The sequence below is a fragment of the Microplitis mediator genome, chromosome 9 (genome assembly GCF_029852145.1).
Source record: "Microplitis mediator isolate UGA2020A chromosome 9, iyMicMedi2.1, whole genome shotgun sequence".
NCBI lineage: Eukaryota > Metazoa > Arthropoda > Insecta > Hymenoptera > Braconidae > Microplitis > Microplitis mediator.
The window spans coordinates 1737807-1864416 of record NC_079977.1 but is presented as its reverse complement, the minus strand read 5'-3'; the positions used below and the strand labels follow the sequence as shown (position 1 = coordinate 1864416).

The window sequence follows — 126610 nt, the reverse complement described above, 5'->3', positions numbered from 1 at the left end:
ACGGCTAATTAATATTTGTCGCTATCACACACGTACAACCTGAAACACGATAATCACTTTTAATTTAACATGCTCATGGGTTTTATAACTTTTAAAATAAAAAAAAGTATTGGAACATTCTACAGAACCTGTATCGTCATTTAATAACATTAATTTGAATGCTGATGTATTAAAATTCCGATATTAATTTTTATAAATTTAATTTTATAAATCAATTCTAGTCACCATGGTCTTGACCATGCGGGAAAATTATTTATCTTTAGCAATAATAATTAAAATTTTTTTAAAATTAATTATATTGAATAAAAATTAATAATTAAAATTATTAAATAGAAAGAATTTGTCGAAGGAAAGGGAGAGAAATTACTGGATTATTAATAAGTGGTGGTTTTATTAAATGTAAGACTTTTAGTAATTGTTGATTGTGCATTGTATTGTGAAATCTAAATGTTTAAATTATGTGAGCTGTAATAGTTTTCAACGAGTCTAGGGTCTTATTCCTGTTGGTTTATTAAATTGCATGGAATTATTATTGAGTGGATTATTATTTACTGCATTACATGTAATTAGATAATTGTATAATTGAGTTACGTAGTTGAGGTTTTTATCTCTATGTAGATAAATATTTTTTTATTGCTGCATTATGATTATTTTTTAATAGACTATTTATTTATGAATTTGTTTAGTTTCAATTTTCGGATGCGGGTTTGGTTTTTTGAAATTCTCTTCGGAAAAAAAATTTATTTGTTTAATTATTAAAATTTTTCATTAATCTAGACATTTTGACGAAGAAAATGACCCCTCATAAAGTAGTTTACGGCCACCGGAAGTACTTCAAATAAATAATTAAAAATTGAATGAAAAAATTGACGGTCGAATTTTTACTTTTGGACGGGGGTTTAGTTTTTTGAAATTCTCTTTGAAAAAAAAATTTATTTGTATAATTATTAAAATTTTTCATTAATCTAGACATTTTAACGAAGAAAATGACCCCTCATAAAGTATTTTTTGGCGACCGGAAGTACTTCAAATAAATAATTAAAAGTTGAATGGAAAAATTAACAGCCGAATTTTTACTTTTGGACGGGGGTTTAGTTTTTTGAAATTCTCTTTGGGAAAAAAATCTATTTGTTAAATTATTAAAATTTTCTGTTAATCTAGACATTTTGACGAAAAGAATGAGCCCTAAAAAAGTAGTTTATGACCACCGGAAGTATTTCAAATAAATTATTGAAGATTGAAAAGAAAAATTAATGATCGAATTCTGACTTTTTGGACGGAGGTTTAGTTTTTTGAAATTCTCTTTGGGAAAAAAATTTATTTGTTTAATTATTAAAATTTTCTATCAATCTAGACATTTTAACGAAGAAAATGACCCCTCAAAAAGTATTTTTTGGCGACCGGAAGTATTTCAAATAAATTATTGAAGATTGAAAATAAAAATTAATGATCGAATTCTGACTTTTTGGACGGAGGTTTGGTTTTTTGAAATTCTCGTTGGAAAAAAAATTTATTTGTTCAATTATTAAAATTTTCTATTATTCTAGACATTTTGACGAAAAGAATGAGCCCTCAAAAAGTAGTTTATGACCACCGGAAGTATTTCAAATCAATTATTGAAGATTGAAAAGAAAAATTAATGATCGAATTCTGACTTTTTGGACGGAGGTTTGGTTTTTTGAAATTCTCGTTGGAAAAAAAATTTATTTGTTCAATTATTAAAATTTTCTATTATTCTAGACACTTTGACGAAGAAAATGAACCCTCAAAAAATGATTTTTGGCTACCGGAAGTATTTAAAATAAATGTCCAAAATTAAAAGTCAACTTTCGCGATTTCCTCTCGAATAATTTTGATCTCCCGCAAAAAATAACAGTCAGTACGTGGACTCAATCACATTATTGAGTGTTCAGTCCAAGTAATAGCATTAATTATTTAGTAAAAACAATCGATAGCGTGACTTCGAGATATGAAAAATATTTTGCTGATCAAACTTGCGAGATGATTCCGAGAAACCCCGAGGCCTATTTTTGGGTGTGTAATGTATTCCAAAAAGCTGAAAGGGTCAATATCGCTGCGTTATTTTTTATTTTTCCATGTCGGAGCTTTTTTTTTATCGTGAGACACGTAACCTCCTGAATGATCGGTGCTCGATCCGCCAGTCGGCAATAATTCATGTAAATATAAATAAGTTTATGCGCAATTTAAACTCCTATTTCATGAATTTTTTTCTTTATATTATTTCTCGGATGCGCTCAATGCGGTAAAAGAAAGACGAGAGACCTTTCATCTCTGGATTCTCTCACAGCTTGATGCTACCTCCAGGCTACAGTCTCTTGCGTATATATTTATATATTTATATATGTATGTGTACTCCGCGTGGGTGCACGCAATCTCTTATTTCTTTAAACGTCATAATGCTACCGGGCGGAAGAGAACGAAGCCCTGTAGTAGAGAAAATTCCCAACAAGCCATCATCATCATCATAATCATTCTGGAATTCCCACAATTATATAACTGACGTCTTGAAAAGTCTGAGTCTTGCCCAATCCAACAGCGAATTTATTTTTTTTTAATGACTGCTAATCATTGGTTACATTGTGTTCTCAATATTTTTAAGTTTTTTCAATATTTTAAATAATTATCGATAAATATCACGTACGAATTATTGACAAAAAAATGAAATTTGAATGCAAAGAAATTTTTTTTATATTTCATAATTTATTTGACACACTTCCGGTAGTCGTAAAATATTTTTTGAGGGCTCATTTTTTTTGTTAGAATGTCTACTTGAAGACAAAATTTTAATCATTGAACAATTTTTTTATTTACTACAAGAGAATCTCGAAAAACCAAACCCGTATTCAAAAATAACAAATTTCGGTAGTTATCGCCCCTATTAAAATTATAAAATTTATTTGACACACTTCCGGTGGTCGTAAAACATTTTTTGAGGGCTCATTCTTTTCTTTGGAATGTCTACTTGATGACAAAATTTTAACCATTGAACAATTTTTTCATTTTGTACAAGAGAATCTCGAAAAACCAAACCCGTATTCAACAGTAGCGAATTTCGGTAGTTATCGCCTCTATTAAAATTATAAAATTTATTTGACACACTTCCCGTGGTCGTAAAACATTTTTTGAGCGCTCATTTTTTTCGTTGGAATGTCTACTTGATGACAAAATTTTAATCATTGAACAATTTTTTCATTTTCTGCAAGAAAATCTCAAAAAACCAAGCCCGTATTCAACAGTAACGAATTTCGGTAGTTATCGCCCCTATCAAAATTAAAAAATTTATTTGACACACTTCCGGTGGTCGTAAAACATTTTTTGAGGGCTCATTTTTTTTGTTAGAATGTCTGCTTGAAGACAAAATTTTAACCATTGAACAATTTTTTCATTTTGTACAAGAGAATCTCGAAAAACCAAACCCGTATTCAAAAATAACAAATTTCGGTAGTTATCGCCCTTATTAAAATTATAAAATTTATTTGACACACTTCCGGTGGTCGTAAAATATTTTTTGAGGGCTCATTTTCTTCGTTGGAATATCTACTTAAAGGAAAAATTTTAATAGTCGAGTAATTATTTAAATTTTTACACGAGAATCTCGAAAATCTAAACCTTCGTTCAAAAAATCGAAATTCGGTAGTTATTGACTGTAAAATTGGCATAATTTATTTCACCCACTTCCGGTGGTCGTAACTACAATTTGAACCCCCCATTTTTTTCGTTAGAATTTCTACTATACCGAAAAAAATTAACCACTAACCAATTTCTTGAGTTTTCCTTAGAAAATCTCGAAAAACTAAACTCGCACCTCAAAAATTAACTTGTCAAGATTCCAAATCTTAATTTTTCCATTCTCTTTCCATCGTAACAAAAATTTTGAACCACTTCCCATTCCCTTTTTCAATATCTTTACTTTTTTACAAAAAATAACAATAAATCCCAACTCGCCAGCAGTCAAAATAAATTCCGTAAATTCGTAAATTAAACGATCAGCAGAAAATAAAAATACCTCAGGGTAATAAAGTCTATTTTAAAAATAATAATGATCGGTATTTACTATCAGTTATCGCGACAGGTTGTTTACTATTGGGGAGTCGACAGTAAACTCTGAAGTAAAAAAAAAAATAATAATAATAATCCTACGAGAATATATAAAAATATAAGCAGTGGATGATGAGGAGGTTTCGTTGGTAGTAAGATTGGATCCACTGGTCGTATATAATAATCAAATGTTAAAAGTGATGTGTGTGATGTGCAAACACATGGTGAAACGTTGGTTGTTTGATTGTTTAACTTTCCCAGAGTATAACCAGTGCCAGAGAGTTAGTAAACTTTATTTATACCAAATCTACCTGTACCTGTCCCAGTCTCTATAAAACTTGTCGACTTATTCTAAGACTCCTCAAACAAAGTGTCTCGGTATCACTTCTCAACCCTAAAGATAACTCTTATTTATATATTTTTATTTCGTCATATCAATATTGTTATCAGCGGAATGAAATGGAAAATAAAAATATTAAGTGTTAAATAATTATAAATTATTTATGGTAAATTAAAAATATAATACAGTATAAATAAATAAAAATTACTTAAGAATTCCTTTTAACGTTACCGGCTATCTTTTAGCGGCTTCTCTGGTATTTTTTTAAATACACGGACAATGCCACTTGGCTTACGATAACGAAACGTGTTTTATCTGGTATGTTAACAGTATTTTTATATTTATTACTATTCAAATTCTCGATTTTTATTTTTTAAATTAAATATCGATACTCAAATATTTACGTCCATGTTCATTTTTATAATTATCATTATTATTAGTAGTAGTATTAGTATTATTATTGTTATTATTATTATTATTATTATTATTATTATTATTATTATTATTATTATTATTATTATTATTATTATTATTATTATTATTATTATTATTATTATTATTATTATTATTATTATTATTATTATTATTATTATTATTATTATTTTTATTATTATTATTATTATTATTATTATTATTATTATTATTATTATTATTATTATTATTATTATTATTATTATTATTATTATTATTATTATTATTATTTAATATAAACAAAGCGAGACGTGAGCAAGATGAGTCATCGAAAATTTTTTAAAACAAAATTATAATTCTGAAATTAACAGACAATTGAAAATTTTTGGATTTTTTTTTCAACAATTAAATATAAAAAAAAAATAAAACTAAAAATATGCACATGTAGAAAATTAAAAAAACTACAGGTACAATTTTTTTAAATATTTTTTTTTTTAATTTATGGTTTAAACAAAAATCCAAAAATCATTGGCTAATTTCAGTATCATAAAAAATTATCATACTAACAATTTTTAAATTCTTTTAAAAATGATAAATTAAAAAAAAAAATTGATTTTAAAAAATTGCACTTATAGTTTTTTTAATTTTCTACATGTGCATTTTTTTAGTTTTTTTTTTTTTTTTAATTAAATTGCTAAAAAAAAATCTAAAATTCAGTCAATGAAAATTTTTTTTTTAATTTTCAGTGTTATCAGTAATTAGTATTTTTATTTGGGGGGGGGGGGGGGGGGTTAAATGATTCCTTGGGGATCCCGTTGTTTTCAAAAGCTTGATAAATTTTTTTTTCAACGGGCCATTATGCCCCCACCCCATTCCACTACTTCAAAAAAAATAAAAATACATATGGTAATTAATTGATAAAAAATAATAATTGCTAAGGTGTGTCTTGTCTGGTCTCATTATAACAGGTGCGACATACAAATGTTTGATCTGTTCCTTAAAATATTTTTTTTTTTTTTAGTATTTACTTTACGTGATGCCGCATATTCTCCCAATAGAATTCACAATTCTCGCTTATATCCTTAAAAAAATACATACGTCCACACATGATCGTTTGTCTTTCATTTGAATAATCAACTAAAATTCCCTGTATTTCCATATTTTTGAGAAAAAAAATTTTGTATTTATTTAGGACGTCAAAATAAATTAGTGAGCGTGAAAAAAATATATTATTATTTTTAAAGGAATTAATTATTTTATTTCCGAGTCTGGAAGTGTCAAGTTATTAATCGATATTTAATTTTTATAAATTATACAAGTGTGATGTACACACGATTTAAATCCTTATTAATCGATACCACAAGTCCTTAATTTTTTTTTTAATCTCCAAGTAACGAATTTTTTTATAACAAAAATTATTTTTTTCGGCGGGAATTTTAAAAAATAATTTTCCCGCCAATATTTGAAATTTAAAAAAATGACAAATTAAATAAAAAAAAAGTAAATTTATGATAAAATAAAATGTTCACAATACCTTGAAGGACATAAAATAATTCGAGGATAAAATTGTTAATGAGAACGTGTGGCATGACGAAAAAATCAGTAGAGTGAATATTGCATGCTTATGCTCGTGAATTTTAAGATCTACTTACTTCATATTTATATATATTTTTTTTTATGCCATAATAATTTGATTGTAAGTATAAATTCAAATCCTCGTTACTAATTACTCGTAAAAAATATAAATAATTAATTAATTTTGAATAACAAAAAAAAAAAAAAAATTTAATAGTGACCGAGACAAAAAAAATGATCAGTAAATATTATTTGTATAAAAGAGAGTTTATTGGTAGTTGTAAATACTTTTCGAGGGGTCTGAGCGAGATAATGACTGAAGCATCCTGTATGCATCAACAACTAAATGATTGTGAGTGTAAGTCGTAACATACTAATACTACACCGCAACAAATAAAACAGGAGTTGGAAGTTGGAAGTATGACATATAGTGAAAGAACGAAGGGGCGAGGAAAGCATATATATGTATATGTATATATATATGAGTATGCAGGATATCCGACGTTTAATCTGATTTCTGGATTATAGTGGCCCTGGTAGTAAATGGGCATGGGTAACAAACGATAACAAAAGCCACTGGTTTCTCACTTTCAACCCCTGTCAACGGATGTTCATGTAAATTTATCATATATATTTTTTTAACACCGGCATATTTTTATATATTTAAAATTTGGTTATCAATGAAGGAGAAAGGACTTTTTGATTTTGGACTATAGTTTGATTAAGGATATTTTGGTGATTAAATGAGATAATTGGGCGAAATATAGGGTCGTTGGAAAGGAAATTTTGTGCACTACAAATAATGTCTGATTATAAATTTATGTGGGAGTGATATTTTGGGAGATATGGAGGATTTTAGCAATGGGATGGTAGGAATGGGAGAAAATAGGAGTTTTTTTGTTTTGACGGGTGTAACTTGGAAGGAATTGATTTTATGATATTTTTTGAGAGGAGTAAAATTGTAGGAAATTTAATTTACTATAGATTTGGTAAGAGTAAAAAATAACGTGGAGTTGATATTTTGGAAGATATAAGCTGTTCAAGGGTTGGAAAAATATGACGAATTGGGAGCTGTGGTTTAGGTAATTTTAAAATGGTTGTAACTTTTTATGAATTGATTTTTTTAAGGTTTGTAAGAGGACCAAAATTGTAGGAAATTTAATTTTGAAGAATTTTTGTTGAAGTAAAAAATACCGTGGGATCGATAGTTTTGAAGATATGGACACTTAAAGTGAGAGCTGAATGTTTGAATTTTAATTAAAGATATAATAGCAGTAAAATAAAATTCATTAATTTTTAAATTTAATTACTATTTTAAAACGAAGAAGTTTAATTTAATTTTTTAATTATATTATTGGATATAAATTAGTAATATCCAGTAATTAAAATTAAGAAAAGTAATTAAAATAAATGAAATAAATAATAAATATAAGAAAGTATATGTTATATGTATATATAACATATGAATACGGTCAATGTCCCACGAGCTCGGATTATTCGTCGTAATAAAAGTGTACGGTTGCTGCCCATGACATGTTCACATGACCCTTTTCCACGCAGCGTCACAGTTCTCATGAAACATAATATAGATGTATGTAATTCGTTATATTCTATATCTGAAGTGGTTAAGAATAAAAAGAGTCACACTCATACCTCCTTGATACTTCCGGCAAGTATTTATGATAAAAAAAAAAATAAAAATTATTCAAATTACTCAGGTCCGGATTCGAACCCTGGTCCTCGCGAAAAATTAAGAATTCGCTATTTTTTTTAACCCCGCTTAATTTGGTCATGCGTAAGAGCTTAATGGGGTTCTTTGGAGTCAAATTTTGACGCATGTAATTCTCAATAACATGCATTAGGAATTATTTGATTCAAAAAAAATTTTTTTTCGACAAAATTTTCAAAAATTTCTCATTTCTTAGAAAAAGCCATTGGATAAAAATTGGCCAGAACAAATTTTTTCAAGACCTAATTTTTGACTCCTGGAAAATCTTGGGGTAAAATGGGACACATAAAATGTTTTGAAATTTTATCCCGAAATAATGGCGTGGTTTTGATAAGAATTGATAAGTTGTTATTTGAATTATTAATAAATATCGGGCAAGGTCATAGATAGATTATAAATAATGTTTACAATAATAAGTTAATCAATGGAAAATTATGTGGAATTATTTATAGTGATAAATAACAAATAAAAGTTAGTAACACGCGATTGAATATTTTATTAAATATCCGCTGGGGAGATTAGTGTTGTGTGGAAGAGAAGACAACGGACATATTAGTTACTGCAATTTCAATAAAATAATTGTTATTATACTGATATAAAGTCTCGTGATTACGTTTTGAGTTTCATGTGTGTTATCGCGTGACCTCTTGCAACACACGAGACCACGGGGGGCTAGAGTATACACTAATATTAAGATAAAACATTTTTATTATCATCGTACACTTTAAAATATAGCTACCACTTTCATATAATATCTTATTTTTAGCTAAAGATTACTTTATACTGGACTTTGATTTATCGTTTATGTTTTTGTACCGATTATATACGAATGTTTATTTATCATCGTCATTTTCCACTCGTATGACCGGAAGAATTTAAGCGGGATTATTTTTGAGGTTATCGCAGAGTTGATAGCTTATAGTGGGTCATTTTATTAAACGCATTAATTATTTTTTTTTTTATTATATCAAATTTTTAGTAAATGGAATTATGTTTGCTGCAGAAGCCGTAGGCTATTGCTGCCAACACACAGAATTCAAGCAGTAGGTTCTTAATTTTAATGAATAATTTTTTGTATGCTTACAAAGTTAATTTTACAGTAAACTCGGCAAGGTTTGCTGCTTGAGCCTAAGGCTACTGCTGCCAACAGATGAAGACCAATTGATAGATTTTTCAATTAAATGAGTAATTTTTTCGCGATTACAGGGTTAATTTTGCAGTAAACTAAGTCAGGTTTGCTGCTCGAGCCTAAGGCTGCTGCTGCCAACGGATGGAGACCAATAGATAGATTTTTCTATTTAATGAATAATTTTTTTGCGATTACAGGGTTAATTTTACAGTAAACTCGGTAAGGTTTGCTGCCCGAGCCTAAGGCTGTTGCTACCAACATACGTAATTAAGTTAACGTTTCTTTTTAGAAAATTATTCAAGTAAATAGACAATAATATTAACATTCAAGAAGTTTGATTCATTAAGAACTGTCACGTTTGCTACATTAGCCTTAGGCTATTGCTACTAATCAAAGATTATATCCATATTTTTTTATAATAAATCGTAAAATTGAATTATGAATTGTTTTTACTTTACCAGGTTCATTATGTAGTCGACAAAGTAAGATTTGCTTCATGAGCCTTAGGCTGTTGCTACCAACACAAAAATATTATTCGATTTTTCTTATCAGTGGGTCGTACAATAAAAAATTAATTATTTTCTCGTAAAAGAATGAATAGAGAAATAGGAAAAATTGAAGAATGTAAAAAAAAAATCGCATAAAATAAGAAAATTTTATTTCTGCCATTCATCGAATTCCTTATTTTGAAAAAAGCATCGATAATAATAATAATTTTTAAAAGTAACGAAAATTGTTAATTTTACTTTAATTTTAATATTTACCTGCTGGATAAATATTTACCTAAAGTTGTTATTATGTGAATAAGTGAATATACACCGAAGATTAAAGCGGAAGAGAGAGGGTCGGATTAACTTCTTAGAAATAAGAGTAACCAGTATATGTCACGTTCTTTGAAGCGAACTTATGTTATTACATTGCACCGTGTATTAAATATGTTTTATAATATATGTATACATATATATTACTGATGTATGATGTTTTATGTTTGATGTTTGATGTTTCATATGTACGTTACTTGTCGATGGCGTCATCAGCCAGCTCGCTTAGTCTGTTGTACTTAACATTTATGAAAACAATAAATACCTTACATGTAATGCATTTTTAATTTACTTTTACTTTTTATTCAACATACGGGTGCAATTACAAATTTTCAAACTTAAGTTTTATAAGAAACATTTAATTTATATTTTTTTTGCCGGCGTCTGAAGCCAAAAAAAATTTTTTTTCTTATTTATCTCAAAATTTTTGATGAAATAAAAATAATTTTAATTGCAATTTTTAATCCACGGATTTAATGTCCAGAAAGACAAGATGAGTTAGTGTCCGAAGGTAAAAAAAAGCAGCCGAGCAAATTAAAAAGTGAAATAAAAAATAAATAAAAGAAATAAAGAAAGACAAGTTGGAGAATAATTTTAGCCAAGTCACCTTGATGATGATCCACCTCTACTCTTCTTAATATTCTCACAGTAGGTATGATGATAGCTGGCTGCTGAGTTGATGTTGTTGCTTCTGCATCTTCTCCCTCATCACCACCGCCACCAGTTGCATTAAATTTCGCAGTAAGATGAACCTCTGGCTGATGTTATGTACCCAGCACGAAGCAAATTACCACCTCGGGCGTCTGGACTCAAGACTCTGGCAAATTAAACAGTCGAGGTCGCCTCTGACTTTATACCCGTGGCCTCAGTCTAAGTCTTGGTCTTGGTCTTGGTCGTTAAATAAAATAATTCGATTGCTAAATTCATTTGTCAATGTAAGGAATAAAATAACTTTGTGCCAAATAATTGATATTGAATATAAAGAGACAAAACTTTTTTAGAGAGAAAGTTATTTATTTTTAAGTACCGACATTCGTCGACAAAATCCTCGTTTGCTGGCCCCAGTCTACATTTTTTTCGGGTATTGAATGAAAAACCCATCACTCAGCCACGAACTTGAACCCGTAAAAAATTCAACGGTACAACTAAAATTCAAGTTTTTAGCCTCTGAATTATAAAGATAAAAAATACGTCCAAGTACCAGATGTCAGTTTTGTTGTAAAAAGTATTTACTCGAGCAATTGTCGTGATCAATAAAATAAATTTATTTAAGCCATTTTACGGTGTCCTGAGAAATTTTTTTTATTCGACATAATAAAGAGATGTCTCGATAAAACTTTACAAGAAATTACCGACGAAAAATGAGATGATATAAATTTTTAAGAGAAACAATTTTTTGTTGGGGTGTGCATATATTTTAAAACGGCCGTATTTCAAATTTTTATTGAAATATTTCATTGAAAATTAATAAATGATAAATAAATAGTCATTGGTTACTAAAAAAAATTTTTTTATTGAGGTTGTGCATGTGCACACCACATGCACACCCCACCTAAAATAAATTTGAAACGTAATAACAAATTATTACTATCGAGAAAATGATTTTATTTAAAAAGTTCTTACGCTTAAAGAAAAATTTTTCGTGAAATTTATTTATTTAAGGTGTGCATAGATTTTAAAACGACTATATTTCAGATTTTTATTAAAATATTTAATTGAAAATGAATAAATGACAAATAAAAAGTCATTGAGTACTCAAAATAATTTTTTTTATAGAGGGTGTGCATGCACACCCCACCTAAAATAAATTTAAAACGTAATAATCAATTATTTCTATCGAGAAAATAATTTTATTAAAAAACTTCTTACGCTTAAAGAAAAATTTTTCGTGAAATTTATTTATTTAAGGTGTGCATAAATTTTAAAACGGTCATATTTCAGATTTTTATTGAAATATTTAATTGAAAATGAATAAATGACAAATAAAAAGTCATTGAGTACTCAAAATAATTTTTTTTATAGAGGGTGTGCATGCACACCCCACCTAAAATAAATTTAAAACGTAATAATCAATTATTTCTATCGAGAAAATAATTTTATTAAAAAAGTTCTTACGGTTGAAGAAAAATTTTTCGTGAAATTTATTTATTTGGGGTGCGCATAAATTTTAAAACGGTCATATTGCAGATTTTTATTAAAAATAAATTAAAAGTCATCAGTGATTCAAAATAATTTTTTTATTGAGGTGTGCATTTGCACACCACATGCACACCCCACCCAAAACAAATTTAAAACATACCAACAAATAATTTTTCTCTAGAAAATGCTTCAGTAAAAAATAATCATACGATTTAATTAAAATTTTTTGTAAAAATTTAATTCTTCGAGGTGTGCATGAATTTAAAAACTACAATATTTAAATTTATTACCACAAAATTGAATACAAAACTGATAACTAAAAATTTTAAAGACCTGACACTCGAAACACACTTTCACCCTCGGGTGTGCATGCGCACCATTATGCACACCTCACATTAAAATGATAAAATAAAGCATCGAATATTCATACCAATGGTGTAATAAAATTCACAATAAAATAAAAAATAAAATGCCCGCATGAAAAAAATCATTTGATCAACCCTAGGGCACACCGCGATTTCCTACCCGATTAAAATAAAACCATTACAAATGTATATACATAAACTTATATATTTATAAATAAAATAAAAAATAATTTGATCAGAGAAAAAAGTACTGCGAGCGATTTATTACACCTTTCAGACGCGCTTGGGGTGGACAGAGGCATCGGTCTCTGCCGGCGAAGATATCTTATCTGAGAGACACCGCTTCAAGTATACTTACCTCTTTGCCATGAGGTTTGATACTACTTTGCGATAAGCTGGCTCACAGGTACCACACACACGTGCACACACAAACATGCACACAAAAATAAAAACACCCCCGCTAGAATTTATTTTACTCTACAACGTAAACTTATTAGCGTACGTAAGCTAAGTAATTTTTTGTCCCGCGTAATGAGGGCTCTGTCTCATTACCTCGAACAGCTTTATCGCGCGGCACTTTAATTACAGAGCCATGTAAATTTTTTGCCGACAATAATCGTCATTGAATTTTTTTAAGATAAATTACCAGATTTTTCATACAAATTTTTTATCCAAATTCCGGCCTCTTTAATTGAAAAATTTTATCCTGCCCATTTTACCTCTGGCTCATTATATTTGGTATTCATTAAAATCATCAAGAATATCAATAAACTATTTAATTATGATTATGATTTAGAGTAAAAGTTTCAAAGAGTGGGCGACCTAGATTGAGAATCGTTTGCGTCAGGCTCTTGTTGGAAGAACCATTTGGATTGTGGGTTTTCGAAGAAGAGCCATAAAGTCTCGGTCGCAGATTTATGCGTAGTAACCATCGCAGTAACATCCAGCGGCTGTGGAGTCGTAGAAAGTACGGAACTTAATACAAATGGGTAAGAGAATAACAGAAGATTTTGCAGCATAAGACTCTTGAGCCCTCGGAAAGGGTCCGAAGTCCTCGACAATCCAGCAATCGAATAATAAAATCCAGCGAAACCCATCAAAACTTATTTTCTTAACCGCCGTTCCGTCATATTTGGGCTGTACCAAAGTGCTCGGTAGGTGCTGATGAGTAACCCGAACGATACTTATGGATAGTTACCCAGCGGCATCGTAAATTATTGCCCACGCTGAGAAATATCACTTTTTAGTGCCACTTGCGCTCTAAACTATTTTTATTCTTACTTATGTTAAAACGTTTAAAACCTATCGTATTGGGAAATATATTTTTTACTATCTACAAATACAAGATTTATTATCAGAGTATTAAATTTTTTTTTTTTTACACAATAAATCTTAAAATATTCAACCAAAATCCAAAGACGGCTCAATTTCCAAGAAGACTTTAAGTCTAGATGCTGTAACTCGGGCCCTAATTCTCGTATCGAATTGAAAAAAATTTCAAATCACAGCTGCGAGTCTCTACTTTCTGATGCCTTTTGTCCCCTTGGCCCCAAAAATTTATTCCCAAAACTACAGGCTTCATAATTGAAAAAGACCTAATTTCGAAAGTGCGATTTTTTCGTTTTTGGGCCACAAGAGGTGACGATATTTTTGAAGCTCAAATCTGTGATCTGAATTCAAAAGATGAGACTATTGGCTACAAAAAAGACAGGTTAGTGAGCTCTTTCCGACCATTAGTTCGTGAGTTATAGCCATTTGAGTGACGACAATTTGAACTGATATTCAAAATTAGTGCCGAGGCAGCAGCTCAAAATTCACTATCAAATTTTTTGTAGCTTCTCTATCACAAGAAATGGCTACCTAAGCATATCAATTTGCTCGGGAGATATATCATTAAATAAAAAATATGAAGTACAACATGTAGAGTATAAGTCATAAAAGTATGAAAACCCTGAGAAAATTTTTTGCAAACTAATAAAACTAAAAATAGTACAGATTGCAGAGTATCCGAAGTGTCTACAGTAAGGAAAATAAGAAGATAGCTTAGTTACCGGACGCGAAGTAGCATATGAGCATATCAGAAGGTCGCGGCATTATAGAGACGTGAGAAGCTCCGAGTTCCCACAGGTGTCGTAGAAAACTGGGAGGTTCCATGACCTTGCCGTGAGGCCATTTGTGTCAATGATCCGCGTCTTAATGAAGACTCTTTTGATTTCATAAATTTCCATAGGACTGTATCCAAAAAAGATAGGGTAGAAAAAACAGGAAACAATCCCGGCAATCTGCGCAACATCCTACCGTACGGATGGCATGAGCCACGAAAACATGAGGAAAATAAAGCAAGAAGATAACAAAGCCTGGTACAAATGCACCAGTACAACGAATACATTGAGCATCAGTATCTGTAATGCGATCACTTTGGCACTGTATGGCGATAGTATCATTAACCCGGCGTGCCTCCCGGTTGACTGGGACTCGAGAGCGGTGAATAAGATCTTGTTACGCGATACCTGACCCAGCATGAGTAGGACCAGCACGAGATCCATGCTACATACTCGTACTCGTTTTCTATCATCGGTGAGCCTATCGAGCTCGCTTTCTCTGACGCTCTGGCTCTCATGTGGCTGGTTGGTTCACTGGGTTCCTATCCTGGTCATCCTGGCACACAATACTCGGCTAATTAAACCAACCGACCGGTGGAACGCCACCAAAGATACAACTTACCGATTACTTTGTTTTCGTAGTGGGCTCCGTCCCCCACAATCTGCCCAAATTAATTGGAACCCGACAAAATAAAACAGATCATTTTGCCCTCCTGGGGATTCATTTCCATCCCCACTGACTCGGCTGCTGCAATAACCCACCGGCCATTCGTTCCGACGCATTGGTCATTCGATTCCGGGTGGATTTCGATCGACATGTAGGTCATAGACTTGCCATCGTTGGAAAAGTACTAATGGATGCTAATTTTTCAATTACGATCACTAATAACGCGGCTGAGTATCATCTGGTTGAAGAAAATGGACAAAAAGCCGCTTTGGATTACAGTAGATTGCTACTTGGCTGGATTACAATCATAAATGTCAGGCAATCAGTGGATTTCTGCTAAATAACAACATGAGGATTCCAGTTTTGTAGAGGGAATAAAATCACACGGTTAACTGTCGAGCATTTGCTGCTGCGAGTCATTTAATTGGCTGCATTTACTTACGTATTTTCTTGTGTATGTGTGTCATTAAACCACACGAGTGAGCGTCACCTGAATTTTTTTACTTCTGCTGACAGAGGAAGATAGAAGCGACCAGGAATTTCTAACTCGGTCTAGATGACGATGGCTCCAGGGCATTGGTGATGAAAACCAACAGATGATTGTCCAGACGTTTACGCATTTGATAGCCGAGTGTCCTTTATAACTTTTTGCTGCAGAATTGTTTTTAACCTCAGGCATGGCTGCCTGACGACCTCGTTGTCATTGCGGATCCTGGGAACCGTCTCCTAATATTTGAAGCCTGGTTTCGTTTAAAAAAAAAGTCAAACAGCTAACGACATTTAGACTACTCGGATGGAAGAATTATAGTGTAATTTCGGTATAAATCGTTTTTTTGTTATAATAAATTAAGTATTTGTAGGAGCAGCCAAAACACGTTGATGACAAGTCGCTTAATTTGTGGGCAAATAAAAGAGTGTTTTGATTATACGTCTTTCTTTTTTAAATGGTTAATTTTTATCATGCAAGGATGGTTGTAAATAAAAATAGGTGTGGTTACAAACGCGTTCCACGAAAGAACCGAGACAGGTGTGCCGGTTCTTTCGAAAGACTGAGATTTAAAATATTAAGAACCAACCAACTGTCACACTTCAATCTATTGCTGTGTTTTTAAGTATCCTTAAATATCGGATACTTTATTACGATTTAGCTTTTAGGTTATCTCGTATTTTACGAGCTGAGCAACTTCCAAAGACGCTGGTCTGCCAGACGTGTAGATAATCCAGTATTGAATAGCCAATAGTCCTTCTCTTAATGTAACCGGGGATAAATCATATTGGCGCATAATCTCTAAGAAGATGGTCTTGAAGCTCTGTTCGAACCCATCAGCTACAGCTTGGACACCAATTTTGCGGAGCCATTAGTGCTGGCCAGTATCAGCGAGGATCGAAGCATTGTGATAGTAATTTAAAGCTCTTGGCGCTGGTGGAATCCGTATCAGTTGGCAGGCATCCGGATCAGCGATAAGGCTTAAAAAATCGCCCCAGAGCAGACACGATATTACGTCGAACGTAAAGCCCGGAATCGAGTCTCTACCGAAGGGACCCGATGGTAAAAGTACAGAAGACTGAGTACTACACCAGGAGAATATACATCAGCATCCGGAGGTCACGAAGCGAGAAGTTTCGGAGAAGCCGATGACCATACATGGTCATCTCACGCTCCTCGTGGCGCTTCGAGAGACTCGCAAGACTGCCGCCGCGTGACTGCACACCCAACAAAAACGAAAAAGAACATATATATTCACGATAAAATATAGTGTAGCTACATCTTGGTCCGAGTCTTGGTCAGATTGGCGTGTCGATGCCATTCCGAAAAAAACTTTCACCGTTCACTTAATCGCTCGCTTATTGTCTCAATACTTGAGATTCAGAGCTCAGTGCGAATCCACCTCTGAATCTCAGTATCATCTGTAAAAATATTGCGAACAAGATGGATGCACTTTACACTTGCAAGGTACTTTGCACTTATCTGGGAGTACGTAGCTCTTGACACGCAACCAGACAGCTTGGAAGCTGAGCCGCCTTGAACTCTGGCTTGAAAATAAAACAAAAAATAATCGCTGGGTGATCACGCGTGAAAACGTCCATGTCGATGGTTCGTTAAGTATACGAGATATTTAAAGCCAACCTTAGCCTTTGATCTCCATGTTCCAGCATATTTTATGCCTCATTTTACAACATTTAATCTCTTCGAATCCTCCAAAGCTCACACACAACAATAAAATATATGAAGTTTGTTTAGATTTTCGCTTTTCGCATACGAAGTATAGTTTCCCTCATAAACTTGTTCCCAAGAGAACTAGATAGAGAAAGGTCCAACGCTGCTTGCATATATATGTTTATATAAACATATATATTTATAGATAAACACATAAACATGCGCGTGTATGATAAAACCTTGGAGGTCGATCAGCGAGAGGCAAGTAGGTACAGAGTTCCCACACTTGGAACGAAAGTCTCCCGGGCGCTGGACCGGCAGGTCAGATCGACATGCGCCTCAGGCACCGATCAACCACCACCACCTGACGGACGATAGAATCCGCTCCACAACTACTGTCCGCCTAGTGATCGCCAACAAGTTCCACAATTAAAATTACAATGTAACTCGACTATGTCAGTTTGCGAATAGTCGTTAGCATAACTATGTCACTTTATAGGTATCCCTAAAACTAAATTGTCAGGAAATCTAGCAGTCGGGTTACCTAGATGTGGAGCTGTTGCATTAAAGTATACGGACAATGTATATATGCAAATAATTATAATATAAATAGAAGTGTTTGAACCCATGGGAAAATGTTTAACGTAGATGTACATAAGATTACGCGAGTGTATTTCTGTGTTGTGTAGTAGAGAGGCAGTCGAGGCGCGTGGCTGGAATGCGGCATGACCGTGGTTACTGTCGCTGGAACTCGCGAGTCTGATATACACGGATGATCATAGAAATACAGTAACCAAGGAGTTGTAGTAGTAGCAGTTGTATGCTGCCATAAGAAGGTGAACGTGAACGCGAACGTGCTTACAGTCTAATACTAAGTATAAACTATAAGTCTTTGAGCTGCCTTAGCGAGTTAGATTGCAATTGGCTCTGGCTGCAACCGGACGCGTCTCGGTACTCCATGAGTGGGGGGATGATACAAGTGCCTACTGTACATTGAGTTATTTCTACATCTCTTAAAAGTTATTCCGGCTCCCACGGGTTGTTCTTGAGCAAACGATTTCCTTTGATCCCCCGTTCAATCAATACAACATAATACACTTTATTGAGTGTAAAAGGAAAAAATTTTGAATCGATACTTAATTCAAGGCTGATTATAGATTTAGATGTAGATGTAGATGTAGATGTAGATGTAGATGTTGATCTAGTGGGACTGAGTAAATAGATTTTTAAAAAAGGCGATATGTGGAGACTGACATAGTGGGACCACATCAAATCTTAAGTATAGTTTTAAAGAGATAAGACCACCTGCGAGATGTAATACAGATAAAAATCTCACCACACGATTCATCCTGACCTTTTTCAATATAAGCCTGCTGTTGTAGATTATAAGAGAGTGTATATACTAGCCCATGTTAACCGTGAACGTGGGTCATATATATATGTTGTTGTTGTTGGGCTTATTTATAAACAGTACCAGCGACCACAATGGTTATTGTTTCAGCACGGTATGCGAGTTGTTGCTGCGGTTGTTGTTCATGTTGTGTGAGCCGCCTATTTATGACACATTATACAAAAGCGCGCGCTCGATAAGCGTATTGCATTTCTTGCCATTGTTGTGTGATGCCAACAATGATATCCGAGGTGCAGTGTTCCTGTAACCGGCTGAGAAATTCTAAATTCCATTTTTTCATCGCTTATAATTTGAATATAAAAAAGAAAAAAGTAATATTTAGTTCAGTGAGAACAGATTTGACGACAAAGACATTTCCTTGGGAGGAAAGAGCTCTGAAAAAGCGGAAGACGAAACGCCGAGTCCCACGATAAAAAGAGCGGTGAGATCGTAGTAGTTTCCACGTGGGTTCCCGGACGTATGTGGTCGCTCGTCCGTTTCGCGTGGGCAGTTCTCGAGTCTTTTTTCTCATCCTCCTCACCCTCGCGACTCTGTCCTCGTTTTATTTTTTATATTCGCTCGAGCTGCAGTCTTTTGTTATATATGTGTTTCTTGTGACGAGAATCTCGAGTCTCGTGTCTTTTTTTGTTGCATACAGTCGTTGGATGGCATCACCACGCGTTCGGAACGCGCGTGGCCGTGGGAGTTTAAGTCCTTTCACGGATCTTCGAGGATGCTTTACGAGGCTCGTAGCATACGCGACCTTGTCCCTTGACTTCAAAGGTCAACACTCACAGTGTTCTTCAGTTATTAGATTTTATCTCACTCATCTCATACATTTCTTCCTCCTCAACAATTCCCAGTCACTCTCCTCCATCAGAATTGAGCAAACAGTTTTTATTGTTGCTGCACTATGTCACTCTTAAACTATTGCTTATCTCTCCACGTCACTCCATACCCACTTACAATCATTTTTCCTGCTCAGTCATCACTTTCCTACGAAAATTGATGAAAAAAAAAAAAATATGTTGTAACACTATGTCACTCTGTACATATCCCAAAAAAATTTTTTCACGATTTGACGTCAATAAATCATTAATCTCAATGGTGATTAAAACATATGTTTCAATTACGTACACACTTTTATCTTTTATCTTATACAAACTTAAAAAACGTGAGTGTACATAAATAATAATTTATATCCTCACGTGCCATGTTAATCATGTTCTAAATATTTTTTTAACCACTTCAAGTGTTTAAATAAACACTGAAAATTTTTTAATATTTTCAAAGATAACACACACCACAGCTGTAGTATACTCATATGAATATATATATAAATATGTGTGTGCATAATTAATATAAATATTGATAGGTCGCGTAGCCTTAAGTTACGACAGCATTTTATCGTGAAAAGATTTATTGTTGCATATGTAATGAACACTTGGCAATTTGGTCGAACGTGCTTTAATTACTCCAAGTGCAGGCTGTATTTAAAACTCAATATATATGTGTGTGAGTCTGCTGGTATGTATTAAAATCTTGCTCTGATTGCACGCGCGCCTAAAGGCGGAGAAAGTATACTAAAGTTTAAAACGATCCCCTTGATGACAGACTCCAGGACAATTTCAAGCGTGATTGCGCACGTGTCGCACGCGTCTCATTTTATAATAAATATAACCCATATATATGTATATACACATACATTTTTAATTCATTATTATTTTAAATCGACGGTTAAATTTATTTTTTACCGATTCATATATTTATAGTACGCTTTTGCACATTATATATTTATCCCTCAAGGGTATGAATTTTAAAGTGAAAGCGACAATTACATGGATAATTTCATACCCCGGATGATTATTGGAAAAGAAACTTTTTTTATTATCATCACAGATGTTGTCTCATGTTTATAAATATACCGATTTATTGGTCGCGTGTTGATACTTTTTTATAGCTTTAGTTCATACGTAAAATCATGCTTTCTTGCAACCACATTATTAGTGTCAATTTTATCAGCTGACATATGTCATATTTTTTGGAACCTTGTTAGTTAAATTCACTTTTCATTTATTTGCATTTTTTAAAATTTATATCACAAATGGACAAAAGAATTCTTCAAAAAATCTTCATTTCACTTTCAACTTTTGCTTTCGATTTACAGATTTTTTAACATATGTACTTTCTTATATACAAACCAGTAGTATATTTTATCAGTGACAAAAGAAGTTTTCTCTAAAACCTCAAACTTTCTTAACTTCATTTCAAAATTTCACTTTTATCCAATAATCAGTTTCAGTTATAGCATCCACATATGTTTCTATTCGACATTAACATAATTATATATATTTTTTTTACAATTTTTCAATCATACTTTGACGTTCAAAAATAAAAATTCCTCAATTTTTACTTCAACTACTTCAATTTTACAATTTCATTGTTTTTCGACAAAAAATTTTTATTACCTAACAAAGAAAACTTTTTTATTTTACGTCTTCTACACAGTATTAAATTTTTTCTGTCTTCTATATACTGTAAATTGTCAGAAAATATCAACAAATATGTTAAACTTCCAGTAATTTTATTTTAAAATCGCAATTTTTAAATTTTTCGAAAACATAGTTCTACTGAAAAAAAATTTTTCGGCCTCCAAACCTATTTTAGGCTTTTCCTGGTCAATTATTCGACTGAAATCGGCTATTACACGTAACTGGACTGTAGAAAAAATAAAATAATAAATTTTCACGTTTTCAGAAAAAAAAACTCGAAATCGCTTAAAATTTGAGATAAAAAAAAATAATAAAAAATTGAACGTCAACAGAAGGAAGTAGTTCGATACGAAATTGTCTGTAATTGTGTACAATCATATTCCGTTTGTCATAAGTGAGTCATTTGGCGATTAAATATCGTATAGTGGGTAGGCGGCGTCATCTTTACTTTCAGTGGCACATTACGTGAGTCACGTCTGCGTGGGTTAAGAATTCTCAATCACAAATACTAATACACTTTTTATTATAATTCCTGGCTGTCATATTTTTTCTTCCTTTTTTATTTGAGCCATTTAACCGATTGCCCACAAGTAGGTCGATCGGTTAATCATTTGTGAAAATTGTTCTCCCAAACTCGATAACGTTCGGTAGCAATATTGACGCACACAAAACCGATGAAATAAAGTGGCTGCCGCCCCAAGGCGCCACATTTAACGTTGCATATTTATAAATTAAAAAATATGTACGTTAAATGTCGTATACAAGCTCACATATTCAAAACATCGCCTGAGGCTTAGAATTTATACCGCAAAAACTTGAACGCGTTATTATTTTTTTGAATTTAATTGCGCGCGCGGGCAATACCCGTGAGAAGGTAAAATTTTTTTACCTTCCCTGCTTCATATTTATAATAAAAATTCGGATAAAACTTATGACTTACGATCACCGTGAATTATGGGCGATCAACTGTTTTGACGTCATGGCCAAAATAATATTTCATTTATGCATTTTCTCTCGTTCGATCGTGAGAACAGAAGCAGTACTGCGGTCAAGTTTTTTTTTCTCAAATATTTTTTATCATCGCTAACGGACAAAAAATCGATGACAAAGATTCCAAGAAAAGACTCTAGATCTCGACACTTCCTCTTGCGGTGAGGACAAGGAAATGGAAATGAATTAAATAATGTGGGTGTTGCCACCTACACTTGCCTAAAATAATAAGGCTAGCACGCAACATCACATTAGTGATTCATTTTAAATGAGTATCCCTGAAAAAGACTTAACATCGTTGGCCATTTTTTTATTCCGCATACCGTCAGGTAGTAAGGACGTAACAGGATAGCGTGACATCTAGGGCTCATTATCGACTCGAGTCACGTATCGACGGATAAAACGTGTTGCAAACACCTTGCCAATCAGTTTAAATATTTTTTAACCAAATAACTCGGTACATACAAATAGTCAGCAAGTGACCCTGATTCCGTACTTTTTATTCAAATCCAGTGTAACGATCGCGAAAAATTTATTCCTCAATTAAAGCCACGAAGAGGATTTGATCAATGGTTTTTATGAACCCAGATCGTGGGATCCATCTATACACTGGGAAAATCGGGATGAGGATAATTTAAAGCGAAGATAAATCAGGATGATCTAGGGCAGACTCCTGGTTGCCTGGTTGTCGAAGATGGGAATTAGATTCTGGTGGATGATCCAATTTCGAGAGTGTCTTTATATGTCATAGGCATGCTCGCCACGCCTAATTGTAGACCTCAATGCAATTACCCGGTGCTTATGGTCAATTTAAGTGATTGAGACGCGGTGTAATTTTAGCAGGAGCTACCGCAGCCGGTGGTTTGATTGCTGAAAGTAATCTGATCACCGTCGTTAATTCATGTCTACTAAGCTCCGATGCTGGGTTTCTCATACGCTCTACAGTTACTCGGGACGTCAATTATTCTATTAAGAACGCTAGGTCACGAGCATCCCACGACACCAGATGCGTATCAAAAGTTATTATTTTTTATGCAATGGAAAACTCTTGTTGTTTTACTTGTAGACTGATGCTATGATCACTGGATTTTTGATGCTGCTGGTGGGAAATAAAAAGTCTGATTCGAAGCATGCGTAGAGCCGTATAGAGTTTGCAGGTGTCGCGATCTTAAAAGGAAGGATTTATTAAGCAGCCGGAATAGTGTACTGTAGTAGAAGGGAATGATGTATCTTCAAATCGATTTAATTTTCTTCAGCACGTACTGAGCGGTGTCTTACATTGCCCGAGTTAGCAGTTACTACCCTCCTGAGAAAGCACATCGTCCGGATGAGAGAGACCGTTGAAAGGAAACTGGCAAGTGGAGGCTGGTTCCCATGCTCGCTGCTGACGGTACCATCCGAGCTCACAAATGCCGTCCAGCCGAGGCTTCATCTCATTGGTATTCCGGGTGAGTGTCGTTAAAAGGAGTGCTGTTCTATTTTACGAGTGGTTGTATATGATACTAAATCCAGACAAATTGCCCTTTCGGGAGCTTTTTGTTTCACCAAATGCTATTTGATAACGAATGCTTCAGTGAAGATCCGAGACTAAGACTTTTAGGAAAGCAATGCCACCAATTCCGCAATTAGTCCTTCCGGTTGCAATTGTCTTGCTGATGAATGATCGGTAATTAACGCTCGTGATCACGAGGATGGCAAAGAAAGTGATAGACTAATTGGATTCGAGTATAGGAACTGGTAAAAAAGCTAATCCAAGTTTTCCCAGAGGAAAATCCAAGGAACAAAGAAAGGAATTGATACAAAAGTTTAAACAAGGACATGATATCAGCATCAGCAATGTCTTAATTATCATATTACCATATAAACAGGTCTACAGGTTTACGAAGATTGCCTTATAGAGATTCTTGCTGACAGTACTGGAAAGATGGTAACTGATCGCTTACAACTGGATCACGATATCGGTAACACAGTGCATCATCCAGCATGTTGGAAAATGCTTTGAAAAAAAACGTTTGGGCATAAAAAATGAATGTACGATCTGATCTTGAAATACCATAACGAGCCAGCATAAGAGGTCTATATTTTATCAAGTACTTTGTTCGTCATACCGTCACGGTATTTTTGAAGCCGGAGTATTTAAGTTATCTCTGTAAATGGACGTACAACCCAGTACGTGTAAATGCTAAATTGACTTGAGGCTGTCCAATAAATTGCGGAGGGGCTAAAAAAATACCGAGACTCTGATCGGCCGAGTTTTTAGCCGTCAATAGCTGGCAGAATAATTTTTAGTACAGAGTAAATTTGATCGGCGATGGAAGATGAACAAGCGTATCATCTAGTCAGCTGGCAATCGGTCACAAGTTTGTATATAAAATCCAAGGGCGTGCTAAAAAATCCATTTCGCTGTAAAAAAAGTCGACTGTATCATATTCCACGCTACTGGTATACACTTCGGGTATTTGATATCTTAAAAGTTGTTTATGCAAACCCACCTGTCATCAGGGCACGTTCCTTGATCCTTTTTACAAAAATAAAAATCGCTAGGATTGAGGACGTGGGTCTAATATAAATTATTTTTTAAGTCCAGGAGATCGTACCAGTAAATAAGAAATAACGAGTTGGCGTGATTTTTTAGCTTAAGTAAATGAGCTGGGGAATTCGGGGCCCCGAAATAATCGAGCGTATTCCCAAGCACAGCTGGACGTATTTCAGCGAGATTCGGCTGCTTATTTTTAAATTCTCCCACACTTATAGAGTAAATGGGGTCTCCGGTTATATCCTTGTCCTTGTTATCCATGAAAAATCTGGCGCACCCGCGCACACCCAGCAGCACACGGACGTGCACACTTCCACACACGGTTACAATCAACTACTTAGAAGACCCGGGTAAAGATAAAATGGCATTAAAAGACCTGAAAAAAATGTTAAAAAGTAGCTCAGCGCAAAAAGGTGGGCCATCAGCGGCAGTAGAACCAGAGTGGAGATGTGGTAAAAGAATAAAAGAACGACGAGGGTGGAAGGATAAAAGAGAGGAATAAAGAAAAGGATTTCACGACTACCGTAGACTGCTACTGTGCCCAGTTTTGATAGCGTTCAGCCGAACAACACGTTGCCCAATTAAGGGCCGAGCAACGAGCTTGCCGGGCAATCTATTAAATCCGTGTGTGACTTACACCAGAATCCCAGCCTTGGTCTTATTTAGCTCCTAACCGTCATCTAGACGGACGGGAGTTGTCGTTTAGGTGAGGATCGTTAAAATGCCAGGTTGATTTACCTCTGAGAGGACTTGGTCTGGTTGGAGTCTTGATGACACCAAAAAGCTGATGCTGATAACCGAAATCTCGTTGGCTCATGGGGATAAAGGCTAAAATCTGGTTTTTAATTAAAATTCTTAATCCGGCATCCAGATCTAGGAGCAGCTGGTGCTTTAGTATGCATGAGTGATGATGGTAATGATTATGATGTGAATCGTGTCCTAAATTGAATTTCTCGTGCCTCGATCTTGGAGGATTATGAGGGACTATTAGGAAGTAATGAGAATCCTTGATAGTTTACAGTCTAAACAGCAGCTTTGCCAGCTTGAGCAGTGCAGTAGTGATTTTTCTTATCTTAAATTCACATTCCAGCCACTCCCATCGTTCTCATTGATGTCCTACGGCTGTTTCATCGCCTTGAAGTATCTAAATGCACCCTTTCATAAATCGTTTATATTATAGCAAATGATTGGCATTTTCGCCGGGGTTTTAGCCAACAACACAGCGAACTGCTATCGACGAATTGCAAAGATAAATTATTAATTTCGATCACGGGCGCAAGTACAATGAGTTTTGTTTAAAAAAAGTACCAGGTGATTCGCTCGTCGAATGGGCACCGAACCCCTGGTCGAAATCTTTAAGTGCTTCAGGATCTGAGAGCGAGTTCGCGCGCAAGATTGTACCAGTTTTTCGTCCGGCTATTGATATCTTTTAAGTTGTGTGGCTTTAAGTATTCCCCCTCTGTTGGCAAAGAGGTTCTATATGCATGAGCAACCAGGCTGTTTCGTGGTCGCACGCCCGCCGTGCCCATAAAACGAATCACCAACGTGCTCAGGCTGTGGTAGTAGTCAAGCGAAACCAACTCTGAGAGAGCATTCTCTTCTCCCATATGCCTTGGAGCACTTTATGCGGGTTTTTTATCTACACTTAAAATTGCTGAATCCTATTCCGCGGTGATGCTGCTGGAAACAAAAGACAAAAACTATGGATGAGACAGGCTGCCTGCAATATCATTTTTTTACTCGAATATTTTGTAATGTTTATTACTGAATGGTATTAGTCCGTAAAAAAATATTATTCTGGTTATTTTTAAAGGATGTGAAGAGAAATAGAGTAGACTATTAATGGCCTGCGGATCAAATATGAAACATGTATGAATCATATATGATGCATATGTGGATCATGTATGAATTATATGTATATGAAAAATATATGAACATATATAGATCATATATGAAACATATGATTCATATATACTTTCTAGGTGATTCATATATGATCATATATGAAGCATATGTAGATCTATGGATCATATATGAACACATATGGATCATAGGTTGTTCATATGTGAACGTGTATAGATCATATATGAAGCATATGTAAATCTATGGATCATATCTGAACATATATAGGTCATATATGAAACATATGATTCATATATACTTTCTAGGTGGCTCATTTATGAGCATATATGAAGCATATTTGGGTCTATGGATCATATATGAACATATATGGATCATAGGTTGTCCATATGTGAACGTGTATAGATCATGTATGAAGCATATGCAAATCTATGGATCATATATGAACATATGTAGATCCATGGATCATATATGAACATATATGGATCATATGTAGATCATATATGAAGCATATGTAGATCTATGGATCATATATGGATCATATGTAGATTATATATGAACATATATGGATCATATGTAGATTATATATGAACATATATGGATCATATGTAGATCATATATGGATCATATGTAGATCATATATGAAGCATATGTAGATCTATGGATCATATATGAACATATGTAGAACTATGGATCATATATGAACATATATGGATCATAGGTGGTTCATATGTGAACGTGTATAGATCATATATGAAGCATATGTAAATATGGTCATATATGAATCATATTTGCTTCATATTTGAATCACATATGATTCAGATACGTAGTATATATAAAAAACTATGGATAATTTTTTTGCTCGAATTTCGTTATATTTATTGCTGATGGTATTGGTCCACAAAAAAAAGAAATGTATTATTCTGGTTATTTAAAAAGTATGTGAAGAGAAATAGAGTGGAGGATAAATGGCGTGCAGATCTTGGTAACCGATGTGAAGTGATCTGAAATCACGTTCGACACCTTTCTGGCCTCATTAACACCACACGCGTTAATTATGTTCCACAAGAGCGGTCCTAATTGCCGGCAGAGCTACACCGTATTTCGTTAAATAAATAACTTGGACAAACTTTTGTTTCTTGGAGATGTCTTTCGTGTTAGCAGCCTTTTTAACCAAACGAGATATCATCTAGCGTATGCTCGGACCGACTTGCTAACCAGCCTAATCGACGCTCATTGCCAACACGAAGAACATTCCCGATCGCTCTACCAAACTTATTTGGTCAACAAAATTATCAATCAATTTACCGAGGCCCAATAATTTTTCGCCGCTGACAGGCTTCGAGCGAATGAAACCCAGTGCCAGCAGGAATCATTTCAACGGCATTTAGAATCCTTTGAATTTTTCGCACGAACGCTTTAATGGATCCATTTAGCCGGGTTATTTGCGAGTAATATAACTTAGACTACATGATTTAATGCACTGCAAAAAGGTAAAAGAGTAAACGGACCGAGCAAAAGTAACAACAGTAACAATAAATAATAATAATAAAAAAAAAAAATTAGAGGGTGTGTACGAATTTTTTCTTTGCGGAACATTTACTTGGCTGTTCGTCCACACCTGTCTTACAAGCTCTTAAGTGTAGTTATCGCTCGGTGCTTGCTCATAAATCCTATATTACCGGACATAATGACCCTTGAATAGGTTATGTTTTCTCGCTCCCAAAGAATTTCAAGTTTATGTACATACATTTTTTTTTGCTTGAAAAATTTTTCCACCTCGAGTTACTAGGAATATATATAATATATAAGTCTTGTGAATATTTAAATACAATAAAATAAAATATTAATTTGTATTTGTATTTGCATTTGCATTGAATTAGGATTTTATGGTCCGGCATTCATGGGTTTTTTTATTTGCGATGAAAAAAAAAATAATGGTACAATAAAACGAGAAGATAAAACGTTTTAATACCGAGGAAATAGTGATGCCACAGGGATTTAGTTAGTAATATAGCGTATTTCTCGGGTATATAGCCTGTAAAGTGTGTAACAGAGGGAAATTTGCATTTACGACACTGGGTCGCGTAGGTGGCGTAACGCCTTCTAACGCCGTAAAAAGTGTAGTGGTGAAAAATTTAAAACCGCAATTCCCGATTCACATTTCCGCGGCTGACGGCGATGACGCTCAAGACTCGAATTAAAGACTTGAGGTGAAACTGTAAAAGTGAACGATATGGGGAATATTTTTTAAAACCAATGGCTTCTTTCCAAGGGTTTAGTGCATCGTTACGGTGAACTCAGCGTGAGACCTCAATTTCCATCCCTATGATGCCATTTCAGGGGTTGAAGTTGCCCTCATTCGATTATTTTAGACGAAAGGTCATTTGGGCGCCACGAACTCTCAACAAGCAAGAGGTTTTATTGCAATAAATCCGAAGCTCTTGATACTACACTAAAAACTTACAAGACTTTTTTTTAGGAAATTTGATGCTCTACAAAAAAGCTCCTGAGGTACTAATCGATAAATTTGTAATTTTTAGAGTTATAGGCGTTGAAAGGGTCATTTGGGCGCCACGAGCCTTCAATAAGCAAGAGGTTTTATTGCAACAAATCCGAAGCTCTTGACACTACACTAAAAACTCTTCAGACTTTTTTTTAGGAAATTTGGTGCTCTACAAAAAAGCTCCTTAGGTACTAACTCATAAATCTATAATTTTCAGAGTTACAGGCATTTAAAGAAAAAAAACAATACTGAGAAACAAAATTTTTCTAATTGACGATAACCCAAAATATTACAAACCCATGAGTAATTTTTTAGTTGAATGTAAAAATTACGAGCTTTGTACCGATGCCTGGTCATAAAAATTTGATTAGAGCAAAAAAAAATTCGCTACTCGTCATTTTGGCGGCTGCTGAATCAGAATTTTTTACGCAGCCTTCTAAAATTTTCTTTTATCAAAAAAAAATGTAGGGACAAAAACCGTCAAATTATGACTAAGTACCTCCGAGCTTCCGGGCATGGATGTTAAAATAAAATTTATTTTTATTTTCAAAGCAGATAATAAGGTATTTAATGCAAAGCAGATAAGAGGAGTAATAAAAAGATGATTGAGTAACGTCTAGATATTTGTTCTCTTTTTATCGTGAGGTGAGAGTTGTTTAGCATCTGAATAAGTAGCCAGAGAATTGCCCAAGGTGTTAGGCACTAATTTTTACGTTTGAAAATATTATTAAAACAGAGATGGGTAAAATTACACGATAAAGTGATGGCTAGAGTAATATCACATTAACCGTCTACTCCAAAATCTCAGTGGTTTGAATTGCAAAGTTAAATTGTGAATAAAAAAGAGCATGACTGTATTATGATTAGCTTTTATAAGTAAGAAGTGAGTGAATGAGTGAGTGAATAAGTGTGAGAAAAATAAGTAGTCGCCACTTAAAGCCTATTGTTCAACCAGTTGTGTTTTAAAAGAGTAAGTTGGTTAGTTTATGATATCGCGTGCCTCAACACATCATTCATCGTATATATTACCGGCAAATTAGTTGCTAACTGCAGCTAAAAAGTTAAATCAACTGGTTAATAACCTACTCAACTCTTTTGTTGTATTTATATTTATATATTTACTTTTATTTTATTTTACTATTCCATTGTGTAATTTAATTAATATTTTAGACATTATTATTATTAACAAATTACTATACTTTTTATCAGACCTGCAAGTGATTATTGATTTTTAAAAAATGTGGATCTGGCCCATATTGCCCCAATATCCAATTTTTTTAAGGTTCAGTAATTTTTATTGAATATAAATCATATATGACTCATGTGTGGATCACATATGCTGTATATATGGACATGTAAAGAAAATATATACGCATATCTCGAACATATGTCATATATGGACATGAATAATCCGTATGTGATCCATATATGTACATATACGATCCATATGTGACATACATGGGTATATATGATCCACATATGACATATATGATCCATATATGCCATATATGTCACGTATGATCCGTATATAATTCCTATATGCCATATATGTCACGTATGATCCGTATATAATTCCTATATGCCATATATGTCACGTATGATCCGTATATAATTCCTATATGTACATATATGGACATACGTAATCCATATACGAGCATATATGCCATATACGGGCATGTATAATCCATATATGTACATATATGGGCATATATGACATATATGATCCATATATGCCCGTATATGAGCCATATATGCCCATATATGAGCCATATAGAGCATATATGCCATATATGAGCATGTATAATCCGTATATGACCCATATATGGACATATATGATCAACATGTGACATATATGATCCATATATGCCATATATGTCACGTGTGATCCGTATATGATTCCTATATGTACATATATGGACATATATAATCCATTTACGAGCATATATGCCATATACGGACATGCATAATCCATATATGCCATATACGGGCATGTATACTCCATATATGGACATGTATGATCCACATATGCCCATATATGATCCATATATGAGCATGTATAATCCGTATATGACCCATATATGGGCATATATGATCCACATATGACATATATGGGCAGATATGTCAAATATGACACTTATGATCCGTATATGATTCCTATATGTACATATATGATCCATATAGGAGCATATATGCCATTAATGAGCATGTATAATCTGTATATGATCCATATATGTACAAATATGGGTATATATGATCCACATGTGAGCACACATGGAGAATATATGGGACATATATGGACACATATGGAACATATATGATGCATTTTTTTTTATATTTTTAACAACAAACTAGTAAATTTATTTATTCTTTAAAGATGTTTATTTGTATAATTAAAATAAATTTATCGATTATTTGTGACATGAACGATAACCTTTTCTGGCTTCGTCGTAGCCATGACATATTTTAATTTCTATTCTTACTTATCATATGACATTAATCAACCATCCATGCGATCAAAATCACATGAACATAAAAAATTAGAGTATTATAAGATGATAAATAGATCAGCAACAAATTAAAAAGCAGTTCTCAGCTGACTCTACTGTGACTACTCTAGTTAATAATTATTTTGTGAGTATCAATAAAATGTCTAAATCAATTTTTATCATTTTTATAATTATTGGACTCGCTAGTGTGACTCTAGCGCAACAAGTAACAATCAAAGGCGGCTGTCTAAATGCTTGGGTATGTATATTTAATTTTTTTTTCATTTAATGGTGACACTAAATTGGTTAAAAAAAATTATAAAAGTACTATTTTAAAAAAAAATTTATTTTTCAGTGCCATGGAATAGCAGGGTATAAATGCTGCTCAGGGTTCGCATGTACCTCATACTTTTCTCAAGGAAAATGTCTGTATAATGGACCAGAATGTTATCCTGGATAATTAAATATATGACCTGTCAATAATTCTATTAAATAAATTTTAAATTTTGAAAATTCAAAGATCAAGAATTCATTTAAAAAAAAAGGAAAATTTTTTTAGTGGGATTTAAATTAAAAAAAAATTCTATTGAATCTTAAAATAAAAATTAATTATAAAATCACTTAATTAGAGTTAAGATGTCCGCCGCGATAAAATATCTCAATAAAAATAAAATAATATAATTATTTTTTTCCACTAATGTGACAAGAAACTCGTGAGATTATTAAATAAAAAATATTCTTTTTATCCACCGAAAATTTCCAAGAATTTAAAATTGATCGTTTTGTAAAATTTAGTGTCAATGAATAATTGATATTAAAAAATAATTAAAATTCTTGGTCATTTTAATGAGCCTGGAAAGCCTTAATTAACAGATTTTTCTCGACGAGTTTTCGTTAATGATGTATATAGACGATCGAGATGCTGGCTCGCGTGGGTCATTTTGTAGCAGCTGCAAAGCGAAACCCTTGAGGCTTTAAAACCGAACTCTATATATGTAACAACAGGTATATTAATATTTTTTAGGTATATATGTTGGTATTATGAGCATAGTAATGATGTCGTATTAAGGCTGCAATTTATATTTCACTGCCGCTTTATGCAGACAAATTATTTTTAATAATTATTTTATATTGTGACATTTATTTATTACTTCTTCCTTTTAATTTTTAAGATAATTGCTGTGATTGATCAGACTAATTATCGGGGATAAATGAATGAATTATTTACTAATTAGAAATTCGAAATATTTTTAAATAAAAAAACTTTTTTTTTTTTAATTGGCGATATCTAAGTGGGTTACTGAGATAAGTAGACGTTTAAGGGGGTCGTTGGATAGGAAATTGAATTTCCGACAACTTTGGTGTCATTAAAAAAATCTCTAAAATGAATACTTTAGAAGATACAATAATTTTAAGTCTCGTAACAATATTTCAAATTGTTGTCAATTTTAATCAATTGCTTAAATTACTGTAACTTTTAAACGGTTGATTTTATGAAAATTTTTATTGGTATCAAATTTGTAGAAAATTTAATTTCCTACAACTTTGGTATCATAAAAAAAATCTCTAAAATGAATAATTTAGAAGATATAATAATTTTAAGTGTCGTAACAATATTTCAAATTGTTGTCAATTTTAATCAATTGTTTAAATTAGTGTAACTTTTAAACGGTTGATTTTATGAAAATTTTTATTGATATCAAATTTGTAAGAAATTTAATTTCCTACAACTTTGGTGTCATTAAAAAAGTCTCTAAAATGAATAATTAAGAAGATATAATAATTTTAAGTGTCATAACAATATTTCAAATTGTTGTCAATTTTAATCAATTGTTTAAATTACTGTAACTTTTAAACGGTTGATTTTATGATAACTTTTATAGATATTAAATTTGTAGAAAATTTAATTTCCTACAACTTTGGTATCGTTGAAAAATTTTCTAAAATGAATAATTTAGAAGATATAATAATTTTAAGTCTTGCAACAATATTTCGAATTGTTGTAAAAATTAATTAATTGTTTAAATTACTGTAACTCTCTGTTCAAAAGTAAGTGGAACCACAAAAGTAAGTGTGAACACATCGCACGGACCATGGAGAAAGACTGTCATGACTTAGCCTTACTGAGCATGGACTGAAAAGCATTGCAGTTGCAAAATCTAGTTCTCTCGCCTCACTCAAAAATTCCCATTGGTCAAACAATCGATTTTACGGAAATTTTTATTGATATCAAATTTGTAGAAAATTTAATTTCCTACAACTTTGATATCATTAAAAAAGTCTCTAAAATGAATAATTTAGAAGATACAATAATTTTTAGTCTCGTAACAATATTTCAAATTGTTGTCAATTTTAATCAATTGCTTAAATTACTGTAACTTTTCAACGGTTGATTTTATAAAAATTTTTATTGAAATCAAATTTGTAGAAAATTTAATTTCCTACAACTTTGGTATCATTAAAAAAGTCTCTGAAATGAATAATTTAGAAGATATAATAATTTTAAGTCTTGCAACAATATTTCGATTTGTTGTAAAAATTAATTAATTGTTTAAATTACTGTAACTCTCTGTTCAAAAGTAAGTGGAACCACAAAAGTAAGTGTGAACACATCGCACGGACCATGGAGAAAGACTGTCATGACTCAGCCTTACTGAGCATGGACTGAAAAGCATTGCAGTTGCAAAATCTAGTTCTCTCGCCTTACTCAAAAATTCCCATTGGTCAAACAATCGATTTTACGGAAATTTTTATTGATATCAAATTTGTAGAAAATTTAATTTCCTACAACTTTGATATCATTAAAAAAGTCTCTAAAATGAATAATTTAGAAGATACAATAATTTTTAGTCTCGTAACAATATTTCAAATTGTTGTCAATTTTAATCAATTGCTTAAATTACTGTAACTTTTCAACGGTTGATTTTATAAAAATTTTTATTGAAATCAAATTTGTAGAAAATTTAATTTCCTACAACTTTGGTATCGTTGAAAAATTCTCTAAAATGAATAATTTAGAAGATATAATAATTTTAAGCCTTGCAACAATATTTTGAATTGTTGTAAAAATTAATTAATTGTTTAAATTACTGTAACTCTCTGTTCAAAAGTAAGTGGAACCACAAAAGTAGGTGTGAACACATCGCACGGACCATGGAGAAAGACTGTCATGACTCAGCCTTACTGAGCATGGACTGAAAAGCATTGCAGTTGCAAAATCTAGTTCTCTCGCCTCACTCAAAAATTCTCATTGGTCAAACAATCGATTTTACGAAAATTTTTATTGATATCAAATTTGTAGAAAATTTAATTTCCTACAATTTTTGTTTAAAAAAAAAATCTGTGATATCAATAATTTCCAAAATACAGACCTTCAAAGTAAAAAATTTCAGATTATCGCAGTAATTTATAAATTTTTCTAAAAATATTAACAAAATTAACTTCAAAAAAGTGGATAAAAAAACTTCTCAGGTACCCCGAATTACCCCAATAAATTTCTAATGCACGCAGAACGAATACAGTTCAGTAAATCCACGGCTCGAAGGTCGAGTGTTCGATCCCAGCTCTCGGTTTTTTTTTTCTCTCTTGAAAAAAAATACTAAATTTTAAAATTAATGTCAATCTTTTCGCTATCTAGTCAAGTTTCCAGACCTCACACTGACCTAACCCCAACACAGAACGTCTAGACCATACGGCAGGTGTCGAAAGCACTAAATTCCCAAGTAAATCGTATCCCGATTTCGAAAACAGTAATTTATAAATAAACGATCAACACCTCAGGTAATTCCCCGTATCGCCTAATGCTCGCTAATGCCACTTTCCCCTTGAAATTTATTTACTCTCACATATAAGCATTAGAAAGAATAAAAGATAATTTAACCCTCTTATAATCAGCCTCCAATCATCACATCCTCGGTTCCCAATTATCGTCCTCATCATTATTATCATTTATAACCTCTTGTATAAGAGTATTTTTATCATAATTATTCGGTATCTCCGTTGAGCTTCGAGTGAAATAAAAAATAAAATGGCTAAACCAGATGACCGAGACGAAGGGCGTGTTAATTGAGTCAGGTGATTTGGTTGTCGGGCGTGTAAATTAATGATATGATATCACATATGATATCATACACCAGCATGTACTCAGCCATTAAGCTCATATCTTTAGCATTAATTTACTCCCGATACTCGTGTTATAAATAATATTTTATTAGCCATTTATACTTAAATTTTACACCGGATTTATAATGCCCCGATCTACTATTAAATATTTTTGAAAGCAATATTTTGGGCGAGGATTCACTTCTTTTTGTTTAAATTAAAACGCCCAATTAGTCGGCTGTTTGGAGGCATTTTGTTTGGTCTTATCGTGTGACCAGACGGCCATTATTGTTATTATCGGGTTATTACTTTGGCTAAAGAGATGCAGGGAATGAGAAATAGTGTCGCGCACCCTGAAGTCATTAGCAATGCACATGATCCGAATCGTGGACTTCAATTTGCATTGTCGTCCTGCATCTCTATTTTTTTTTTTAATTTGAAATTCTGAGTTACGGTTTGTAAAAAAAAATATGGGGTAAATTGGTCAGCCTGACAGTTAGTCGCTCGGAAATTTAATTTTTTTTTTCAAGTTTTTGATGCCGGATTTTATTGGCAACTGAGAAACGATTTTGAATTTTTTTTTTTGAGTTTGAAAATTCACTGGAAATTTTTTACAGTGCAGTGAAAATTTGAATTTTGAAATTGTAAATCATTAGATGAATTTTTTTATTAATTAAAAAAAAAAAAAATGCCATGGACTGGAATCGAACTCTCGACCTCGGATCCCTGGCTCGACTGATCTCTGGTTAAAATGAAATTTTTTCAAATGTTTGGTGTCTGATTATTTTATTTAAAACTGAAAAAAGTCATCAGATAAATTTTTTTATTTATTTTAGAAGAGTTAAAAAAAATACCATGGACTGGAATCGAACCCTCGACCTCCGGTTGCTAGGCCGGTGTTGACCTCTGGTTAAATCGATGATTAAATGGTCGAATTTTAAAATAAATCAGAGAAATTGGAGTAAAGTAATAAGTAAATAAATAAAAGAATAATCGCGGGGTAAATTGGTCAGAAAATAAATGAGATAAATATTAAAAACAATTTATCTTTTGAAAAAATCATTATACGAGATAAAGATCATTGAAAGATAAAAATAATGTATGAGTTAAATTTATGTAGATAATGGATTTGTTGTAGTGAGTAGGTCATATTAAATCCCGACTTAGTAATCCTAGTCATTTTGACTTAAGAATAATATATTTTGACGTTAAATATGATACCGATCGGGATGTAGATAGAGTTTAAGATGAAGAAGGAGAATAAATTCGTACATTATGTATAATTTTAAAATAACCCACGGCCATTGCCAATAATATTATAAAGTTACGAGCCAACGAGATCTTAAGTATCATACACTTTCTTATCACTTATTTGTCCTCCTCATCAGTTGCCCATCAATCCCGATAAATTTTTCATATCCTTTATGACGACAATAAATATGAAAAAAAAAAAAAAAAAAAATTCACTGCCTCTTTTCAGCGTAACAAGAGTAACTGCTACTTCTTTACATCAAAGTACGCAATAACGTGTAATATACATGCGTTAAATGATAATAAACATTGAAATAAATTGTTTTGATGTTCATAAACTGATAAGGAAAATATTATTTTAAGTGAATGAAAATATTGTTATCAAGGGACAAGATTATTACCTTATTTTTGAAATGAATAGTTCAAATTTTTGATATTACGGCGAAAATATTGGTCTTATTGAAAAAGTTTCCAAACAAAAGTTGTAGAAAATTTAATTTTATCAAAAAAACGTCTTCTTTGATTTTCTTATCCGACCAATATTTTCACCGTAATTTAAAAATTAAGATTCAAAATCAGCGATTCAAAATTTGGTTAACTACGAAAGTCTTGAATTTAAAATTACAGCTTTCTCATTGGTCCTAAGAAAAAATTATAATGAACATTTTTTTTGTAAAATTAAATTTCCAACAACTTTTGTTTCAAAACTTTTTTAATAATACCAATATTTTCACCGTAATTAAAAATTGAAGATTCATAATGAATGATTCAAAATTTGTTTAATTATGAAAACGTTAATTTTGAAATTACGGCTGTCTTATTAGTCGCAAAAAAAAATTATAAGAGACATTTTTTTTGGAAAATAAAATTTCCAACAACTTTTGTTTGAAAAATTTTTTAATAGGACTAATATTTTGACCGTAATTGAAAAATGAAGATTCATAATGAATGATTCAAAATTTAGTTAATTATGAAAATGTTATTTTTGAAATTACAGATGTCCAATATTTTCACCGCAATATGAAAAATTTCACACATTAATTATCAATTGTTATCTTTAAATTAACGCAAAAATCCCAGCCCCACTTATCATATATCTTATGCTCAATTTCCCTTCATATGAGGGTCGGGGGGGGGGTCAGATAAAATTAAAAAGAAAGAGAGGGACAGAACCGACACTCAGGAATTGTCCAAAAAAATAGGACATGGGACACATGGTGTTAGGGGGTAGTTTGGGCCAGGTCAGATAATTCCTGCCAATTATGGCCGTAACCTGAATTTCAAAAATATTTAAGCCAGGAAGTGTGGAGTACATGAAGATTTTTATTGTTGTAAATGAAGCGAAAAAGAGCACGCGCAGAGTACAATGGGGGTAAAAAGTAAAAAAGAGTAAAGAAACTGACGTGCACCCCGTGGTGGGTCTTGTGAATACCGCAGAAGCATTTTCTTATCTTGTATATAAGATCTACGAGGACTAGAGACTAGAGGCTCTGAAGATTCTAGTGACGGTACGCTCCGTATGGTACTAAAGACCCTATACCCTCTTTCAAAACATATATATGTGTAAATATATATCTCAAGTCCGATCGCTGATGACCCAGAGATACCTACGTTTTCTTTCACCGCAGAATCTTGCTTTGTATCAAGTATATATAATATATAGATATACTAGAGGATTATAAACAGCTGGGATAGGAAATTCACTATTTTCTCTTCTTTTTTTTTTTTTTTTTTCTTATTATTTATTACTGGATTTAATTTACAATGCATTTGAAAAGTGTCATGCTTTTGAAGCGAGAGGAGATGTAGGTCGATATGTTTATCAAAATTATATTTATTTACTTTCAAGGTATCAAATAATTATTTTAAAAGAGCAAGTGTGCTTCGATCTCTATCATGAAATTTATTTCATTCAATTGTAAATATAATCGAAATTAGTTTTTTTTTTTCTAATTTTTGTTAAAAACCTTTCAGCACTTCCGTATTTTTAAGTTTTCTGTGAGCAAAACCTGATGATAACGGGAGTGCTGACGGATTAAATGCTATGGGGTCATAGTAAGACTGGACCATGTTGGCGACCAAACGAAAATTAAAATAAACAAATAGCAAAAATTAATGAACTTTTTTATTTTGTTCTGTGAAGGACACAGCGCTTTTGCGGTTGAGGACTCAAGCGTTCCAACGTAAAATATATTTTTTATCTTATCATAAATAATTATTTGCTCAGTATTTAAAAAAGTCGAAATATATGAATTAAAATTTATTAGGAAAATTAACTGGTTATTGACTGTAATATTAGTCAAATAAATCTGAATATCGACGTACACGGAAAAAAAATTCTACCAAAATTTACGATGTTAACATCGTAATCTCGGACTAGACTGTTATTAATGTCAATTTTTAAATGTTTTATTTCAAAATTTATTAGGTGGGTTTTATTTTTTACTATTCAACATCGTAATTTTAACAAAGACTTTTAGGATTAAAAATTACTGCAAAAATTACAATTTAACATCGTAAAAAAAAATAAATAAAAATTACACTTTAAAAACTATATTTATTCGTACATTTAATATTTCTATTTACTTTTTAACAAAATAAATATTACAGTGCTGCCTCTGTTATAATACGATGGAAGCTATAAAAAGTACGATGTTACATCGTACTTTTTAAATAGTAACTGGGTCCTCCGCAAGTCGTTTATATGGATCTTAAAAACTACATATAGTGTAGGCCCTTCAGTGGCCGAGTGGTCCAAGGCGTCGGACACTTTGCACTCGAAAGGACTCGGGTTCGAATCCAACTGCCGAACAATTATTATTTTAATCTTTTATTTAAAATTTCTCTTCAAATTTCACGATGTTACATCGTAATTTATATTAAAGAGCTTAAGACTTCGTATTATTTGTCTGAAGTATTATTTCTTAAATGAAATTTCCAACCCTACATCGTAAAAATTACGATGTGAAAAGTCTAGTCGACCAATACAATAATTAATAGGACAAATTACGATGTTAGCATTGTAAATTTAACTAGGATTTTTTTTCCGTGTACTCCGACTTCAGCCATTTCCAATAATTTAAAAAATCAACTAAAAAAATATGTGAAGGTTTAGTATTAGGGATAGAAGTATGTCTTGATCAAAGTTAAATGCGTGAGTTAAATACACGATTTTTGGAGCATTATTGAGACATACGAAATCATATAAATAACTATTGATAAATTTTTGCTTCCCTCAGTAACTCTATTGCGAATTTATTTTTCAAGATTATAATTTCAAATAAAAAACAGTCTTGTTTTTCGTTGAATAACGTTGATAATATTCGCAGTAAGTATTTAAATATAATTATTTGATATTTTTAATTGCTTTTAATAGCTGCCACAAGGTTGTCACGTGATAATATTCATATATGACGCATGTAGATTACTTTTATAATAACGAATAGGAAAGAAGTAACCGATAGATAGCAAAGACAGCAATTATTATTTTGAGTATAAAAAAGGGCAATCATTTACTGGCTGTCACAACTTTTGCGTCGACTGTCTTCTAACGAGCGCCGTAAGTAAAAACACATAACAATTCAATATATATTATGACTTTTTGAATAATTTTTACAGCAACTGCGATATATAAATCGAAATTTGTTTATAATGTCGAAGCTCATTATTTTTTTAATATGTATGGTTGCATTGTCTGCTATTGAAATCTGTCAAGCTAAGGTTAAGTGTCCACGCTGTGGAAATGACGGAGAGACTGTAAGTTTATTTACTTCTAATTAAATATGCTTATATATGTTTGTAAATAAAGGCCTTCTTCGGTTCTGAATTTTTGAGTCTTATGCGAACTTGAATAGCTTTAACGAAATAATTAAAAAAAATCCCTGAACCCAAAAAATAATTTTCTGAGGTTTAACTCTTTATCGCATAGGAGCCCTGAAGTTATGGGTCAAATAAATATTAAAAATAAAAAGCTTTATTTATAATTCGTTTCAGTGTCAGTACGGTGAATGCTGCGGTTCTATGACTTGCAAGAATAATGACCACGGTCAAAAGGTATGTCAAATTAAGAGAAGTCCATTTGGTTAGAAGAGTCGAAAAAAAAACTTGTCTTATAAACTGCTAAATTATAATTAAATTGCTGTGAGTTTAAGGACAAAATAAGATGTATTTAATAAATTGTATCGTTTGATTCAATAAAAAATTTATTTCACACCAAAAAAATGTTGTATAAAAGTTAAAAAAAGGGTGTGTTGAAATTTAATTGATGAATTTTTAACAAAATTGCCTGTAAATATAACATTTTATATAGTGGAAACCTAAACATGCAAACCTCTCAATAAGACAATTTATAGATAAATTGAGAAAAATATAGATAGCCCGAACTGGGAATCGAACCCAGACCAATTCGGTAACGCGCCGAGTGCTCTACCAGTTGAGCTATCCGGCCCTATACTATATTCCGTTCAATTTGATCTATAACTTATTGAGCCACACCGTCCTTCGTACGGTAATACACCATTTTATATAGTGGAAACCTAAACATGCAAACCTCTCAATAAGACAATTTATAGATAAATTGAGAAAAATATAACACACATTCAATATCTTCTTTGACTACAGTTCTAATCAATTTATTGTTTAATTCCCGAATTATTTCCACCATACCTGCAGTGAGAGCTCAAATTTCTGCACAGAGAAAAATGGAGACAAAACTTGTACAATTTTTTATTATGCTGTCGAACAAACTTGGAACAGGAAGTCGGAGTCACCAAAAAATTATTATACTTAACTATAATTATTATTGTGAGCCGCTGATAGTATATTGCATAGCCCTAGTAGAAATGATATCGAGTTTTTAGCCAGTAACTGGCCAGTGTAATATCGAGTTTCTGTCAAGTAACTGGCCAGTTTTACTAGAGATCGAGCAAAACATGGCGGCTTCAGTGAAACTATCAATTTTGAATATTGAGGTTATCAAGGGTTATAAAAAATTGTCAAATAAAATAAAAATAATGTTAAATAAACGATATGACATAAATGTTTAATTTATATTTATTTATATTATGAAATAAATAACATCATTAGATTAACAGAATAACAACAATGAATCTGACAATAAAGTAATTATTTTTAATTGAAGAAAATTAAAAAAATATTTATTTAGGTTTTCTACTGCCTTCCACTGTACTCGATTTAAATAAATTCATTCCATCCATATTAAACTGTAAAAATATTAAGTTTTGTTTATGAACACTTGGATCGACAATTGCTGTGAGATGATCTTCAATACCGAAGTAAACAAATTCACCCATTGTAACTTCATCAGCATCTGGCATTTTTTCAATTTCAAAAGATACACTACATTTATTGAAAAATGTTTTTGCCGTTATTGGTAACTCAGGAAGAACTCCAGCTTGCAACATTTTTAACAACTCGTCTAAATAACAATCTGCAATATTTGATTTTATCGCCCACAGTCGCAATTCATTTATTGTGTCAACTTTTTTTACCGCATCCATTTTGTAATATATTTTGTAAAATATTTCCAGGTTAACATACACAAATTTTAATTAATTCACACTGTTTTTTAATATTTTTTAAAACAACGACGCGTACAGGTTAACAGAAAAAAATAAACAGACACACACACTAGTAAAGGTACAGTGTCGGTGTGGCCAATGTTTATGACTTAGTTGTAGGTGGCGCGATTTCGAGTTTTTACTCGATATCACTGGCCAGTTACTGGTTTATATCGAGTGAAAACTCGATTATTTCTACTAGGGTAGTAACCGAAGAATTTGTGATAATTCTCTCTATAAATGAAGCTTTTGAAGTTTTTCGTGGATTGCATAAAATAATGTGTTATTTGTTTGATAAGTAAAAAGTTTGGAATGAACACAAAAGAACTGGTGAAAATTTTATCGCTGATCCTCGGTCGTTTTCTCGAGACACATCGTAAACTGTCGGCTTATTGTGGAACTGACTCATGCCATAATCTGTTACTTATCCTACTCATATCATAAATAGTTATTTTAGTGCAGCATAATAATTTTTTGAGTCCGTTTTTCTCCGTGTGCCCTGTTTAGAGGGAAGAAAGACGTACTTTTCTTTTATGAGGGAACAAATGATAAAAGCTAGCGCAAAAATTTAAACTGTCAGGTGCAGAATTGGTGAAACAAAACAGTATAATATAAGAGCTCATGTTTACAGTATCGGGTTGGATTTCCCTACACGGAAAAAAAAATTTTCACTAGAAAATTAATGATTTTCACTAATGATCTAGCGATATTTTCATAATTTCCACAAGTGAAGCTGTTATGCACTTCTTAATTTGTGAATTTCACTAATTCACTAGTAACTTTGACTAGCAAATAATTAAATATTTTATTAGATATAAATATAATTAATAATTATGGTGCTATTTTTAAAAATTTTAATAAAAAACTTTCAAAATAAAAAAAAAATAGAAGTACAGAACAATAATATATTGATATGAAGAGTACGTCAATCATAATATCACGGATTTATTATTTCTTCATCAGTTATTGTATGGTATCATAACGAAATACTATTTACACTCACGAGATCACATGCGTAGGTCAGCGCAGTGGATAGCATCAAAGACTTTGAATCGGAAGGATGCAGGTTCGAGCCCAGCAATCACCGGGATTTTTTCATCAATCAAAATCATGTATACTTCTTCTAAGTAATGATTCTAATACATTAATCACATTTCGGATCTAATTACAAGTGTCTTATATTTTTTTTCGCAATATAATATTTTTTTTCACCGATGAAATCAGTGGATTCCCATATTCACTTTTCAATTTAGTGGGTTCTCATATTCACTTATCAAATCAGTAAATTCCAATATTCACATATTCATTTAGTGAATAGTCACTAATTCTGAGTGGTACGCTTGTTACATTGACAAAAAGTGAATATTCACTTAGAATTAGTGAAAAATCACTAATTTATGTTTAGAGAGTAGAATTTTTAGTAAGTCAAACAGTTAATTTTATTGAATGCATTTTTTTGAACCTCTACAACTCAAAGTAATTTTACATATAATTCAACAATTTATAGAATAAGCGATTATACTTTTTACTTTTATTTCTCAGGGGACTGTCTACATCCATATGTCGTCTTTTTCTTTCCTACACACATACTCAACGTCATTTTTTTGGCAGTCATAACCTATGCAGCAATCTTGTGGTTCCGACGGGTCACACTGAAACGGAGTATAAATTAAACATTTAGCTGTATATTTAATAACCAAATTAAAAAATAAATTTACTATCTATAGTACTGTAAAAAAAACTTTCTGGCATCAAACCAGACTCGATCAGCTCATGAAATCGATTAGAACACTACTTTTTCGACATCAAAATAAAAATAACTAGAAAACAACGCAAAATTTTATAATACTTTAAAATGATCTCATGGCATTTTGTGATGTCTAGTAGTTTCGCGGAAAAAGTAAAGAGATCTCGAAATTTCCTATAAATTTCAGTTAAAACTCCAATAACTTTTGAACAGATGAATTCATAAAAAAAAAATAATAGACTTTTTTGTAGAGCGTTTAATTCCCTATACAAAAATATGTCATGAGCTGATCTGTACAATGAGCCATTGCCGAAGTATAAAATTACAAATTTATCATCTTTTTTCCTTATTTCAACGATAAGTAAGCGGGAAATCGAAAATCACAAAGAGGCATCTCTTAATATTAATATTAAGAGCTCAAATTTTAGCGGATTTTTTTTTTTCATCATCTTTAACGATATTTTCACGGCAACTAAAGAAAAAAACTATTTTTTTTTTGGCTCACAATAATATATAAATATATGTGTAACAATATGTAAAATAATTTACCTTTGCTCCATGAACTTTACAACCTGGACAACCTACATATTGAAGACTATTAGTATAATAACTTTTACTGTTTACAACGGCAATCAATGCAGCTATACACATCAACAAAATAGTGAACTTTGACATTTTTTTAAAATTTGTGTTCATATATCGCAGTTACTGTAAAAATTAATAAAGAAATTACAATAAATATTTAATTGTTAATGTATTCAATAATTGATGTAGCAACAGCCAACATCATAAACGTATACTTGAAAATTTCGTTTCTTATTAATTGGTTTAATCAATAAGCTTTTACTTACGGCGCTTGTTAGAAGACAGTCGACGCAAAAGTTGTGATAGCCAGTAAATATTTGCCCCGTTTTATACTCAAAATAATAATTGCTGTCTTTGCTATCTATCGGTTACTTTTTTTCTGGTCGTTATTATAAAAGTAATCTACATGCGTCATATATGAATATTATCACGTGACAACCTTGTGGTAGCTATTAAAAGCAATTAAAAATATCAAATAATTATATTTAAATACTTACTGCGAATATTATCAACGTTATTCAATGAAAAACGAGACTATTTTCTATTCGAAATTATAAACTTGAAAAATAAATTCGCAATAGAGTTACTGAGGGAAGCACAAATTTATCAATAGTCATTTATATGATTTCGTATGTCTCAATAATGGTCCAAAAATCGTATATTTAACTCACGCATTTAACTTTGATCAAAACATACTTCTATCCCTAATACTATACCTTCACGTATTTTATTAGTTGATTTTTTAAATTATTGAAAATGGCTGAAGTCGAAGTATATCGATATTCAGATTTATTTGACTAATATTACAGTCAATAATCAGTTAATTTTCCTAATAAATTTTAATTCATATATTTCGTTCTTTCTAAATACTGCACGGAAAGAATTTTCGTATGAATATTGCCATGTTATTTATTCTAAAAATTACTCTAAATCGAGTAATCTTGGGCCATTACGACTTTTTACTTTCAAATTACGAAATTTTACTCTTTCAGTGAGTAAAAATCAATCAGATTAATTTTTACTCACAATTACGAGTAAAAATTACCCCTAGCGGATGTCTAAATAAATTCTCTCTAATTCAATTTTTACTCGTAAGTTATGATAAAAAGTTGATGATTCAATTTATAAAATTTATATTGAATTACAATAAACATTACAATTAATAGGCTGAAATTTTCATAAAAAATCTAAAAACCATCTAATTGCCTTAGAATATGACTTAAAATAAATATTTTGAAAAAGAATAAAAAAAAAATTACTCTTATTGTGTTGAAAAAGAAAAGATACAAATTTTTTTTTAATTTTAAAATAAATATTAAGTTATAGAGAGATACAGAGATCGTCTTTTTTTCCAAGCCTACGTTTGTGTGCGTAACATGTAAGTTGTCGCGAGCAAAATAAAAGACATTTAATTGAAGCCGATATTAACCGAAGATTAACGGAGACTACTGAAATATTACTTTGCAGTTTAGAGTAAAAATTACTTCCATAGATAAGAAAATTTATTTGAGTTATAAGCAGTTTTTCATCAAAAAGTTAACGGGTTTAAAAGAATGGTATATTGGGGAGTAAAAATTAATCGCATGGAGTAAAAATTAATAGATTAAGATGAGATATTCACGATAATCGATTAAATATAAGACTTTTAAAAAATTACTCAGTAGTAGAGTAAAACATGGTCTAGCAACGTTAATATTTAAACAAAAAATATTTAATTTAAAACAAAAAATACCAATTTTTTGCAACGGCCCAGGATTACTCGAAATTACAGAGTAATTTTTATTAAAAAATTCTTTCCGTGTGAGACAATTATTATTTACCATAAGATAAAAATATATTTTTAGTTGGAACGCCTGAGAATCGAATTGTAAAAATAATGAATTCTCATGTCAATAAATGAGTATTAACACACTATTTTTTATTAGTTAGAGGATGACCCCGGGGCAGAACGGATTCCCTCAAAAATTTACCAAAATACAATTTTTTTTGGTCATCGTCGTATTTTCAAAAGTTCGACATATTTACCAGATTTCGAAGAAATATTTCATAGGCTGGAATATTGGAATCGGGTATCAGGATTTATCGACTATAAAGTCTGTAAATAATTTAAGATATTTTTTCAACTGAATTGTTTATTTTTTCATGTAATCGATAGATTAATTAATAATTGCATTATTAATTACAGTGTACATTAATAGTGATTCTGACAAATTAATTTAAAAATTTCGTTTGTCACCCCATCGAGGAATGTCAGCTGAACACGTTAGCTGTTGAAAGTAATTTTGCTTACAAGTATATCCAGAGCAGCATGACTCGCTTGTGCACTAAAATAAAATAATAATTAAATAGTAACTTGTGTATTTAATAATTGAATTCAAACAAACACGCGTTACGAATTCCAAGAGTATTTATATCAATCGGTTTGAAGACTTATTAAAAGCTAAGAAACAAACTTTAGAATCCTAAAGAGTGCATGACTTGAATTACAGGCCATTTTGTCTTTTAACATTTTTTTTTTAATTTTTAGCTTTAAAACCTGAGTCAAATTTGATCTGTTTTAAATCAAGTAAAAATTTTTAATTTATCCTATTAAATTTTACTGGTTTTTAATTAACATGAGATATTTAACATTGAGTTTTCCCAGTACTATTCCTTACACTGTAAAAAATCCGGAGTGAATCCGGAGTGAATTGGGAGTGAAATAAAATCCGAATTCACTCCGGATTCACTCCGCCACTCGGAGTTCCGGAGTTTTAAAAAAAATCACTCCGCATGTGGAGTGAATTGGGAGTTTTTTTGTTAGCGGAGTGATTGCGGATTTTATTTCACTCCCAATTCACTCCGGTCCGGAGTTTTAATACTTAAATAAATTTATATTAATTTATATGAAACTGCTAAATAATGTGTGTGTGTGTGCGAGTGTGTGTTTGCGTGCATGTGTGTATTTGGGTGTGTGCAGGTGTTTGTGTGCGTGTGTGCAAATATGTTTATGTGTGAAAATTTGTGCGTGTGTGCAAATGTGTGTGTGTGAAAATGTGTGCGTACGTGCAAATTTGTGCGTGGGTGCAAATGTGTGCATGTGTGCAAATTTGTGCGTGTGTGCATGTGTGAAAATGTGTGCGTGCGTGTGTGTGCGAGTGCCTAAATATGTATGTGTGTATGTGTGTGCATATCAGCTGATCAATAATGTAATACGCGAATTTTTACTTCGATTTTATTGAGTGGAGTTATTTTTATTAATAATATTTTCAAAACTCCGCTTCGGAGTGAATTTCACTCCGGAGGGATTAAATTAATAAAAAATTATCTGCTCCGCGAAAACTTCCCTGCGGAGTGAATTTCACTCCGAGGGGAGTGAATAATTAAAAATTCATTCACTCCGCATTCACTCCGCATTCACTCCGGATTTAATCCGCATTCACTCCGCGAATTTTTTACAGTGTACTCAGACTATTTTCCGACTTTTTTTCAATGATCTATAATCTGGTATTGGTCTTTTATAAATCAAAATTATACTTTTTTCTCATAACATTTCGCTTTTTGTTGATTTTATCCAGACCTAAATCAGGCATTTACTGCCTATTGTTTTATCAGTCTGCTCTAGATCGTCTTTAGATAAAAAATAGCTTAAAATTTTTAATAAAAATTCAAAAACAGACTAATAAGTCCAAATACAATTTAGTTAGACTAAATTCCGATCAGATTTTTCAACCCGGTATTAGTCTCAAAAATGATTTGTATTAAAAAAAATTGTACGCAGTTGTCTTCGTAAATATTTAATTTTTCAACCCGGTATTAGTCTCAAAAATAATTTGTGATAAAAAAAATAGTACGCCCTTTTGGAATTAGGAACGCGATATATGTTATGTCTAGAGAAGGGGGCAACAAAATGGGTGATTCAAAATTTTTTTGTTAGAAGGCCCTTGTCGTATAAATATTTATGTGATTTAATGGAAAATGACTTACGTCGTCTCCATGATTTGCGCAAGCGTTTGCTCCAACAGCGAACAATGCAACCAAACACATGAAAATAATTAACTTGGACATTTTTTCAGTGAGAGAAAAGATATAATCGCAAAATTTTCTGTACCCGCCGCTTATATATACTGATAGATTTCCGTCTTAATGTAATTACTTATTCATTTTTCTGGTTTTCGTCAATTTAAATACTGGTCTGTTGTCTAGTTAGACAGTAATTATGTAATAAATAACTCATTAAATTCCATTTTTATTGATCAAAGCTACTAATGTAATTATTTTTAATAATTTATTGCAAGTATGTAATTATATATTAAAAAAAAACGATGATGACTTTTTTAGAATAAATTACATGTGCGATTTATTATTTTTAAAATTTAATTTATGTAAAATATCTTACAAGTCGAAAATAATTTTTCATATATAATTTGATTACTTATTAGCAGAGGGTACATTATTAATTATGGTAACTCTTACAGTGTTCAATAAAATTAAAACTATTTCCCACTCAACCCAATCGAGGTGAGTCAGCGGCACATTTCCATTCGTCAAAAAGATCTAGCTTGCAACTGTACCCAGTGCAGCACCGAGTCCCTCCACACTGGAATATAATATATTAATTAATTGTACACCAGTAATTCTTTAAAAGAATTTATTATTAACAATAGACCCGGGTCTAAGCGTAACATAGCAACTTTTGATTTAAAAAATTTTATTTTGATAGAAAATAAATTTGACTTACCGGCCTTCCTTGGCCTGCACAAGCATTTGCTCCGATAGAAAACAATGCCAGTAAGAATATGAATATCATAATTTTCATCATTTTTCACAAGTGAATAAATTTATCGTCTTTCACCAACAAATAGAGCAATAAGCAGCGAAAAGTTTCTTATTCTAGATTAAATGATATCGTTGAGTTGAGATGTAATTTATATCATTCGATTTTCGTTATATGTGAACTTGATGATAAACTTATCGAAAAAAATTTCCATTTATTTATATAAGATAACTGGCATAAAAATATTACAGAAGCGGTACTCGTGACCGAGTGGTTAGTGAGCTGGTCTTCGAACCACGAGTACTGACAGTCGTGGGTTCGAATCCCAGCGGTTGCTTAGTTTATTTATCAGCGACCTCTGGAGCTCTGCCCATTTTCGGAAACTAAATTGGGAGAAAAATTGTGTGCGGCGCAATTTCTCCAGCCTCTGTAACTGTTGATTGCAATTTATGGCTAACTTTTCCAAAAGCTGGCGAAAAACTGCCGCAGTCTAACGCCAACTTTTAGGGAAAATTCAAGGCATCTTTCCTTCAAATGGAAACGCCCATTTTTGAGTTCAGCAGTTGACCAGTACAGGGATCTGTTGTCACGGACGGGCCTTTCCAAGTCCACTTCGTTCAGAGTTTCTTTATTTCCTGAGATGGAAGAAGTTTTAGACCCACGGAGGCTTGGACTCGTGGAGGTCATGTTCTTGGAACTTCGGTCGACGTCCACCTTTGGTTACTTGGTCATATTTTTCGACTAAGGGTATTGTCTAGGGGGAAGAGGGGTTTAATCGATAATATCATTGGTCCTAATTCCGAAATTGGATATTACCAGAATAAATAGTCAACTAATGAGTGTAAAATAATTTTAAAACAATTACATTATTTATTATGTTCTAATTTTAACAGATAATTAATTTTTCATTACAATAATTTAAATAATTTCTTAAAAAATGAAGTCGAGGTTATAATCATCCGCGGTTACGCCATAAAGGTACTTCAGCCTTACAGGTTAAATAATTAAAATAATTACGCTTGCAAATGTTTCCACCGCAGCACTCTTCATTGGTACACTGAAATCATACATACATTTAATATTCAATTTTATATCTACAATACTCTTAAACTTAATTATTTTACTACACGGAAAGAAAATTATGGGAAGTTTTGCTATGCATTATGGGAATGGTTCCCATAATGGTATGGAAATAGTACCTCCACTACTATAGGAATGGTTCCCATATATTATGGGAACCATCCCCATAATAGTATGAGAATATTTCCCATACCATTATGGGAATGGTTCCCATACTATTATGGGAATGGTTCCCATATTGATATAGGAACTATTCCTATAATATTATGGGAACTATTCCCATAATGTTATGGGAACCATCCCTATAATATCATAAAAATTTTTTTTTGCACAATAGTGTAGAAATTACCCAAAATTTGAATTTCCTTGAATGTTTTGTGCTGACAAAAAATTCTTGTTAAAAATTTTAATGTTTTTTTGCCAAATACGATTTTTTTTTTCAATGTTTGAATTTTTGTTTTTATGTTTAATAATATTTCTGTGTATTGTAGAAGTGATTACCACACTTCTTTAAAATAATTTTTTCATGATAATATGGGAACCATTCCCATAATATTATAGGAATGGTTTCTATAATAGTATGGGAACTATTCCCATAATATTATGGGAATGATTCCCATGATGGTATACGAACCATTCCAATTGCATTATGGGAATCATTCCCATAATATTATGGGAATAGTTCCCATACTATTATAGGAACCATTCCCATAATATTATGGGAATGGTTCCTATAATTTATCGGAATGGTTCCTATAATTTATGGAACCATTCCCATAAATTATAGAAATGATTCCCATAATATTATAGAAAGTATTCCTATAAATTATAGGAACCATTCCTATAATTATAGGAACCATTCCTATAATTATAGGAACCATTCCTATAGTGTTATGGGTATCATTCCCATAATTATAGGAACTATTCCTATAATTATGGGAAACATTCCTATAATTATAGGAACCGCTCCCATAATTTATGGTCGTAATTCCTATGATGGTATAGGAAAAAATTTCACAAAATTATGGGAACCGCTGCTATAATTTTCTTTCCGTGTACGAACTTACGTCAGCTCCATGTTCTGCGCATGCATTTGCTCCGATGGCAAACAATGAAACCAAAAGTATTAAAATAATGAGCTTCGACATTTTAAGTAAATTTATATTTTGTGTCGCAATTACTGTAAAAATTATAATACATATTTAATGTATGGATATATGTAGTTATTATGTTCAATAATTAATATAATAATTACCAATAAATAGTTTGAGGCTGCAGCAAAGTTGTCGCTGACTTACTAGTGACATATAAGACAATAAGAATGAGAATTTATGTAATTTCATTCCCGTCACATTTGAACTTGACGATTAAATTATTGTAAAAATTCCCTGACACTTACGTAAGATAAATAAAATATATTGATATTGATATATCGTTTATAATAGAAAATTCTTTCATGTCAAAGATTAAAATTTTATTTTTTTAAATTACGTCATTCAGGGGAGAGCTTGACGTCGGTAGTGACTAGAATCATTGGGTAAAAATATACTCCGCTGATTTACATCAAATTTCGTAATTTGATATGCAAATTTGTGATTTTAAATTTATTTGAACGTGAAAACTCCAAATTGGAGTGAATGCAGGTTAATAAAATAATAAAATTCATATCAATCGTGAAATCACAGCATCGAAAAAAAAATTTCCTGTTTATCTCGTGCTAAAATTTTTTGAAAGTATAATGGTAGATGTTTTAAAACCCGGGTCAAAAATAAAACTTGATTTAGACTTGGTTTACCAAGTCGAAATTTGGAGCCGTTTTTCACAAGACAAACTCGACTTTTTTTACGGAGGTATGAAATATATTAAGTTTTCGCCTTGGTTTAGACTTAACTGGCTTACTTAGTCACGATTTAAGACGAAAAAGTTTAAATCAAGTCGAAATTGACTTGATGTAGACTTATTCGACTTAAATTATAAGTCCAAAAAGTCAAAACTAAGGTGAAATAATTTTTATATATTAAGGCGAAAGTACCCGCATGAAAAAACTTTATATGTGAAAACATATATGATAGAATATATGAATATTATAATATGATATATTGTACAAAATATAAAATAATATTTATATTTTTGCCGTATTAATATATGATAATATATTGAAAAAAAATATATTGCTAGAATATATTATCAATATATGACTTTTTATGTATGTTTTACATATATATTTTAATATATATTTTTTATATTGACATATTATATTGGAAGTAGTATATTAATTAATATATAGTATTTTTTATATTTTTTATATATGTTTTCCAATATATTGCGAAATATATGGTTTCCAATATATTGTAAAGTATATGACACTTTTTTTACTTTTCTTAGGATATCGCCAGTAAATATAAGGTCAATGAAAAGAAGGAGAAAAAATAATAAATTTGACTTTTTTTTGTGGAATTGTGTAGAAATTGAAAAAGTATATTGAAAAAATAAAATTTTCAATATATTGCGAAAAATATAAGTTTTAATATACTGGAAAAATATAATTCCAATATACCGCGAACCATATATTTAATCATATAAATTCTTTCATATATAATCAATTATATAGAGACCATATACCACTAATTATATGAGTCAAAATATATGGATATATATATCAAATTTATTATATTATACTTATAAATTATATATATACTATCCATATATGATAAGAATATATTGAGCATTATATGAGATAATATGTACAGAAAAATACAAAACATTATATACATGTAAATATATTATGATAAATATATAATCCAATATATGTAAAAAACATATATTTTTCAATATAGATATTTTTGCCGCTATATATTTATCACATATTCACCATATATTTTTTTATATACTTTTAACAATATATAGCTTTTCCATGCGGGTAAGGCGAATAAATGACTTTTTTTCGACTTGGTTTAGCAAGTCAAAAGTAATGTGAATGACTATCGTGCTCAAAGTAAAGACGAATAAGTTGAAGCTAAGATGAAAAAAGTTCAAAAAGTTGAAAAAAATTAAATTCAAGTCGAAAAAGTCGAGATCTTATCAAAAAATCGTCAGCAAATCGATAACTTCAAAAGAAAATAAGGCGAAGTGAGCCTGAATCAAGTTTTATTTTTGACCCGGGAAAGATTTTGAGCCACTCAAAATTGTACATAAATGATAATCAGAATCGTAAATCACATTTTTGAAAACTATTTAAGGAAAATATAAAAATTTTTCGGACGGTCCATTTTGCCCACCCTTTTCCTATATTTCAAATGACTAATTTTTTTGAATTTAAAAAGTCTCGTATATTTATTTATTTTCTAAGTATCAATTGAAACAATTGCAAAGCCAAAATATTAAATTTTGAATATCCAAATAATTATAAAGAGGTCGTGGGTTCGAATCCCGGGTGCTGTTGACAGGAGAATAAATTTTTTAATTAAAAAAGCAAGTTAGAGATTTATAAATTATATATTTTCATAAACAAATACAATAATTTTTATCTGAATTGTTGATAAAATTGATAGAATTAAATTTCAACATTGTTTGACACCCCATTGGCAGATGTCTCCACACCTCAAATGGCCGAAGTAGTCTGTGCGACAATCTTCACTGCAGCATTCAGAATCTGTCGTGCACTAGAACATAATATATATCATTTAAAATAATATAACAATTAAATAATACAATAATTTACTCACGTCCCCGCCATGATTAACACACGCGTTGATTCCAACAGCCACCAAAACGATCAAAAATATTAGAATACTGACTCTTGACATTTCTTTAAATTTTATTAACGAGACTCAGCTGCTTTGTCATCAACAATTAAACTGTATATTAAATCTGCAAGTCTTCAAGATGACACTTATATAATCATAATATTTTTTTTTCACTTCTACATTTGAACTCGCTGACGAGTTGTCGGAAAATTCCAGCGCGCATCAAATGATAACTCTGTTTTGTTGTTATAAAATAAATTTTCTCGAGATTAAATTCTTATTTTCTTGTGACCTCAAAGCCGTGACCCAGCCTCTAACCTGCGACCCTCACCCCCGATAGATAAGAAATATAAAATTCAAGGGGACGGACTGAGGACATGATTTTAATAAAATTTAAACACTTTTTATTGATATTATTTTTTTATTTCATTCACTACAATTTTTGTCATAGTGTTTAATAATAATAATAATAATTGTTATTATTATTAATATAATTATTGTTAATAAAGTAACAATTCATTTGTCTACTGAATTTCTACCCAGATAATTATATAGATCTTTACATTGTTTACGGCCCATGTAATTTTCCTTACATTCGTTACTGCAGCATTCCCCATCCGTAGAACACTAAATAAAAAAATACATATATCTATAATATATATATATATATATATATATATTAGGGTGGGCCAAAAAAGGTGACTATTTTTTTTTTCTTTAGTTACAGTGAAAATATTGTCTGAGATGATGAAAAAAAAATTCTATTAAAATTTGAGCTCTTAATATTAATATTAAGAGGTGCCTATTTGCAATTCTCCATTTCCCATTTAAATAACATGGGAAAAAAAATTTTTATTTTTTTATTTTTCTAGCTCGGCATTTGCACGCCATATTAATTAGTCTGTAGCATATTCTTGTAGAGAATTGAACGCTCTACAAAAAAGGTCTCTTATCATTTTTTGATAAATCCATCCATTCGAAAGTTATCGGAGCTGGAAGTCAAATCTATAATAAATTTCCAGATCTTTTTACTTTTCCACCAAAACTATCAGACTTATCAAAAAATGTCATGGAATCTTTTTTATAGAAAATTTTACTCCCAACAAATTATTTTCAATGAAGTTCTTTGAAATACCGCATTGTTTTCTAGTTATTTTCATTTTAATGCCAAGCTCGTAAAAATAATAGTCTTCTACTCTCTTCTGAGAACTTAAGATTAAAATGAAAATAACTAAAAAACAATGCGGAATTTGAATGAACCTTATTTAAACTAATTTGTAGGAAATGAAATTATCTATAAAAAAGATCCTATAACATTTTTTGATAAGTCTGATAGTTTTGCTGGAAAAGTAAAAAGATCTGGAAATTTATTATAGATTTGACTTCCAGCTCCGATAACTTTCGAATGGATGGATTTATCAAAAAATGATAAGAGACCTTTTTTGTAGAGCGTTCAATTCTCTACAAAAATATGCTACGGACTCATTTATATGAGGTGCGAATGCTGAGCTAGAAAAATAAAAAAATAAAAAATTTTTTTTCCCATGTTATTTAAATGGGAAATGGAGAATTGCAAATAGGCACCTCTTAATATTAATATTAAGAGCTCAAATTTTAATAGAATTTTTTTTTCATCATCTCAAACAATATTTTCACTGTAACTAAAGAAAAAAAAAATAGTCACCTTTTTTGGCCCACCCTAATATATATATTAGACTGGGCCAAAAAAATCGACTATTTTTTTTTTTTAACGATACCGTGTAAATATTATTTGGGATGACAAAAAAAAATTATTGTGGAAATTTGAGCCCTTAATTTTGATATTAAGAGGTGTATCATTGCAATTTTCGATTTTTTTTAAATGAGCGGGTTTTTGTCTCATAACTCTCAATCCATCGAGATAAACAAAATCGACTCGGATACATTTTTTTAAGGAAATTTGATGCTCTACAAAAAAAGTCTGATTAAAATTTTTCGTCAGATGAACCGTTTCCTTATAATCATGCTTTGAACGTTGGTATGATTTTAAAATTTGATTGTTCAACTTTGGAATTTTGTAATTCATGTAAAAATAAGTTTCCGGAAAAAGACAATGAATATTCTTGAAGGAAATTGAATGCTCTACAAAAAAAGTCTTTAACAATTTTCGCTAAATTCACTCCTTCAAAAGTTATTCAAGATTATTGAAGTCGTTTTACATACCTTCAACCTTGAATAACATGTGAAGGAGTGAATTTAGCGAAAATTGTTAAGAGACTTTTTTTGTAGAGCATTCAATTTTCTCTAAGAATATTCATTGTCTTTTCCCAGAAACTTATTTTTACATGAATTACAAAATTCCAAAGTTGAACAATTAAATTTAAAAATCATACCAATGTTCAAAGCATGATTATAAGGAAACGGTTCATCTGACGAAAAATTTTAATCAGATCTTTTTTGTAGAGCATTAAATTTCCTTCAAAAAATGTATCTGAGTCGATTTCGTTTATCTCGATGGTTTGAGAGTTATGAGACAAAAACCCGCTCATTAAAAAAAAATAAAAAATTGCGATGATACACCTCTTAATATCAAAATTAAGGGCTCAAATTTTCACAATAATTTTTTTTTGTCATTCCAAATAATATTTCTACAGTATCGTTAAAAAAAAAAAATAGTCGATTTTTTTGGCCCAGTCTATATATATATATATATATAAAAATGCTGATGCAAATTCACACCACTTTACTCTTATTTGTTGCTTCGAATCAATTATGACTCGATATTTTGACGAAACATCGGAAATCAAAAATACTAATTATTATTATTAATATAGGGGAGCGGGGGGGGGGGGGGGCAAAACGGGGTACCTAAGGAAATACTAATTTTCCGAGGACTAAAATACGCTAAATCTTTTTATTTTTAGTGATATTCGAGGTAAATAGACAAAATTTTTAGCTGCCGTTAAAAAATAAAATTTTTATTTTTGGCGGGCAAAACGGGGTACCCTTAAAAAAAGTTGAAAAAAAAAAATTTCTGAAAATTGATCAAATTTTATTACTTGAATCTTTTATATGTAATATACATAAAGAAAAATTACATTTCACATCATTGGTGGACACGGAGGCAAAAAAAAAAAATTTTGTGGGCCAGAGAGGCCTCCCTCCAAAAAATGATATTTTTTTTTTTTTTTTTTTTTAAATTGTTTTCATTATTAAGAATGTATTTCTTTCTCTTGACAACTATTTTTGGTTTTATAATACTCAAGAAAAATTTTTTTAAGTGTAATAAATCGTTTCCCTTCGATTAGCTTAATTACTAATTGCTATTTAATAAAAAAAAAACAATTCTGTATTTCTTATTTGTCATTATTTTGAACCCAAAAAACGTGTTTTTTGATTTTTTAGATTGTAGATTATTTTGCATTATTTAAAATATTTTATCAATAAGAAAATAAAATATTATTTTCGAATATTTTTAGTGGCCAAATTTGCCCCAGCTATAACAAATCAGCCGAAAAATGGATTAATGTATTATATTTTATTTAATTTGACGATAAAAATATAAAAGAATCATTTTTTCAAAATTTTCGGCTGGTCCATTTTGCCCTAGGTGTTATGGGTAAGGCTAAAAATTCGGAATTATATCAAATTTTTTTTAATTTAACGATAAAAATTTGAAAGAATCATTTTTTCAGGATTTTCGGCTGGTCCATTTTGCCCCAGGTGTCATGCGTAGGGCTAAAAGTGCGCAAATATATCGGATTTATACTAATTAGACGAAAAAAAAAAATTTTTTTTTTTCATAAAATTTTGAGGGTACCCCGTTTTGCCCACCCTACCCCGTTTTGCCCCCCCCCCCCCTCCTTCCCCTATACTTACAGGAACTGCATGCTCCCCGCAAGCGTTTATTTCAATAGCCAGAAATACCATCAACAATATGAGAATAGTTATCTTGGACATCTTTATATAATTTTATCTGCGTGAATATCTGAATCCTTGATGTGGATAAATATATGGAAATCTATCCGAAAACAAAATGTATGAATTCCCTGATTAAACAACTGAATTCGATCGAAATAGACAGAATTAAATTTTTAATTCTATTTAATTCAGATAAATTCTGTTAATTCGGTAGCTAACTTAAAAATGAATTCTGTCTAATTCGGCAGGAAACCAGAATTTGTCGAAATTAAAACGAATTTAAGGGGGATAGCCACTGTGAGGATCGAAAAAATAGGTGATTTTCGGGAATTTTTTTGACTGGAATAATAAAGGAATTTGGGGATCGGGTTTTTTTTTGTTTTCTAAAGTATACATTGAAGATAATTCTCATAAATTTTCATTAAAAAATATCATGTTGTTACAAAGTTATAATCATTTTTGTGGAGCAACTAAAAAATTTCCCCCACCACGGTGTCAACTCTAACTCAAAAACGGATTATCAGAAACAAAAAAACCAAACGGCGTTGTAATCTGTATGCATATGGTTATCGTTGCACATAGGGGATTTTGAAAATTTGGATTTGAAAAAAAATGGCGACATATTAAAAATTTTTTCGTTATTTTTTCTCATTTTTTTGGATTCAAACAGCCCTAAAAAATCTTAAAAATCAAAATTTTCAAAATCCCCTACGTGCAACGTTAGGTACTGAATAGACGAATACGGCAAAAAAAAATCGGTCTATAAGTTGACCCTGCGGGCCAGCCCCAAAACTTCCCGCTGTTTTCGAGCTCGTTGAGCTCGCAAATACTTTTGTATGCCATTGTTTTGTAAAAACCCATTTTTTAGCATTTCTTTCTCCCACGATATCTCGCGAACGAATTAACCGATTTTGATGGTTGAGGTGGCAATCGACGCGTTTTATCAAGTTCTAAAGCTGATCAAATTTTGAATTCGATTTATCGAGTCGTTTTTGAGATATTTCAGGAAAAATAAAAAAATTTTTTTTTATTAATTCTTTCGACAACGGTTTCTCTTGAACGAATGAACCGATTTTGATGGTTGAGGTGGCATTCGACGCGGCTTATAAAGCTCTAGAGCCCAGTCCATTTTGGAATGAATCCATCGAGCACATTAAAAGTTATCCAAAAAAAACATTTTTGAAAAAACTTTATTTTTGGAATATCTCTGAACGAGCTCTACCGATCTAGCTCAATTTTCTCACGGCTTCAAGATATTGACAAGCCGCGTCGAATGATACCTTAAAGTTCAAAATCGGTTCATCCGTTCAAAAGATACAGGTATTTACATACGTACGTACATACACTCGGACATCATCGTGAAATTAGTCAGAATAGCTCCCTCGGACCTCAAAACGTCGAAATCTGATGGAAATTCGATTTTCGTAAATCGGACCGAAACCAATAACTTCCCGAATTTTTTAAAATTTACAATTTTCTTAGCGGGAAGTTAAAAAAATATAAAAATTTAATGAATATTATCTGGAGGAAATTTGAATTTTGCTATGCATTAACTCGTTGTATTTTTGACTGATGAGCAACAAACGATCATTGAATACTTTCTACTACTGAACCAACAACTACATTAATTTTACTTAGATAATAAATAGAATTTTGAATACTTCAATATGTTAATGATTAATTTTCTTTAAAGCAAAATTATCGTAAATTATATATTTACACCTTTGGCGGTATAAAAATTTCAAATTCACACCGCCTATATTTAATTAATTAATAAAAATACTGTGTTAACGTTAGTGATCGAGTAAGCAAAAGTATTCACAAAGTTAAATATTTTTAACACTGAAAAATATTTTAATACAAGGAAATTTTTTTAACACCGGTAAAGAATATTTACTCCGTCGGCGGTGTTATTTTAACATCGCTTCAGGTGTTAAAATTTAACGCCAAAAATATTAACACCTACACTGTTTGGACTTACCCTGGTTTTTTTTTTAGTGTACCCAATTAATAGCTTGATATTTACTTACCTATGCAAGTTTAAGCTGTACTGCACCTAAACGCAATTTATACTGAAGTCTAACTGCCGTTACGTCTAATTGACGAAATAATTGCTTGCGATATGAATGATGATAACACTAACTTTTAAAAAATATCTACAGTAATTATGCTTATCAAGTCGTTTTTTTCCGGCTGGAATATAACGCTAACAGAAAATACTTAAAAATTTATTATATTAGCTTGTTAAATATATATATATATATATTTTATATATATTTGTATGAAATTTCGGATCAACTGTGATTATAATTTCTAAAGATACATTTATTAATCGATTTCATAAAATAAAATAATAATATACACGGAAAGAAAATTATAGGAAGTTTTGCTATGCATTGTGGGAATGGTTCCCATAATGGTATGGGAATAGTACCTATACTACTATAGGGATGGTTCCTATATATTATGGGAACCATCCCCATAATAGTATGAGAATAGTTCCCATACCATTATGGGAATGGTTCCCATATTGGTATAGGAACTATTCCTATAATATTATGGGAACTATTCCCATAATGTTATTGGAACCATCCCTATAATATCATAAAATTTTTTTTTTGCACAATAGTGTAGAAATTTCCCAAAATTTGAATTTTCTTGAATGTTTTGTGCTGACCAAAAATTCTTGTTAAAAATTTTAATGTTTTTTTGCCAAATACGATTTTTTTTTTCAATGTTTGAATTTTTGTTTTTATGTTTAATAATATTTCTGTGTATTGTAGAAGTGATTACCACACTTCTTTAAATTAATTTTTTCATGATAATATGGGAACTATTCCCATAATATTATAGGAATGGTTCCTATAATAGTATGGGAACTATTCCCATAATGGTATACGAACCATTCCAATTGCATTATGGGAATCATTCCCATAATTTTATAGGAATAGTTCCCATACTATTGTAGGAACCATTCCCATAATATTATGGGAATGGTTCCTATAATATTATAAAAAGTATTCCTATAAATTATTGGAACCATTCCTATAATTATAGGAACCATTCCTATAGTGTTATGGGTATCATTCCCATAATTATAGGAACTATTCCTATAATTATGGGAAGCATTCCTATAATTATAGGAACCGCTCCCATAATTTATGGTCGTAATTTCTATGATGGTATCGGAAAAAATTTCACAAAATTATGGGAACCGCTGCCATAATTTTCTCTCCATGTATGTAATTTTAAAATTTTCATAAATATATCTCATTTATTTTGAAAAATTTTGAACATTAAATTTGACATAGCTTACAAAAATTTTACTCATACATCAAATAGACGAAAAAAAATAGTTCTACATGACAAATTATTTGATTTCGAAAATAATTATTATCATTGCAATTTATTATTATCGGAAAAAATAAATCCAAGGCTCATTAGTCATCGTCACTTTAATCCGGCCAGTGTTTTTCCACATTCAAATTGGCCGAAGTAATTTTGTTCGCATTTATGAGAGTCACAGCATTGAGCGCCTCTGAAACACTGCAATACACATAAGACATTATTTTTAATATATCAATAACTAAATAATTAATAATAATAATAATTGATAGGGGGAGGGTGGGCGAAACAAGAATACAGCGAAATTATTTTTTGACTTACATATAAAGAGCTTGGAGAAAATTTTCGACTGCCATCGAAAAAAAAATTTCTCCCGGGCAGGCAAAACGGACTACTCCCAAAAGAAGTAAAATTTGGTTTTTTATTTTAAAAAATTAATATAAGAAAATTGTTTACACGTGATCTAAGTGACAAAAGAGATTTCCCGTTCAATAATATTTGAATGAAAACACGCGGGAAGGATAAATTTGGCCGACATCACCGCGAACCTTAGAATATTTTTGAAAAATCCCGAAAGTTGGCCTAAAATACCCAGAACTTTTGTTATTCTTAATAAACTGTCCGAAAATTGGCCTAATTTCGATCTTTTTGAGGCCACTTTCAGTCGAGAAAAAATTTTGTTATTATTTTGAGTTGAAATTTTTCCACCCGGGTTCCAATACTGTGAGGAAATAAAGATGGCGAAAAAAAAATATATTGATAATAAATAATTTATTTAAAATCTATCTGTAGCGAAGAAGACACTACGTAATTTTTGTTGCCAAAAGTATATTGGGTCCACTGAAAAATTTCTTATAATAAAATTTTGGGACCCTAAATTTGCACGAAAAAGATACTGAGGGTCGTAAATTACGATTTAAAAAAATTATGGAAAAAATAAAATTCTGACGAAATTTTTGGGGTCTGGTTTGCCTACCGGTCCCATTTCGCCCGCCCTTCTTTCAGTGAATGAAGAATTGATGATAATTGAACTTATAAAAATACTTACCAGTTCTCCATACCGTATACAACCGTTAGCATTGGCTCCGATAACCAACAACGCGACCAATAAAATCAAAATAGTTAATTTTGACATTTTAATTATTTTATTGCGCTGGATATAACAATTACGTTGGTTTCGTGTTTACTGATGATGAATTCTTCGGGTAAGAGTATTTATATCTTAGTCTTAGCTATGCACATTTGAACCCGATAGTTCGCTAAAATTTTATCGCATATCTATATGTAAGAGTCACTCGATCTTGTAGACAACAACACTTATTAATTACAATAGCAACTAATATTGATACACTTGATAAGTAAAACAAATTTTTTTAAATTTTAAAATAAGTATTTGAAAAATTCTTATATATGAAAATACGATAAAATTTATTTGTAAAAAGGGTCGAGTAAATAACTGGTTCATTTTAGTAAAAATAATGATTTTTTTTTTTATTCAATTTAAAAAAAAATATTATTTATTGAGATAATTTTATAATCACAATAAAAATCATCATATTAGATGATAAGAATAATTTATACACTAGTCATTTCTGTGCCTCCAAAACTCGCGCTGTAAACATGACTTTACGTTGAAATAATTGTAGTCACAGTCGTTACTGCAGCATTCGCTGCTTGTAGTACACTAAAAAAAAAAATATATCATTAGTTTATCCAAAAAAAAAAATATATATATATTATATACATTAGACTGTGCCAAAAAACCTGACTATTTCTTCTATAAATGATCATAAAATAATTTTGGGGAGAATATCAAAATAAAGGTCCTGTCAAAATTAGAGCCTTCCGGGTCAAAAATGAAACTTGATTTAGACTTGGTTTACCAAGTCAAAATTTGGAGCCGTTTTTCACAAGACAAACTCGACTTTTTTTACGGAGGTATGAAATATATTAAGTTCTCGCCTTGGTTTAGACTTAACTGGCTTACTTAGTCACGATTTAAGACGAAAAAGTTTAAATCAAGTCGAAATTTACTTGGTTTAGACTTACTCGACTTAAAATGTAAGGCGAAAAAGTCTAAATCAAGTCGAAACTGACTTGATGTAGACTTATTCGACTTAAATTATAAGTCGAAAAAATCGGAACTAAGGTGAAGTAATTTTTATATATTAAGGCGAAAGTAAGGCGAATAAATGACTTTTTTCGACTTGGTTTAGCAAGTCAAAAGTAATGTGAATGACTATCGTGCTCAAAGTAAAGACGAATAAGTTGAAACTAAGATGAAGAAAGTTCAAAAAGTTGAAAAACATTAAATTTAAGTCGAAAAAGTCGAGATCTTATCAAAAAATCGTCGGCAAATCGATAACTTCAAAAGAAAATAAGGCAAAGCGAGCCTGAATCAAGTTTTATTTTTGACCCGGGCTGTAATATTCAAATAAAATGGGAAATTTTGTTTTTTAATTTTGAATTTTACAACTCGTCAGCGAATTGGTGTATCAAATACGTCTACACACAATTTTTTTTTAAATTCAACGCACTACAAAAAAAGATCTATTATCATTTTTCGATAAATTTAATTTTTCAAAAGTTTCATTTATAGTTAATTTTAATATTATTTGACTTTTCCCGCGAAATTATCAGACTTATCACGAAAAGTCACAGAGCCTTTTTTGTAGATCATTATATTTCCCACAACTTATTTCTTACAAAGTTTTCAAAATTCTTGAAAGCTCTTCAGTTATTTGCATTCAAATGTAAATTTGTTCCAAAATTTTGGTTAAATATTCAAATTTGGGTCGAATAATAAGAAAAAAAATGAGTACTTACAGGCTCGCCATGATTTATACAAGCTTTTATTCCAACGGCCAAGAGTGCGATAACAAATATGAAAATCATATATTTTGACATATTTATTGCTTTTGAACTAAAAAATTAGTGACCAAAATTTAATTATCATTATTCTATAAAGTAAAAAAATTCGATTGTTAATAAATATATGAGAAAAACTTACTTCAGCTGAAATAAGATACAAAAATATATCGTTGATATTAATCAGACTGTAGCAATATCTTTAATTCGCGATTGCTTTAATCTTTTATACTCCGTCATATTTGAACTTAATGACATACAGCTTATCGGAAAAACTGCCCTCGCTATAATACAAATATTATATAAATGTATGACGTAAACATTTCGAACGTCGTCGGCGATAAATAAATTTTCCATATCAAATAAAAAAGTTTTCTTATTTAAAAAAAAAAAAAAAAAATATCAATGGCCTGATTTTTTCCTGAAGAAAAAAATAAAAATGAATTGAAACTTTGGATAATTAATTACTGTCAATAATTAATTCATTTTTTAGGAAACTGTTGCCATCTGTCATGCGAATCGATTAAAATATCGACGAGCGATTTCTGTTTTCGGTATCGCGAAAGATCGGAGGGCAGAAAAAAACCGCCGACTGATCGGCGATCAAAGACTCGGGTCTGAATAAATATATATTTGAAAAAGCAGACTTTCATTGATTGATATTCACACAAATTTATTTCAAAGTCCTACAAACGCTGCTAAGAAACAGAAATAACCGTATAAAGTTTTCTAAAACTCGGTCAGATTTTATTTACTAGAGTTTGTTTTTTATTTACAAACTACTTAGTATTCAAGAGCCGATGGGCTGCACCTATCGCTCGGCATCTCGGTAAAATATTGCGCTTTCGCTGACGGCTCAATCTCGCCAGAAATTACGGCGGCTGGCTGTGTGTTGGCGACAAAATAAAAACAAATATGCGAGTGTGTGAGTGTTTTTTTTTAACTCTACAGTTTACATTGAGGTTACAGTCACATGAAAGACAACCCAGTGCGGTAATGCTCCGAGTCACGCAACTAATTTGTCTTGTTACGTCTGCTTGAGGACCACGCATTTAAGATTCTGGTGTGCATTTATTTTATAAATAAATGATCGCTCAATTATATTTAGTTTTCTACATGAATATTTTTTGACACCTCATTAATACATGATGACATCCTTTTATGCACTCGATATGCTAATTACAACGTTTTAATTCAATAATTATATTACATGCACACCATGGTGTGCACTAAATTATTGAATTATTTGTATCACGTCATTGAAGGCCATAAATGACAGTAATAATTTAAAATTACTTGTCATTACACCTAATTTTATTACTTTTCTAAATAAAAAATTTTTTCTGCACACCATGGTGTGCATTAAATTACTAAATTATTTGTGTCTCGTCGCTGCGTCATAAATGGTCGTAATAATGAAATATTAATTGACTTTAGATCTAATTTTATTAATTTTCTAAGTAAAAAATTTTTCCTGCACACCATGGTGTGCATTAAATTACTAAATTATTTGTATCTCGTCTCTGCGTCATAAATGGTGGTAAAAGTGAAATATTAATTGTCTTTAGATCTAATTTTATTAATTTTCTAAATAAAAAATTTTTCCTGCACACCATGGTGTGCATTAAGTTCATAAGATATCTGTATCTTGTCATTGTGACTCATAAATGGCCGTAATAATTTAATATAACTGGACTTTATATTGAATTTCAGTAATTATCTGAAAAAAAAATTTTTCCTGCACACCATGGTGTGCATTAAATTACTAAATTATTTGTATCTCGTCTCTGCGTCATAAATGGTGGTAAAAGTGAAATATTAATTGTCTTTAGATCTAATTTTATTAATTTTCTAATTAAAAAATTTTTCCTGCACACCATGGTGTGCACTAAGTTTATAAAATATCTGTATCTTGTCATTGTGACTCATAAATGGCCGTAATCATTTAATATCACTGGACTTTATATTGAATTTCATTAATAATCTGGATAAAAATTTTTCCTGCACACCATGGTGTGCATTAAATTACCAAATTATCTGTATCTCGTCGCTGTGAGTCATAAATGGTCGTAATAATTGAATATTAGTTGTCTTCAAATGTAATTAAATTAATTTCTCTAATAAAAAATTATTCATGCACACCATGGTGTGTATAAATTAATTAAATTTTGTATATAAAATAAATAAAAATTAATTCAAGTCATAGTAAAGGTAAAATCGGTATTTTCGTACAGAATAATTACTAAGCGTGAAATAAAAAATTTTATGCACACCGGTGTGCATAAATTTAATAACTAATTTTTTTACTAATTACTTCAAATTAAATTTGAAAAAATTATATAATATGTATGCAAAACTTTTAGAGTCTACTTTAAATCTTTTTATTGTAATTTAATAAAATTTTTTTACTGACGGACGAAAAAAAAAGTTAATATGAAATTTGATCTAAAAAATTCCCCAATAGCTCATAAATAATAAAAAGCATTAAATTACGATAATCCGGTCCAATTATATTAAAAATTTATAGTCACAAAAAGAGTGCTTAGATACTCGTAATACGGTGTGTAGTGGTGTGCATAAATTAACGCTAAGCGTCAACTTAAAAATTAGCATTGCTTTTGAAATTTAAATTTAATGGACACACAAGCAATTTTATAAATATTTTTTATTTATATTTAAAATCTACTCGAGCGAACGTCATACTAAATAACTCGTGCCGTAGATTTTCATATTCACGAATAATGTATTTGATCCTGAGTATTCTATCCGGCTGGAAGGACCCGGATCCTCAGATCTTAACCTTCAAGGATATCGGTCTTTGGTCTTGGGCGGCTATAGACCTGCTTCAAAGACTAAAGAATCGCCGCCTCCTATTATAAATTTAATACTTACCTTTTTTTGTTATTAATTTATATTTTCAGTTGGTTTGAGACGACGTCTATTACTACAGAATATAAATCCCTAAACGCTACTAGCCTTTGTTCCTCATTCTTCATAAAATTTAATATTATAATATATTCAAAATTAGCTATAAAAAAAATTTCAACTCTGACTAAAAAAGTCCTCAATCTTTTTTTTTTATTTATCAAATCCGAGTCTACTTTTACCTACTATTAGAAATCACGTACTAATTTGATCTAAAGTAGGTAATATTATTTCGATTCACTTGACTAGACGATATTATTACCATAAATTAAATTACGTCGTGAGAATAGGGCAAGTTATTTATAAATTTAGATAATTTGACGTTTTTCGAGTCAGCTGCCGCATTTTTTATAAATTATACCAACTTTTTGAGAAAGTTGTGCATCAAAGAGCTCGATTGCTAATGACATATATTTCGGGGTAAAGTGTTGAAATTGGCTGGTGAATTAAATCTAAACTAGCTCGGATCGATTCGGCGTATTATTTTTTTAATGCACACCATGGTGTGCACAAAATTAAAACCTACGATTCTCGGCGACTAATTATCGTACAGAAACCAAAAAAAATTCATTTCACAGCTTAGAGCATCAGCTTCGAGGCTCTTTTATTAAAAAGCAGCTGAAAAATTTTTTTGAACCCGTTGTTTAAAAAATAAACTTCAAGATAAATTTTAAGATGAATGAAAAATTTATTTGCGGTCAGAAATGATACGAAAAAAATTTTTTTTTGTATATTTTGATAATTCCATCTGAAAACTTATTCTTTGAGCTGCAATTTCTTTTTTTTAAATATTTTTTACGCTAAATCATTTCTGTTCTATGGAATGATAAAGCAAAGGACAATAATGGTGTGCATCAAAAAGATCGATTGCTAATGACATATATTTCGGGGTAAAGTGTTAAAATTGGCTGGTAAATTAAATCTAAACTAGCTTGGATCGATTCGCCGTATTACTTTTTTAATGCACACCATGGTGTGCACAAAATTAAAACGTATGATTCTCGGCGACTACTTGTCGTACAGAAACCAAAAAAATTTCATTTCACAGCTTAAAGCATCAGCTTCGAGGCTCTTTTATTAAAAAGCAGCTGAAAAATTTTTTTGAACCCGTTGTTTAAAAAATAAACTTCAAGATAAATTTTAAGATGAATGAAAAATTTATTTGCGGTCAGAAATGATACGAAAAAAATTTTTTTTGTATATTTTGATAATTCCATCTGAAAACTTATTCTTTGAGCTGCAATTTCTTTTTTTTAAATATTTTTTACGCTAAATTGTTTCTGTTCTATGGAATGATAAAGGAAAGACGACAACAATGGTGTGCATCAAAAAGCTCGATTGCTAATGACATCTATTTCGGGGTAAAGTGTTGAAATTGGCTGGTAAATGAAATCTAAACTAGCTTGGATCGATTCGACGTATTATTTTTTTAATGCACACCGTGGTGTGCACAAAATTAAAACCTACGATTCTCGGCGGCTAATTGTCGTACAGAAACCAAAAAAATTTCATTTCACAGCTTAAAGCATCAGCTTCGAGACTCTTTCATCAAAAAGCAGCTGAAAAATTTTTTTGAACCCGTTTTTTAATAAATAAACTTCAAGATAAATTTTAAGAAGAACGAAAAATTTATTTGCGGTCAGAAATGATACGAAAAAAATTTTTTTCGTAGATTTTGATAATTTTATCTGAAAACTTATTCTTTGAGCTGCAATTTCTTTTTTGAAAATATTTTTTACGTGAAATTGTTTCTGTTCTATAAAATGGTCCAGCGAAAGGGACAATAATGGTGTGCATTATTAATTTATTTTTCTAATTAGTAATTTACTATTTGTCATAAGAAATAAATTATTGAATTGAAAATCTACGGATTATTTCATTGAAATAAAAAAAAAAGCAGTAGTTTGTAAAATATTTTGTTTGTTCCCACGAGAACTATTCTGCATGACTAAACATCAGACATATTTTAAAAATAAAACCCTTTATATTAATACTTTATATTCCATCAATCAATATCCGTCTTTAGAATACACACTCTGTTATTATTATTATTTTTGTAACAGCATGAGTCGATGACTTGCAATCACTACCCTCCGAGCATATAAAAAAATTTCGCGAGGAAATTATAATGATAGCATTTCATATATATTTAGACACAATAAACGTCAACAGAAAATTTTACCTCATTTTTTTAATCTCTTATATTAAATGCACACCCTTTTTTCAACACGTCACTACAAAGCTTAAATTTTTTTTATCACCTGCAAGTGTATAAATTATCGTTAAATATTTTTGCGCGGTCATTATGCATATGCATGAGCAATAATTAATGGTAAGTGTGAATATAATAATAAAAGTAGTGATATTTGGGTTTTATTGAATTTTTTGGGCAGGAGGGGGGAGGTATCGACTTTAAAAATAAACTTTTGTGTAATATTAAAATTCATAAGCTATTTTTTACGCTCGGTGAATTTAATTCAATGCAGAATAATTTTATAAAGCAAGAGAGAATTGATAATTGTATTATTCTGCATATATATTTATTTCAATGAAAAATAAATATAAACCCAGTCATCACGTGACTGCTCGAGGATAGCTATTGAATTTATTCAAGAGCTTTTAGAAATAATTTTTCATCGTTTCTGTCAAAAAAATCAATTCCATGTTGGAATTTTTTTTTTTTATTTTTAATTATTAATTCTGTGTTGCCGCGATATGTATTGCGTATTTTCAATGCTACCAATTTTTTACGGAAAAATTTTTAAAATTTATTTCTCAACAAAAACTCAACGTTGTTTCTTTCCATTATTTCTCCCGACGAATATTACAATTTTGACGCCCTCTACTGCCTTAACTATTGGTCGGACAAAAAAAAGTTTAAATAGTTTTTTATAGGAAATTTAACGCTCTACAACTTTTAATCAATGAAATTTTCTGTGATTTCAAATGCGTAAAAGTTATCTTAAAAAAACGCAAATATTTTAATTTAGCTATTTTAGAATTTTTTTAAAACGCGAAAAAACGATAATATTGTTTGCAGTAAGTATTTAAATATAATTATTTGATATTTCTAATTACTTAATAAGCTGCCGCAAGGTCGTCACGTGATAATAATTATGAATGACGCACGCTTTCAAAATTATTTTATGATAACGCGGAAAGAAGTAACCGATTGGTAGCAAAGACAGCGATTATTATATTGAGTATAAAATCGGGCCACTATTTACTGGCTATCGCAAATTTCTCGTCGACTATCTTCTAACAAGACCCGTAAGTAAAATCTCATTAAATAGTTATTCTCAATAATAAATAAATAATTAATATTTTAAAAAAACAAAATTATGCAGATTGTAGACTAAATAAAATTATAAGACAAGATGTTCAAGTTTACGTTTCTGATGATAGCTATTGCAGTCATCATGGTGGCTGATGTTTCTGCCCGTTGTAAAAGAGCAATGAAAAAAGTAATTTCTGCCGAATTTTTTTTAACTGACAAAAAAATTTTTAATTGCTTAGAATTGCAGCCACACTTTTTCCTTCACATTTTTTACCGTTAAAATTTCCCGAAATATTTAATAATAAATAAAGCGATTTATGAAAATTATGAGTGTGCGAATTAGTGCTCGGATCGAACTCTCTAAATATAAATTAGTGATTTTTCACTAATTTTAAGTGAATATGCACTAATTGTCAATGCTATAATCGTACCACGGAGAATTAGTGAATATTCACTAAATGAATATGTGAATATTGGAATTCACTGATTTGATAAGTGAATATGAGAATCCACTAAATTGAAAAGTGAATATGGGAATCCACTGATTTCATCGGTGAAAAAAAAATATTATATTGCGAAAAAAAATATAAGACACTTGTAATTAGATCCGAAATGTGATTAATGTATTAGAATCATTACTTAGAGGAAGTATACATGATTTTGATTGATGAAAAAATCCCGGTGACTGCTGGGCTCGAACCTGCATCCTTCCGATTCAAAGTCTTTGATGCTATCCACTGCGCTGGCCTACGCATGTGATCGCGTGAGTGTAAATAGTATATTCGTTATGATACCAAGCAATAACTGATGAAGAAATAAAAAATCCGTGATGTTATGATTGACGTACTCTTCATATAAATATATTATTGTTCTGTACTTCTATTTATTTTTATTTTGAAAGTTTTGTATTAAAATTTTTAAAAATAGCACCATAATTATTAATTATATTTATATCTAGTAAAAAATTTAATTATTTGCTAGTTAAAGTTACTAGTGAAATTGTGAAATTCATAAATTAAGAAGTGAATAACAGTTTTACTTGTAGAAATTATGAAAATATCGCTAGTTCAGTAGTGAAAATCACTAATTTGCTAGTGAAAATTATAGTTCTAAATTTATTAGTGAGAATTCACTAATTTGTTATTTAAATACACTGATTATGAAGTGAATACTGCTTCACTAACGTAATTAATGAAATTTCCACTAATTCATGTTTAGAGAGAATTGAATTTAAAAATCGATTCGTAAACTGAGAGAAGAAAATAAAATTAAACTCCCCTTTGGAATGAATTTCACTCCAAGGCGATCAAATAAATGCACAGACATCCATTCCGAGTTCGCTCTGAAAATTTTTTACAGTCTTAGTATTTTTTGTTAAATAATTTTGAAAGCTTTAAGTGTATGGAGCCGCAATTCTCAACGATTAAACGAATTTAATTTTTCCAGTATTTATTCTGAACGTAAATATGAGTTTTGAATTTAGTAAATGAAAAAAATATTTATTTTTTAAATCTAGTGTGAAACTGAAGATGAATGCTGCAACAAACGTTGTGAGAAATTAGGTGAAGAACAGGTTTGTTACCCAACAGATGAAGAAATTGAAAGATTGGGGCTAACAGAGCTCAAGAGTAGAAATTAAAAATGAACTAATGCAGTATCAACTTTAAAAACGAGCTCTGCGAATTCAAAATTATAAAAGTAACTTTCATTCTGTAATTTTTTAATTTTATGAGCTGTTCAAAATATACGAGTTTTCATTTTGAAAAATTTTTTCCTTCAAAAACTGTTTTTTTTTTTCTAATTCCCTTCAAACTGAAACTGTAATTTGTTTTAAAATTACACCGGAAATTATTCTATATATAAACAAATATATGAACACATCAATTTTTTTTTTAAATTCGATGGGAAAATGAAAATTTCAAAAGTCGATTTTTGATAAATAAAAAAAAATTGGTTTGACTTCTTATTAATTTATAAAAAAAAAAAAAAAATAATTTTATTTATAAAGTCACGATCGTAGAAAAGTTAATGGCTGTCGGAAGCGTTCTATCGATCACGAAGAGTAATATCAAATGAAGTGATATCCACAAGGTACACGAAGGTGTAAGAAAATCGTTTTAAACTTCTTCCTCATACATTTATATATATAGTACATTATAGCACTATAAGTATTTAAGTTGTAATAGCACACATAAGCAGTACACAGAGCGTGCTGATACATAGACAAGCCTATCCCAGTGTTTAACACGGGTCGATGCATCGATTAACCTGCATTACTTCCAGGTATTTTACCCATCTCATATTATAAATTCTTCAGCAACAAAAGAAATGTTTTTTAGTTCTTACTTTGCAATAAAAATTAAATAATCACTCGTTTTTAAATTTTGGCCTTATTCCGAAAAAAGTCAGCCCTCAAATTTTGCAAAAAATTTTACAGGGACGTTTTTTCTGAGTCATAAGGCCAAGGGCTCATATGAATTTTTTATCAGCGATACACAAAATTACGATTTTTTGAATTTTTTTCCTTAATTTTGGGTATCGCTGATAAAAAAAATTCAAATTTTTTGACAAAAAAAAAGTTCCTGCGAAATTCTAGCAAAAGCAGATGAATATTTTAGAAAAAAAAAAATGAATGTCAAGACCGAGATTCGAACCCACGTTCTCTTATTTCAGACTTCTGTTAAAAATTTCAATTATTCTAGATTTTAATATTTGAAAATTTTGAAAATTATTTAATTTTACGAAAATTTCAGTAATTAATTTTGAATTTTAACATGAGTATTTGATAATTAATTTATCAAGTTTATTAATAATTAAAAAATTCGACTGTTTAAAATAAATTTCAGGCCAAGGATAAACAAATTTATTTATTTGTTTGAAATTTGGTCTTAGATAAAAAAATTTATATTTATTTGGTTGGATGGTTGGTAGAATTTAAAGAAAAAAAAAATTGCTGATTCAAATGCAGCTATTTGGGGTCTAGGTCCTTCCTAGATTTTGTTTTATTATAAAAACTCATCTCTACGCTTTTAATGCTAATAGACCAAAGATACACGATTTACAGGATTACTAGGTCGTTAAGATTTAAAAACAAAAGAGAGATGATACAATAGGACGGCAAACTTAACCTTGTCATTTATTAAATTTACATATTTCACGGAACTCATCTTTTAACCGAAATTCTATAGATTAACTACAGAACAGGATGCGCAGAAGTAAAGTGAGCTCACAAAAAATTTTTTACAAATGCGCAAAGCGGCAAAACTAAAATCATGAGGTAATTTGGGCCACTCTAAATTTTTAAAACGAATCAGGCCCATAAATTTCCATTTAAAAAAAATACGTAAATGGTGACTGTAGTTGGCGTTACTACACGTGTGATTGAGGTTATCCCAAGTTCGAGTTTGCACTTTTTTACTCCGACCTGTAGTAACCTCAACTACAGCTACTGTTGTAGCAACTACATTTTTTTGCACTTTTTCGCTATAAAAATTGAAAATTTTCCAAAAAAAATGCAAGATATTGGTTTCGGTTCGATTTTTGAAAATCGAATTTTCAAAAGATCTCGATGTTTTCAGGCCCAAGAGAGCTTTCTAATAATGGCCTTTTCTAATTTTTTTTAACAGAGCCTTTGAATTCAAAAATGGCGGGAAATTTTACGGTTGGCCCACAGGACCAACAATTTTTCAAATTTTGTTTTACCAAAACCCTTTTAGGTATAAATTTTCCATGAGGATATGTGAAGGGTAGAAGGCATAGTACACGGAAAGAAAATTATGGGAAGTTTTGCTATGCATTATGGGAATGGTCCCCATAATAGTATGAGAATAGTCCCCATACCATCATAGGAATGGTTACCATAATGATATGGGAATAGTTCCCATAATATTATGGGAACCATTCCCATATCATTATTGGAACCATTCCCATAATGGTATGGGAATGGTTCCCATATTTGTATAGGAATGGTTCCTATATTGGTATAGGAACTATTCCTATAATACTATGGGAACTATTCCCATAATGTTATAGGAACCATCCCTATAATATCATAAAATTTTTTTTTTGCACAATAGTGTAGAAATTTCCCAAAATTTGAATTTTCTTGAATGATTTGTGCTGACAAAAAATTCTTGTTAAAAATTTTAATGTTTTTTTGCCAAATACGATTGTTTTTTTCAATGTTTGAATTTTTATTTTTATGTTTAATAATATTTCTGTGTATTGTAGAAGTGATTACCACACTTATTTAAATTAATTTTTTCATGATAATATGGGAACCATTCCCATAATATTATAGGAATGGTTCCTATAATAGTATGGGAACTATTCCCATAATATTATGGGAATGATTCCCATAATGGTATACGAACCATTTCAATTGCATTATGGGAATGGTTCCTATAATTTATGGGAATGGTTCCTATAATATTATAGAAAGTATTCCTATAAATTATAGGAACCATTCCCATAAATTATAGGAATGATTCCCATAATATTATAGAAAGTATTCCTATAAATTATAGGAACCATTCCTATAATTATAGGAACCATTCCTATAGTGTTATGGGTATCATTCCCATAATTAAAGGAACTATTCCTATAATTATGGGAAACATTCCTATAATTATAGGAACCGCTCCCATAATTTATGGTCGTAATTCCTATGATGGTATAGGAAAAAATTTCACAGAATTATGGGAACCGCTGCCATAATTTTCTTTCCGTGTAGACATGGGGCAATTTGGGCCCACATTTAATTAATTAACGGATGTTAAGACTTGGATTTGGATACCAATTAAGACGGCGATGGTTGAAAAAATAATAATAAAAAAATTTAAACCTAGTTGACTGATAATTAATTCATAATAAATCATACTTTAGAAAGAGCAAACACGAAATTGCTATTGAATAAACTACCTATCAATCAAACGATTAACATCTCGAACAATATATATATTTATTTAGTTAATTCTAACAGAAAAATAAATCGTTGGCTAATTTTTTTGGCTTATGCTAATTATTCTTAGTGTCAAGAGTTAAAAAAAAAAGAAACAGTTTTTTTATTTTTCAAGGGATTGTATAGTAATAGACTAATAGTAAAAAAAAAAGTGAGGACCCCGAGGCCTAAGGGGTGTTCTAAGTCATAGCACACGTGTCATGAGTCCTTTTTTATTCATATTTTTTTTATTATGAAGGTATATGGATTTTATAGTACGCTGAGGCCACCTGCTATACCTGCCCGCGATGATGAGTTTTTGCTTTCATTTTTTTTATTCATATCCCGAACAAAGCGCGCCGGTTTAATTGAACGGCTAATGTGCGTTGACATACAAGACATCAAACGATTTTTTTTGGCTTACGTATGTAAAAAAAAAATTAATTAATAATAAAAAAATCAAACCCAGTTTATTGTAAATTTAAAAAAAAAATCTGGGCATCAGTTGGCCCTGCGGGTCAGCCCCGAAACTTCCCGTTGGTTTTAAGCTCAAGGAAGTCTTTGAATCCTAGAAAAATTCTAGAAATCCAATAGAAAATCTAGACCAAGGGCTCGATACTTAAAGAAAAATCTGGACAACGGTTGGCCCTAAACGATTTAGTTTTTTTTAGCGGGAAGTTTAAAATTTGTCTGTTATCAGGCAAAAAATTCCTGAAGCCTAAAATGGCCCGAAATATTTATAATTTCCGAATTTTCTTTGATTTGAAGGGTTGAATGGTCACGTTGGGCCTTAAATTATTACTCTCTAAATATGAATTAGTGATTTTTCACTAATTTCAAGTGAATATTCACTAATTATCAATGCTACAATCGTACCACGCAGAATTAGTGAATATTCACTAAATGAATATGTGAATATTGGAATTCACTGATTTGATAAGTAAATATGAGACTCCACTAAATTGAAAAGTGAATATGGGAATCCACTGATTTCATCGGTGAAAAAAAATATTATATTGCGAAAAAAAATATAAGACACTTGTAATTAGATCCGAAATGTGATTAATGTATTAGAATCATTACTTAGAGGAAGTATACATGATTTTGATTGATGAAAAAATCCCGGTGACTGCTGGGCTGGAACCTGCATCCTTCCGATTCAAAGTCTTTGATGCTATCCACTGCGCTGACCTACGCATGTGATCGCGTGAGTGTAAATAGTATATTCGTTATGATACCAAACAATAACTGATGAAGAAATAAAAAATCCGTGATGTTATGATTGACGTACTCTTCATATAAATATATTATTGTTCTGTACTTCTATTTTTTTTTATTTTGAAAGTTTTTTATTAAAATTTTTAAAAATAGTACCATAATTATTAATTATATTTATATCTAGTAAAATATTTAATTATTTGCTAATTAAAGTTACTAGTGAAATTGTGAAATTCATAAATTAAGAAGTGAATAACAGTTTCACTTGTCGAAATTACGAAAATATCGCTAGTTCAGTAGTGAAAATCACTAATTTGCTAGTGAAAATTATAGTACTAAATTTATTAGTGAGAATTCACTAATTTGTTATTTAAATACACTGATTATGAAGTGAATACTGCTTCACTGACGTAATTGATGAAATTTCCACTAATTCATGCTTAGAGAGTAGGAACTGCCCTTACTTTCTATTAATATTTTCTGAAAAAAAATTTCAGAACCGAATAAATTGAAAAATTGGTGTCATTATTCCTGACTAGCAAAATAATATTTAAAAAAATCCCATAAATATATAATCCCCCTATCCGACCGCTAATTTGGTTATAAATCAAAAATCCCTCCTTTGATAGATTTAATAGTTCGTCTATTAAATATGAGCACATTAGCTTAAATATCCCCGATCGTAGATAATTCCACTGGTTCTTCTCGAAAAAATAATGATAATAGCAAACATAAAATAAGATCTGTACACTCGATCTTCAAAAAATCCACTAATGAGACAGATAATCGATCTTATTATTATATAATTCCAAACATTTTGCCCAATAAATTTATAAATTATACGATAAATGTTTTGTTATTATTTATTCTGGTTTTTCGTAGAATTATCGGCAGTTTTGTCTAGTGGTGGCATATGTGAGACATTAAAGTTCGTGAATAGAACAGCCAAAACGATAATCGTAGATATTGTAGCGTGATACCTCTATTTTAGAAAATAACTATCAAATCAACTTGTACCTCATATTATTATATATATTTTTTTTTTTTTTTTTTTTTTTACCTTAATTAGGGATAGACAGGGTTAGAAGTCGAGGGAATGATTCCGCCGCTACCAACACTAGGGAAAAAAAAAAAAAAAAAAAAAAAAATAGTGCTCGCAATTTAGTAAAAAATATTTCGCTAGAATTTCATAAAATTTAACCGGCTATTCTGCAACAGCTGAGGTCAAAATGACAGTGTTCACATGTAGTTTTAAGCCCACAAAAGATGCTTTGCTTTTTTATTTTCAGAGGGATAAAAAATAATAGAAAGGCTCTAGCTCTAGATCCGGGGTTCAGTGAGCAGTTCCCAGTTTTGAGACGGGTCCGTTATATTTTTATTACGTGTCTCTTAGAGCTGAGGCTTTTGGTTAGTCTACTAATGAGAAATAGGGAGTTTACTTTTTTCTTAAATGTTACAGATTACAGGACCGGCGGATGTTTTTTTTTTTTTTATTTAAAAGCTACGGGTTGAAATGTTGGAAGACGAATTTGGAGGCTGCTATTATTGCAAGGTGCAAAATTTATTTTTTTTTGTTTGCAAAAATTTTTGAGTTAATTAACGATAATTATTTAATTGCGCGAATTTATTTAAGTTAATTTTTAAAAGGGGTAATAATGGGTCGCATAAAAATGATCGACTTTCCAAAGCTCAATATTTAATTTTTGGTCGTTTCAAATTTTTGAAAATTTGAATAAAAATATTTTCATTATTAGGGAAAATATTCAAAAAATTGATGAAAAAAAATTTACTCAATTCTGGAGTGATACAAATTTGGGGAAAAATAGATACTGAATTTTTGGTTTTTTTTTGTCCCGTATGAAAATAACATATATGTAAAAATATATGATAAATATCAGAAAATATATGTGGCCAATTTACCTATATTTTCTGATATATTTTTTTATATTAAAAAATAGAATATTCACCATATACTAGTCCGTATATGTTTAGCATATATAAAATATATGTCAATCATATACAAAAAATATATTTTTATCATATATGAAAATATATATTCTTGTCATATACGAAAACTATATTTTTATCATACATAAAAATATATATTTCTATCTTATTCGAAATATATATTCTGATCATATATAAAAACATATATTTATATTGTGTATGGAAAAAAAAAGTTTCTTATTCGTATGTCCAACTCCAATTAAATTAGATCTAAATTTTAATATACTCTTTAAATTGCAGTTAAAATTTTCAAAATTAGTTAATTTGATGCGAATATATATACCCATATACATATATATACACCGAATAAAATATATGCTTAAATATAACAAAGAAAATATATGGTGCCATGTATAATATAAATTATATGCTACCATATATTTCATTTCATACAAAAATTTTATATTTTTTGAATATGAAAGGATATATCAATATATCAATACAATATATTATAAGGCAAATGTAAATGTATATGTAGCTTAATATAAAAAACATATAAGTTACATATATGGAATACATATATTTACTACTGTATATAATTTTATATTAAATCGGCCGAAATCTCTATATGATTTTTTATAATATACAATATAATATGTCGTATATTTTTTTGTTGCAAACATATATGATTATATATATTTTAACCATATATTGTTTTTTCATACGGGGTAATTATAAGGATTTTTAAGAAATATCAAGTACTTGGGGTAAGATGGGGCTATGAAATAAAAAAAATTTCATATCTGATGTGAGAAAATTTTTTTTTAATTAAAAATTCGCCCATTATATGAAATTTAAATATGACAGCAATTAAAACCAGAAAAAAAATTTTTTTGTAGCCCGACAAATAAATAAAATATTAAATTTAAGGAAAAAATAATTTCATAAATTTCGTAATTGTTCATTGAATGAATTGATTTATTTAGTATATTGATCCATTTCTTCTAGTGTTGGGTAACATTGCTTTATGCCATAATACACATCACACACCCCACTGCAACACTCCTCATTTTTGTCACACTGCAATTTAAAAAAATGTGTTTATTCATAAATAATAAATAAGTTACAATATTAGTTAGCAAAAATATTGAAATTACATCATCGCCAGGATCAGAACACGTCTTTTCATCATCAGCGTAAATATTGACAGCGAACATAGTTACCAACAGTAAAATAATAAACTTGGACATCTTTGAATTTATTTATTTAATTAACAAACTGCAAGTAATTAATTCAAATAAAATGAGTTTTCTATATATATATTAGCATTCATATTTTTACTTACGAATTTTGTTAGAAGCGATCGATGTCTTTTTATATTATTAATGAATTTCTGCTTCTCTGTATCTCAACTTCCCCTTTTTGTTCAAAATTTAAATGGTTATTTATCAAGCTTATTATATATAATTATCTTAATTGTTCTAATCGATAATTGTTATGCAAACGTCATCGACAACCTTGTGGAAATTTTCTAAAAATTTTTTTTCTCCAATGTATAAAACTTATATTTAATATTTTAATTAAATTTATTTTTACGGAAAATTTCTATCAATTATTTTTCAAAATCCTTTTTTATAAAAATTTTACGCCCCGCTCTTTACCTTTTTTGTAAAGGTTTTGGCTCAAGAAAACTTTCTCATTATAAATTGAAAACAAAAATTTTCTCAAGATTAGAAAAATTTCCCTGGCGTAAGAAATTTTTTTACGCCTGAAAAAATTTTTGTTTTTAACCCAGAATTCAGAAAATTTCTTAGGGCAGGTAAAAATTTTTTGCGCCAAGAAATCGCTTGTTTTGGTGCATGAATTGGCATTACGAGCCAAAGGTCAGCGCTGCCAACACTCGCAGTTTAAGAGTTTATTGTTATCAGATGTAGATTTTAACGGGAATTAGGTTGTAATAAAAAATAATTTTAATTGTTCGTATCGATAATTGTTATGTAAACGTCATCGACAACCTTGTGGAAATTTTCTAAAACTTTTTTTTCTCCAATAGATAAAACGCATATTTAATATTTTAATTAAATTTATTTTTACTGAAAATTTCTATCAATAATTTATCAAAATTTTTTTTTATAAAAATTTATTTTTAATAAAAAATGGATCGCATAAAAATGATCGAGTTTCCAAGGCTCGATATTAAATTTTCGTTTACTTTAAATTTTTAAAAAAATTTGAATAAAAATATTGTCGGTATTATGGGAAAATTTTCAAAAAATTGATGAAAAAAAATTTAGTCAATTCTGGAGGGTTACAAATTTGGAGCAAAATGGACACGGAATTTTTTTATTTATTTTGTAATTATTAAGGATTTTTAAGAGATTTCAAGTATTTGGGGTAAGATGGGGCTAAGAAATAAGAAAAGTTTGATATTTGCTGTAAGAAAAATTTTTTTTTTATTAAAAATTCGTCCAATGTATGGAATTAAAATATGGCAGCAATTAAAACCAGAAAAAAAATTTTTTGTAGCCCGACAAATCAATAAAATATTAAATTGAAGGAAAAAAAATTTCTAAAATCTCTTAATTGTTCATTTAATGAATTAATTTATTTAAAATATTATTTAAGTCTAGTATTAAAATTTAAAAGAAAAAAAAATATTTAACTAAACTACTGCAAGGTTATCACTAGTCCACGTAACAATTATCGATATGAGAAATTAAAATAATTAAGTATAATTATTCCGATAAATAAAAAAATGTTTTTGTTTGCAAAGCAGTAGAAGTTTAACAATTAAAGTGAAATACATCAGATACTTCTAACAAAGTTCGTAAGTAAAATTTTCAGTTTGTCAATCAAATAAATAAAATCCAAGATGGCCAAGTTTATTATTTTGATGCTAGTATCTCTGTTGGTCGTAAAGATTTGCGCTGAAGACTGTTTAAAAACTGGGGATACTGTGAGTTGAATATTTTATTTGTTTATTATTTATGAATTTATATATTTATTTTTTTTTGCGACTTTAGTGTGAGGAAGATGAACAGTGTTGCAATGGAAAATGTTCAGAATTTCACGGGGACAAAAGTTGTTTGGCAACAGATGAAGAAATTGAAAAAGTTAAGAAGGAAATGGCAGCAATGCTTCAATCTACTTGATTATTAATTATAAAATGTATGATTAATAATTCCTAATTATTAATTATCAAATTTAAGTCATAAATAAATGAAATTTATGATCACTGATAACTTTTTTTTTTTATTACAACCTAATTCCCGTTAAAATCCACATCTGATAGCAATAAACTCTTAAGCTGCGAGTGTTGGCAGCGCTGACCTTTGGCTCGTGATGCCAATTCATGCATAGAAACAAACGATTTCTTGGCGCAAAAAATTTTTACCTGCCCTAAAAAATTTTTTGCATAATGAGTTAAAAGCAAAGTTTTTTGGGCAAGAAAAATTTCTTAAGAAATTTGCCGCAATTGCGGCAGGGGAAATTTTCTAAGTCGAGAAAATTATTGTTTTCAATTAATAATGAAAAATTTTTTTTGTGCTAAGAAATTTTTTTTTTCTGTGTACTCAAATAAAATTTAATGAGCTTCCATTTCAAAATTTTTACAAAAAAGGTAAAGAGCGGGGTGTAAAATTTTTATAAAAAAAAAATTTGAAAAATTATTGATAGAAATTTTCCGTAAAAATAAATTTATTTAAAATATTAAATATACGTTTTATCTATTGGAGGGGAAAAAAATTAGGGAATTACCTCAAGGTTGTCGATGACGTTTGCATAACAATCATCGATTAGAACAATTAAAATAATTAAATATAATAAGCTTGATAAATAACCGTTTAAATTTTGAATAAAAACGGGAAGTTGAGGTGCAGAGAAGCAGAAATTTATTAGTAATACAAGGAGACATCGATCGCTTCTAACGAAAATCGTAAGTAAAAATATGAATACTAAAATATAAATCGTAAAATTTTTTTATTTTAATTAATTAATTGCAGTTTGTTAATTAAATAAATAAAATCAAAGATGTCCAAATTTATCATTTTAATGCTGGTATATATGTTGATCGTAAATATTTGTGCTGAAAAGTGTTTACAAACTGGCAGAAATGTAACTTTAATATTTTTACTGTATAGCAATATAACTTAGGGGAGGGTGGGGCAGAGCGGCCCCCATGGGGCAGAGCGGCCCCCCTGAAATTTTGACCAAAAAAAAAATTTTTTTTTTTTCGACTAATTACTATCAATCCGATATCTTTGCGCATTTTTACCCCTACGCATGACATTTGGGGCAAAATGGACAAACCCAAAATTTTGAAAAAGTGATTTTTTCATATTTTTATCGTCAAATTAAAAAAAAATTGTTATAATTCCACATTTCTAGCCCTACGCATAACACCTGGGGCAAAATGGACCAGCCAAAACTTCCGAAAAAATTATTTTTTCATATTTTTCGGCCGTTTCTCTATGTAAGAGGCAAATTTGGTCACTAAAAATTTATAAAAATTAAATTTTTTTTTTTAGTAGATAAATTTTTGAAATAAAGTAAAATTATAGAATTGATGTTTTTTTTTGTTAAATAACAATTAGTAATTAAGGTAATCGAAAGTGAACGATTTTTTACGCTTTAAAAAATTTTTTTCGAGTAATATAAAACCAAAAATAGTTGTCAAGAGAAAGAAATACATTCTTAATGATGAAAACAATTTAAAAAAAAAAAAACGAAAAAAAAAATTTTTTTTATCACTTTTTGAAAGGGGGCCGCTCTGCCCCACAAAAAAAAAAAAAATTTTTTCAGAATTTTGGCAAAATGTCCATAAATTTGTTCGAAATAGGACAAAAGTAAAGTGATCTTATGGTTGAAAGCCACAAAAAATAATAATTCGCTTAGGGGGGCCGCTCTGCCCCACCCTCCCCTAATTATTATTTATGAATAAATACATTAATTTTTTCAATGTAGTGTGAAGAAAATGACGCGTGTTGCAGTGAGAAGTGCGAAGAGTATCAAGGGGCAAAGTATTGTTTCCCATCAGAACAAGAAATGGAAGCAATGAAGGCATCTTTGCCTTATATGGGTAAAGATGCAGTTTTAAAAATTCATGCTTTTTGTAAATCGATGGATGATTAAAAATTATACAATGTGTAATTAATAATTTGTAATTCGTTTGATGATAAAATAAATAATTATTTGTCATCAGCCTCCAAAAATATTATTTTAGTTCATTTTTATTGCTAACTATCAATTTTATTATACATAGATATATGAAGTTTCACATGCTGGTAGCACTCGCCTATGGCTCGTGATGCCAAGTCCTACTAGATTTAATAATTTAAAAGAGCGGCTAATAGACTTTACGTCAGTAGCAAAAGTTGGGACAAAATTTTCCGAAAAATTTCCCTTAAAAATTGTATTACGAGACAAAATATTCTATGAGGCGACTTGGGCCACTTTCATTATTTTTAAAAAATAATTTAAATTTCAAGTGACGTCTCGATTTTTCATACAAATTTTGAATGTATGCAGAAAAAAAAGATTTCTTGGCGCAATAAATTTTTACTCGCTCCAAAAAAATTTTTACTTGTCCTGATAAATTTTTTCCATTTTTTACTAAAATCAAAAATTTTTTTAGAGCGTGAAAAAAATTATTGCGCTAAGAAATTTTTTCCAGTCCAAAATAAAGTTCCTGTACAAATATGAGTTGATATTTAGAGGAAAAAATAGTGGAAAAAAATTATTTAAAGTTTGAAATTTTATACCTCAGCCATGGCTCATTGTACAGATCTCAGAAAATATTTTTTAGGAATTTGAATGCTCTAAAAAAAATCTCTTATTATTTTTTGATAAATTCATCTGTTCAAAAGATTTGGGCTGAAATAATTGTTATAAACTTTCAGTAAAAATAAATTTATGTAAAATATTAAATATGCATTTTATCTATTGGAGGAAAAAAAATTTAGACAATTGCCACAAGGTTGTCGATGACGTTTGCATAACGATTATCGATTAGAACAATTAAAATAATTAATATAATAAGCTTGATAAATAACCATTTAAATTTTGAATAAAAAGGGGTAGAGGTACAGAGAAGCAGAAATTCATTAGTAATACAAGAAGACATCGATCCCTTCTAACAAAATTCGTAAGTAAAAATATGAATACTTAAATATAAATCGTAAACTTTTTTTATTTGAATTAATTAATTGCAGTTTGTTAATTAAATAAATAAATTCAAAGATGTCCAAGTTTATTATTTTAATGCTGGTATCTATGTTGGTCGTCAATATTTGCGCTCAAGAGTGTGGAGAAACTGGCAAATATGTAACTTTAATATTTTTACTGTATAGCAATATAACTTAATTATTATTTATGAATAAATTCATTAATTTTTTTAATGTAGTGTGAAGACAGTGACGAGTGTTGCAGTAAGAAGTGCAAAGAGTTTCAAGGGGCAAAGAATTGTTTCCCATCAGAACAAGAAGTGGAACAACTGAAGGCATCTTTGCCTTATATGGGTAAAGATGGAATTGCAAGAATTTATGGTTTTTGTAAATCGATGGATAAATAAAAATTATACAATGTGTAATTAATAATTTATAATTCGTTTGATGATAAAATAAATAATTACTTGTCATCAGCCTCCAAAAATATTATTTTAGTTCATTTTTATTGCTAACTATCAATTTTATTATACATATATATATGAAGTTTCACATGCTGGTACACGGAAAGAAAATTATGGGAAGTATTGCTATGCATTATGGGAATGGTTCCCATAATAGTATGGGAATAGTACCTATACTACTATAGGGATGGTTCCCATATATTATGGGAACCATTCCCATAATGGTATGGGAACCATTCCCATAATGGTATGGGAATCATTCCCATACTATTATGGGAATGGTTCCCATATTGGTATAGGAACTATTCCTATAATATTATGGGAACTATTCCCATAATGTTATGGGAACCATCCCTATAATATCATAAAAATTTTTTTTTGCACAATAGTGTAGAAATTTCCCAAAATTTGAATTTTCTTGAATGTTTTGTGCTGACAAAAAATTCTTGTTAAAAATTTTAATGTTTTTTTGCCAAATACGATTTTTTTTTTCAATGTTTGAATTTTTGTTTTTATGTTTAATAATATTTCTGTGTATTGTAGAAGTGATTACCACACTTCTTTTAAATAATTTTTTCATGATAATATGGGAACCATTCCCATAATATTATAGGAATGGTTCCTATAATAATATGGGAACTATTCCCATAATATTATGGGAATGATTCCCATAATGGTATAGAAACCATTCCAATTGCATTATGGGAATCATTCCCATAATATTATGGGAATAGTTCCCATAATATTATAGGAATGATTCCCATTATATTATAGAAAGTATTCCTATAAATTATAGGAACCATTCCTATAATTATAGGAACTATTCCTATAGTGTTATGGGTATCATTCCCATAATTATAGGAACTATTCCTATAATTATGGGAAACATTCCTATAATTATAGGAACCGCTCCCATAATTTTTGGTCGTAATTCCTATTATGGTATAGGAAAAAATTTCACAAAATTATGGGAACCGCTGCCATAATTTTCTTTCCGTGTAGCACTCGCCTATGGCTCGTGATGCCAAGTCCTACTCTAATTTATACTTTAAACGAGCGGCTAATAGTCTTTACGTCAGTAGCAAAAATTGGGACAAAATTTTCCTAAAAATTTTCCTTAAAAATTGTATTACGAGACAAAATATTCTATGAGGCAACTTGGGCCACTTTCATTATTTTTAAAAAATAATTTAAATTTCAAGTGACGTCTCGATTTTTCATACAAATTTTGAATGTATACAGAAAAAAAGGATTTCTTGGCGCAATAAATTTTTACTCGCCCCAAAAAAATTTTCATTTGTCCTGATAAATTTTTTCCATTTTTTACTAAAATCAAAAATTTGTTTAGGGCGAGAAAAAAATTATTGCGCTGAGAAATTTTTTCCAGTCCAAAATAAAGTTCCTGTACAAATATGAGTTGATATTTAGAGGACGCGAATCATAATTTTCTACTTTTTATTCAAATAACAATGAAAAAATATTATTTAAAGTTTGAAATTTTATACCTCACTCCCTCATGCCCCAAGAAAATTTTTTCCCAGCCCATAAAATTTTTTGCATTACGAATTGAAAACAGAAATTTTCTTACGGCGAGAATGAATTTTCTCAGAGCAAGAAAAAACTTTTCGAGTCAATAAATTTTTTCTTGTCCCACGAAAATTATTGTGTTCAATTTATAATACAAAAAAATTCTTGCGCCCAGAAATTATTTTTTTCTGTGTAGAAATTTGAATGCTCTAAAAAAAATCTTTTATCATTTTTTGATAAATTCATCTGTTCAAAAGATTTGAGCTGAAATAATTGTTATAAACTTTCAGTAAAAATAAATTTATGTAAAATATTAAATTTGTGTTTTATGCATAGAAGGAAAAAAAAATTAGGGAATTACCACAAGGTTGTCGATGACGTTTGCATAATAATTATCGATTAGAACAATTAAAATAATTATATATAATAAGCTTGATAAATTACCATTTAAATTTTGAAAAAAAAGGGGAAGTAGAGGTACAGAGAAGCAGAAATTTATTAGTAATACAAGAAGACATCGATCCCTTCTAACAAAATTCGTAAGTAAAAATATGAATACTAAAATATAAATAGTAAACTTCTTTATTTGAATTAATTACTTGCAGTTTGTTAATTAAATAAATAAATTCAAAGATGTCCAAGTTTATTATTTTAATGCTGGTATCTATGTTGGTCGTCAATATTTGCGCTCAAGAGTGTGACGACACTGGCAAAGATGTAACTTTAATATTTTTACTGTATAAAATTATCACTTAATTATTATTTATGAATAAATACATTAATTTTTTTAATGTAGTGTGAAGAAAATGAGGACTGTTGCAGTGGGAAGTGCGAAGAGTATAAAGAGGAAAAGATGTGTTTCCCATCAATACAAGAATTGGACGGAATGAAGGCATCTTTGCATTATCTGGGTACAGCTGGACTTTTACAAATTTATTCTCTTTGTGAAGCGTTGGATCAATAAAAATTATACAATGTGTAATTAATAATTTGTAATTCGTTTGATGATAAAATAAATAATTACTTGTCATTAGCCTCCAAAAATATTATTTTCATTAATTTTCATTGCTAACTATAAATTTTATTATGCATTTATACATAAATATATATATGTAATTGCATATATATATTTATGTATGTATATCATACGGGGCTTTTGCGGACCTGATTTTAGGGTTATGTTTTATTGCATGTAATTGTTCTAATTACTTAATATATTAAATGTACACTGTAAAAAATTCGCGGAGTGAATGCGGATTAAATCCGGAGTGAATGCGGAGTGAATGCGGAGTGAATGAATTTTTAATTATTCACTCCCCTCGGAGTGAAATTCACTCCGCAGGGGAGTTTTCGCGGAGTAGATAATTTTTTATTAATTTAATCCCTCCGGAGTGAAATTCACTCCGGAGCGGAGTTTTGAAAATATTATTAATAAAATATAACTCCACATAATAAAATATAAGTAAAAATTCGCGTATTACATTATTGATCAGCTGATATGCACACACATATGCACATACATATTTAGGCACGCACGCGCACTCGCACACACACGCACGCACACATTTTCACACACGCACACATTTGCACACACTTACAAATTTGCACACATGCACACATTTGCACATACGCACAAATTTGCACACATGCACACATTTGCACATACGCACACAAACACCTGCACACACCCAAACACACACATGCACGCAAACACACACTTGCACACGCACACACACACTCATTGTTTAGCAGTTTAATATAAATGAATATAATTTTATTTAAGTATTAAAACTCCGGACCGGAGTGAATTGGGAGTGAAATAAAATCCGCGTCACTCCGAGATCACTCCGCTAAAAAAAAACTCCCAATTCACTCCGCATGCGGAGTGATTTTTTTCAAACTCCGGTACTCCGAGTGGCGGAGTGAATACGGAGTGAATTCGGATTTAATTTCACTCCGGATTCACTCCGGATTCATTCCGGATTTTTTACAGTGTATGCAACTACTTTTCGATTTACAACCTTAGATATCATCCCTTAGCCTTAATTGTCGAGGGGATGCTCGGAGCAAATATATATATTAGGGTGTTTAAAAAAAAAAAAACAATTTTTTGGTTTTTTTATGGTATCCAAAAATTGACAGTATAACTAAAAATAAAAATTTTAGTAGCATTCCGAGCTCTTAATAATGATATTAAGGTTTGCCTCAATCCATTTTTCTATTTTCCATTTAAATAACTAGGAAGAAAAATTTTTTTTTTTTAGAATTTTCCAGCTCATAAACCAATTAATGGATTTTTATGCACAATAAACGTTTTTGTAGGAAATTGAACGCTCTACAAAAAAAGTCTCTTATCATTTTTTGATAAATCCCACTGTTCAAAAGTGATTTAAGCTTCAAGTCAAATTTATAGTAAATTTTAAGATTTTTTTACTTTTCCGGCGAAACTATCAGTCTTATCAAAAAATATTACAGAAACTTCTTTGTAGATAATTTCATTCCTTACAAATTATTACGAATAAAGTTTTTCGAAATTCTGCGTTGTTTTCAAGTTATTTCCATTTCAATGTCAAGCTCTTAAAAAAATATATTTCTGATTAATTTTAAGAGCTTGACATTGAAATGAAAATAAATTGAAAACAATGCGGAATTTCGAAAAATTTTGTTCGTAATAATTTGTAAGGAATAAAATTACCTACAAGAAAGTTTCTATGACATTTTGTAATAAGACTGATAGTTTCGCCAGAAAGTGAAAAGATCTCAAAATTTACTATAAATATGACTTGAAACTTAAATAACTTTTGAACAGTGGGATTTATCAAAAAATGATAAGAGACTTTTTTTGTAGAGCATTCGATTTCCTACACAAAGTTTCATTGAGCATAAAAATCCTTTGAGTGGTCTGTAAGCTAAAAAATTCTAAAAAAAAAAATTTTATTTCCTATGTTATTTAAATGGAAAATAGAAAAATGGATTAAGGCAAACCTTAATATTATTATTAAGAGCTCGGATTGCCACCAAAATTTTTATTTTCAGGTATATTTTCAATTTTTGAATACCAAAAAAAATTTGTTTTTTCTGAAACACCCTAATATATATATATATATATATATATATGAAGTTTCACATGCTGGTAGCACTCGCCTATGGCTCGTGATGCCAAGTCCTACTCGATTTTATAATTTTAAAGGAGCTGCTAATAGACTTTACGTCAGTAGCAAAAGTTGGGACAAAATTTTCCTTAAAAATTTTCCTCAAAAAATGTATTACGAGACAAAATATTCTATGAGGCAACTTGGGCCACTTTTAGTATTCTTAAAAAATAATTTAAATTTCAAGTGACGTCTAGATTTTTCATACAAATTTTGAATATGTACAGAAAAAAATGATTTCTTGGCGTAAATAATTTTTACTCGGCCCAAGAAAATTTTTGCATTATGAGCTATAAACAAAAATTTTCTTGAGACGAGTAAAAATTTTCTGAGGATAAGAAAAAATTTTTTACGCCAGGGGAATTTTTTTAGTTTTAAAATTTTTGTTTTTCATCGATAATTGAAACTTTTTCTTGCGCCAAGAAATTATTTTTTTCTGTGTACTCAAATATAATTTTAATGAGCGGGGCAAAAAAATATCCGTAAAATTTTTATTAAAACTAAATTTTTACAAAAAAAAATTATTGTTAGAAATTTTAAATAATATATTTATTTAAAATATTAAATATGCGTTTTATCTATTGGAGGAAAAAAAGTTTTAGGTAATTGGCACAAGGTTGTCGATGACGTTTGCATAACAATTATCGATTAGAACAATTAAAATAATTAAATATAATAAGCTTGATGAATAACCATTTAAAGTTTAAGTAAAAAGGCGAGTTTCAAGTATAGAGAAGCAGAAATTTATTAAATAACACACGAGACATCGATCGCTTCTAACAAAATTCGTAAGTAAAAATATGAATACTAAAATAGAAATCGTAAACTTTTTTTATTTGAATTAATTACTTGCAGTTTGTTAATTAAATAAATAAAGTCAAAGATGTCCAAGTTTATTATTTTACTGTTGGTAACTATGTTCGCTGTCACTATTTACGCTGATGATGAAAAAACGTGTTCTGATCCTGGCGATGATGTAATTTTAATATTTTTACTAATTAATATTGTAAGTTAGTTATTATTTATGATATGAATAAATTAATTTTTTTTCAAATCCAGTGTGAAGAAAGTGAGGAGTGTTGCAGTGAGATGTGTGATATGTATAATGAGAGAAAGCAATGTTTCCCATCAAAAGAACAAATGAAACTAATTGACAAAAACATTGATGCTGCTCCTCAAGAATAATATATTTTATTCCAACGATATTTTGTTTAAAATTATACAATGTGTAATTGAAATATTTAATTTGTTTGATTGTACAATAAATAATTAGTTGTCAACTTCCAAAAAAATTGTTTTAATTATTGCATGCCTCGGACGCGATAGCGGGAGAGGTTGTGCTCTATAATCGACTTGTCGTGAAAACGGGATTTTCTTACCTTTGATCATTTCTGCTAATTTCATAAATCACCTCTGTGGTAAAAAAAGTACACCAATGTCTAGGGAAAATTCTAAAGAATAATTTTGATTTAATTAAAAATTTCATTTAGCTACACTATAATAAGAAAAAAATTATTTAACATGAGACTAGTTGGACGTCAATTGGGATGTCCGTGTGTGAGCAAGATATCTCTCGAAAAACTCAATTAATCAGTCCAATTTTTTTTTCAATAGCTTCAGATTTTAGTAGAATAGAAGCCTTTTAAATATTACTACTGTAGTCCTTCTTGTTCCTTTATTATCAATTAAAAACTGAAAACTGATTATGTTTACTAATGCTTCATCCGCCATTTTTCCCCCACAAATATAAGTAGGCATGATTATCATGAAACTTTGCTGATATTATAAGGCTCCACTTTACCATCAGATAATTTTTTTTTTTTTTTATTATATCGTGTGACAAATCGACTTGCCAACTGTTATCTAAGTAACGAAATTAAAAAAAAAAAAAAAAGGAATGTCTAGATGTTTATTAAAAAATTTTGTAATAAAGAAAAATTATTAATAATTAATTTTATTGTAATATGAGCGTTCGAGGCGTGCACTTTTGGATTTTCCAAATTTTTATTTTTATGAATTTTCGGTGGCTACACAGAAAAAAGGATTTCTTGGCGCAACAAATTTTTACTCGCCCCAAAAAAATTTTTTCCATCATTTACTAAAATCAAAAAATTTTCTTAGGGCGTGAAAAAAATTATTGCGCTAAGAAATTTTTTCCAGTCCTTAGAAAATTTTAGTTTTTAAATCATATTGCAAACTGTTTCTTGTAATAAAATTTTATTATATATATAAATATATCAAAGAGTATCAAAAAAGTCGACTAATTTTTTTTTCGTATGGCCGTGAAATTATGTCAGAGGATGCCAAAATAAAGTTCCTGTACAAATATGAGCTCTTAATTTTGATATTCAGAGGTCGCGAGTCATAATTTTATATTTTTGATTCTAATAACATATGGGAAAAAAATTATTTAAAGTTTGAAATTTTATATCTCAGTCATGGCGCATTGTACAGATCTCAAAAGATATTTTATAGGAATTTTAATGCTCTAAAAAAAGATCTCTTATCATTTTTCGATAAATCCATCTGTTAGAAAGATTTGAGCTAAAATTATTGTTAGAAACTTTCAGTGAAAATAAATTTATTTAAAATATTAAATATACGTTTTATCTATTGGCGGAAAAAAGTTTAGGGAATGACCTCAAGGTTGTCGATGACGTTTGCATAATAATTATCGATTAGAACAATTAAAGTAATTAAATATAATAAGCTTTTAAATTTTAAATAAAAAGGGGAAGTTGAGGTGCAGAGAACGAAAAATTTGTTAGTAATACAAGAAGACTTCGATCGCTTCTAACAAAATTCGTAAGTAAAAATATGAATACTAGAATATAAATAGTAAACTTTTTTTATTTGAATTAATCACTTGCAGTTTAAATTTTTTAATTGAATAAATAAATTCAAAGATGTCCAAGTTTATTATTTTAATGCTGGTGTCTATGTTGGTCGTAAATATTTGGGCTGATGAAGAGTGTATAGAACTGGGAAGAGATGTAATTTTAATGTTTTTACTGCATAATATTATAACTCAATTATCAATTATGGGAAAATATATTTTTTTTTGACTTTATTTTAGTGTGAAGAAGATGAGCAATGTTGCAAAAAGCAGTGCAAAGAGTTCGAAGGGAAAAAGCTGTGTCACCCATCGAAAGAAGAAATGGAAGAAATGATGGAACACGCCCGTAAGATGGGTTATAATTGAGCTACACCGTTAAAAATTATTTATTTATGTCAAACGGTAATTAATTAAAAATTATACGATGTGTAATTAATAATTTATAATTCGTTTAATGATTAAATAAATAATTAGTTGTCATTAACCTCCAAAAATATTATTTCAATTATTTATTTTTCATAATTTCCGATAGCTCACTATTAATATTATTATATATATGTATATATAGCAATTGCTGAAATTACGTACGTTGGCAGCATTCGCCTACGGCTTGTGATGCCCTCATACTCGATTTTATAATTTAAATCAGCGGCAACAAGGCTTAATTTTGTAGTCGTCCCGATGAAAACTAAGGATTTTTTTCCCACCAGTTCTTTCCCCCACCACCATGATATTAGCCCTGATTAATCAACTGAATTCGACCGAATTAAAAATTTTAATTCTGTTATATTCTGTAGAATTCTGCAAAACAGAATTCAACTGAATAGAAAATTTAAATTTGAATTAAACAGAATAAAACCGATTTAAAAATTTCAAATTCGTTTTAATTCTGTTTAATTCGGATTCAGAACCAGAAATAGGAGAATTATTTTCGAATTAATCAGAATTAAACCGAATAGAATTATTTGAATTCGGTTTAATTTTGACAAATTCTGGTTTTCCTGCCGAATAAGACAGAATTCATTTTTAAGTTAGGTACCGAATTAACAGAATTTATCTGAATTAAATAGAATTAAAAATTTAATTCTGTTTAATTCGATCGAATTCAGTTGTTTAATCAGGGAGAATGAGCGCATGTGCAAAGCCACTAAAACCAACATTTAAAAGGTGGGGGAAGCAACTGATAGGAGCAAAAGACAGGACAAAATTAACCTCCAAAATTTTATTTAAAAACTCTACTACGAGCCAAAATACATTATGAGGCAACTTGGGCTACTTTTAATAGTTCAAAAAAAATCATAATTTCGAGTGACTTAATTTTTAATAAAACTTTATAAAATACGTAATATAGGGAAGAGGGGCAAAAGGGGGTACTTAAGGAAATACCAAGTTTTCGAGGACTCAAATACGCTAAATCTTTTTTTTTTTAATGATATTCAAAGTAAATAGAAGAAATTTTCAGTTACCGTTGAAAAAAAAAATTTTTCATTTCTGCGGGCAAAGTGGGGTACCCCCTAAAAAAGGTAAAAAAAAAAATTTCTGGATTTTAAACGAATTTGATCAAGTTGAATTTTTTTGTAAGTAATTTACATAAAGAAAAATTATATTTTACATGTTTGTTGGAGACAAAAGAAGAAAAAAAATTTTTAATAGTTTTTATCATAAAACAAACGTCATTAATATTTTTCAACTGACAATTGATTTTTGAAAAAGTTTATCAAAAAAAATTCAAAGTAACGCTTAATTAGATTTTTTTTTATAAAATTTTGGGGGTACCCCGTTTTGCCTACCCTACTCCCTTTTGCCTCCCCTTCCCCTATATGAAAAAAAAAAAAAAACAGTTTAGGTAAACTACCGCAAGGTCCTCACTAGCATTCACATATCAATTATCAGTATGGACAATTAAAATAATTGAATATAATGAGCTAGATAAATAACTAGTTTATATTTGAATACTAAGTAGATACATACGATTGTTGTTGTTAAAAAAAAAAAAAAGAGAGAGAGAAGAATAGATTTTTATCATATCTCAATTTAAAACAGGAAACCTAGCCCTTCGTGAGTATCTATAATTTAGGTAGTCACTCATCATAATAATACCTATGAATAAAGTTGTTGAGAAAAATAATAACGAAAATAGAATAGAAGTAAAGAAAAATAATAATAAAGGATCATCCGTTTAAAATTAACAAGGATTTAATTTAATATGTTGAAAATAAAAGATTAGTCCATTAAAATTAATGGACTCTGTCTCCAAGTTAAATATCTTAATTGGAAATCTAAATACTGTTTAGAAAAAAAAAAAAAAATATCTAAATGTGTGAAAAAAAATTTTATACGCGACTAATCAGTTGAATTTAAAATAAAAAAGGGATAAAATGGGCCGGCAAATTTTGAAATTTCAATATCATGGGGTAATTGTCAGTAAAAATTTTTTTAAAAATTTGAAATCGGTTTAAAAAATTAAAAAATTGATTGAGGTTCATTTTGCCCTGCGTCTTTTGCGTTTTGGATTTATTATCTTTAAATATTTATTATTTGAAATTAAAAAAATTGATGATGAAGATGAAGTTTAAGTTTGAGTTTTAAATGAAGATAAAGGTGAAGTTAACATGCGAGGAAAGGAATAAAAGAAACAAGAAGTCGGGGGAAGAGAATGAAAAAGTGTAGAGTGTGGATGTGTTGAGAAACTTTTTAAGTCCGCCTGCGGGTGCGGGTGTCATTGTTGATATACAACTCAGTAAGTACGCGATAAGTAGGGCCTATAAATCTCGGATTCAGACGTATATCCGAGGCGTTTCGCGACCTAGCCAGTGCAGATCTCATCACTGACTGTTACTTAGTAAAAGCGCTAAGCATTTGTCCAAAAAATTTGAACTTGAACATCAAAAATATATAAATAAATAAATATTCAAAAAGTAGAGAGTTGAATGGGAAAAATAAGCCCTCAAAAATTTATTTACGATCACAAGAAGCTAAGAAAAAATTTTGGAATTTTTAATTCATGGATTTTTACCAAAAAAATCGAATTTTTTAAACATGCAAAATTTTTTCGGGCAGTTTTTATAAATTTTATGATAAAGTAAAAGTACAAATGCACAAAATGAGCCCATAGAAATTTTTCTACGATCACTAGAAGCTAAGAAAAAATTTTGGAATTTTCGATTCATAGATTTTTACCAAAAAAATCGAATTTTTTAAACATACAAAATTTTTTCGCGCAGTTTATAAATTTTATGATAAAGTAAAAATTCAAACGCACAAAATGAGCCTATAGAAATTTTTCTACGATCACTAGAAGCTAAGAAAAAATTTTGGGATTTTCGATTCATGGATTTTTACTAAAAAAATCGAATTTTTTAAACATACAAAATTTTTTTGCGCAGTTTATAAATTTTATGATAACGTAAAAATTCAAACGCACAAAATGAGCCTATAGAAATTTTTCTACGATCACTAGAAGCTAAGAAAAAATTTTGGAATTTTCGATTCATGGATTTTTACCAAAAAAATCGAATTTTTTAAACATACAAAATTTTTTCGCGCAGTTTATAAATTTTATGATAACGTAAAAATTCAAACGCACAAAATGAGCCTATAGAAATTTTTCTACGATCACTAGAAGCTAAGAAAAAATTTTGGAATTTTCGATTCATGGATTTTTACCAAAAAAATCGAATTTTTTAAACATACAAAATTTTTTCGCGAGGTTTATAAATTTTATGATAAAGTAAAAATTCAAACGCACAAAATGAGCCCATAGGAATTTTTCTACGATCACTAGGAGCTAAAAAAAAAATTTCTTGAAATTTTAAATTTGAATTTTTACCAAAAAAAATCAAATTTATTGATACTGAGTCAGATTTTTTGATTTTTTAAGCACACATATTTTTTTAGAATAATTATTGCATCATCCACATTAAAGTAGACATTCTGACGCACAAAATGAGTCCATCAAAATTTTTCTACGACCACTAGAAGCTGAGAAAAAAATTTTTTAAATTCTAATTTTTGAATTTTTACCAAAAAAATCGAGTCTATTGATACTGATTAAGATTTTTTTTATTTTCGAAGCATAAAAATTTTTTTTAGCAATATTGATACAATCTACATTAAAGTAGACACTTGAAAGAGCAAAACGACCACAAGTGGATTGTTCTACGACCACGAGAAGCCAAGAAAATATTTTTTTTAAAATCCCCAAGCGATTTAGCGAAAAAAGTCTTTACCACCTAATAGCTCCTATCAACGTATTTAAGCCTTGACTTATGACCAACGGATGTGATGCCGGTAATATAACGTTACCGTAATTTTCGGCTGATAATAACAGCATCCGACCCGAGGCTTAGCACCTCCGCAGTAATAAAACCAACTAAAAAAATTTAATTTCCCTCGTACACAAATCGGTTGGCTTTTAAAAACCCAACTCACCCTCAGTCAGCCATTTCCATCTCCAAAGGTCAAGATTCACCCATTACATTAATATATCTCAATTTTTTTTCAGCCTCAGCCTTATGGCCGCGGTACGGCGATTGTAAGGTAAGTGCAGTAAAAATAAAAAGTAAAAATAAATATTAATGAGCCGATGGTAAATGAAAACAAAATACTAGCAGGCAGCATCCAATGGAATGGAATAAAGAGCATATGGAGATATATTCCATGAATCACAGCCGGGATTTTATCTTGATAAAAACTTTAGCAATTACACCCACTCTTACATGCATATAAATATATATATGTGCGTATATGATATTGCAGAAGGTGGTGTGCTGTATAGTTGGCAGCGCTGAGCGTATGCAATAATTCAACATCGTTAATCCTGTCGGCACATTAGTAATTCTTAAACTTTTTTATGACCCCTACAACCGAGCAACTTGGTAATATCTCTCCTCATTAATTGCAATCAACTTAAATTCCGTATGAAAATATTTTTATACATATACACATACATTTATATACTTTATTTTTACTTTTTTTTTGACTTGTTTTAAGATATTAATTAAATGCTTTCAACGAATCTTGAAATTGTGATAAAAGTACCCCGGTAGCGGGACAATAATTACTTGATGAATGATAAAAAATTACTAGGGAGAGGGGGAAAAATGGGCCCTCCATAAATTTTGTTCATTTAAATGATTCAAGAATAAGAAACCCTTGCAAAGGGTTTGAGATTGTGGTTTACTTATAGGGCCCATTTTGCCCAAAATTTTACATGGCAGAAGACTAGAAAAAGTAATTGGGGTAAAAAAATTAAATATTAGGAAGTTTTTTTGGGGGCCCATTTTGCTCGAAATTTAGAGATTTTTAATTTTAAACAGACGCGGTATATTGGGACCAAATACATGATAACGGGCTAGAAAAAAGTAAGCAAGTGAGACCTCTTTTTCATGAGGGGTCTATTTTGCCCCCTCTTCCCCTATTATTATAAATTTGATTTTTTTTTATCAGAAATTGTATAAATTTAAATTTGTATGAAAATTATTTATACACAGAAAAAATGCGTCTTGGCTGAAAACATTTTTTAATTTTGTTGGGGTATAAAAAAAATTTTTGAAATGCCATTAGAAGAATTTTACGAAAAAGAGAACGAAGGGAAGAAAATGAATCCGTAAAATTTTAATTGATAATAAATTTTTATAAAAAATAAATTTTGAAAATTATTTTTGAATTCTTAGTGAAAAAAAATTTATTTAAGATTTTGAATATGCGAATTATTCAGTGGCGGAAAAAAAATCTCAAGGAATTGCCAGAATGTTGTCGATTACTTTCACGTAACAATTATCGATTAGAACAATTAAAATAATTAAATATAACTATTACGATAAATAACCATTTAAATTTTGAGTAAAAAGTCGAGTTTCAAGTATAGAGGAGTAGAAATTCATTAAATAATACACGAGACATCGATCGCTTCTAACAAAATTCGTAAGTAAAAATATGAATACTAAAATATAAATAGTAAAATTATTTTATTTAAATAAATTACTTGCAGTTTGTTAATTAAATAAATAAAATCAAAGATGTCCAAATTTATTATTTTACTGCTGGTGTCCATGTTGGTCATAAATATTTGTGCTCAAGACTGTTTAGAAGCTGGACAAGATGTAATTTTAATATTTTAACTGAATAATATTATAATTTAATTATTATTTATGAATAAATATTATTTTTTTTTACTTTAGTGTAAAGAAGATAAGGAATGTTGCAAGAAGAGGTGCGGTGAAGTCAAAGGGAAAAAAAGTTGTTCCCTAACAAGAGAAGAAATGGATCTACTGAGTCGACACATAGATGCTATGGGTTAAGCTACGCCGTTAGAAATTATTTATTTTGTCTAACGGCACCCCCTAAAAAATGAAATTTTCAATCTTCTTAGTGGGAAGTTTAAAAAAAAAATTCTGGATATCAAATAAATTTAATTAAATTAAATTTTTCTGTACACGTAATTAACATATAGAAAAATTATAATATACTAGATACAACGGAAGTTCTACTACTCAATTTTCTCGATTTTTCTAAAATTTCTTTTTTTTCTTATTATTAGGGGAGGGGGGGATGGGCCCCAAAATTTAAGGGGCCCGTTTCGCCCCCAAATCATTCGAGGCACTTAAAATTTTAAGGCCCCCCCCCTTTTCCCCTATTAGGGAAGAGTGGGGCAAAATGGGCCTCATGGGGAAAAATGGGCTGACATTTATATTACATATAAGCCCTCATTTCTTAAGGGGCCCATTTACCCCCCTCCCCCTTCCCCTACTAATTTTTATTTATTCTTGTAATAATTTTCATAAAATTTATCAAATATTTTTACGCCTATTCAAAAATTTTTTAGTTCAATGTCACTATTTTATAACTAAATTTTTTAGAAAAACTTTTCTTAGCCGTCTCGCTATTCCAAAATTTAAACTAAAAAATAAAAAACTAAAGTATCTGACTAAATATACGTTTGAAAATAATTCGGGCGTAAAGTACACACGATACACTGAAAAGTGTCAAGTGTCCTAGGACACTTTGTAAGAAACTAGTTGCAGTACAAAAAGATACAGTGTGTGTGTAGTATAAAATTATCGAGATCGAGACACACGAGACACTGCATTGCGACCCCCTCTGGCTTCCTCGCGGTATTTTTTTTCTCTTTGGTATCGCAATATCCTCTACTACTACTCCGCATAACCAGTACTGCCCAGTGTATACTTATTTATCGTGCCCTCTTCTTTGCTCCTCTCCCTCGGGGCAATCAACTGGACACCTACCATATCCTCGACAGCTGCAAATCGTCACTTGCGCACGTGCGAATTCTTTCCTTCATTTTTTTTTTCTACCATATACTCTTGTTTTTTTAACAACAAACTATATTTACATCACCGCGCCATCAAAGTAATTTTTTTTTTTTTCTAGTCGTCATACTTATAATTTATCTCATTACTCTTCTAAAAATAATTTTTACGGCCACTAATTTTCAAGAATTAAAATTTTCCACAGAGCGCGAGGTCGTCGGTTCGATTCCCGCTCATGGTATTTTAGTATCAAAATTCAAATTTTTTTTTTTTAAGCCATCAGTAAATTTTACATGGCAGTAAAATAGACCGTGGCGTAAATTGGGCCACAAAAATTAATAAAATTTATTTAGATCAATTTTAGTAAATTTTTTTTTTTTTGAAATAAAATATCTCATATATTCCCAGGAAAAAAAGATTTTATATGATCATATATAAACATATATGTTCATATACAATTTATATATGATCATATAAGAAAAATATAAAAATTATATATGATTACATAAAAGCTTATATGATCTTATAAAGTTCTTATAAGAATTAATATACTCTCGTGAGAACTTTATAAAAATTGATATGACTTTATATAAAGTTATATATAACTTTGTAAAAGTACTAGATAAAGTTTTATATGCTTATATATAATTATATATGATCATATAAAAGTTCATATGATCTTATGAAAATCTTATAAGAAATTATAGTTTTATAAGGATTTTATAAAAATTGATGTGATTTTATATAAACCCGAGAAAAAGTTCTTATAGAATCATATATAAACATTTGTGTTTATATATGATTATATGAAAGCTTACATAATCTTATAAAATTCTTATAAGGATTCATATGATCTTATAAGAATTTTATAACAATTGAAGTGATTTTATATAAAGTTATATATAACTTTATAACAATACCAGGTAAAGTTTCATATGCTTATATATAATCATATATGATCATATAAAAGCTCATAACGATCTTATAGAATTCTTATAAGAATTTATATAATTTTATAAGGATTTTATAACGGTGATATGATTTTTTATAAAGTTATATATGAGTTTATAACGTTACCAGATAAAATGTTATACATTATATGCAGTCATATATGATTATATAAAAACTCATATGATCTTATAAAATTCTTACAATAATTCGTATAATCTTATAAAATTTTTATAAAATTCGATGTAACTTCATATAAAGTTATATATAACATTGTGAAATTACAAGAGCACGTTTTATATGATTATACATAATCATGTATGATCATATGAAATCTTATATGACCTTATAAAATTCTTCTACGAATTCAGATAATTAATGAAATATGATATATATGGTATATATGATTAAGTAAAATCATTTTTTACCGGGTATATCTAACTTTATATGATAATATAAGATTTTATATGATTATGTAAGATTTTATAAAGTCATATAAGTTTTTATAGGACCAATTTCATTATAAAACTTTATATGGTTTTATATGAGTCACTTTTATATGATCATATAAGAACTTTTTTACCCGGGTTATTTTTTAAAAATATCACAAGTATGTAAATAATAACTCACGCGCTCTAATTTTACGTAACGTAATAGCCAGCAGAGTCATTGCTCGTATACTTGTATATATTTATATATCTTACGATTCATACCTTTATATTATCACATCTCAAAAAAAAAGTAAAAAAAAATTTAAATAATATTGCAGTACCGGTAAGTGGGTAACTTGTAACATTGAATCGATGCTCGTAATGTCCTAAGGCTTAAGTAATTTTCGTGGGCGTATTGGTAGAGAATATTTTTTTTTTTGTAAATATTCGTGTGTGTGCTCTGGTAAATGAATGGCTTGAAATTATTGGCAATTTCCTTACTCCTCAATGTTGAAAGTTAAAAAAAAAAATGTAAAAATAATATACTAGTTATATATTTTTTTTAACAATACATTTTTATGCACTCGTTTTCTCGTCTACACTTAAAGCTTCCCTACGGATACTTTTGGACGCAGCCCGTATTTGTAACTTAAGGCTGAGCCACATATGAAAAGATAATTCTTGGAGTTTACTACGGCCCAAATGCAGGTGTAGGGTTTAAATTATGATAAGAAATTATGGCCATTGTGACAAATCATTTTTTTTTTTAACTTTTCGAAGTAACGGAGTAGAAAAAATAAAATCAACTTTGGATCATGCGAAAAATTTTATCAAATACAAAATAATACACAATTTTGTAAGACAAAAAAATATATATATGTACTTATATATATTTATTTACAATAGTATTCAGCCAACTGATCCAATATTTGGATATTTAAGTGGTTCGCATTCTTGGTTACGATATTTTTGAAAAAAACCACAGGGTCCACAACTTTCGATATTTTTGACCACAAAAATAATAATAAATATGAGTAAAAAAATTATTTTATTCTCCATAATTATTTTTGCCACCAGTTTTTTCTAAAAAAAAAATTTTTTGTAAGAAACAAAATTTCGTAATTTGAAAATAAATTTAAAATCAAACCTTCGGTAAATTTGAGCTCGATTTTACTTAACGTCAGTTAATTCCGTTGCACACTAAAGTAGGTGATAAATTGCAATTAAAAAATGACGATAAATTTTATCAATTACATTGATAATAGTTATCAGAGCCTTGACTTAGTATTTATTTAACTCACAAACTTCCGCGTACTGTTTTACTCAGAAGCACGAAATGTGAATGGATATTTTTAAAAAACCCGCTGGTTAAAAATAGAAATCTAAAAAAATTTTAGATTTAGAAATATAACGGCTGTGGTTCTTGAGTTTGAATTTACTGGCGCATCAAATGCTCTAAAATAGTCAATGAAATGACCACTACAAAGTCACTTGAAGAATAATATCCCCGTGCTCAACGGGAAGTATTTTTCCCCCGCCCTTGAATTTACTCAGTATTGACCATTGACCATTCATGAACTATGAATGAGCTGCCTTTTACTCTCTCAATAGTCAATACTTTTCACTCTATACAACTTTTATACAAGAATACTTATCCACAATAAAAAAAAAAAAAAAAAAAAAAAAAAAAAAAAAAAAATAAGAATGAAAATACTTTAGAATGCACAAAGTGTTTTTTGAGCAACCGGAAACGATGTTTTATTGGACACTGAAACCGATCCGATTTAAAAAATTTTTTTTAACTGTCACGAGTGCGAAATTAGTCACAGGCAGATGTGTGTTTTTTTTCATAAATTCTGCCAGGTATTTAAATAAATAATTTATTTTTTATAATTTTTATAAGATTCCGTATTAAAATAACATATATGGTCAAAATATATGATAAATATCAGAAAATATATGTAGCCAATCTAACTATATTTTCTGATATATTTTTTTTTATATTAAAAAATATAATATTCATCATATATATCCGTATATGTTTAGCTTATATAAAATATTTATGTCAATCATATAAAAAAAATATATTTTTATCATATATGAAAATATAAATTCTTATCAATCCCGTATGAAAATAACATATATGATAAACATCAGAAAATATATGTGGCGAATTTAACTATATTTTCTGATATATTTTTTTTTATATTAAAAAATCTAATATTCATCATACATGTCCGTATATGTTTAGCATATATAAAATATATATGTCAATCATATACAAAAAATATATTTTTATCATATATGAAAATATATATTCTTGTCATATACGAAAACTATATTTTTATCATACAGAAAAATATATATTTCTATCATATTCGAAAAATATATTCTGATCATATATAAAAACATATATTTATATTGTGTATGGAAAAAAAAAGTTTATTATTCGTATGACCAACTCCAATTAAATTAGATCTAAATTTTAATATACTCTTTAAATTGCAGTTAAAATTTTCAAAATTAGTTAATTTGATGCGAATATATATACCCATATACATATACATACACCGAATAAAATATATGCTTCAATATAACAAAGAAAATATATGGTGCCATATATAATATAAATTATATGCTACCATATGTTTCATTTCATATAAAAATTTTATATTTTTTGAATATAAAAGGAAATATATCAATACAATATATTATAAGATAAATGTAAATGTATATATAGCTTAATATAAAAAACACATAAGTTACATATATGGAATATTTACTACTGTATATAATTTTATATTAAATCGATCAAAATATCTATATGATTTTTTATCATATACAATATAATATATCATATATTTTTTTGTTACACATATATGATTTTATATATTTTCATACGGGAAATTACCCCCAAAAATTGAAAACCCATACGAAAAAAATATATATCCGGGCAAATCTGGAATATATCGCGTATATGCAACATTTATATAAATATATGTCTCATATATGCAGATTTGCCCGGATATATCCAGATATATATTTTTTTCGTATGGGAAAAAAAAAATGGTTGAGCTTAAAATTTTTTTAAAGTAAAAAAAAAATGTCGTCATAAATACTTAGACATTCAATAATATTCAATATTTAAAAAAACATATATATATATAGATATATATAGATATATGTATGTAAGAAATGAAAGGCAAAGATTATTTCCCGTGTAGGTTTAGAGCCGTTAAAAAACAAATATTTTGAGAATACATTATAATAAAATAAATTATTGTATGCTGGTAGTGTTTCTCGTCCGTGAGACATTGAAGAAGTAGCAATTAACCTATAACCCGGGGTACGTCAGCCAGTGACGCTTCCCTTGATTCTTAATACCGATGCTCTTTTATAATATTTCACCTCTTACTCTCATCTCCACATTCGTTATATTACACTACCAGTAGGTGTTAGGGCACACACTATCCCATTTACATATATATATAAATATATAAATATATAACTTTGGAACAGTGAAAAGAATCGATTTATCTTGCACAGTCAGCTGATGGCCTCCAGCCTGCACTTAAAATATTTTTTAACTTTATTTTTAATTATCCATTATTCTTATTCTTATTTTGGACACCATTTTTACGTGGGCGGGTCGTTAACTTAAATTTAAAACCATCAAACTCTCGGCTTTGATTGAAACCCATACAATTTACATTTATCAAAAGCGCTTATTTTAAATGTTAATTTAATATTTTTTTTTTTTTTTTTTTTAATTTTTTTTAAAGACAAGAAATAAAACAGTTAAGTTGTGGAGCTTTTTTGTAATGATTCGAATTACAAGATGACGATAGTTGAGCCCGTCACATAAGAGATTTAATGTGACAGATGTCACTAAGAATTACCACGTTCACTTTAACTGCCACAGAGTTACTTTACACTGGACATTGGTCACTTTATTCTCGACACTGAATCGCATGATTGCGACCAGCGACTTCTGATTTTTATAATTGTCCCCACACTTATCGACTCACTAAATGCACTGATAAAAAATCTACACCGACAATCGCACGTGTTTTATGTCTCTCTATTCGAGATCTGTTCACTTTTTACAGTACAGCAATTAGTCCAACTGGATTGGACTAGTTTACTGCGAAAAAACTTGGAAAAGTAGATTTTTTTTTTGAATTAAATATTGGCGGGAAAAATTTATTTTATTGCAAGTAAAGTTGATAGGTAATAAAATGAGTAATTAATTTAATGAGGAAGATAACGATCTGAATATTTAAATACGAAGAAATATATAATTATGTGTCGTGGAATTTATATGAAGTAAAACGGAGTAATTAATGTGATAATTATCATTTTAAGTAATTATTGATGTAATATATAAATATATGAGTTTATGGTTATTTTATTTTTGTTCTGTAAAATATTTGTTGGAGACGAAACAAAAATTCATAAGAAAATTTTGTAATTAAAATTAATTATGCGAAAAATATATGACATTTTTATTATGAATAATTTAAAAAAAAATTAATTGATAACAATTTTGAAAAAATTGTATCCGATATATATATTTAAATTTGTATATGATTTTCAAAATATGAAAAAAGTTCGAATATTTCTGTAGAAATTTTGTTATAAATATCAATAATATTTTTTATAAAAAAATAAATGATGAGTTAGCAGACAATTAACAATTTTCGAATTTTTTTTCAATAGATGAATTGCGAAAAAAAAAAAACTAAAAATATGCACATGTAGAAAATTCTAAAAACTACAAGTGCAATTTTTTTAAATATTTTTTTTTTTTCATAATTTCGCGTTTTTAATAGAATCAAAAAATTATTAGACGTCAGCTAACTTGTAATCATGAAGTTAGCGGACAATTAACAATTTTTGAATTTTTTTTTCAACAGATCAATTACAAAAAAAAAAAAATCTAAAAAAATTCACATGTAGAAAATTAAAAAAACTACAAGTGCAATTTTTTTAAATATTTTTTTTTTTTATAATTTATCGTTTTTAAAAGACTCAAAAAATTATTAGACGTCAGCTAACTTATAATCATTAAGTTAGCGGACAATTAACAATTTTTGAATTTTTTTTCAACAGATCAATTGCAAAAAAAAAAAAACTAAAAATATGCACTTGTAGAAAATTAAAAAAACTACAAGTGCAATTTTTTTAAATATTTTTTTTTTCATAATTTCGCGTTTGAAAAATAATCAAAAAAATATTAGACCTCAGCTAACTTCAGTATCATAAAAATAATCCGTCAGAAAAAAAATTCTTATTATCTATAACTAACAAAAAAAAAATTACAATTGTGTTATTATCAGTTGACATGCACACAAATATAATTGCACTGACATACGTGCGGTTTTATCTACTACAAAAATTAAAAGTCGCAGGAAAAACTAAACCGATTAACGATAAGAAATTGAAATAATAATTACGACAGTAATTATCTCCCTATCAATAATTTTGTACTTGAAAAAATACATTGTAACTATTCATCAAAAAGCAATAAATTATTCAAAAAAAAAATCCCATAAGTACTTGGATAAAATTTACCCTCATCGAAAAACTATAAAAAGTATATTTTTTTACCCATTTCCAGTCGATTAATTTTTAGTATCCATAAGTATAAAGTACTTATAAAATATTAAAAAATATATTTCAATTTTTTTCACAGCAAAGAAAAATTCCATTGTCAAATACGTCCATTATAAGAGTGACATATATAAATATATAATTTATAATTCCAACAAATGACAATTTTAAAGAGGACATATTGGCTAGTTATTGTATAAAAACTAAAACTTGAGTACACTCGAATTCGGGCGTAGGCGTTTTGGAGGTCTATGGTCTATTGTATGGTTTATTGTTAAAATTCTCCTCATATTGACTACTGAGAATGCATAATATATAACATGTTAAAAAATTTTCTTCAACGTTTAGTATAAGTGACTTTGTGTATAATATAATAAAGAGTAAATACAATAAAAGATCTGGCTAGTGGCTGTATTTGTACGAGTTCATTGATGCAGTTCATTTATGTGACAGTCCGCACATCTGCACTATCCGAGACTAGACTAGACTAGATCCTTGTCCTTTACCTTTAGCTTTACCTGTTGTCAGTTACTAGCTAACTATTTTTTTTTTTATATACAGAAGCTCTTTTAACGCTCGTCCATTTTATACTTCTTATATATTTCAATGCTATTATACGCTAAGTAATTGTTAAAATTTTTTGAAATTTACCGACTGTGTTACGGTTAAAAGGTTGCACGGGTTTTTATTGCCCGAATTTTTATGCAGTCGATACTATTTTCGGTCGGGTGTAGGTGAGAAACTCTGCGGGATATTTATAATAATAATAATAATGTTTTTTTTAAAAATATATATGAGGTATTTATTGTGACGTAGGTGAGTTTTTAATTTTTACGAAGACAATTTAAAAAAAAAAAATTTACTTTTATTTTAGATGATTAGTTTTTTGGGTAAAAATATAGGGAAGGGCAAAACGGATTACCCCAAAAATGTGGTAAAAATTTTCTGTTTTTTTTTTTTGAGGGAAATTTTGTTCAATTACTTAAAATGAAAGTGAAAATGAGAAAATTTCCCGTATTCAAGTTTTAAAAAATTATATGTGGACCGGGGTAAAATGGATGGAGACATGACGGATCCCCTGAGAAATTTTCCCAAAGCAAATGCATTGCAAAATTACATGGAGAAATTATTCGTGTTTGAAATGCTATGGTGTCATAGTAAAGCCGGGCCATGTGGGCTACCTGCAGACATTGAAATAAACCCATGCAAAAGTTACTGCAAATTTGCTGCATATTTTACAGCAATTTGCGGCAAATTTTGGTAATTTTTACGGTAAAATACGATTCCATACCTAATGTTACCGCAAATTTTCGGTAAAAACCCGCATTTGTGCCGTAAAATTCCACAGTATTGCAGCAAATTTACGGTGAATTACTGAAATTTACCGTAAATTGCCGCAAATTGTCGTACGTATGGTAAATGCCGCATTTTACGGAAATTTGCGGCGATTTTGGTAATTTTTACGGTAAATTACGATTCCATACCTAATGTTACCGCAAATTTTCGGTAAAAACCCGCATTTGTGCCGTAAAATTCCACAGTATTGCAGCAAATTTACGGTGAATTACTGAAATTTACCGTAAATTGCCGCAAATTGTCGTACGTATGGTAAATGCCGCATTTTACGGAAATTTGCGGCGATTTTGGTAATTTTTACGGTAAATTACGGCTCCATACCTAATGTTACCGCAAATTTTCGGTAAAACCCGCATTTATGCCGTAAAATTCCACGGTATTGCAGCAAATTTACGGCGAATTACTGCAATTTACCGTAAATTGCCGCAAATTGTCGTACGTATGGTAAATGCCGCATTTTACGGAAATTTGCGGCAATTTTGGTAATTTTTACGGTAAATTACGGTTCCATACCTAATGTTACCGCAAATTTGCGGTAAAAACCCGCACTTTTGCCGTAAAATTCCACAGTATTGCAGCAAATTTACGGCCAATTACTGCAATTTACCGTAAATTGCCGCAAATTGTCGTACTTAAGGTAAATGCCGCATTTTTGCGGTAATTTTCGGAATTTCGCGGTAAATTACCGCAATTTACTCTAATTCGGGTCCACTAGGGTGACCATCGTTAAAAAAATGATTTTATCACAAATTACTGTAACCATTAGAAATTTCGCCGTCAATTAACGTCAGATGGACAACATAGCTCGGCTTTACCATGACACCCTAAGGATTTCAAACAAGAATAATTTTTTCATGTATCGTGAATTTGTTTGAGACAAATCAAAAAATCTCGTTGATGCTCATGATTTTAATTAACTTTCAAATTAATTTATCCATAAAAAAATAAATATTAGTGTGTCGAGTAAATTAGTAAATATCAGTAGTATTATAAAGATAAGAGTAGTATATTTTTTCCTTATGCATCCATCGATAAAATTAACAGGTAACATTACAAATTTTTCCTTACTGCAATTAGACATGCACATCGAGTTACGATTTTCCTTATAGATAAAAAAAAAATATGAGGCCAAAGGTAGTGGTGCTTATGATAATACAAAGTATATAAAGACCGAAAATAATACATTTTTATAACAATTTCAAGTAATAGATTGTTTGACTTTGGAAGCTTACTGGTGAGTAAAAAAAATATATACATGGAAAAAAAAATTAGGCGCTGCAACAGGACGCATTCAAATACGCGCAGCAACAGGACAAAATCCTGTTACAGTAACAGGATTTTTCCTGTGAAATCAATAAAATAAGGAATAAGTTTCACGTACAAATTTTTTTTGTCATTATAGTAAAATTTCAAAATTTTTAAAAAATTCAAATTATGAAAAAAATTCAAAATTTGAAGAAAAATTTTAATTTTAAAAGTGGAATTTTTTCTCAAACTTAATTTTTTTAAAATTTTGAAATTTTACTATACTGACAAAAAAATTGGTACGCGAAACTTGTTCCTTGTTTTATCTCTTCCACAGAAAAAATTCTGTTGCTGTAACAAAATTTTGTCCTGTTGCTGCGCGTATTTGGATGCAGCGCCGATTTTTTTTCTGTGTAATTCTTTATTTATAAAAAAAAATTTAATTCAAACAAATAATTTTTTTTTAGATAATAATTAAATCAACATGATGAAATTATTCCTATTGGTTTTAATTGTTGCACTGACCATCAATTCAATCGCCGCTACTTTATGGGCTTGTAGAAAAAATGATCAATCGGTATGAATTTTTATTTATCGTAAATTTAAAAATTTGAATATTTATTTATTTATATTTCAGTGCAATGAAGTATTCGGCTTCAAATGCTGTGCAGGCCTGAAATGCACATCAAGTATTTTCCCAGGAGTATGTTATTAATCGAAATATAATTCTATTCGAATTATTATATAAAATGTATTTATAAATTCAAATTATTAATGATTCGTTCAAATAAAAAAAACCATTAAAAATTTTTTTGTTTTTATTAATAAAGTTAATTAATCAAACTTATTTCGGGAAATTTAATTTTTTTACCCCATACAAGTCTCACTATTTTTTTTCGACAGTATTGCAATATAAAAGGGGTAAAATGAACACAAAAAACCAGCTGCTGAATAAAAAAAATTTCATGGGCAAGACGAACCAGCAAGAAAAAAATAATTTTTTTAAAAATGACTACAGATTTTTTCAGAAAAATCGTTTAGGGTTTCAGGGTAACCCTTAGTATTATTTAATAACAATGTGTAATTAAAAGTCTCCTGAAAATATTCGACTCTAAACAATAAATAAAATAGAACATTTGAATTATTGACTTTTCCTCATTGTTATTTTTTAAAATTATTTTTAAGGCAGGTGTTTCCTTGTAGTTAAAAAATGTAACACAAATAATAGGGATTCCATTTAAATATAGTGGAAACCTAAACATGCAAACCTCTCAATAAGAGAATTTATAGATAAATTGAGAAAAATATAGATAGCCCGAACTGGGAATCGAACCCAGACCAATTCGGTAACGCGCCGAGTGCTCTACCAGTTGAGCTATCCGGCCCTATACTATATTCCGTTCAATTTGATCTATAACTTATTGAGCCACACTGATAAAAGTAATACAATGTAGGGGAGAGGGGGGCAAAGTGGAACCCTTAAGGAAAATAATTATAATATCATTAATTTTTTTTAAGCGTTTACTTCTTTTTAGACCCTTGATAATTATTTTGACTTCATTATGCTGCGTCCATTAAAATTGAAAAATCGAAAATTAGGGGCAAAGTGGGCCCCCGTGTAAAAAAATTTTTGTTCATAATGAATTTAAATATAAATTTCATCTCGAAACTCAGATCGTGACACAAATATGACTTTCATCATGAATTTGTATCATCAACTTTAATCACGTCAAAATTATGACAGTAAAATTTAAATCCAAGTGATCCGAAGTTCATTCACTAAATCAATTTTACAATCGAAACTGATTTACGTAAATCGAGTACTTGATAAAATAAGTTTATTGGCAATTTCTGAATCGATAAATATGACAAAAGGTTTAATCCAGTAAAAAATCAGTCAAGTTTCCATCGAAGTCATCCCAAGTCCAATTCAAAGACGTAATAAATTAATTTTATAATTGGTACTGATTTACTAAACGAAAAGTTGGAGTAAATTCATGATGAAAGTCATATTTGTGTCACGTTCTGAGTTTCGTCATGAAATTCATACCTAAATTCATTATGAACGAAAATTTTTTTTACACGGGCCCTCCAAAAAATTTCGGACTTGATATTGCACACCTCAAGCGCGAAAGCGCAGGTGTGCTTTATGGACGGTTTTTTTTATTCGACTATTTTACTCACATAAAAATCTTTCTACACTATTTTTATTCCACCAAGATAGGTAAAATTGTATTCTAGCATATAGAGAATTTATTCAGGAACAATTTGAACCCAATTTTAAGTCGATTCATTATTTTATTCGTTTAAAATAAATTAGTTTAACTCGAGAAATCAGTGCTGTCAATTGTTACGTATGAAACTTTGTAAACACGATAACTCTCGATGGAAACCGTTAATCGGCCTTACTTTTTTTTTATTGTGTTTGTATTTTTTATCACAAGAACCCTTATGAAAAATACTATCTGAATCCTTTTAGTTTAATTGTAAGTAATTAACGACGTAAAACTGATTATTCGTGAAAAATTTAGCTGCTATTTTTACTGTTGTTATTATTTTTTCATTTTTCTCTCTATCAACTACTGGTGGCAGCACTAGCGTTTAATATGTTTGAAAAAAAGGCGACATCTAAGACAAAAGGCGGGGTATTTAAAAAAAATGTTAGTAAAAAAATATTAAACTGAAAATAAGAAATAAAAAAATCAAATTGATAATTTGTAAGTTGAATAAAAGTTCATAATAAAAAAAACACATTATTATTATATAATAAAAGTAGTGATTAAAAATAAAATGAGCGATTGAGGTGTGCACTTTTGGATTTTCCAACATTTTTTTTTTATTCTTTACACGTGTGATATTTGCAAATAACTATAAAACAATTGTAATTTAATAATATAAAAGTCATTTAAATAGTCTGCTGCGAAATTACTTTAAAACCTAATTTTATTATCTTTAACTTTCTCAATAAATTATATTTAATGAACAGTTTTGGTGGTCTATTTTAGCCCTCATTATATAAGAAACTCCGAAAAGCTCATTATCCGTCCGAATTTCTTGGCGTATAGAAAATTTTGAGTGGCCCACTTTGACCCCTCCTCCCCTATACAAGTACGCACTTGTTTGTCTAATTTCGGTAGTGGCTGATCAATAAAAAAATATAATAATTTTTAAAAATAAATTACAAGTCAGGGAGACCGGGGCACAACGGACCCCCTAAGCCTCTGATATATAATCTTTCTTTTGAATATTGGGTACAAGTTTTTTTACATATCGAAGAAATTCATCGAAATTTTGCCTAAAAAAATATTTTGTTGCCAAATCTTTGAGAGGGTCCATAGTGCCCCGGTCACCCCTAATTCCAAAAAGCAATAATTCAAGTCAAGGCCTCGACGATACTAAACTAAATAACTAATTAATTTTGTCATGTCAATATGGAAGAAAAAATTTTCCTTATTCCCGTAAATAATGTAAATAATTGTTGTTTCATGTCACAGTTTTTCCTCATTGTATATCGATAAAATTTAACAATTATTTAAATTTTTTCCTCTTAGCAATTTTCGTGAACTTCTAATAGCAAAAGTTATCTTGCAGATAACAAATATAACGTTACAATAATTATAAGCCGATAAATCGGTGATTGTTATATAAGTATATAAGTTAAGTAATTTTGAATATAAATTCAGTGCACTACAAAGTAGAGTTTAATATTCAAATAATAGAAATGTGAGTAAATAAATAATTTATATTTACAATAGTAATAATTATTACTTATATTTATTTTAATTTTTAATCAACAGTCAACGGATCAAAATGATGATCAAACTGTTCCTGTTGGCAGCAATTGTCGCATTGGCCATCGATTTAATTGAGGGGTGCAAGAACCTAGATGAACTTGTAATATAAATTTTTATTTAATTATTTATTTTTGCCCCATCTTTTACAATCAATTTTCAACAATGAGTTTTCCCGATAATTAATATTTATCATTTTGAAAAAACCTTAAGTACAGAGAAAAAAAAAATTTCTTAGCGCAAGAAAAACTTTTATTCGGATTAGAAAAAATTTTTTATCTTAGGAAAATTTTTTCTCGAACCAAGAAAATTTTCGTTTCAACTTCATAATGCAAAAAATTTCTTAGGGCAAATAAAAATTTTCTTGGGGTGAGTAAAAATTTTTTGCACCAAGAATTCTTATTTTCTGTGTATAAAAAAAAAATCTAAAAAATTAAACAACGGGATTTATCGAATTAAATTTTAAAAATCCCGCTGTTATTTTTTTCGACCCACGCACTATTTATAACAAAAAAATTGTAGTATAATATATTTACCTAAAAATTAAATTCAGATCTAACGGGTCCCGAAAAATAGAAAAAAATTTTTTTTTTGTACGAAGGGTAATTTTTTCCAAGTTTCTTATCTTACCCATGTCTTTTCTACTGTTAGTTAAACAAATAAAATTTATTTATTAATTACTTAATTCTATTGCAGTGTTTCGCACCTCTTGGATTTATTTGCTGCGCTCCAAATCACTGCACTAGCCGATTGATTCTAGGAAAGTGCATTTAAAAATTAAAAAATCTACCAGTCGATTGTAAAAACATTTCCTATTATGAAATGATCATGAATAAATAAAAAAATCCATCAGAAAAAAAAATTTTTTAATTTTAAATTCAAATTTCCTGTAAATCATAAAAAGAATAAAAAATGGGAGGCTTTTTTTTTTTTTTTTTTTACAAACGTAATAAAAAATAATGAAAAAAGAACTAATGACAGCGTCGTCATTAACGCTTATTAACAGTCACACTATCATATGCAGCGAGGAGTCACGTTAGCCGCGGGGAGCCGAAGTTTAAGGAAAAAAAATTATAATTTTCTCAATTTATCTATAAATGGTCTTATTGAGAAAGTTAATTGTAAGTTTAGGTTTCACTATATTTAACAATTTACCTAAAAATCCCCCATGAAAAAAATTTATAAAAAAAATATATGTTAAATATAAAAAAAAAATATTTTTCATATAAAAAAAATATATTAAAAATACATAAAAAATATATATATAATATGTATAAAAAATATATTTTAAATAACTAACTTTTAGCCGATTTTCGTATATATTTTATATATTTTAAATATATTAAAAATATATCTTAGAATATATAAAAAATACATGTATTAAAATATACAAAAAATATATATTTTTTGTATATTTAAAAATATACAAAAATTAAATAAAAAATATATTTTTTATATAATTTTTTTATATTTTCATAATTATATTTTTTATAGATTTAAAATATATTACTAATATATTTTTTTTATATTTTTAAATGTAAAAAAAATATATTTTTCGTATATTTTTATACATGTATTTTTTATATATTTAAAATATATAAAATATATACGAAAATCGGCCAAAAGTTAGCTATTCAAAATATATTTTTTATACATATTTATATATTTTTTATGTATTTTTAATATATTTTTTTTATTAATTTTTTTCATGGGGGAACTTTTTTTATATATTGCAATTTTCACGAACGCAATAGCAAAAGTTTCCTTACAGATAACAAATACGACGTTAAAATAATTATAAGCTGATAGTTCGGTAATTATTATGCATAAGTATTTAAGGTCAGCAATTTTGAATTTAAATTCAGTTCGCTACCAAATAGAGTTTAATATTTAAATAATAAACTTGTGAGTAAATAAATAATTTTTATTTAAAATAATAATTATTATTATTTCATTTAAATTTTTAATCAGCAGTCACCGGATCAAAATGATGATTAAGCTTTTCTTGTTGGTTTTAATTATCGCAGTGGCTATCGATTCAACTGCGGCAATATTTGGGTATTGCAAGGGCCAAAATGAATTTGTAATATAGATTTTTATTTAAATATTTATTTCTACTCCCTCTTAAATTAAATACGAAATTTATTTTTACTGAAATTTGCGTCTCATATTGCCCCGGTTTCCTATAATTAATATTTGTCGTTTTGAAAAATTCGAAGTACAAAAAAAATTCAAATTGACAGATGAGATTTTTAAATTTAAAATTTTTAAATTTTAAAAATCGCGTTGTAATTTTTTTAGTCCCACATAAAATTAAAAAAAAAAATTTTTTTCACGCAGTATCTACTGAGGGCAAAATGGAACCGAAAATTTTATTTTTTTTGTCTTACTCCCGTCTTTGCTATTTTTCGAAAAATAAGTGAAATTTATTTATTAATTATTAAATTTAATTATAGTGTCTCCCAATAATTGGGTTCACTTGCTGCGCTCCATTCAACTGCTCTCATATGTTCCGCCCAGGAAAGTGCGCGTAAAAATTAAATCTACAACTTGATTGTAAAAACGTCTAATGTGAAAAGAAATGAATAAATAAAATAAATAAAAAAATTTTTCAATTTAAAATTCAAATTTTCTGTAAATCATAAGAAGAATAAAAAATGGGATAATTTTTTTTTTTTTCAAACGTAATAAAAAATAATGAAAAATAACTAGTGACAGCATCGTCATTAACGCTCATTTACAGACACACTATCATATGCAGCGAGGAGTCACGTTAGCCACGGGGAGCCGAAATTTAACTAAAAAAATTCTAATTTTTTATCTAGCCTCGTTTGTTGTATTTATTTATTTTAAAAATAAATAATTTATTCATCTTAACAACGGGAATGATAAATCGTTAAACGGGATTCAACCCTCTGAGGCGTTAAATTCAAACCACGAACGTCAGGTGGTCAAAAAAATTTTGCGTCTGTTAACCACTACCCTGTCTATTAAAAAAAAAAAAAAAAAACCATTCCAGCAAATTTTTCTATTTTGAGATTAGGGGAGGGTGGGGCAGAGCGGCCCCCCTAAGCCAATTATTACTTTTTGTGGCTTTCAACCATAAGATCACTTTACTTTTGTCCTATTTCGAACAAATTTATGGACATTTTGCCAAAATTCTGAAAAAAAAAATTTTTTTTTTCGTTTTTTTTTTTTTTTAAATTGTTTTCATCATTAAGAATGTATTTCTTTCTCTTGAAAACTATTTTTGGTTTTATATTACTCGAAAAAAATTTTTTAAGGTGTAATAAATCGTTCACCCTCGATTACCTTAATTACTAATTGTTATTTAATAAAAAAAAAAAAATAATTCTATAGTTTTACTTTATTTCAAAAATTTATCAACTAAAAAAGACAAATTTGTTTTTATAAATTTTTAGTGACCAAATTTGCCTCTTACATCGAGAAACGGCCGAAAAATATGAAAAATAATTTTTTCGGAAGTTTCGGCTGGTCCATTTTGCCCCAGGTGTTATGCGTAGGGCTAGAAATGTGCTCTCTAAAACTAAATAAGTGAAAATTCCACTAATTGAAACAGTGATCTTAAAATTCACTACAAAATTAGTGATTTTGAATTAGATTCACTAATTCATTAGTGATTCCCCGGATTCTACAATGATTACTAGTGGCGCCTCGCTTAAGGACTTTTTATTCTATCATTGAATTATCAAATTCAGGGCAAAATTAATTACGATAATTTTTAAATACAACTGAACAGTATTAATTAAAGTAAGTTAATTAGATAAAACCTAATTTAGTTGCTAAATAATACATCTTGTTATTTTTTAATAGCTTTATATTTTTACTCCAACTTTTTTTACCGAACCTTAATCAAAACCTTCATTGACAATAGATTCAGGTTATGAGTTATAATTATGATATAAATATTTACCATATGAAAGTAATTTTAATTGTTAATTTAGTCGATCAAGTTGCTAAAAGAATTTTATAATCAATTACAAATAATAATAATAATAATAATAATAATATTTTGATACAATATTATTAGCAACGATTCAATATTTTTCCAAATAAATCCTCGTCAACAAGTGAATTAGTACATTTTTGACTAATTCAATCAGTCAAATTTTCACTAATTCTATATGTTGTTTTTTTTACTAATTCAAAAAGTGAATAGTCACTAATTCATAGTCGTATACTTTGGACAATTTAGATTAGTGAATATTCACAAGTAATTAGTGGTTTTTCACTAATTTAGTTTTAGAGAGTGGAATTATAATAATTTTTTTTTAATTTGACGATAAAAATATGAAAAAATCACTTTTTCAAAATTTTGGGCTTGTTCATTTTGCCCCAAATGTCATGCGTAGGGGTAAAAATGCGCAAACATATCGGATTTATAGTAATTAGTCAAAAAAAAAATTTTTTTCTGATCAAGATTTCAGGGGGGCCGCTCTGCCCCACCCTATTATTTAATTCCTAAAATTTCATCCCCATAATAAAAAACTCATAAGAAATTTGATTTATTTATTACTATTATTATTATTATCCGTATTCTCGTTGTAGAGACGACTTTAGACCCCCCGTTGATTTTTACAAACTCGTTTTAATTGAGTTTAAATTTTTAAAAATTTATTATTTTATTGACAAAGGAGTCATAGAAAAAATTAATTTTTTTGACACTAAAAATCTCAATATTTATACAGCCCATTTTACCCCATGAAAAATTAAAATTTTTGTTTCCTCGGAAAATAATTTAAATTGAAATTTTATTATCTAGCCAATAATAAAGCGAATATTAAAGTGTCTAGACGTTGTCTCGTCAATCAGAAACGTCCGACGCTTTATCCAATTGACCAAACGGTAATATAAATACATAACAAGTGTAAAACCGGCACCCGACTCTGTATCGTTAATAATAATAACGGAAATGCATAATATTACCCATCAACTAAACCCTTATGGTTGTTTTATTATATAACCCCTGTAACAAAGACACTAAGATTTCCTGTCTCTAAAAAGGCTGGTTCATTATAAGAGAAAGTAAAAAAAATTATAAGAGAGATATAAAAATTGATGACAAGTGAATACCTAAAAAATAATAAAAATAATAATAATGAGGATGCTGAGGTTGGAGCTTAAAAGAATAAGGTTGGAGGTGTAGCGACCGCATCGACCGCGAGGATACCAAGTACAGTAAGAGAGATACTGGCAAAAAAATAAAAATAACAGTAGAAGGAGGTATAATCTACGTTTCCATCTCGTGGCGCGCGCGTGTCCGTCGAGATTCCCATCCGTGGGGCCAGAGAAGGGCCGAGCGGACTCACTGAGACGAGGCCACCTGCCGACTGGCTGAGGAGAGGGGATAAGTCCGTGAGTCCCGAGGCGATTTTACCCCCACTCGCGCTCACTAGGGACCTTACCCCGGCCGCTCGCCTCTCGCGCGCTCACTAGGGGCCTCATCCCCACCAGCCCCCACTCTACAGTCCAGTCCGAGGGTCTTGAGTCGTGTATCAAGACTCCCGGATCCTCGAGAGGCATTCGCTCCCACAAAATAATTTTTCTTGGTTATTTTAAAAATTATTTTCGAGACTTTTATTATTAAAAAATTGGATTTCCGAGTTGTGAGCTCGAGGGTCTTGGAAGGGGAGGGGAATGTCTCGTTTTGAGGCTTAAGATGATGAACGTGCAGTTAAAAAAAATGCATCACGAACCCCCGGCAGGGTGACCTCAGGGCAGCCGCAGTAAATCGCTGCAGTTCGACGATCTGAGAAAATAAAACTCAAGACCCGTAAATTACGTACTTGGTATATTGTATATTGTGTGTAGTACTTAACTCATGCAAAAGGAGGCATTCGGGTCCCGCAAGGGTCAGTGAGGATAATGACGAATGCGGGAGAGTATCATCATCTTGGTTTATACTTTCCGAATATGAACCATCAGCTGCCGTTACGTTTTCGAAATTATTATTTTTTTTTTTTACTTATATATTTATTTGTTATTCCATTTTGGAAATAATAATCATATAAATTATTATTGATGAATTTTCTCACGGTTAATACTGATAAATAGCTCAAGGGTTGGACCCCTTATTCTACTCTGTGGTGAAGATCGAGGAGTTGTTTATTTCGGATTCATCAAGACCACTTTCATTTTCGGCGCAGCATGACGTCACGCATTCATCAGATGTCATTATAAATTTACATAGACCAATCAGTCAATGCCTGGGTCTTAAGTATTTTTTTTTACCTCTATTGTATTGTGTTTATTTATTTTACTTTTTAAATTTGCATTTTTAAGATGCAAATACTGAAGTCGAAAAAAAAAATTATTTTTTGCGGTAATCGGGAAGTCTTTGTCATGTTACGCTTCACTTGCGTGTAATTGCGTAGCTGATTTTTAGATAACTGTAGAAGCAGGAGAGCAAAAACATTTAAAGACTTTTATTTTATAAAAAATTTTGCAACTAAGATCAGCCTCAAGTTATTGAGAATTAAAAATCCATGCATCCGCTTTTTTTATCCCGAGACCCAAAGGAATCATCGCATAATTTTAACTAAATATATCTGGCCCATTTTACCCCCTTCCTTGTTTATATATTTTTAACATCCCCCATAAAAAAAATATATGTTAAAATATAAAAAAATATATTTTTCATATAAAAAAAATATATTTAAATTACATAAAAAATATATTAATATATATAATAGACTGGGCCAAAAAAATTGACTATTTTTTTTTTCTTAGCTATATCGAGAATATTATTCAGAATGACAAAAAAAAAATTTCATGAAAGTTTGAGCCCTTAATATTAATTTTAAGAGGTCTATCATCACTATTCTTAATTTTAATTCATAATTTGATGTTTTACGTCACAACTGCTAAAACATTGGTGTAAAAAAATTCATTTCCACTCATTCTCATGTAAAATTCAATTCCCTACAAAAAAGGTCTGATTGAAAATTTTCGTCAGACAAGCCGTTTCCGATTAATTAAGCTTAATAAATTGATATATTTTTTCGATTTAACATTTTTACTTTTGAATTTTGTAACTGACGAATCAATAAATATCTAATAAAGACCATGACAGATTTTTGAAAGAAATTTAATGCTCTACAAAAAAGGTCTCTTAATATTTTTTGCTAAATTCACTCCTTCGAAAGTTATTCACGTTATTGAAATCGTTTTGACTCAAATTCAACCTTGAATAACTTTCGAAGGAGTGAATTTAGCAAAAAATGTCAAGAGACCTTTTTTGTAGAGCATTAAATTTCCTTCAAAAATCTGTCATGGTCTTTATTAGATATTTATTGATTCGTCAGTTACAAAATTCAAAAGTGAAAATGTTAAATCGAAAAAATAGATCAATTTATTAAGCTTAATTAATCGGAAACGGCTTGTCTGACGAAAATTTTCAATCAGACCTTTTTTGTAAAGAATTGAATTTTACATGAGAATGAGTGGAAATGTATTTTTTTACTCCAATGTTTTAGCAGTTCTGACGTAAAACATCAAATTATGAATTAAAATTAAAAATAGCGATGATAGACCTCTTAAAATTAATATTAAGGGCTCAAACTTTCATGAATTTTTTTTTTTGTCATTATGAATAATATTCTCGATATAACTAAGAAAAAAAAAATAAATTTTTTTGGCTCAGTCTAATATATAAAATATGTATAAAAAATATATTTTAAATAGCTAACTTTTGGCCGATTTTCGTATATATTTTATATATTTTAAATATATTAAAAATATATAAAAAATACATGTATAAAAATATACGAAAAATATATTAAACATGTATTTTTTTTATAAATTTTTTTCATGGGGGATAAGGGATTTTTTTTAAATTAAATTTTTAAATGTCAGCTACGAGTCAGATAAAAAAAAACTTTTAAAAATTACAAATCTTTTTACACCATCAGAACTATTTTTCTTTTTTACAACCAGATCTAGATAAAATTAACAAAGAAAAAAAAATATAAAGAAACAATATGTGTAGAGTTTTTTAACTATCTCGAAATCAAAATAGTTTTGTTTATATATTATATATTTTTCATCTACACCACGGGAGTTATTATAAATCCCGAGCTCATATCTCAGTTTGTACGTCGTGTGTCGACTTGTGTATATATTTCACAGCTCGATAAGATCGTGGCTTAAAAGTTGACGCAGGTCAAGATACTTCTTAAAGAATTTTACCCGGATATTTTTTAGTAACCGATCTTTTACTGTGCACTTACTAATAAAATAACTAATGTAATTAAAAATAAAATAATAAAAAACCATTTATCTTGGTTTCAAATCTATCAATTTGGTATTTACGAACCAAAGGCTTTTTGTAATTAATCAATAGAAAATATTTTAACATTTTCTATCATAATAATCAATAAACAATCTATTAATCTTTTCAAATGGTCAAAAATAAGTATGACCATTTTACCCCACCCAAATAAGGTCTATTCAAATTTACAAGCTACAAAAAATTACAATTTGACAAAAAAAATTTTTTTTCTCGAAAAAAATTCTGTACGGAAAACTTTTTGTAGGATAATTCAAAAACTACTGGTCCAAATTACCCCAAAATTACATGGGCTCTAAGGCTCAGTGACATCTTGAAATCCCCGCGAAAATTATTTGAAAAAGTTGATTCATTTCCGAGATACAGACAATCTATCGACTCGTACATCCGTACAGATTGACTTTGACCGGCTCTAGAATACCGAAATTTTGAAAAATCGTCAAATTTGACCCGTGGATCTTGAAGTTCATCTAATACTCTAGCAAATAGGAAATTTCAGCTGACCCATCTTGCCCCAGTCAACTCGAAAATTAAGAAAAAAAAATTTCGAGCCGTTTTGGGAGACGTAAAAATGCGAAATAAATTTATTAGAGAAACTTTTGAACTTCAGAAGGACATTTTAGGTTTTTTTTATAAGCAAGAAGTGGAAAAAAAAGGTTTGATGTTGTTAGTAAATTGTAGCTTATAAAAAAAAATATTTTAACATTTCCCATCATAATAATCAATAAACAATCTATTAATCTTTTCGAATGGTCAAAAATAAATGTGACCATTTTACCCCACCCAAATAAGGTCTATTCAAATTTACAAGCTACAAAAAATTACAATGTCACAAAAAAAAATTTTTTTTCTCGAAAAAAATTCTGTACGGAAAACTTTTTGTAGGATAATTCAAAAACTACCGGTCCAAATTACCCCAAAATTACATGGGCTTTAAGGCTCAGTGACATCTTGAAATCCCCGCGAAAATTATTTAAAAAAGTTGATTCATTTCCGAGATACAGACAATCTATCGACTCGTACATCCGTACAGATCAACTTTGACCGGCTCTAGAATACCGAAATTTTGAAAAATCGTCAAATTTGACCCGTCGATCTTGAAGTTCATCTAATACTCTAGCAAATAGAAAATTTCAGCTGACCCATCTTGCCCCAGTCAACTCGAAAATTAAGAAAACAAAATTTCGAGCCGTTTTGGGAGACGTAAAAATGCGAAATAAATTTATTAGAGAAACTTTTGAACTTCAGAAGGACATTTTAGGTTTTTTTTATGAGCAAGAAGTGGAAAAAAAAGTTGTTAGTAAATTGTAGCTTATAAAAAAAAATATTTTATTAATGCTTTTAAAATTGTTGGCGCGGTAGCAAAAGCGAATAAGCATGTCCGGGTCAATTGCATCCTTTATCTCGAATGTATACTCGGTTATTTCTTCCCGATTCCTCGAGCCGGTTGTAAGACGAAAAAATTCGGTTCGCTATCGACGCGGCATCTTAAACTCCCGAGGTTTTATGATAATATAACTGAAATATTTATTTATTTAAACTTTAAACAATAAAATACTGTTGGTATTTAAAATATGAAAAATAAAAAAAGTTATAACGGTTTTGTTAAAATTTGAATTTCAAATAATTTTATTGAAAATTTTGTGAATTTTAATCGGATCTTTGTTCGCGGACATCAGTCCTGACAATCGGTGACATGCAAATAATTCCTGAGCGAAAGAATAAGAGGATAAAAATGTCTAAAGACGCCAGACGGAGAGCAATTAATCACGTAACCAGTCGCGGGGAGCGCGCTCTCGCGGAGGCTTGGGTTAAACATATGTAAGAATCGCTAACATGTCTTTGGTTACCGCTACTGAATCGTGTGTACGCTCGACTGGTAATTTGTTATGGCTGACAGGACCTTCAAGTACCAGTGTAAGTCTTCAATCCATTGTCAATGCACTTTTTTTACGCTCCAAATAAATATGTATCTTTTAAACTCTTATAACTTTCTTTTAAAACCGAGCACAAGAAATCCATTTTAAACTTTTCGATAAAATACATCTTCAAAAATTTTAATTTTAAATTCTGTAGCTCTACAAAAGTTTAACTCAGTTCAAAAAATTATTAATGAATTTCCTAATTTTGAAAAAAATCGAAATTCAAATTTTTATGACAAAATTTCGAATTTATTTTTCTGTCAAAATTTTAAAAAATTAAAATTTTTTTTTTAAACTGATTTATTTGAAACCAAAATATTTAGAAATAAAACAGTATTTTATACTGTGAAAAAAATTTTAGGTCTAAATTAAAAATATTCAAAGTTTATAAAGGTCTCAAAAAAAAAAAAAAAAATAGAAAACGATGGAAACAATACGAGTCCACAACTCAGATGAAACGGAGACAAAGCTAAACCCGGCAACGGTTGGGACCACGAGAAGATGATATCATATAATATTTTATGATCGTTTTGCTGCGGATACGTTTTTATGTCCCTCTCAAGCCCTTCACCACACTCTTATTATTTTTATTTTACCTCAACTTCTTACTCTTACTCTTCCTCTTACTTTAGCTTCTTTGTCACAGCCTCCATTTGCTATGGAGGCTTCTCTGTCTTTTTCGTATGGGATACCGCTACACGCCAGCAGGACTACGTGGACGACGTTTACCTCCAGGTCACGGAACGTGATATAAGACCACGCAGATGTCGTGATGAAATATCTTAAACTTACATGTACGTATATTGGATGCAGACCTTTATTTTTTTCAGCCAAAATCCCCCCAGCGTATTTTCTTTAAATTATTTCGTTTTATTTTATTAATAATAAAATGAATTCCGTCACGTGGATTGTTCCCACCGATCTGACGCGTGATTTCGATGATCAAAACAGCCTTCAAAGGACCTTCGCGACCACGTGTTTACTTGGCAATATTCACATGGATGTCACGTAACTAATTTCCTATGTCGATAACGTCGATGCTGAATTCCATTATTATTTACTTTGTACTTCAGTTTGAGCTTTGTTTCATTCATTGCTACTATTGATTCATTTTTAGTGACACTAAAGTTCCAAAATCTTCACTTTTTTGTTTTTAAGACTCTACTACCTAAACTATTAGACTTGAGTTAAAATTGATAAGGACCTTTTTTGTAGAGAATTCAATTTGCTACAAAATGTTATTGAGTCATTTTTGTCATATCATAGATAATTTAGTTGGAATTTTGATTTGAAGCTCCATAAAAAAAATAATCAGTGAATTTTTGATCCAAATTTGGAATTTAATATCGATGACGTGTGACGTCTGAAATATTAAGTCTACAAGAAAATTCATAAGACCATTTTTTATAGAGAATTTAATTTGCTACAAAATTTTATTGATTCTTTTTTATCGTATCTTTGATAGTTTAGTCGGAATTTTGATTTGAAGCTTCATAAAGAAAATAATCAGGGAATTTTTGATCAAAATTTTGAATTTAATATCGATGACGTGTAACGTCTGAAATATTGAGTTTACGAGAAAATTTATTAGGACATTTTTTATAGAGAATTTAATTTGCTACAAAATTTTATTGGATCATTTTTATCGTATCTTTGATAGTTTAGTTGGAATTTCGATTTGAAGCTTCATAAAAAAAATAATCAAGTATTTTTGATAAAAATTTGGAAATTAATATCAATGACGTGTAACGTCTGAAATATTGAGTCTACAAGAAAATTTATAAGGACTTTTTTTATGGAGAATTTAATTTGCTACAAAATTTTATTGAATCATTTTTGTCATATCTTTGATAATTTAGTTGGAATTTCGATTTGAAACTCCATCAAAAAAATAATCAGGGAATTTTTGATCCGAATTTTGAATTTAATATCGATGACGTGTAACGTCTGAAATATTGAGTTTACAAGAAAATTTATATGGGCATTTTTTATAGCGGATTCAATTTGCTAAAAAAAAGTATCAGTGCTCTTTTTTCATATTTTCAATAGTTGAGCCACAATTTAAATTCCAAGTAAAATAAATAAAAATATTCAAAAATGTAATTTTTATATAAAATCCACTTGTTATTTAAATAAATAAAAAAATATATGACATGATAATTTAAATCCGTTGATCAGGTGTCGGAGTCAGTGAATCGCACTAACGATCTCCAGGATCTCAAGCCAGATAATAATTTTATTTAACTTTACAACGGACACACAAAGGAACCCAGACTCTGAATAATGCCTATTAGACTTATTCACAAAAAGATCAACAGTTAGCTGCACGTGATGAGGCATTATCAGCCGCGGTACTTAGGAATGCATGCTCAAAGGTTTAAAATATCATACCGTACACCAATCCAACATATAACCAACACATGCATTATTACAAACTCTTGATTCGTCATCATCCGATTGTACTTGTAATACCTCAGTTTATTAATCTCCATCGATCATAAAAGGATTTATGGCGGTCATGAACTCAGGTATTTATTTATTATGAGAATTATTATTATTTTTTTTT

The 126610-nt window shown here is 29.8% G+C and overlaps 18 long non-coding RNA genes across 22 annotated transcripts; 13 read left to right on the top strand and 5 right to left on the bottom strand.

The window, feature by feature from the left end:
• The first annotated feature begins 31610 nt into the window (after positions 1-31610).
• LOC130674607 (uncharacterized) lies at positions 31611-32283 on the top strand. Its single transcript, XR_008991081.1, has 2 exons — positions 31611-32014; positions 32111-32283. It is a non-coding gene; the product is annotated as an uncharacterized LOC130674607 (long non-coding RNA).
• An 8236-nt stretch (positions 32284-40519) lies between these two features.
• On the top strand, positions 40520-41341 carry LOC130674838 (uncharacterized). The gene is made up of 3 exons (XR_008991139.1): positions 40520-40666; positions 40726-40863; positions 41101-41341. It is a non-coding gene; the product is annotated as an uncharacterized LOC130674838 (long non-coding RNA).
• Positions 41342-44100: 2759 nt separating this feature from the next.
• Positions 44101-49995, bottom strand: LOC130674839 (uncharacterized). 2 transcript variants are annotated; one of them, XR_008991141.1, is made up of 6 exons: positions 49739-49916; positions 48985-49597; positions 47044-47342; positions 45285-45467; positions 44983-45141; positions 44101-44338 (listed from the first exon to the last, which is right to left on the bottom strand). It is a non-coding gene; the product is annotated as an uncharacterized LOC130674839 (long non-coding RNA). The 2 variants fall into 2 exon arrangements; XR_008991140.1 differs by having other exon boundaries at positions 45285-47342; positions 49739-49995.
• A 626-nt stretch (positions 49996-50621) lies between these two features.
• LOC130674632 (uncharacterized) lies at positions 50622-52269 on the bottom strand. Its single transcript, XR_008991087.1, has 3 exons — positions 52110-52269; positions 51922-52034; positions 50622-50831 (listed from the first exon to the last, which is right to left on the bottom strand). It is a non-coding gene; the product is annotated as an uncharacterized LOC130674632 (long non-coding RNA).
• A 2061-nt stretch (positions 52270-54330) lies between these two features.
• LOC130674441 (uncharacterized) lies at positions 54331-60659 on the bottom strand. The gene is made up of 4 exons (XR_008991047.1): positions 60531-60659; positions 58459-58600; positions 54580-55227; positions 54331-54516 (listed from the first exon to the last, which is right to left on the bottom strand). It is a non-coding gene; the product is annotated as an uncharacterized LOC130674441 (long non-coding RNA).
• A 1119-nt stretch (positions 60660-61778) lies between these two features.
• Positions 61779-105723, bottom strand: LOC130674763 (uncharacterized). 2 transcript variants are annotated; one of them, XR_008991115.1, is made up of 5 exons: positions 105709-105723; positions 64856-64997; positions 64672-64768; positions 62894-63529; positions 61779-62046 (listed from the first exon to the last, which is right to left on the bottom strand). It is a non-coding gene; the product is annotated as an uncharacterized LOC130674763 (long non-coding RNA). The 2 variants fall into 2 exon arrangements; XR_008991116.1 differs by lacking the exon at positions 105709-105723 and adding an exon at positions 65182-65196.
• LOC130674764 (uncharacterized) lies at positions 70765-72698 on the top strand. Its single transcript, XR_008991117.1, has 3 exons — positions 70765-70908; positions 70986-71102; positions 72432-72698. It is a non-coding gene; the product is annotated as an uncharacterized LOC130674764 (long non-coding RNA).
• On the bottom strand, positions 79791-80500 carry LOC130674770 (uncharacterized). The gene is made up of 3 exons (XR_008991123.1): positions 80365-80500; positions 80177-80297; positions 79791-80099 (listed from the first exon to the last, which is right to left on the bottom strand). It is a non-coding gene; the product is annotated as an uncharacterized LOC130674770 (long non-coding RNA).
• On the top strand, positions 80445-82254 carry LOC130674766 (uncharacterized). The gene is made up of 3 exons (XR_008991119.1): positions 80445-80459; positions 81796-81975; positions 82043-82254. It is a non-coding gene; the product is annotated as an uncharacterized LOC130674766 (long non-coding RNA).
• On the top strand, positions 82873-85660 carry LOC130674767 (uncharacterized). Its single transcript, XR_008991120.1, has 5 exons — positions 82873-82953; positions 83021-83132; positions 83982-85161; positions 85229-85340; positions 85420-85660. It is a non-coding gene; the product is annotated as an uncharacterized LOC130674767 (long non-coding RNA).
• Positions 87604-88215, top strand: LOC130674768 (uncharacterized). Its single transcript, XR_008991121.1, has 3 exons — positions 87604-87710; positions 87777-87888; positions 87968-88215. It is a non-coding gene; the product is annotated as an uncharacterized LOC130674768 (long non-coding RNA).
• LOC130674769 (uncharacterized) lies at positions 90992-91606 on the top strand. Its single transcript, XR_008991122.1, has 3 exons — positions 90992-91111; positions 91179-91299; positions 91383-91606. It is a non-coding gene; the product is annotated as an uncharacterized LOC130674769 (long non-coding RNA).
• Positions 93048-93646, top strand: LOC130674765 (uncharacterized). Its single transcript, XR_008991118.1, has 3 exons — positions 93048-93128; positions 93196-93316; positions 93400-93646. It is a non-coding gene; the product is annotated as an uncharacterized LOC130674765 (long non-coding RNA).
• LOC130674772 (uncharacterized) lies at positions 95128-97854 on the top strand. Its single transcript, XR_008991125.1, has 3 exons — positions 95128-95217; positions 97664-97698; positions 97770-97854. It is a non-coding gene; the product is annotated as an uncharacterized LOC130674772 (long non-coding RNA).
• On the top strand, positions 98486-99611 carry LOC130674771 (uncharacterized). Its single transcript, XR_008991124.1, has 3 exons — positions 98486-99084; positions 99152-99263; positions 99342-99611. It is a non-coding gene; the product is annotated as an uncharacterized LOC130674771 (long non-coding RNA).
• Positions 105724-109807: 4084 nt separating the features above from the next.
• On the top strand, positions 109808-110830 carry LOC130674812 (uncharacterized). Of its 2 annotated transcripts, XR_008991128.1 has the most exons (4): positions 109808-109822; positions 109888-110012; positions 110491-110600; positions 110661-110830. It is a non-coding gene; the product is annotated as an uncharacterized LOC130674812 (long non-coding RNA). The 2 variants fall into 2 exon arrangements; XR_008991127.1 differs by lacking the exon at positions 109808-109822 and having other exon boundaries at positions 109881-110012.
• A 2853-nt stretch (positions 110831-113683) lies between these two features.
• Positions 113684-114676, top strand: LOC130674861 (uncharacterized). Its single transcript, XR_008991146.1, has 3 exons — positions 113684-113746; positions 113821-113917; positions 114511-114676. It is a non-coding gene; the product is annotated as an uncharacterized LOC130674861 (long non-coding RNA).
• A 244-nt stretch (positions 114677-114920) lies between these two features.
• LOC130674616 (uncharacterized) lies at positions 114921-116768 on the top strand. Of its 2 annotated transcripts, none has more exons than XR_008991084.1 (4): positions 114921-114935; positions 115586-115719; positions 115786-115897; positions 116271-116768. It is a non-coding gene; the product is annotated as an uncharacterized LOC130674616 (long non-coding RNA). The 2 variants fall into 2 exon arrangements; XR_008991083.1 differs by having other exon boundaries at positions 115789-115897; positions 116271-116762.
• Positions 116769-126610: the final 9842 nt, after the last annotated feature.